The 121,395-nt window shown below is 35.9% G+C and overlaps 1 protein-coding gene across 7 annotated transcripts; it reads right to left on the bottom strand.

Moving 5' to 3' along the window:
- Nucleotides 1-8,192: 8,192 nt before the first annotated feature.
- LOC139136700 (endothelin-converting enzyme homolog) lies at nt 8,193-116,706 on the bottom strand. Of its 7 annotated transcripts, none has more exons than XM_070704500.1 (21): nt 116,228-116,682; nt 78,157-78,239; nt 65,590-65,743; nt 40,824-41,067; nt 34,549-34,752; nt 33,520-33,647; nt 32,578-32,727; nt 31,240-31,302; nt 30,486-30,602; nt 29,903-29,989; nt 29,018-29,154; nt 28,298-28,520; nt 27,269-27,367; nt 24,939-25,016; nt 23,643-23,805; nt 22,900-22,951; nt 22,220-22,412; nt 21,607-21,672; nt 15,256-15,351; nt 14,670-14,746; nt 8,193-14,407 (listed from the first exon to the last, which is right to left on the bottom strand). In XM_070704500.1, the coding sequence occupies exons 3-21, from the start codon at nt 65,626-65,628 to the stop codon at nt 14,308-14,310; spliced, it is 2,316 nt and encodes a 771-aa protein (XP_070560601.1). In that variant the 5' UTR covers nt 65,629-65,743; nt 78,157-78,239; nt 116,228-116,682; the 3' UTR covers nt 8,193-14,307. The 7 variants fall into 7 exon arrangements, with proteins under 7 accessions (XP_070560601.1, XP_070560602.1, XP_070560603.1 ...); XM_070704501.1 differs by lacking the exon at nt 116,228-116,682 and adding an exon at nt 96,345-96,462; XM_070704502.1 differs by lacking the exon at nt 116,228-116,682 and adding an exon at nt 93,339-93,455.
- Nucleotides 116,707-121,395: the final 4,689 nt, after the last annotated feature.

Below are 121,395 nucleotides of genomic sequence, written 5' to 3'. Positions count from 1 at the left end.
AGTCTGAGCTTGATGTCTGATTCACGGCAGTGATTGAATCACCAAAATCGACTGATACACCTTTCGGCGGCTACTCTCGGCAGGACACAAAGAGAATGGCATGAAGACACGTGTTTTCATCACAATATACCATCTCGCCATTCCTAGTGTCAGGCCTGTAAAAGCTAACATTTGTATGTTGAAAATGTGCTGGATATTGAGGTGATGCTCGATCCATTTAATGACCTCTTTGTCTAGTTTATATCTATCGTATACATACATACATGCATGCATGCATGGAAATATATGCATTTGTGCACGCATATTTGTATTCTCGTAGATATGCACGCATGCGTGCGTGTACTAGTATACAAGGCCACAAGTGCAATGAAAGTATTGACACGAGATATCGAAACTTGTTAGCGGTTCAGCGTCGATCGACAGCAGAAAGTTGTTGCCACGATCAGAAAGATTGCCAAAGAAATTCCCACATTACTGGTGGTTTTGGGAGTTTTACAAATTGATTTAATCGAACTGGGCATGTTGAAATTTTCCAGTGGGTATTGATCGGCCCAGCTTGCGTGTTCTTGTGGATTGATGTTATCATATTGGCAAACGATATCGCCAAAGGTTATTGTTTTAAACACCTAGACTGTTATATCGGTTTTATGCGGACAAAGAATTGATTTTACAACTAAAATCAATAAACAACACTATCTATACACACTGTATAAAAATATTGTCCGCATCAAAGATGTTGAAATCAACTGCATAGATGTTTTCTTGGAATTTGAAATATTAATTAACAATAACGAGTGAACTCGAGTGATTAAATTCTTGTGTAAAAATAAAATCGAACTAGCTCTGTGACATTACGATCTCATTCTTTGGGTAAAATTGAAATAAAATGACACGTTTTCGTGGTGTTTTTCTTTTCGAGATTCAATGGTTTTATCAAAGACGAAAAGATCTCGCCGACGGGAATTGCATAAATACCTTGCAACCTGTGCACAAGTCCTTGTGTACCGTCGCGAGATTTGCCGACATCAAAGTCTCTGAAGCCGCAGTGGAGCAAAGCTGGCCTTGTATTCTTATTCATTACAGTCGCGACGAGTAGGGTATTTTCCGCTTGTTCACATTTTAGGTTACATTATAGGTCCTTGCACATACAATTGCCATAAAAATACATCCGTTTGGCAGCATGAAATATCTAGTTGATTCACAATCGCTTCTTCCTAATAAAACCAAAAGTATATATATGCCTTTTCTATTTTATTAAACTCTTTTAGACTAAAATACGCTACCATTCTGTGCAGAAAATTGACTCTGTTCATATCATGTTGATGATAGATCGATACTTTGATATATAATGTTGTTCATTTAATTTTGACTAAATGTATTTTTGATGGCTTAGTCATCTGGTTGAATTGACTGAAATTGCAGAAATTCTTATTTCGGCCGGAGGTATAATAAAAATTATTTTAAAATTCCGAAGAAATAGGGTGGTCAAATTAAACGAGTCGTTGAATTGATAGGGTTTAACGGTATCCTCTAAGGTCAACAGCGGAAAACACACACATTGGTAGGTTACGTGGAAATAGCATGGATATTGTAATTAATGTTTAGGGGACAGTGTTGTTCAGTTCCTAAAATGCTAATTCGTAGATTTTTCAAGATACTTGATGCATTAAATGCAGCTACATGTATTCTACCAAATCATCTCGTTGTTACACCGTACCACTGTACCAATCTTCAAGACTGCACAAAAGTGGTGTCTGCACCGGTAAGCTTGACGAGCGATATTTAAGCCAAACCTGAAAAACTATTGACACACAATACCGTCCTGTTGCTCGTTACGACTAGCCCGTGGAAAGTTTGAAATTCGAATTGACAGAGCACGATTGCATGTAATGTGCACCATTGATAATAAGTTTAAATTTGCATACTGAAACAACATTCTAAATATATTTTGCATAAATGAGCATAATCGTCATGCCTCAGGACAATTTTTCGTCATTCCTTTTTTGAATGGCTTCGTTTGAATCTTGTCAAAAGTATGTGTTCTGACTGAAATATCTGTGTTCAGTTTTGTAAGCCTTGCGCGCAGGAACATAGAAAATACCTTATCCGTCGGGTTTTAGCGAATTGTAGCAAAAGTGTGCATGATTCTCCCTACCGACCGCCTTTACCCCTGTGTCGTGGAAAGTTTTCGACCACCAACAACTACCCAACCACCACCACCACCACCACCATCAACCACACAACAACAACAACAACAACAACAACAACAACAACAACAACAGTAATCATCATGATTATGATATCACAGAGAAGTACGATGTCATTTTTGTATCTCAGTTCTTTCACCACGCCGGAAGAAAGTAATACAAAACAAAAAAACAGTCGAAACACCGCCATTCTTCGGATAATTATACTCAGATTTTTTCTTCGGTCACTATATTCATAGAGAATGACTGCTGTTACAGTACACCGTCACAAGTATGCTACCTTTGCAGCTAAACATAAAAACCGGGACGGCACGGTAGCCAATTACATGATCTATCAAATGAAATAATCATTCAATATTGAATATTCTGATACACGCAAGACTGAACCATGATAATCCTCTACTTGGTATATAGTAACAAACTAGTAACAATGACTAGTAACTAACAATTGCTAGTGAAAATAAGTAATGGAGGATATCAAAATGGGTAATTAACGGATAACGGGAGAGATGCTGTCGCTGGATTTTGTCTGATCGGCGCTGAGTAAAAAATCACAATAAAATTGGTGCAAGACAACTGGTTGTGGGAGACCCCATCGGCGTGTCAAATATTTGCATGATTGCATCCTAATAAAGCTTTCACTGCGCCGATTCTGCGTATTCGGTCGGACATAATATTTAGCCATCATCCTTGGCACTCGCACTTCTTTCTTTATGGCACTCCACAGGGCTAGTGAGAAGGGCAGAAACTACATGTTCTGCGCATGTCAAAATGAATATTATTTAGCATTCATTTATGCATTAAGGTAGTTCGCACCTCGAAAGTGAAAGCTTAAACTTTTGCTCAAACTTTCCTCAAGAAATCTTTCAGCAATTCTTTCAAAATCAAGAATAAAAATTGGGGGTCACCGTGCAAATTTTAGTACCAGAGAAACAAATAACCCGAGATTTACCGATATTTGAAATTTAAAATGGCCTCCATCCCTGTGTTATCTGTACATAAAAAGGTTAAATTTTCGAATTTCGAAAAACTAAGCCGGTGAAAAAGTTTTCTTACACCAAGAGCTTTAAAATGAACCCCAACAAGTGATAGATCAGAAAAGAATTGTAAAAGTCCCCGAGGAGTATTCTACTTTAAAGCCCCAGTGCTGCTAACTTTTGATGATAATTTCACCATTTTTATTTTGAATGTGAAACCATAATTCCTTGTTCTTCTCCCCAAAGAATGTTGATATACACAGTATCCAGCTTGTCAACTCAGCCCCTATGGTTGTAAACTGCATTGTTATTGTTGAAAACTGACTTCTGGTCCGGACTAGAATTCAAATGTAAACAATAACCATGCATTTTACACATATAGACGCTAAGTTGACAAGCTAAATAGTGGGTGTTTCAACATTCTTTGGGGAGTAGAATAAGAAGTTGCAATTGATTTATAAAATAAAAATAATGAAAAAAAACCATCAAAAGTTAGCAGCACTGGGGCTTTAATAAGTATCTCCATGTACCCATGAAATAGAAAATGTACTGTACAAATACAGCTACACTAGAGTGATTTCAATTTCTTCTCCTGTAGCGATGCAAACACTGATTACCAAACAGATATAATTTGGCGACTTTATCCAAATAATACTTATCGACTTTTAGTTTGTTACGTGCATATCATAAAAATACCGTCAAGGACAGTGTGCTCATATTTGGTTTGAATTGGTCCATCAAGAAATATTTAAACCAGAAAAAACAAGTACATAAGGTCTGAAACTTTAGGTGCTGGAGGTCAACTTTAGGAACAGGCTTAGCAGGGAAATGTTTCAACACAGTCCTTCATGGTTTCAGCAGGTCTGCTAGTATGTATCAGTTCATGAACAATGACAGGAAATGACTCAAGGTCAGTGAAGTAGTCAGTCTCAGTCACCGCAACCACTCCTACACATAACAGGTACACTGCATACAACTAGGTTAAAGGTCATAAACCTCTGACTCAGATGTGTAGGCTGTTTCAGTTAATGCCACCATTCCCGCACATTCGCAGGGTTTCCCCTTTTTCTTACCTCATTTGCATATTTTTGACACTGACATGTTCATTTGAACAACGTCACATCTCAACCCCTGGGTCTACCTGTACACCAAATACTGTGATGGTAGGTGCAGCGGTTTAGGAGCTTTTGCGTGTTACGGACATACATCCGCACATACATTCATACATACAGACAGACAGACAGACATACAGATATACAGACGCCACCGACTCACCGATATAAGCTCTTTTTGGTATTTATATACATACCAAGTATGAGCTAAAAATGATAGATTTACTTCAAAATGTTGGAATTTCTATCTGCTTTCGGGATGACATTAAGAATCGATCAAGCGCACTTCAAGCCTTTTCAAAGAAATACTCCTGCAATTCTTAGCTAGGGTCACAAGTTTGCCAGAATTCTTTCCATGGATCTGAAATTACCCGACTCTTCTTTGAACAGACCTCGGAAAAGCGCGGTGCGTGACCGATGAATAAGTTCTTTCCTCGACTGAATATCATGGTTTCTATCATTTTATAATGGATCACCTCATTATTTTTTTCAGCAAAATGTACTGCCCACGGATCTTAAGGCAGAGGCAAACTTTGACTACTCATCAAGGCTTTGTGTTCTCGTTCTACAAAGCGCTGCAGTGAGCCGCCATCGTTAACTTGGGTGACATATAGCCCAGCACAATCGAACGCGTTCGATAAAGCCGTTTAAATTGGTCATTAAGGAAGGCACACGGCACGAGCAAACCTCATAAAGTTCTGAAGACTGGTTTGGGACGTGTTATTTTGCTATCCTTAATACTTTCTCTTTCGTAGACGAGAAATCTTACGTTATTGAAACCCAGACAGCCATTTCTACTGAACAATGTGAAAAGCAGAATTGTCAGAATAAACTGAGATATATGGCGGCAAATGACCTTAACATGACGTAACCACGTAAAACCTCAATTTTATGACTCTTTGATCAGACACATAGTTAGTATTTCTTACTGTGGCCATTTCATGTCTACTGACAGATCTTTTACAAGAAGTCACAAAAAATGCCTATTCATAGTAAATGGTAGCAAGTGTTGATAATAAGAAACGCCTTATTACTGACCACCTTTGTGGCCTGGGCAGACGTGTCGGCTAACAACAACAACAACAACAACAACAACAACAACAACAAACAACAACCTTTGTGGCCTGGGCAGACGTGTCGGCTAACAACAACAACAACAACAACAACAACAACAACAACAACAACAACAACAACAATCATCACGATGGTGGTCTTCATCATGATCATGTATCAGAATGGCCCACAGAGAGAAGTGTCATGATGTCCAAGTTTTATCTTAGCTAAAGCCAGAAGCAAGCAGTGCAAAAAGGAACAAACCAATCAATCAACGACGTACGTCGGATAATTTTTTGTTCCAATTCTTATGCAGTCACAGCGATGAAAAATCCATGGCGTGTGACTGATATACACCGTCACAAATGAGCTACTGTTGGAGAAAGGCTGCTGTTTCGATTTTGGTGGGAGGGGGGTGCTGCTCTTACTGCACTCTGAGTATCAAACAAGTGGCTAAAAATGACACCTGTTAGTTTCCGGCTTCGTGTCGGAAGCGTCTTCGCCCGAAAGAGACTGTTTTTTCAAAAAGGGTCCAAGAATCAAATTGTTCTGGCATTTTGGCATGAACAGTGAGTTTAAGCGAGGGATGAATGACTTTGACATAGTCGAGGAAATGAATGCGCTACCACTCACTAGACAGTGTCGGCATCTTTGGCATCTTCGATAGTGAACTGGGAGTGCTCCCCCGGGGACCGTACTCTGTAACCGAATGGAGACCAAGCAACAGTTCTGGAGTGTTCAGCGGTACCCCACACAACAGCCTGTCTTGCCAGGACTGTGGTGCGCATACAGGCCGTTTGTGACAGTATCATTTGGAGTTTTTCTTATCTCGCGGATCTGATCATGAGTTGCGGCCATATACGTCTCGTAAACAAGATTACTAGTAAAGAGTATTTGATGTTGCGATGGATTCGGAATAACTCCTAGCTGGAGGCAAGCATTTCAAGTTATCACAGAAACTTAAATAAAGAAAGTTTTACAACGCGAATTAAAGATCACATAAACACAGATGGTTAATGAGATGGTAAAACAAACTGACGCTCATCGTATTTTAGCTATGTGTATATAAATTTGTATTATGTAAGGAGGGGGTCTTTTCAGTCATGTGAAGCGACAAATTCGAAGCCAAAACAGTCCTGTCACTTTTGATAAAGTATACGCTTTGTATATAGCGTGCCGTAAACTATTATACTCTCTATTAATGTTATCTGTATACAAAAGCTAACTTAGGGCTTCAACACTGAAAGATGGTAGATAGTTGTGGCCCAGGGCCACAACTATATAAGAGATACGTTGGCATCGAATGGCTTCCATTTCCGTTTCTCGCAATTTTGTGAAAACGTGTTCACCACCGATTTGGAAATTCTGGCTTGAATTTTCCACGTATTTCTTCGAAGTTGTGCCGTGAAACGATCACGTACCGAGCTCAAAGATAGCGTATCTACATTATTCCATTAGATCCGAAGCGGACTCGAAGTGTATATATGTTCACTGACGTGGCCAGCGGACTTTACGTTCCAAGTATTTAAGCATATAGAACTAATGCAAATTACTTGAAGCTATTCCGTTTCTCGATGAAGGCGATACGCCTAGTATTCGTTATTTATTTATTCCTCTACGCTGAGATGAGTTTTTCGATTAATTGACTTTGGCTGATTTTCACTCAAGCGTTTGTGACCTCTGCTGCGCCTCTACGCTAAAAATCTACCCTTGCCCTGCGGACTTTTCGCTACAAACATGTTGGATGTGAGTAGAGAGTAACCTACCATGTACACGACCCGTAAGTCCAACGTTTCCTGTTTGTGAGGATGGATTGTGGAACTGATATCGCGTGTCTGCAGAGTAATACATGTAAGTGGAACATGCCTTAGAGCTGAATGGTTCTTTGAAGGAATGAATACTTAAGAAAGCATGATTGGTAAGATATGAACTTGGACTGGGAATCTGCTTGTGAACTGTTAGGTAGTAGTCTGCTGTGTAGACAATGCTACACACAGGCAAACTAGGAGCAAAGAGTGTAAGAAATACGATATCAATATCATGATTATGAAATATCAATATTACCAACACAAAAGTTTTGGTATTACATCAGGGTCACGCCCCTTTTCTGCTTAGCAATACTTGATAAAATCACTGAACGTGTATGAATTATACTTGACATTGTAGTAGGGCCACCCTATGGGGCGTTCTGATAATGAAATAAGTATACTCATACTATATCGGACACGCCATAGACCACAATGTCAAGTACGATTCCTACACCTTCATATCAAGTCTTGCTGAGCAGGAGAGAAGTTCTATCCTGATGTATTGCCAAAACGGTTTTATTTTATCGATAATATTAACATTTCATTATCATGAAATTTTTATCATGCTCTCAGACTATTTACTCGTTCGTTGGCTACGACATCTGTGAATTCCAGGTAAATTATATGCATTGCCTTTGTTTATATACATATAGATATATTATGCACGACAATTTGCCGAAATTGGTGATTTATTTTATCTCGGCAGGCGTTCATCATCTAATGCTCATTTTAATTTTGTTACACATTGGTGTACGTTCGATGCATGCAACACATGATAGGTGCTAGGTGAAAATGTAGGCTAGCCATGCGAGTCGCTTGTCTTTAGCTAAGCCAACGTAAACTTTTATGCAATATATTTGTATTTTGCTTGGATGTACTAGTAGTTACTAGTAGGTTTCACAATCACAGCACCATCAACACAACCATTTTTCATAAAGTCTATTCCTTCAATTTACTCCATCCAGAAATTAATATACTCTCAGACTTTGGGCAAGTTCAGGCAAAACAGTTGTTTTAAAATAATTGGAGGAAACATTTAACTTATAGATGGTCTTTATTCATACTCTATGAATACAGTAATATACATTGAAAATAATGGTTGAATAAATATATAATACTATTTACGGAATGCAATCTACTATCTTCAAATATTCTGGTTACAAAAACTCTTTACCAAAAACGCAATATCTGACATATTTTTTCAATGAGTGCAATTTTATGACATATTTTAGAGTTAACAAAAACTATATTAGCACACATTAATCACCATTTCTTTTTTTAAATATTCTTTATACGTTCAGTTTTTAAGGACTTAAGCGACAGGTGAACATATGTGGAATATGCAAATTACTTCTGTCCACATGCAAATTAATGTACATGATCCAATGAACTGAGCTGAGAGAGACTTGCAAAGGCAATGTATCACTTATGTTAGCCAATGGTACAGCAGATGGGACATCAACTACCACACATCACCTCTGACATAACACAACTGACCAATCCAATGGAAACTTGTACACTAATAAGATCAAAGTTGCAGTTGTACAAATTTCTGCAGTTTGTGTTGGCAACACTGTACACTCACTTAAAAAATCTTCTCACTCTAGCTACACAAACCTGAAACAACATCATTTTCAAACTTCTAAAATAAATAATGACAACTTCTCACAAGATTTTCAAGGGCAGTTTTCGCAAATATGAAAATTAAAATAAAAAACAAAACAGGAAATACCATAGTCAGCATAAAGTCTTTCCTGCTGTGATGTCTACAGCAATACCTGTACCCACTGTCCTTTCTTTTAACAAAATCTGTATTTCTATATCTATGCTGGATGGGTTTACAAAGATTGTATTGCTGTGCCCTGATGTTGGAGATACACCTGACATCATAAACACCATACCAAAACAAAACGCTGTCTACTGAGTTCAGGTGCAACACAACCATCCTAGATATTCAGTCTAATTGCTCAAGGGAGGTGTCCTGACTAGCTGACATATTGGGCCCACCTACTTCAATGTGGTGTATACCTAGTAGCTATCTTGCTACCTACAGGTGGTTTCTGTAGGCTTTTTGTTCAACGAAATGGATTTTCAAGATGAGATCAATGACATGATTTGTGAAAAACAAAAACAACAAGTAGCACACACAGATCATGGTCAACACAGACCTAGCTAAGCCAGGTGCAAAATACTTAGAAGGTGAATGACTTTGTGAATCATCCTTAGTAAATGTGATGACTGTAAATGGAATAATGTATATTGGCAAAGGCACATTATCTAAGTAACTGTGCATTGGCATCAAAGAATAAGAAGTAAATGGTAATCTTACAACAAGAAATGAAAATCACCCAACTACGGTAGGTGACAAACTGATGTGTATACTGGTATGTAAGTGATAGTGTGATTGAGTGATGCTGTCTTTGTTGACAGTTTCAAATACGTGATTAGTCCTGGTGTGCATTTTGATATAAATAAATTACAAGATCATTGTTACAGTTGGAAAAACCAGCAAACACGATGACCTTCCTGAAGTATAGACTATAGGAATTTCAATTGAATATACAGTGACGCAGACAACACTAATAAAGCAAAGATGCGTGTGTTCATGGCAGGAATTGAAACACATTGTAGATTTACAATGAAATGCAACTGTAATCACATGTAAAATATGAACATTACTGTGTAAATCTGAAACTCACTTGGTGCATAACTAATATTGGTCTCTTGAAAGTGACGGAAAAACACTCTTTTGTTGAGATTATACTCTTTGTATTTCTGCTTGTCCGTGATCACATACTGTACTTCACAATGACCATGTTACCCCATCATCAATGCCACTTTGTACAACTCTATTGTTTCATTTAGTGATATTGGAACATGCTAAACATACTGTAGGTACTAACAATTGTGAGGGTTGCTTTGACAAGAATTGAAGTCCTGAGAGCTTTCACAGCTGAACTTCCATGGCAACAGTTTCAGTTACAAACAGGAATACATTTCATCACTTTGTCAACTAGCTTTTGATCCATGGTGTATTGACACTTTTGCTGAATCAAATTCAATGTCAATATTTTTATGCTGGGCCTAATTTCATTATAAACAGACGGGGCTTAAGTCTCCTGAAATGATACTTCAACCACAGTCTCTCTATTACAGTGACCGTGCTTCAACTGATATTGACATCATACTGACAATATTATAGGAGATATGCATCAGCTTTTCCATGGGGGTTTCAGATCCTAAATTATATCATGCCAGTATATTGATTGTGCAAATGCAGTGATCTGATTGGTTGAGACGTGAAAAGAAACATGGTATATTCACCATAAACCAGGGTTGGCACACGTGCGAGCTTTTGGCCAGAGCAAAAATCCTTTTTTGACTTTTCATTCCAGAATTTCAATATACTGTTATGATATAATATCAATAAATCACAACAGTGAGGGTATACCACTTGGTTTTGCCCCGTTCACTTCATACCGGTATACACTTGCTATCGCTCGTGCATATATATGTCATGAACTGGTCAAAACCTCATGGTATACAAATGCTGGGTGTGGTTTATTGCTAAATAAACTTAAGACTTTTGATCATGATCAAACTGTCCAGTGGCTAAAATGCCAACTCTGAGCTCTACTTCTTCACTGACTCTGTTATCGCATCAACAAAGACGTCACAAGAAAGCTACTATCCACAACTGTAGCATTCCACTGTGAGTTTACGTAAATGACACTATATCTAGGATAACATTTGATATATTCATGAAAATCTTTGTGACTATTGTTCCATGAACTTGCTAGCTGTGTAAATAACAATAATGAGGTTAAAAGGCGTAATATTCATTTGTACAAATGCTGAGGTCAGAGGTTGTACCCTTTCATGCTGAAAGGTGATTGGTCAGAATGGTAGTCACATGACGAAGATCAACAAGATTTAAATTACAGCTGTGTACACAAACAGTAACAAAAACTACAGCTATGCCTGAGAAAATCTAGCCTGTCTAAATGTCATGGTCATTGATTAAAAAGTCTTGGTTGAAAAATATCTACATTGAGTGTGTTGTTGAAACAAAATGATAATACCATGTTGAATCTGTACACATAAAACCCACTACGAAAAGTCAAAAATTATTGTTGCTGAACATTTCTTACTTATATTGAACACACATGGTAATCTGTCATGAGGTGGTAAGCCCTCTCTTACATGCAAATAGCTGGCAAGCCAATCAAGTGCTTATTGTACTTGACAGAGAATACAAGACTTGAAGTGTAACATCTGTAGATGGTTTTTGCTCACCAATATCTCTGATATAGCGTGAATTGGTGTAAAATATTGGAAAAAGGAACTGCTTCCTGCTTCATCCAGTAAAATATTGTTTGAAAACACTGTTATGATGCCCAACCTACACATGGTTTGTCAAATCCCCTGTAGTTACTCTGACTGCACACTTTTCTTTTAGGAGTACAAAGGCATGCGTAACACTGGTAGGTCTATCAAAAGTGGAGTAATATTCTGATAAAAATTCCAATAAAATGTGAGTATCTTGGCCCCTGACAACAGTGCATAGCTCAGACATCAAGCATTTACACATTGCATTGAGAGTAACACTAAGTTGATCCTGGTAGTGATGTATAAATGAACACAAGTCTTGTCAATGAATTTCCTCACTCCTGGCTCTATAAATATTATTACTGGTCATTTTCCTCAGAATGTCCATCAGTCATGATCTGTTTACACTCCTGTTTGTTATTCCTAAATCTATACGGCAGGTGGGCCAAATCTCCTTCAGGCAGGGATTACATATTCTAGGGTACTTTTAATGATAAATCAATAAAAACTGGCCGTTGGATAATGCTGAATTGTGTTATGTAAAGCTATAAACCAGTGTCCTACATCACAATTCTTGCCATTACAAGTTTATGTCTTCAATATTACCAAATGCATTTGAAAACAAAATCCTTACAATACCAAAATACAGCTTAAAATGTTCACTAAGAACATCTTTACATTTCTTTGAATAACATTCAGACAATGTAATTAATAAATCACTTGTAGTTGTTCAACATGTTTAATTGAGGATTCGTAAGTTCATAAGATATTCTTTAAGTAAAATCCATTGCACGTTTCAGTTACTGTCAATTTCTTGACAACTCTGTCTTTCGTCTTTAAAACTTTACTATCACATTTGTTGAGAGTTTCAGAGGTCAAATATCTGTCTCATAGTGTCAAACACTGCTTGAACCAACAAGGCAATTCATTGTAAAGTCTCTGCATAAAAGTAGCTATCCTTAAATGTTCATGAACACAACATATTTAACAAACACAAGTTCTAGATTAATTAAAGGGTCAGTATTGCTAACTTTTGATGATTTTTGTCATTTTTTCATTTTGTATTTCAATTGCAACTTGTTCTACTCCTTGAAGAATGTTGAAACACCCACTATTCAGCTTATCAGTTTAGCACGTATAAAATGTATTGTTATTGTTTACATTTGAATTCTAGTCCGGACCAAAAGTCACTTTTCAACAATAACAATGCAGTTTACACACGTACGGGATGGGTTTACAAGATGAGTACTGTGTTTATTATCAACATGCTTTGTGGAGTAGAAAGAGAAATTATGGTTGACATTCAAAACAGAAATGGTGAAAAAATCAACAAAAGATAGCATTACTGGCCGTCTAAACACTTGTGAGATGAAGATATTGCAGTTTGCACATAAGCCATTGTTTGATCATCAGGTTCAACTGATATCTAAAACTAAGCAAAAAAATGTCAATATGGTACCAGCCATATACAAAAACACAGTTTGTAATAACAGTCTTAAAGATCACTCTGTGACAAATTCTGGCACTCAAGTGATAAATGTTTGAAGCTACTCAAAATCCCTCAATCAAAAACACAACTATCATAATATAACATGAAATAAAACAACTATTTCTGTGATACTTTTGTGATTTACCAGCTTGCAACAACTTGGTGATAAATTTACTTTAAATCTGTATCTTCTACGTGTTCCTAGGAAATTTATATCGCGATTTTTTAGTGCAATAAAAACACTTACCAAATGATGTATTGAAAAAAATCCCTTCATGAAAGTGATAAAAGGAATTCTTTCCAGATTTCAATATGAAGGAAACGAACTTTAAAAAAATAGCTTTTAAAGAAAAATTAAAATTTTGTATACTGGTTTGAGAAGATTCAAAGTTACATCATACAGCAGAAAAAATAATTCAAAGGTATTGATTTTTATTTTATTCTTTTTTCTGTATTTTTTGTTGCGACAGAGCAAATGCTGGCTTGGTCCATGGTATTGAGGTAAAATTCTTTTTTGAAGAAAGTGTGCATTGAAACATTGATGTATGGAAGGAAGGAAGACCTGTACATTTCACAGTAATAACTTTATTACATATACCCATTTACAAGTAGTTGTGGTCCAGGCCCATTGTCTACATGGGTAAGGGTGAACCTTTATTCAGTAAGATGGGGGTGTCAAAGGTAGCACAGAGAAATGCAGTTTTCTTTGCAAACAAATCAAAATTTCAAAGAAGTGACAATTCTACTTTACCACGTTATATTAATTTTAAAAGATGTTACGCTCAGAAAATAGGAACAAAAATCAACATAACTTGTTTGTCACTGTAGCCTCCACAGGACTAGGTAAGCTGTTTTTTTGCTGTACTTACTGTAAAACATACTGTCCACAAAAGACTGATAAAATTTGATCAATAAGTAACCGATATGACTGCTTAAAAAGGGAAAACAACGGTCCATGTGGGCGATATGAGGGTGGCAGTTACATGGTGCTGTTTCATAAAATTCACACAATACTTTCATGTACTGGAGCATTTTGTCCGGTGGACAGAATAGCCTTCTTTGTTCCACCTTTACAAACTTAAAAAATATCAATTTTCACACAATATTATGACATGAGCATTTTCTCTCTATGAAAAAATAGCATTGCCTGTCATGGATAAAAACTGAAAGTGAAGTAATTCGCATCCTCTGCGTGCGGTTTTTCACGGATGCAACAGTTTCCTCACTCGGATTAAAATGGAATAACCCTGGGTGGTTCATAATGACCGAAGAGTGATAGAAGGTAAGAGAAGATTCCATTCACCATGGAGGGATGGTGGCTAGCACTCATCACTACCACACTTCACATTTCTTGGCGGGGTTCATTTCACTTCCAGTGGGGCAGTTGTAATATTTGGCAAAGTCTTCAGAATTGGACAGTGTGCCGATTACTCTGTGAAATGGAAAAATAACATGAAACAAATCCTCATTTGCATTTCCTTAGCAGAGAATATCAGCTTCGAATTTATTGCCATGCCAATGAAATCCAGATTATTGGTTCCACAGATATTAAAATGGTAAAAAAGAAGCAAATTAATCCTCTTTCTCCTAGTGGTATTTATTTCTATGGTTTGTCAATGGAGCATGGTAGAAAGAGGATTAAGTACACTTGTGTGAAGTTAGAGCAGAAATATTACTGCAAAACTGTGCCTTACCTGTACTTGGCTGGACTGTGTGGGTCACTTAGGAGTTGAAGATGAGAACTAGCTTGAGTGCTGGATGAACACCATACCTTGTTAGTGAAAAAATGCATTGAAATTATTGAGGCACCATAAAAATCCTTGAAGAAATCTGTAAATTGCGAGGGGGTTCTTCTCTGACTTTTACCAATTTTGGAATGATATGTCTACTGGAAGGAGAAGTTTCATGGCGAAAAGGTGAAACAATAGCATATTTTATAGAAAATGTTGAGGGCGCTATACTGAACTCCCTGTAAACTTGCTTCAGAAACCTTGTTCATGGCAACTTCTGTTGATCTATTTCACACATGCTGACACTTGGTTTGTCATGCCAACATTGACACTGAAGTGACAATATGCCTGCTAGGTACTTGCATTGATGAGGCTTTGATAAAAGTACTTGTTTTTTCATCACAGAGGGTGATCTGCAGTAAACACTAGCTATTCACAAACACAGACAAATATTTCTGAACTCTAGGAAAAAATAGCGGTGAAATCAAATGAAACAAATATTGGATATAAATATTGAAGTATCATTTGATATAAGTTTTATCACACCAACCTGAGCAAATCCTAGGAAAAAAAGTTGTCTATGGGTTAGGTTTAAAGCTGGTAATGGAGCCTCTGGTCCCTTTTCTTCTACCCAACTGTCATATGCCTACATCATGTAACAATCATACACAGAACAGTTTTACTACTTTTCATTGCCATGTAGACAACAGGAAAGAAAAACATTAAGCGCCAAAGTCAATTTCTGTCACCTTTGTAAAATTTAACCCAAGTCAATTTTTTTTTCAAATTTTTACTGAAATTTTGATAAAAACTGGAGCCAATAAAATACAATCTCTATTTTTTTCCAAAATTCTTAAAGGACTCACAGAAAACTTCATAAAAATTGGTAAAATGTTGCACTACAATTTTGGTGGGAACAATTACAGCACTCAAAGGGGTAAGCTTATGTAGGATTTCAAGGAAAGTTACAGCACACATAATCAAATTGGTTAGTCAGTTAACAAATACTTCAGTCTGAAAGTTTGCTCCATATAATATGAAAACAGTACTGGTATACAGGTATGCATAAAGACAGCTTTTCACAGTGTATCATCTCATCTTATGTTCTGCACAGTGCAATTTCCTGCACAAATGTGGGAGTAGTCTTTGTGCAGAATGTGTTATCACATTCCTATTTCAAACAATCCAGAGTCAAAATTCATGATAAATCGGTGACAAAGTAAACTAACAACTGTCTCTAAAAACTTATTTCATCACAAAATTTCACATTATCGACTTGAAAACTTTCTAGTAATTAACAAGGTAGTATGCACCTCAAAGTCAGAAAGATTTAAACATTTGCTCAAACTTTCCTTGATAAACTTTCAGCCATTCTCTTACTAAATCAAGAATAAAAATAGCGTCAATGATGACCTGTGCTCCTCAGTGCATTTAGCGGTAGGGATGCAAGGAGAGAGGTTTGGGGAATGTTGCTGAGAAAGATGCAAAGAAAGGGTTGAAATGTGAAACTGTAATAAAACTATTGGTTTTTTAGCAGTGAGCGTCCAGCTTGGTAAACATGCCATCTTGTACATGAAGGCAAAAAACATAATTTTCACATGTCCACCAAACTTGGAATTTGCATAGATGTACATAGATCATCCAAATTGATTATCTGCAAGATTTTGTATGTTCCTTGCTACAAATTCTGACCCTATTGAATTATAACAGGAAAACATACACGCATGATTGGACAGTGTGGACTGTGTATTGGATGCACTACATCTGCCGTGATGATGGATTGCCAGACGACCCCACTGCATCAAAGAACTGTAGTTTAAAACGAAAATATAATTCTAAACAAGTCATTGACAATGACAAAGTAATAGGAGTATTAGTCTTGATGGGGCAGGGAAATGTGGTCATTAAGAAGTATATGTTGAGATCTATGGGCCATAGGTCTATGTCGTTGTTCCCATTTGAAACACATGAGGCATGTCTAAGTTATTGTTCTAAATTTGGAAAAAAGATCAGACCTGTAGCTGTATTGGCCAGCCATGCGCATACTAAATGAGGTACAAGATATGACATCTTAAGGTCTAATATCCTATCAAAATTGAAGGGTATAGAACTTGTGGTTACTGAGATATGCATATATATATATATATGTATAATCAAGGTCAAAGGTCATTTAGGTCACGTGTCATTTTGAAAAAAAAAAATGTATTGCTAATAAATCCCTATATGCCAAAAATCAGACCTCTACCTCTATTCGCTTGCCCAGAATTAGATATGTGCATAATAAATGAGGTAAAGCATGTGTTGTCATAAGGTCTCCCATCCTACTAAATATAAAGGACATAGCACTTGTGGGACTTATTTATTGATATAAACGTATATTTTAGGTAAAAAATCAAGTTCACATGACATTTTGTCAAAAAATTTCTATCCTATAGTTATCCCTATATACGAAAAATCAGACATCCAGCTCTTTGGGCTTGCTCAGAATTAGATATGCACATAATTAATGAGGTACAGTATGTGGCGTCATAAGGTCTCCCATCATACCAGATATGAAGGGTGTGGCACTTGAGGTTACTGAGTTATGGACAAATATGTATATTTGAGGTCAAAGGTCATTGAGGTCATGTGATATGTTGTCAAAAAAAAATTGTATTGCTAAGTTATCCCTATATACCAAAAATCAGACCTCTAGCTCTATTGGCTCGCTAAAAATTAGATATGTGCATAATTAATGAGGTATAATATGTGGCGTCATCCCATCATACCATATATGAAGGGTGTAGCACTTGTGGTTACTGAGTTATGGACAAATACATATATTTGAGGTCAAAGGTCACCAATGTCACGTGACATTTTGTCAAAATGTCTGAGATATCTGTGTGAAAGGATGGACGAACGGACACAATGACCCGGACACCATGACCCAATCTATAAGCCCCCTGGACTTCATCCGTAGGGACTAAAAACTGTGTCACTGCATCCTTTTTGCACTAGAATACGATGAGAAACTAAATTTTTATTTTTCTTGGCCTTATACATGGGTGTCTACGGAGAACTGACTTATACATGGGAGTCTATGGAGAACTGCCTTTACATGGGAGTCTATGGAGGACTGCCTTATACATGGGAGTCTATGGAGAACTGCCTTATACATGGGAGTCTATGGAGGTGTAAACTAAAAAGTCCTCCAAGTCTAACACGGCCAAATTTGATCGCATTGTGAAACAAATCGACGTGCATCTGTATGGGGTAGGGTACTATCCTTGTGCAAAGTTTGAAAGAAATTGACCAGGGCATGTCTCAGTCTGATGTCTGCGTGAACGGACGGACGGACGTATGCATGCACGCACGGACAGACGGACATACCCAGTCTATAAGTCCACCCAGACTTCGTGAGGACTGACAAACTTTCTTCGTGTCATTGATGGCCTTGATTTTTTTTGGATATTGACTGGACACATTTATTAAAGACATCAGCTTGTCAATGACAGTGAAATTATTTTTTGCAGAAACTTGATCGGTCCAGCCAAGTACACATGCTTACTCATAACAGCTGGACTGCGATGATCACAACATTGTTTTGTGATATTCCGATACAAAATTAAAATAATTTTATTAATATGTCGCATTGACTATAAAGTTGCAAATGTTTCCTTGGGTGTTGAAACATGTTAGCATAGTGTACGTGTTACAAATCAACACACCAAACAGCAATGTTCATGTAAGAACAACCTGCTTGATTTCCATGGACTTTCTGGTCCGCCCATCACACTGTTATGTCTGTTCCCCTCTAGCTTCCGAAAATTCTTGGTAAATTTACAAATTCAGTCTCAAAAGTTTTAGCCCAGATATATTTTCATTTGATATTTTGATATCATCAAGAAATGTCTGGTGATGTTCACTTCTAGATCATTAAACTGGTGGAATCTACAAAAATATTAAAATCATTCAGAATCACATAATTTCTTGTATAAGTTATAGCAGTTTGAAAGTAGGCTGAATGGGAGTCAATCAAGCTGAATGCCATTTAAATTGGAAAGCAGCAAAATGCCATTTAAATTGGAAGGCAGCAAAATTACCTTTCACCTATTGGACCACCCTAGGTAGTTTCTTGTGAACCATAATTGCGTAATTAGGGGGTCTTCATGCATGACATCACATGATGAGATGACCTAGACTTGACCTTTCAGATAACCTCAGTTTTTCTCCTTTTCCTTTGTATTATGACTCCATTTGTGAAAGTTTCCTTTGAAATAATGGTTTTTACTATCAAACTGAGTAGTTGCAGGCCAAATTTTGATACAGCAAAGTAGGTAAAACTTTTGATAGACTCAAGGACGACCCAGGACTCACAGAGGCAAAGCAGGCCTCAGTGTATTCATGGACGTTACGTTCATGATGTATTGTAGTATCGAACAGCAACAGTGTTTGTTTACGTACCAGGGAATTTGTAACTTTGTAGAAAGGAGAGTAAAGTGTTTCAATACATTGCAACTTTGTAGGAAGGAGGGTAAACTGTTTCAACATCTCACAACATTTTATTGTTAGGTGTAGTTTTCTGTTGAGGAGGTGTAAGAATTCAATAGTCACTACATTAGCCAAACAGGAATTTTTGTAGCCATTTTTAACTTTCTTTCGCATTTGGCGAATTGGCGAATAGGTAGCGGGAGCCCTGGATGCCAATACAGCTCATCTCAGAACCGGACATACTTATATACACACAAGATTTGGCAACACCCTGACAATTAAATAATCTTCAACAGCACTGATTTACATTTACAAATTATTCTATGTGAAGTAATTCTCCAATTGCAGATACTATGACAACATAACATTACACGATGGTTCAGAATGTTCATCGACTAAGTTCATTAAAAATGTACTTTGAAAACGATAGTATTTGACAGCTGTTACCGCGGCTATTACTATAAAAAGTCTGTTGAAAAAGAGTACTAAGTATCGTTGTTTTCAGGTCAACAAGAGATTGAATCAAAAACATGTGTCATGAAACAGTAAAACAACAACTGATAAATAAGTAACTTTTCTCAAGAGTAACTTGAAACGCCTCGCCTGAAAGAAAATTTCATCCCGTTTCACAGAAACTGACTGCGTAGTGCGTATTCGAGCGCCACAGCAATTAACCAACGGTCGGGGAATCCCCACGAAAATCGCTCACACTACGTACTCGTCCAAAACATTGATTGATCACTTTTTAGCTGCATGATTCACTTGCCAAAAATATTTTTATTTTGTAGATAAATAATTGAATTTCTAATTTTTTATTTCGTTTGTTAATGAAAAGTCATTTTAATGTTTTTATATGCTTTAAAAATTTCAAAACCCGCTAAAAAGCACTATTTGGCCAAAATTCAAACGAAAAACATGAAAACCAAGCTCGAATCATGGGCTATTTCTGTATGGATACTCTCACTCTCTACTCTTGCCGATGCACGATTTTTGCACCGACGTTTTTCACTCATTTTCGTTGGTATGACTTTGAAACTCCAGAAAGCGATTGAGAAGAAAGGGTTACCTTGAATTATTGAGTTTTTTGCTGATAATTTGCAAAATTAAATGAGAAAAAACACTACGAAAATTCCACACGCTTGCACACTGAGTGTTTCAGAGGCCTTTCATGTTCGTGTAGTACAACATTAGCCTAGCCTAGCCCTGCGTACGATGCTGTGTGTTCCGCTACAGCTAATCGCCCCGCTCACCACAGCCCTGCAAAGACCCGTACGTAGGGTCGGTGACTTCAAATCCATTTTGGGACTTGACGTAAAAAGCCAAATTACTGCCGAAATTCAGCTTCTTGGGCCCAAGTCGTATCCCAGCCTACCTCAGCTACTTGTCGCTTTCGCTAGCCCTGCGTACGATGCTGTGTGCTAGACTGGCATGTGATCATGGAGGTAGTAGGAGACTGAGGTTTCTTGCACGGTCGCGCCGATGAAATGGGAAGCTGAAATTTTCGCTCGAAATTTTGCAAATGAAATCGTAAATCCACTCAAAACTTCGGTTTTTTTTTACATATTTGAAACCCATGAGGAACGTAATTCATTCTCCCCTGCACAGTAAAAAGAAGATCGAAACGACATGCATGTCAGACAAAAACCAAACGCAAGCTGTCCATCCACATCCACCAATCTCGTAATTTACACCGACAGAACAAACACAATTTGATCGAGCATGGACGTTCTAACGTAAATGCATCATTGTCTATCGCATTTTCATGTAAGCCAATACACTCACACGTACGCTCTAAGTTCAATTATAATGTCAATCCAACACGATACTATTTTCGCTGATAGTGAATGTGCAGCGTGAATGGTATGCTGTAGTCGTTAGATAACACTGATCACGTGGTGTGACAAAATAGTTTTACGGAAGTTGTTGATGGAAGTGACGTCAACTTTGCTTCTCCCAACTCTATAAGCTTCCTCAGTACGTAACTTCGTCGCTAAAAATAGGGGGTCACTTTTGCAAATTTTGGTACTAGAGAAACAAATAATCCAAGATTTACCGATATTTAAAATTCAAAATGGGCGCCATCCCTGTGTTAACTCTATGGAGAAAAAGTAAAATTTTCAATTTTCTGAAAACTAAGCCAGTGAAAAGTTTTCTTACACCAAGAGCTTAAAATGAACCCCCACAAGTGGTAGATCAGAAAAGAATTGTAAAAGTTTGAGAGTCCGAATATCTGTCCCCGAGGCACATTCTACCTTAACTTGATCATAACATTACCCGTTACTTTTCCTATTTTACTCAGTGCAAGACTCTAGACCAAACCCTTTTGTGATATGATATTGTAACGATACATTTAGTGACAACTAAGTGCATATGATTACTCTAAATCATAATGATGCACAATAAAGTGAAACAAAAATTATTGTTTTCTCACATTGAATGCAGCTTTCAAGCCTCCATTGTCTGCAATGTTTTCACCGAGGGTTTGTTTACCATCCACCTGTGAAGAAAACCAAGTCAATCAAAGTCTGTACTGTAACAGAATTACCATACTTCATATTTACCAGTATCTACAGTCTACCAAACAAATGTCATAATCCCTGGATTACCATAACATCTGTGATAATTTTGGATCACAAACAAGTAACAATATGGAGACAGCTCTATGCAACAATATATTCATCAAGTCTCCTCCACAATATTGATTTTCATATATTTTTAGTGTTCAACTGGGGTGATTTTTTCTGAAAATTTCTTGAATAAATTTCTAAAAAGTCAAAGAGATATTGTGTTCTTCTTCTTCTTCTAATAATAATAATGATAATAACAATAATAATTTATTTACTTAAAAATGATGACAAAATGGTCAAAGATTACCATCACACAGCTAATACTGAAAGCAGAGTCCAAACTTACCCTTTTCTTTCTATCTGCTTGTTTATGCATAAGAAACTTTTCCAAAGCTATGTAATTTAAAATGAAAACTCCCTATCTAAATGATATTTTTACTCTTAGTTTTTGTGACTTGAGAATGTAGCAACACTTACATGTTCACCATTGACTGTATACTGACTGTACTTTTCAGCCATACACTCTGTTCTTTCTTTAAATTTGTCCACAGTTGCATTGTTCCACCATGGCACTAGATTTCCTTTCTTGTCGTATTCTCGGCCTTGGTCATCAAATCCATGGGTCAGTTCATGACCCACCACGACCCCAATGCCGCCAAAGTTCAATGACCTGAAATGCAAATTTGAAAGGTGAAAGTTCAGAGATAATCACCAAATACAGTAGTACCGTAATGGCAATGTGCAAAAATTTATTTCTGAAATACTGCAACATCATACCAGTACTTCTTTTGGAATAGAAAGTATTCTTTGAAGCTCTTGTGGTTATCTATTAACCCTTTGAGCACTAAAGTCAATTTTGGTCGCCTTTACAAAATACATCCCAGTCAAATTTTGTCAGATTTTTGCCAAATTTTGATCAAATTGTAGCTAATTGAATGTGATGTCCATCTGCTCCAAAATTATCAAAACAGATATGGAAAAATTCATAAAGATTGGTAAAATGTTGCACTAAAATTTTAGTAGCCAAATTAAAAAGCACTCAAAGGGTTAATTCAAATATTCAGGCAAAGTCTACAGGTATATAAAGATGCTTTCAATTGGCAAAGAAATAGTGAACTGTCACTTCTGAACCAATTATGGTTGATGTTGTAACTTACTTTGGGTATTCTTTGTCATAGAAAGGTGCTTGGAGGATACCAGCAGGGAATACTATAACAGAGAAAATCAAGAAATAATTATCCCTGAGCTTTCATCATCTTTGTGACCTTTCTATGATGGAACACAGTAGACCTTTCATCACCTTTCTATGATGATTCTAGGAAACAGTGGAAATTAGTGGCTATCTTTTCTATAATGAATCTGGGGAAAATGGAAGTTTGTGACATCTTTCTGTGATGTAGCCGGGAAAAAGTGGAAATTAGTGGCTATCCTTTCTATGATGAATCTGGGAAAAAGTAGAAATTAGTGGCTATCCTTTCTATGATGAATCTGGGAAGGAGCGGAAATTTAAGAGGACTGATTTATGAACTGATTATTTTGCAAGTTTTAACCTTTTCACCATCATGGTTTGACCCAGACCCATTGCTCTCAATGGTGATTGTGGACATGTTTACAAGGAATCGGGGTGAACAGTTTAGATGACGTTGCATGGCTTACTTCTCTCAATACAACTTCCTGGGTACAGGTCTTACAGTATGGTTGAAAATTGTTAAAAAGCTTCAGAAACAATTGCACATATACTGACCAAGTAGTTCTTGTTTGATTTCGTAACCTCACACACAATATCAGAATCTTGAAGATCGGTTTTTCATTATACATGCACATCATGATGCAAGTCATTAAGTTTTTTATCCATATTGAGATGGAAAGTCTGTCAAATACTTAAAATGTATCTACTCACCAATTTCATTCTTTGTTGGTGTGTAATACGCATTCACTGTTGGTGGCGTCATCTCCCATTTGGTCCTGTTAACTTTCTTACGCAGTTTTTCCCGTGAGTGTTGTATGTCGAAGGAAATCAGGTTGAGGTTATTTTCAAAGTATTCATCCTCATTGAATTCCAACTGAAAAACAAAAGAAAAACTTACAATGGATGGTGATGGCATTCTTGATGTATATTTCATTATGTCAATCTTCAATCCCTCACGAAGTCAGATTAATGATGTGACAGGCCAAAATATACGTCTGTAAAACATGTTTGTTTCCTATGAAAATCTTTCATCAACACTAAGGGGTGAGTATCAGTGGCTTTGTAATATTGTGTTCAAGAATACCAGTTCATTTCCTTGTTCTTCTGACAATAGCATGTTGAAATTTGAAGTATAGACCCCAGGGACCAATAATGCGCTTTATGCACAAGAGATTGCAGGTCAAGATGAAAATTCACATAATTACACGTAAAGGGTTTCTCAACAAATTAAACCCTAGTTGCTTACATGTGATTTTGGTAGTCGAACAAGTTACTGTATTTATAAGTTATACACCAGATTTATTATAGCTGATAAAGAATTAAGGTGTACTTAGTTTTCATACTCTTTATAAATGTTTGGAAAATCGGTGATATAACTCATCTTACCAAAGATGAGCTATTAGAATTAATTCAATCACTGATTTTTAAGTAAAAACGTAGTTACAGATCAACTTTAATAAGCATTTGACAATTTTGCTATCGACATGAGTCACGAAAGTCTGTGGCAGTTGACCATATTTTCAAAATGGCAGATTTCTACAGGTAAAACAAACAAGATTATAGAAGCCAAAGTCAAGTTTTAGATTATACAGAATTTCATACCAGAAATGCCTAAAAAGATGATAAGATGCACAATTTTAACTAGTTTCATATTAAAACAAACAGAACTTTTTTGCCATGACAGCAATTTTTGTTAAAAGAATTTATTAGATCAATATCTGAAACTCTTGCTGCAGTGAGAAGTGAACTTTTTACCCATAATACATTGCAATATCATGTAGTTTGCCCCCCTAATACAAGACAAAAACTACTAGTATTTAGGGTAGCCAGAATTATGATTAAAGTTTGGAGGTATGTTTGTTGATAACATTTTACCATGAAACCTGTATACTGGAAATGGAAAAAAAGACTTTTTGGTACCTAAAATATTTGCTCAGAATATTAATTTCATCAAAACACTCATACAATTGTCTTTTATCTGCAAGCCATTATTGTTAGTGTACATACCCCTTTGTATCTCTCATCAAGGCTTGGCGGATCCAGGATGTAATTTGGAAAACCAATCATATCAACAACTGCATCTGCCTAAAGGATAGAACATCATGTCTTTAAATGAACATGATTTGCAGAAAGTGCAACTGTGCAGTGTAATCGGCATAAATTACCATGGTAACATTTCCATTTCAAAAAACATTCCTTCACAATAAATAACTTAGTAAATTGTAAACAGACTGTAAGAGCTATGTAAGAGGACCAATTTATATTCTTGGCGCAGAGTGCCTTTTCTTGACTGGTGCAGAGTATATGAATTTGACCTATTATATACCTGACTGTAATTAACAATATCAGGGCTCCCCTAAGTCACCAAAATGATTAGCCAACTGATTAGCCAAATCAAAAATTTTGTAGCCACTTTGAGCAAATTTTAGCCATAATTTCAAGCGTGGCAATTACAGCTTTCTCTGCATTCAGGAGTTCGTCATTTTACAAATAAAGATGTTTTGTAAGATTTTCCTGATAGTTTTTACATTAAAGAAACATTTGTTCAGTTTGTATTGAATAATCTGTGTTTTTATGACATTTCGAGGATAGAAATACTTTTTCAGTTCAGATGGTAAACTTTTACCACCAGAAATAAAATAAGGTATCAATTGAATTCTAAAAAACTGGTAGTAAAGTGAAGTGTACATGTATATTACAACAGGTACAGAACATTTCTGCAGCATTCATTTAGCGTTCACAGTATGATAGCTTGTCATAAGCTACAAGCCTCTCATTGCATGCGGCAAATTTATGCAGTCTTCCATAACCAAAATGTTTTAACCACAAGAACAAAAAAATGATGCAGAAGAAAGCATTTAGTAGCACACTGGCAGTGTAGATACAATTGGCCCCGGTGTTACGTGTTCACAGGCTGAATAGCATTTTGAGTATGAGTATTTTTCTTGAGACCAAAGGGTTTGGCCAAACACGTGCACACTCTTGTAAAACAATACACAATGATATGTGTTCATTTAAATTACTGTTTGAGAGTGTACATTGTTTTAATGATTATGATAACATTTTAGCATAGATATATTTTCATTTGATATTTTGATATCATCAAGAAATGTCTGGTGATGTTCACTTCTACATCATTAAACTCGTCGAATCTGCAAAAATATTAAAATCATTCAGAATCACATAATTTCTCGTATAAGTTATAACAGTTTGAAATAAACCGAATTAACAATTTTAATGAATTATTGCTTTAATGTTTACATGCAAAATTACAATTGACAAACGTGATGATTTGCGATGGATATGCTTACTGCAATTACTGTTGACAATTTCTCTTTGCAATGACTCTTAATAAAATTAATTTAAAACTGACAGTCAAGCTGAATGCCATTTAAATTGGAAGGCACCAACATTACCTTTTACCTATTGGACCATCCTAGGTGGCTCTTTTGAACCATAATTGTACACTTAAAGGGTCTTCATGCATGGCATCACATGATGAGATGACCTAGACTTGACCTTTCAGAAAACCTGAGTTTTTCTCCTCTTCCTTTGTATTATTACTCCGTTTGTGAAATTTCCCTTTAAATTATGGTTTTACTATCAAACTGAGTAGTTGCAGGCCAAATTTTGATTCTAGCAAAGTAGGTAAAACTTCTCAAAGACTGAAGGACGAACGGAACTCACGGAGGCAAAGCAAAGCCTCTGTGTACTGCAGACCACGTACCCTCTAGATAGAGGGACCGTGTGCAGATGGAACAGCAACAATGTTTGTTTTACGTACCAGGGAATTTGTAACTTTGTAGAAAGGCGAGTGAAGTGTTTCAATACATTGCAACTTTGTATGAAGGAGGGTAAACTGTTTCAATATCTTACAACTTTTTTATTGTTAGCTGTAGTTTTTATTGTTGAGGTGGCACCAGGGCCAGTCCCAGGGTAGTAAAAATTCATTAGCCACTATCTTCGCCAAACTGGAATATTTGTAGCCATTTTAACTTTCTTTCGCATTTGGCTAACTGGCGATCGGGTAGCGGGAGCCCTGAATATTATGATTACAGAGGAATATACATAACAAATCATAAGGTAGTGAGAGTTTGTCACTGCCAGGTCATTGACAAAATGCATACTGACATGCAATGTACATGTACATATTGATAATATTTTGATAATTTGAAACAAAACAATGATCTTCCTCTTGACATTAGTAATATGTGGTGTCATTTTAACATATTCTCTCTCTCTCTCTCTCTCTCTCTCTCTCTCTCTCTCTCTCTCATTTGGGCTTGTAATAGTGCCATCTAGAGATATTTGTCATAGCGCCCTCATCAGCATCTTACCTTCTCTCTGGCTGCTGCTCTTGTTTCATCATCCATCCAGTCCAACTCTGGAAAGTTACCTTTGAAAGCTTCCCTGATTTCATTTATCATCTGTTGTGCCTGTAACTCAAGTCAGCAGACAAAATGTTAACTTAACATGGACATCATGAATGGTGGCTTCCTGACTGTACCTTGTCCTGTATTTACCAACAGTAGTTTGGAAAAGCCCAATCTAGGATTGGATCTATATGATATAACAGAAACTGTCGTAAACTTAAAAGTAAACACTGGTTTCGTTCCCTAAACTGCCCCACATGTGGTTTTACTGCATTTTTGCTTCTGCATGGATATATTAAGCATCTGATTTGAATTACGGTATTATTACGTCAGCCTAAAAATAATTTTTGTTTTTTCATTCATATATTAGCATGTTAAGGCTTGTGAGCAAGCTTTCCAAAGTATTACTCACTGCCTGGTTTGACTTTGCTTACAGAAAACATGCTACACAAATATTTGTGAGTGATAAAATTGGTCAGGTTTTTCAGAATTAAAACATTATTTGTTGATAATTGTCAGCCATACATGTAAGTCTACGACACTCAACCCCTCTTTCAGAAGATCACATGGACAACAGATTTTGTTCACACTGTTGTTTGTATTGGAACGAGCAGCAGTTTTTATCCTCTTCACTCCATGGTACATTTATGTATTCAAAAGCGGTGCAAAATTCCAGGTACCCTACAGATCACCATGACGTACATGTACCGTATACCCATCATAATACACAAATCACCATGTTTACCTATGTCTTAGCAAACTGAACAGTGAAAGTAATGTTTTAAAGGTCTTGACATGTACAAGTCTATTAAAATATGTTATCCGAGACATGTTATGCTTTATCGATTTTAATCAGCAGGATGTGATATTGACACATGAGACCTGTAGAAGAAGGGTCATGAATGTACATTTTAAAGAGTATGGATATTCAGAACAAGATTTGTCAGTTTCAGTCCATAATACCCCGCAGTGTGTCTGCATTAATTTTCTTACATTTTGTTTGCTGTTTCCGTCAAAGGCTTCCCTGACAAACATGGCACCCAAGGCCATGCCTATGGAACCATCCGTGTCAGTCACACAGAATCTCCACAAGTCTGTCTTGCTGTTGGTGCCATACAGCGCCTCGGCAAACTCTGCAGATGCGTCCCGGAAGTCCTGGTTCAAGAAAGGTGCCATTCTATGCGCCACTTTCCAGATCATGTAGTTGTTAAGGATTCTATGGAATATAAATAGAAAAGGAAAATTCAAGAATTGAATGAAGTTTTGCCAATACAGGATATTGTCCTCATGAATTTTCTGTAGTACATATCAGTACTGAAATCACAGAAAGCAAGGTTCAGTTCTTTTACAGAATTATGAACTTTGAAATTGAAAGACTAAATTTTTGCTCTGACTTTCTTAAGGAAAGTATCAATCATTGTCTTTCAAACTCAAGATTACTAATCAGGGATCAGCATGCAAATTTGGTACTGTGGAAACAAATTACCTTAAATTTACTCATTTCTGAAATTAAAAATGGCCAAAATTCCTGTGTTGACACTATGGGGGAAAATAAATTATTGATATTCACAATAATATGACAGTGAAAACTTTAATTCCAGCAGAACTTCAAAATGAGCCCATACAAGTTGTAGATCAGAAAAGTATTGTGAATATTTCAGAGTCCTAAAACCTATCCCGAAGGCACATTGCACATTGGAGGAGCTGACTCACCTGGCTGGGGTTCTCAGAATAAGATCTGATACATGCTGTAGGAACTCTGGTGCATACAAAACAAGATTTTCATCCATAGTGATATCTTCAACACCTGCTTTACCAAACATGTACTGGAAGTATTGCAGCCAGTCAACCTACAATGTGAAGATCAGTCAGGTGAGCTACACTGAATGGAGTGAGTTAAACAAAATCACCCATTAAGTATTCACTCTGCAAATTATTGTATTACATGCCTCGATCATATATCAAACATAGAATGCTCCATAGGATTCAATGGTAACTCGTTGATGACAGAGCTGGTTGCATAGCCATCATTGGACTTAAAGTGAACTGGAACTATTTTCACCTTGACACATTAAAATGATCAAATTACATATTCCACATGTAGGAAATACTGTTTTTACAAAATAATTCATAAAAAAAACAGTAAACGGCATAGCTGTGATTTAAATATATCAAAGTGCCAATCGATGATGAAAATTGTTCTGTTTTTTTCAACAGATTTTCATCTAACATGGAAATAAAGCATATTTTTGTGATTTGTATGTAAACCTCCCAAAAAATTGGAGTGAAAAAATATGAGGGAGGCATGAAATAAAAACATTATTGAGGGACTACGGTATGTAATCTCGAGGCAGGAGACCATTTGCACTCCTGATATCAGGCAAATGGTCACCTACCCTTGGCCACATAGTCCCTTGTTTGGGCTATAATATGTAACACTGCTATAGCATAGTGGGTGGCAGTTGTTTGATTGGAAGTATTTTATAGGAATATGAACAAAATTAAAAAAGCTAAAAGTACAAAGAAAGACAAGAATGAGAAAGATGTCAATGCTGGTTGCAAAAGGTTTGCTTTTGAAGATTTCAAACTTGAACTTACAGCAGGTGCTCTGTCATACAAATCACTGACTGTTACCCTGTGGTATATTGTGTTTTCATCTCGCCTCTCATCCATTGATACTGTGATCTAGTTAGGAAATGAAAAAAATTGCAAGTCAGTTAATACAATGTGTTTGTGTTTACTGTAATTGTGTAAGATTTGAGGATATAGGATTTATTGCATGTTGCATCAAACTTTCATATATACCTGTCTGTGACAGAGCAGAGGTTATAACTTAACTCATCAAAAAAGTATTTTAAAAGTTTTAGAGTCCAAATATCTATCCCCCAGGTGCACTCTACTAATGGCATCATAGATTATGTGTATCCATCTAGAAAAATCTAGCAGTCCCACTTGGCACAGCCTCTTTCTTCTCCAGGCTTTTGAGTGTATAATACTAGTCTAAATTAGATTAAATTAAATGTCCATGCAGTCTTATGGACAACACAAGAACAAAGAGTTGCTTGTCCACATTCCACTAACATGCAGCACAGTACCATGAACTGATGCTGGGCAAATCATGTATGGATTGTAACTTACATCAGCCACATCAGTTTCAAGGTCAAGTTGAATTGTCACTTACATTAGCCACTTCAGTTTCAAGGTCAAGTATCTCTTGCATCAGAGGTTGGGTTTCATTCAAGTCTGCTCCCATCAAAGTAGCAACTGTCATCATGTACTTCAGATATGCATCAGTTACCTGTGCAGGCAGAGTCACAAAAACAATCATTAAATTATTAATCACTGCAAACTTGCCGGTTTTACTTTATATAATTTACTGGTAAACAAACAATGTAAATTTTGGGATTGTTTCATTTTTGCATGCAGAGATAACTTCAAAAGAGTTTTTACTGCTTACTTCATAACATTTTTTTTGTTCGTGGTTGGTGTGAAGCCGGTCGTTTGAAAAATCTTTGATTCAGAACATGAGAAATGCAAGTAAATTAAACATATACAGTAAAACTTATACACTATTTCATAATACGGAATCAGGATTATTCAGAACAATGGCGGCTGCAAAACATTTCCAAGCATTTTTATGCCATAGTATTGATTCACTCTCAAAGGAGTTAGTGCAGTGTAGTGGCTAATTGAAGGTTGTTCTAATTCAGCTATTTTAAATAAAATGAAATGTGCAACAGCTTGAAAGGTTGTAGCCGATTGGTTCCTTTGAGAAGATTTATCATTACCAATGATTTACAGCAAACCCATGAGTTTTAACCTTGCAAGAAACAGCACATCAGTTCCCCTAGGCAAAGAGAATGATCACACCATCAGATATGAGAGAAGAAATGCTTTATGAAATTTAGATTTTCCAAAATTTGCTTCAAACTCACCTCTTTGGAATCATTTTTGAGGTAATAGTCTCTGCTAGGCAAGACCAAACCAGACTGATCAATCTGTTCAGAAAGGAAAGAAAACGTGACGCTAATGTCTGAACAGTCTTTGACCTTGTGAACAATCACTTGCCTCTACAGAGGGCTTGAGTGGGAATAAAGTATGCCCTTTTTTATCAGCAATTTAATTATGGTAACTTACAGGTAGTATTTAGTCAGGGCAGTTGTAAGGTCAGATACATATAAGTGTGCTCAGTAAGACCAAGAGATCAATAAATTTTTTTCTGGTCCTAGAAATTATGCAAATTAAAGTGATATTATCACTTGATTTTTCATTTTTTTTGACACGCCCTTTATTACGACATTACAGGAGTTTCTTTTTTGATTGACTGCAATATACTTTCACTTCATATTTCAGCAGAGTGTTGGTGCATGTACGTAGGGAACACAGCTCTAGCAGTGTGTTACCTATAGGTTTTAAGTTGATGTTGTAAATACCAAAGAAGGGATTAAAATGATGTGTTGCAGCAGAGCCTTGAAACGCATAGTCCTGTAAATTTCCCATAATTCATTGCAATTTGTATCCTCAGAGATTCCCAAGAGAAGTCTACCAGGTCTCCCATGTGTAGACAAATTCATAGACTAGTTGTAAAAATTCTGAAAACGTACTTTTAAGGATACCAATTCGCATTTTAAATGATTTAGAAAATTATGCAAGATTGAGAGAGGAGATAGCATTTTTGTAAAATTTTCCACTGATTGTGTCTTCAGCCATACAGAATAATGTGATGGAAAGTAGGGAGACCAGTTGCACCTGTTTTTGAAACAAAACGATATTGATATTTTCCAATGGAAATGACAAAAGAAATTTGCATTCTAAGTTTTCTCAGAGAATGACCCCTTCAGTTCATCATAACTTGCTGACTAAAAGTATGGCATTTGTAGTACCTACAGAATGTGACTTTTATGGTTGTTTAATGGTTATTTGGAAACTTCTGCTGAAATTTCTAAATGTACTTTTACTTGATAATATTTATCAATAATTCTGATGCTGAACATTATTGCTTGCATAAAGAACTGAAAAAGTTATGAGAAAAGTAACCTTCAAGGATACAAATCAAAGAAAATCGTGGGTAATTTATTGTACTGTTAGACGATCATGAAAGAAAATTGATTTGTCTTGACCTAATGTATTCCTGACATGCACCGCTTGCTGTATTGTTGATTGATTGATTGACTGATAGAGTGCGTGTCTGTAGAAAATTCTTATTTATTAATACTTCTCTTTCCATGGATACAGTGGTATGGTGGCAGGATTTTGTTGACAACTTAGCATACCTGTATAATATTTTCTGTAGACTGTTTATCATCTGGTCCAACCCAGACTGAAAACAGCGGCTGTATTTCATAGTCACTGAGAGTTTGTAATGTTACATTAAAGTCAAAAGTTGACTCATTCCATTCTCCAAAAACACTCCATCCACCAATCTGAAACAGAGAAGAGAATTGATCATCACGCCATTCTTGTAGAATAAATGATCCTGAGAAACTGACAGATGCATGCATTCATAAAGAGCACCCTCTACAGGTAAACACCAAACATGCAGGATTTATGAAGGCTGCCCTCTATAGGTAAAATTCCAGACAATCATGTAGTAATTGATTTAATTTCCTGCAAGAATTATTCATTTGTCACATAATATCCAAGAGCGACACATTTGTAGTGAACAGTAAATAATATGATGGCCCTAGGGAACAGATTCTATAGCAGTCAGGTGGAATTTACACAGAGAGCTACATGTACTGGTATGCCAATATGTGGAACTCTTTATGTTCTTGAAAACCACACTGAAACTGTAACTCTGTTACTCTCTTAGTGCTGTTACTGACTATCCTAGAATAGTGTCAATCTGTATGGCAACATACCTTTTGAGTGCATCAATCCAAAATCAGAAATAGTGGCAAAACATCTGTTTTGAAAACCTGCACCTTGCATGACTTTCCTTTGTTTCATATATCAAAAGGCTCATAATTTCAGGGTTAAATAAGGATTTTTCAAATCATTCAAGATGTTTAAAATGTTACTAAAAGACAACACTTGCCTTTTTCAAATGGAAAAATTTTCATGAAAAGTGACAAGCATGGTTTAGAAGGTGTCCCTCAAAGCACACTGTTCGGGAGTGAAAGAGTACACATTTTACGCAACTTGGAGACGGGAAAAAGCAAGAAGTTTGTTAAAATCAAATGACATTATTAAGAAGAGTGCCAGTATTCACTTACCTTTTGAATAATATCTAATAGAGGTTTTGCTTTTAATTTTTCTATAATTTTCTTTTTATCCATGCAGGATTGGTAATACCTCTGAGCTTTTCTCTCTGCCTCACTGTGTGATTCATTGAGTGGTTTTTCTGTTTGTGTGTGAGAAACAAGACATAGGTTGTGTCAGTATTGCATTGGCTACCAGTACTTGCCTATGGTGAACACCTGTACGATCAACACCAATACGTGACATAATACCAACACTGGTGTGAAATTTTACAGAAAGACATAATGTGTTATACCGGTATTTGCCGGTTCACATAAAAAAATTCACTCTATCCATGGCATGGATAACTGTAACACAATAATTTTCTGGGTATATAATTTTAACACACTCTGATTATTTTGTGTACTGCAAATTTAGGAATGGAACAAAGAGATAACTGGCATTTGAGAGAGGCAATTTGATTGGCTTGTATGAGTATTGACATGAACCTCGGACAAAGCTACGACAAGTATATATGACTAAGTATACATACCTGTCCACTACTTCAACTACCGTACAGTGTTCCCTCTAAGGTTTCGAGAAGGTGCGCAACTTGAGATACGCCTGATTACCTCACAGCTGGGTCCGTTCATGTACATGCTTATTTATTGAGGTACGTCACAACGTACAATGAACGTTGGTGGCAACTGTGCCGCCAACGGGCGCTAAACTTGAAACGCGGAAGTAAAATCTACATCGCACATTTCGCCCTGAGTTATCGTTTCCAAAACTAATACTGATTGAAATGATTAAGACTAAAGTTGCGCAAAACATAAAATTTCACTGCGAGAGCAGTCGGAGACACTGCGCAATTAGCGCACAAATAAGCCTTAGCGGGAACACTGCTACCGTATATATATATAGTATTGACATAAAAGCAATAGGCATATCTTTCAGGGAGATGGACACTGATGTAGAATTGCCAGAACGTAATTTGTGAGAAGGTCACTGACACAACTCGAGAATTTTTCTTGATGACTTGATACATCAGAATTTGCTCTCACCTAAGGCATTTTTCATCACCAGCTGATTTTCCTGCCAGAGCACCCCAAATGTGTTCCATCTGGAATTACCATCTGGAATGGGATGGGTTTTTATCCAACCACCGCAGGCATACTGAAAGAAATCCTCACAGGGATCCACAGTCGTGTCCATGGAACTAAGAACACTGCTGGCTATCGTTACACAAGCTGGGCTTAAACAGTAATCTGATGGGGAGAAAGAAAATGCATCGTATTCTGATGAAGAAACAAGTTTGAGACAAAATATTTTAAAGAAAAAGTTCAAGTTACATACTTTGAGAAGAAGAAAACTACAATTGGTATACTTGTGTACCGTTTTCTTGACAAAAATGGACCAGTATATGGTAGGCAATGCAAAGCTTCAGAACAATTTTTTTTGTTGGATACTCTATTAGACAGGTCAGGTTGGATTTACACACACACACTTGACAGTAGAGGAGCTTGGAGCAAAAGTAACTACACATACAAGTAAATAAATTTTACCATAAATTTAACAAAAACCTCAAACATATTGGTATAAACCACATTTGAAGGATATCAGACATTCAATTTGTGGAATTTTTCTTACAAAAGATAAAGGAAACTAACCAAAATATAAATTATTGATTGATGTAAATTTCTTCGTAATGTAAGAAAGTCTGACCAAGGTCTCCTCTCAGACACATCTTAATCAAATGTGAAAAGCCAGCAAAGAATTATTTCTGAGAGTCAGATATTTTCACCTAAATGTAAAACAGCCTCATACGGTATACAAATAATACGGTACATATATCAAACACTGTCACAATTTGGAGACATTTTTATGAGATCACATCTAGGAACCTTTGAACTAAGTTTGAGGCATTTGGACGAGCAGTTTGCAAGAAGAATTTCAAAAATGTCTAATATAAGTTGGTAACAATGAAGAATCATTTGATTTATAAGCTCATCAAACACTACTCAGAACTGAGTCTGAAAAGCCATGATAATATCAGATGAGTAACATGAAGAATAATAAAATTATATTACATGCTTTGAGCTCTTCAACTCCCTTGATTTCATTATAATAGTATCCATTACAGTTTGACTGGTCAATGACATGTCAATGTGTGGGTCATTCACAATATACAACTGTATAATTCAGAGATGAAAGTTTGGCAGCACTGAGTTAAAGTTAGATATACCAATGTATTGAATGGCTCCTGACTTTTATCAAGTGTATAACTTGAGGTATTATAGTCATCCTTTACTGATTACTGAAAGTGTTTGCTGTGCTATGTGTTACGATAGTGTTGACAATACAAATGGACAGATTCTTTTGTGTGACTTGGTGAACATAGTTTTGTATATCTTATGCGTGTCAGGAGTTTTCATGAATTAATTTTGGTTTTATAAATATTATAGTATTAATGCACATGTATTGTGACATTGCTGTCTACTGTGAGCAGTTTTATCTGCAGAAGGACATGGACACTTCCCAGTTGTTATTCCAGCTCCAAGAAATTCGGATTGTTTGGTGTCAAAGACATTATTGTTCAGATGTCTGCTGCTCTACTCAGAAATACTCATTTGGTGAGTGTGTGTGGCAGTGACTTTGGAAACATCCTAGTCGCACGAGTTTTGTGCAGTTATATGTCTACCCAGACTGTCCTTCTGTGAAACGTTCAAGTTCTGGTGAGAGTGTTACAGCAATCCAGAAATGTCCTAGTCGAAGGAGTTTTGTGCTAGACTGTTTGTCTGGCCAAATATCTGTGTTATTGCTGCTACACTGTCAAAGTTCTTTGTGAAGTGTCGCACAGCAACTGTTCATGACAGTAGTTCTTTTGCTGGAGGACTCTGTCGTCATCAATGTGGTTTAAGACCAGATAATGTCTGATGGGTCTGTGCAGTATTCTCATTGAAACAACTAACAATTATTTTTCGTTCACATTTAGTTACCCGGTCATCCTCAGTTTCAAGTAGATGTGATATCTTGCATTCATTTTTAATTTATTTCATTATTCATTAAAATACAAGTTTTACATAATATTCGGTGTATAGAGTTATCTTTGTTTGACTGTCATCGCGTCGAGGAAGCTGGTTTGCTTGTGGGTTGTAATGTATGCATGCCAGAAATCCTAAGTGGTACACCATATCATGCTGCTATAAGTAGACTGGCTCAAAGTTTCATTGAAAAACAAGCAAAGTAATATATCATGATTGAATGTAAATCTCACTCCCTGAAACCCTCTCATATCCCAGTATTGTATTAAAAAACTATTATTCAATTAAGAAAATATGATGAGCAAATATGGCAAAATTCATAATTTTAAGGTTGAGAAACAAATTTTGAGTTACCGTACCAGTATATGAAACATTAATGACCTTGTGTTTCGCATTTTCACAATAAAGTGCACTGACATTAGATGGTGCCCAGCAAAATAATCACTTAGATTTAATTCTCATCACATAGATAAAAACATTCCCAGAGTAGATTATACATTTAGTAATTTTATTCATTTCAAGCTTTCACTCTGTTTCCTTAGAGGTCAAACATCGCCATCTATCAAGAAATGAAATTGAATTCTGAAGGGTTAGGTTTACTGTGCTCTGCTTCTGGGCAGGATGATCAGGGAAAATTTGCACAGAAGATTGAAGCACTTTGAGGAATAACCTCTGGAACAGACTACCGTACATCTAAATGTTAACCTTAATCATACCGTATTATGTGATTTGAACAAGTCAACTCCAACAGGAATCAAAACTCAGCTAAATTTGTGGACAAAGTTCTAACAGTCAATTCCTTGTTTTTGATAAAATTTTCTTCACTTTGTTTTGAGAAAGCAAGTAAGTTTTCTTCTTCTTGCATGTAACAGTAGTGTGCAATGTATTTTTGTTGATAAAGAATTCTATTGCAGACTATCATTCATTTGTCAACACCATAGGAATGACAAACACATGGTAGGCTGTCATTGACAAGTTAAAAACTATTAATGTACATACTTTTGGGTGTAGAAGAAGAAACTGTATTTTACGATCCAAAAAAAATCTGGAAGTAACGTCAAAGTAGCTTTAAATGTTGCTCATGGGTCACAAACGTACACTTGTAAATCATGCTGGTACATTTGTCAAAATGCAATATATGAAGAAGTATTGACAAATGAATAATAAGGGTTAGAAGTTAAGTCAAACTCAATCCGTCTATAAATCACGCATGACCTCTTTTAAATTGGAGGCAAAACCCAGGGAAGTAGTGTTCACTGTGCTGAACAGAGATATGCCTGAAAATGTGATCAAAAGTATGAGTTATACGCCCATTTTAACTTTTTTCCAGTATGGAATAGGTAAGTGGCACAGGTCCCAGGGACAATTCACTGATTTTCCTGTCTGAGTCAAATTTGCAACTTACAATACCTATTCATTTTGTGAAGAAGTCAGTCTACCGGTACAACACAGTTCTGCTACCAACTCAGTCCTGGTTTTTTTTTGGTCAAGTTATCTTCTTGTTTTCTGAACTGTGTCTTATATCATTTTTTTCCTAATTATCTAGTTTTGATCTGTACTTGATTTGAAATATAGTTTGCAATTATTGCTACAGCTTTTTCTGTCCATATCCATAGATGTACACCTTATGTAATCTATATAGTATAAATATTAGGGGCCACAATCTGACTCTTTCAGAAGAACTATATTGTGGTCCCCGCTAGGAATACTTGCTTATTATAGCACATTAATTTCGCAATTTTACTGATTTCTTCTGTTTTCATTTTTCTGTGTTTTTTGAGTGTGTAACTTTATATTTCTAGTGAAATAAACTGATGATTGACTGATGATAATCAACTCAACTTCTTGAAAGATGGTTTTAATGATCTTATAATAAAGAGCAATGAGATACACAGGCACTTATCTAATATCTCATAACATCTTTGTCATTTGAAAAATCTTGCAAAAGTAATCTTGCAGAAGAAGAATCACATCTGAAAGAGAATTTTTTACAAGACTTTTGAGAGCACATTGCAATGTAACAGTTATGGTATTCTTCATTGCTCTGCAACAATATGCAATTTTTCTGAAAGAGGTGTAATGTAATCAGACTTAAGGTTATACAATGATCGACCATAGTGTAATTCATCAAACAAATAAGAGAACTTAATAAAATCATGAAGGATACAGTTAGTATACTTTTCTGACAAATCTTTATTATTTGATCATGAGCAGTTCAATGTTCTACAAGCAATTTTCTTATTTCCTGTAGAGTTGGAGTTGCCTGTTTTCTAAGAATTAATTTTCAAAATTAAAGTCACCAGTTACTTAGTACATGCATTTATTAGAGTTGAGGTTAAACTAGATTAGTTAATTTTAATTACCTTTAGCCTCTCACTTTGAAAACCTTTTTCACATAAATTTGAAGTTGAAGTGAATAAAGAATTACTTAAGAAAGAATATTATTCATGAGAGCATGTACATAAGTATGCTTGTCTACCATGTGTTTAAGTCAGTCTTCAGCTATGTACTAAATAGAGTAGCATCTTAGATTATTAGTATATTAACTGTCTCCAGTCTTTTTTACCGTACATCCCTTCAACATCATAGAAATCAACTATCTTGCCAGTTGCAGGCTGAAGGTTTGATAAATTATACTTTACGGTAGTCAATAGTCTTTCTTACAACACAGTCGCAGGCTAGTTTTGTGAATCAATATTGGATTATAAATTGATTGTGAAACAGAAATTAATCTTTTTCTGAATGTGTCTTTTTTAAAACATCACATAGGCCTAATGTACCAGGATGCGAATCACGATGTAGCCCATGACATCATCACTGTTAGACGTGTAGAATGTCCAGTACGGGGAGATAAAAGATAAAATCTGATTGGCTAAGTACAAGTTCTGCATGAGTGAATACTCCATTAAGAACATAAAATCTTGGATGGAAAAAACAACAATGATCTGTGATATGCGAGTGATCAATCATTAACGACACTGCTGACTGGTTGGCTGGCCAGTCGGCCATTTGTGGCATGGTATCACATGTTGTTAATGAAAGGAAGCTGGCTGCACACCTATAAGTATACCAGGGTACTTTAGAATGACCAGTTTATGTGTTTAATTCACTTGTTTCCTTTCTGTTTTGCAAAGATATATTTTTCCAAATGTCAGAAACCTGAATTTTAGCAGAAGCTGGCACATGGCACTTGGCCAAGCAGTCATTCAACAGCTAGAATTAGTTTCCTTTGTTCAGCATAGCTTTGTATTTTTTTGTAGCAAAAACTGTATCAAAGTTCCAGACGGATTACCAAATTAAAAGACATGGTTGACAATAATAAATGAATGAAAGTATGCAGTTTTATCAAAATGACAGCAAAAAATTTTCATAGAAATGATGGACAAGAAAACTGAAAGTTTATTCATCTTTGACAGCCAAACAAGACTACCGGTAAGTACTGCTTCTTCAAAACATGAAACAGAAAGTTACGATGAATTAACCAAGTGAAAATTCAGTGCAACCTCAATGCAGCTGTCTGCAAAATAGCACATCCAAACATCAAATTGAAAATACCAGCATTGCCAGCCCTGACATGGTACAAGGTGATCGATGATACCATCGCATACTGGTCAAGTCACTAGATTTTAATTAAGCGATAAATTATACCTAGTAAAGGGTATAACATAAGATTTGGACAAGTTTATGACATGCATGCAGGAGTGATAGCAAGTACCGGTGCACATATGAAGAGATCTGGGCAAAATTGAGCAGTATGCCTTTTACTGACTCAGAAGTGGTTTAGCACTATTAAATGTCATAACGATACCCGGTACATTGTCACATTCTAGCAGGAATTGTAAAACCATAGATTTTTCTTCTAACTTAGGCTTGTGTCTGTTCAAGCTAAGCTATACTATGAATATAGGATTGATATTTTCACATCTTGACCAATCAGATCACTGTATTTACACCATCAATACACTGGTAGGATGTGCCGGTATAATCATGCATATTGACATAATCAATTGATTAACCTTACTGTATGCTAAATATTTCAGTGCGGCAATTTGTTAAAACCAATTCATGTATGAAACTTAATTGATATGTTGATCTTACAACGAGGAAATACAATAATGCAACTACTTATCAGATTCGATGATGAATACAATTCACATAATGTAAAAAATGCATAGAGCATGATAAATGTGGATTGTTATCTAGGATTAATCCTTTCTTTGATAAATTGGTTTCACATTACGGTTGCTATTGAGTAGTCAGATCACTGGGCAATGGTGGAGATAATATCAACTTACTTGTCTTTCTATTGTATGCAATGACTAAAACCAGCACCAATACAGTAAGTAGAAGAAGCACTGTACACACAAAAAGTATCCTTTCTAGCAGTGAAAACTCATTCCACATTGAAAGTAGAGTTTTAGGCTTTGGTTTTGGTGTTCTGAATGTGACGTCAGGCTGGGCATGCTCCAGACTTGCTGTACTACCAGCATCAGCATCCGTGTCTCCATCTTCAAACGTTGTGCGTTCATACTTTGTCATCTGTAGTAACGACACAGAGAAAATTATACATTGTTAGTAAGCTAGCTGGTGTTTGGTCTTGCCTTTCTATTAAAACTGATTTTTGAAAAATTGTCGTAAGGTACTTATGATACACCTTTGTGTCAGTTTGGAGCAGGTCAGGTAAGGTCATATCAGCAGGTCGGGTCAGGTCATAATTCACGCTTGAAAGTATTATGGTTGGATCATTGATCCTGTCCACTTAAAGTTGGCACCATTTGAAATTTGACAGTAATGAAAACATTGCTCGCTACATTTCGATCAAAACTTACAATAAATTTTACATCATATGTTTTGTCATCTGAAACAGACTTTAATGTGGATCGGCTTCTCATTCAGTAGATGATAAACATGATGGATTCTGGATATAAACTGGTATTATCAGTAGCAGATACACAGGATTATGGCTATATTGCTTCCATATGCTGTACAATCAGCTCTTAGCAATGCCATTCAATCTCTCATCACCATGGCAACTTAAAAGCAGTCTCATTTCTGACTGATCGATATCCTGATTACCACAGGAAAGCAACACAGTACAGCCTTTGTTAAGCATCATTGAAAGGTAAATCCCATGGATATTGCGTAAAAGTAAAATTATATGGCCACACTGTATCTTCAATGATTAGCCAGCGGAACTTTCAATGTATGTATTATAGTGATGGGCTGTGTTGGAAGCACATGCCTGGCAGCTGTTGTCAGAAAGTAATTTCCATTGTCACTGAAAGCCTTCAAGATAAGCTCATCATAAAAACAGCACACTGAAAGTCTTCCCTCAATAACATGATTGAAAGCTCAGGATTCAAATACGCAAGATTGATTTGTTCATCCTGATTTGTCAACATCTAAGGTAGCTCTGTACATGACATGTCTAAATATTATCACAATACACAACCAACATCTGGCAATGAAATACATCACTTGACTTTACTGAGGAAAAATATGATTGCCTCCTGTAACCCTTTCACCACCATGGTTAAAACCAAACACATTGTTTACCAACCATGATTGTAGAACTGTTTACAGGAAATTGGGAGATGTATAATTTAAGACTTGATATTTCTCTAGCTTTGTGAAAGTCTTTCAGGAAATAGTTACTTTTAAAGCAAAAAATTTAAAATCGACAATGGATGAAAACTGTCTAACACACTGTACGAAAAGGTACTAAATTGATCCAATTGAATTTGTATATTTATTCGGCCCAAATATTTATTTTAGAAAGGAAAAGGGGTGCTTGACAGGATTACACATGTTTATAAACACACATGGGTTTTATGGACAAAGTGTCTGAACAAGACTGCTTGTTGGATGTGGGATGACTGTCTTGCTAGCAAAGCTATCCCAGCTGAATGCTTACATATAGCTAGGGAAGTTTACAGTTTCCATGGAAACTGACAGAAAATTCATCCATCTCTTACATGGATCAGGCAGATGGTCCAAATGAATTCTCTCTATAAAGCTAAAATGTCCTTCAACTGCTGCTGTTTGAACACAAGTATTGTACTTGCATCAGTGACGTAAGGGTAGTACAAATTGTAAAAGGCTATCAAAAACTGAATTGCCAATTATAATACCACGTTCGTTTTGCATACCCTGGTCATTCAACACTTTTTCTGTACCATATGTCGAACATCACCGGCCAATTTATTGGGAATAAAACTTCTCTAATCTTGCGGTTTTGAAATATCATAACCTTCAACAGACATCTGCTGATAACACATAACCTGCAGATATTATATTTGAACTGAACAAGGTGATATTGACTTTGAAATGACATTGAGATGACATCAAGCAAAGTCTCAGGTCATCGATAACAACTTCAGCATAAAAACTGAATTGCAAAGTTAACGAGGAGGAAGTAAGCCTCATAATGATTCAGAAAGGAGCAAATCGATGCTTTTACCATGGTTACTGCATGTTATATATAATCATTACATAGACATAGGTGCATATATGTGTACAGTCCTGTAGTGTGCTTCAGAAAAGTGATTATGTTATGAATGAGCCATAGGAAATAATCATATCCTAATTCCCTCTTCAATCTCTGAAGACATCTATCAGTTCATTATTAACCAGAGATAACTCTAAGGAAATCTTCGGCTTCAGAAAACCATATTTAACATACTGGTAAGGCCAAAGTAATTTAATTCTTTGTTTTGCGTCCACTCTAAATGGGAAAAGGTACGCGTCTAAGCGGCTGAAAAACACACACAAGAAAATTAACACAATGTAATTTGATTGCAGCAAATAAAAAATTGTAACAAAATTTTAGTTCAGAAAAGCTAAGCGGCCATGTCCTAAAATTTCCTATTCAAATACATTGTGTGTGTTTTTCATGAAAACCTTAAAAACCTACGCGGGTGGGGACGCAAAACAAAGAATTTAATTACTTTGGCCTAATACTTAGTTTTCAAAATATATTTTCAGCATAATTTTCAAGAACAGTTTATATCCTAGGTCTCAGAAGACAATAAAATATTATTGTACAACATTAACTAAGGAAAGTTTTGGCTTTAAAAAAATTATACCACAACTACTTAAATTTTAAGGGGTAGCACAGCTGTTTTTATTCACCGAGTTAGATGTAATGTTAAGCCCTAAACAGTGAAAGTTTACTGACATTAATGGCTGGCTCATAGATCATTTGAATTGGTATTTACAAAGATACACTCTCTCACTGATCACTGCTTGAAGCTTCTGAACTCACTTGCCCTAGAATGTAAATATACTGTAGGGGTACATATCAGTATTTACAAAGATACGCTGTAGCTGTAGCCGATCAGTGCTTGAAGCTTCTAAACTCGTTTGCTCTAAAACATAAATACACTGTAGAGGTATGTGTGTCCTGATTAGGATGCCATCAATACTTGGTACTGGGCCATCATCTCTGATGAGCTGCTGTACATTGAGCTAATTTCAAAGCACACCTAGTCTCTTTAACCATTCCTACATTATTTATTTCTGCTTGGCCTATATTCAGCCGTATGAATTAATTCTCCCGATGCTTTCTGTTTGAATTAATGTCTAGGCAAGAAAACTGCAACTATAACACTTTCACCACCATGGTTTGGCCAAATTTAGATGACAAAATCGATAATATCACTTTTAAAGTATTCTCATACATATTCTTTACATGCCATTTTTAAAGAAATAGAACACACGCAAATATTTTTGGTAACTCCAGTGTAAACAATATGCGATTGCCTTGATGTACTGGTACAATGTATCACTAAAACCAGTACATATACCAGGCGTATACCTATGGTAAAAAAGACTGCTACACTCAGAACTCCATGCCCAATAACATCGACTGGCTTACCGATATAAACAAATGCAATGTTTACAACAGTAAATATGCATGCAACGGTAACGGTACAATAGTTAGAGGGATGATGTGTTTACAATCCTCAGTAAACACTGTGGGGACAGTATTGTCACATCTTTAAAATCTTGAAACTTATGAAGCATGATAATAGATGGTAAAAGCATTCAATGGTCAAGTTAATTTTTGGTACTGAGAGCAAACTACAAGCTTACCTCCGGTCAATTTACCAAAGCCCCTGATCTTGATTTATGATGGTGAATTTTAAGTCTCTTGTTAGACACTGATGGTTTGACTATCTGATTACAATGTAAGAATTATTCCCTTTTGTTGCCATGGTAACATCACATGCATGTATCATGTAACCTTAATCATTTCTCCATTTCCATGGCAACATGTAAATCAGGAACATTTTCCACTGCAATAAATAAACTGACTTTAAACAGCTGAGCAGCACTGTCACCCTTCCTCCTTTGATGACACCGCAAAAGTTTTACATTGCAAACCTTATCTCAGGAAACCATGTGACAAAACACATTTTTTGCTCTTTTATAAAAATGTTGTGCATTTAAAAAGTTGGATACAGAAGTCACAACAATTGATGTATAAATATAACTTCCATTAAGGTACCACTATACATGTTTCCACATCAGTTTTGAATACATAATACAGTAAAACCTGTCTAAACTGAACCCTGTCTAAACTGGAAACCTGTCTAAACTGAACCCTTTTTCAAGTGCCATTCCAATAGAACTAGCAGTATACGTTAAATGACCTCTATAAACCAAACAACTCTCCAAACCGAACAATATTCTCAGTGCCTGCAGGGTTCAGTTTAGACAGGTTTTACTGTACAACAAAACACAACACGTGTCTAGCGTTATGTTATCCTCATATGCCAAGAAATGGTTACGCATCTTTTTTCTGCAATCCATTACCTTAAATTATTTGTGGCTTGATAAAATTTCAAAGTACATGTACTTGGGAATATGTTGATTTGCCTAAATGATGAAGATATCAAATACCCAGGTAATCACAAATACGAAAAGCACAATATCTAAATAACAAATACAGCACTTGTCAATTAACAACTATGAAAATTAAAGATGGCAGCTGTCTCTGCAGTGAAATATTTATCTGGTAGAAAGTGGGTTACAAATTTTTACTGCTGAGGCATAAAACTATTTCTAAATCTATTTGAATTGCCTAATTGTACTCAGATTGAATGAAGGTGTACAGTACAAGTCAATGTATTGGTTTGGAAGAAAAACTTGAATTTCACAATGTCTTCAAGGATTTCACATCTGCAGATCAATACTGATGATAACCAAATATTATGTGATGTCATTACAATGGCCATGGTTATAAAAGTACTGATGATTTGAGAAATAAAAAGGTTGGGAAATAAGCAATAAAGTACATCAGGTAATCCTAAAACAATTTCTACACAGTACAACATGAAGAACAAACACCTCGTTACGATATATGGAGATGAATGCTTGTGTAAAGGCATCCATAGAGGCATGGATATAGAATGTAACCCATAGATCCCATTGAATTGTACAACAGCTTTATAGCTTTCGCCAGTTATTCTTTTGTTGTCAAATTCACTAGATATATTTATAATGTGAATAAATATGTCCTACAGGCAGTATCCTTTTTTAGTAACAATTTACTAAAATGGGTTTATCGTAGTATAGTGCCATAGGTTTCTCATAAATGCATATACCGGTATATCTACATTCTATGGGTATAAATGCACCCAGATTTTATCTTTGCTCTTTTTGCTTATTTCACTGCCAAATATCTGCTTTTTAACAAATCAGAACAACCAATACAATGGGGCAGGCAAAACACACAGAGATGTACTGCTTTCCCAAAAGAACAATTTTACTGGTTATAGTGCAGCAAGCAATGACAAGACTATACCGGTACATGCAATGGACTTCACATATTGAGGTGTATAATTGCCTGCAACATCCATACAGGCATGCAAAGACATCTCTCTAATAGCACGTTATAATGGTACACTGCTTGAAATTTGCACATGCCAGTCAACAGAATTCTGCAGATTTACTGTCACAGACTTGTAATTATGTGAGTGACGGCTACTCAATGTTCTTTTATGCATAACAATGTGGAACATTAACTGTGCTAATTGATTCTCTGTACAGAAAATGCCCAGTGGAGCATGCATAGCATTCACATTGACAGACTCTATGCTTCATCATGCCACAGACATGACAGTACGTCTCAGTACTATCTGTGTCATATCTTCACAAAACAATTCACCTACCTTTTCAGTAGCTTTCTCAATTATATCACTCATTTTTTCAGCGAGGTTGTGGAGATCAACGCTTATAAAAAACAACCTTTCTGTACTCGTTTCTGTAATGCTTTCCCCAGGACAGTTTTTTTTCACCTTGCTTCGCTTTCACAACAGAGAAGCCTCTGCTCTGATGTGCGCAAGATGGAAGTCAAGAAAGTCCCCTCCCGGGAATGACTGGGCAAGACATGTACACATAGCTTTACTGACATTGATCAGCTTGTAACGCCTCGTAAATCAAAATTACTGGCTGTGCATCAATTGAATGTCATGGGAATGACCCTTCTACTGACAGTCTTCCCTGGACACACATTCCTTGTTGCTAGGCAACAATCCAGCACCACTGCATCCTTTTATATCTGTTTTCTTTTTCTCCGGAAAGATGAGAAGCGTCAGGGGGAAAATCAAGGCAGACGTTAAATCATTAAAAGTCATGTCTTGTGTCTGCATTGATTGACACTGCAGTATAGTGAGTCTTTCAACTCTGGGGAATAACAAGGAGGTTGCTTTCAAAATTGACCTGGTTTTGTCAAGAGCAAGGCACTGAAAGAAATTAAACTCAATCCATGCGTGTACATGTACAGACATAGTAGATTAGTATCAGCAATGTAAAGTACAATTTACATCAAACTGAAAAGACATCTTGTACTTTTATAAGCATTGAAGTAAACAAATAGAAAATTAGAAAATTCTCAGTTTTAACAAAAAATACTGTTGAATGTCATTATATTCATTAAGTACATTGTAAATTGGCATAGCATGAAGAAAATAAAATCTTTTTTTCTTTACACTTGAAGAAATTCTTTTTGGCATTCTTTAAATTGTAAAAAAATTTATAGGAACAGATATACCGGTACACTGTTAACAACAGAATAAATAACTTTGATGAAAACACTGCTTTTTTGAGCAACATTTGACAGCCTTATCACTTAATACTTGGAATAATGAGAATTAAAAGAATCTTTGATTAAATTTGACACTCAAGTACCGAGGGGTACAGGAGATACAATCTTCATGCATATGTATGTCAAACACATAATTTAATGCCTGAAACCAAATACAACAGTAGCATACGGTATGTGGCAATTGATTGATTTAACGAGACTGCCAGAAAATACCAGCAATGGTTGCACAGAACATTAAATGATGAAAATCTGTCAAAGTTCCAACTCTAATTTACTGTTTTTGAGGAGCTACATATGCGTACACCACCGTACCCTGTAATGACAGTATCAATTTCAGTGATCATTGCATTGAAATATGCTGGGGAAGATCTCATTAGCCAAGATATACATCCACACGGCATGGATACATTCAAGCAAACAGTGGCTGCGTGCCCTTTGTAGAAATTACAGAAGCTACTGGGAACAGTAGTTCACCATATATATCATCTGCCAACTCGTGATCTTGTGACCTTGAAAAGGTCATGGAAGGACAGAGATGAGGCCCTTAACAATTACTCACAGGGTGTCAGCATATTATTTTTTTCATGTTAGGGCACAGGCAAACTAGGAGTGAATAGTCTAAACATATGTCATCAATTTCGTAATTATAAAATTAATAAATCGTAATTATGAAATATTGGTATCACTAAAACTGAGCTACATAGTATTTCAGTATTTCATCCAGGTTAATTTAGGCTTCCTTTCTGCAGAGCAGCACTCGATAAAATTGCTGTACGTGTATGAGCTACCGGTATGTGTGACACAGGCGGCCGGGGTGTCAATACCTTTTTTATATACAGGACTTCTGTGTATTGGATGCCCCAGCCAGCTGGCTAGCCTATGTCACACATAACTCGTACACGTACAGCAATTTTATCGAGTGCTGCTCCGCAGAAAGGAAGCTCAACCCTGTTTCAGAGATATCAATATTTCATAATCATGATCTATTTTTTTAAAAATAATTACAAAAAATAATATCATATTTTTAGACTAATCACTCCTAGTTTGCCTATGCACATGGTTTTGCATTATGACTTTTGTGCCTGTGGATTGTAGTTCATAAAAAGACAAGATAATATCATTCCATCCACTGCAATCTATGACATCTTCAATCTACACAGCAAACTGCAAACAATCTAACCATACAATATGTACCATGTTGTGTTAACTTGACATGGAGAATATAATTCTCAATGAAAAGATACACTCACATAACAAGCCCATTAGTTTCAGTCTACCGGTATATGTTGACTGAATGTTGATGAAAAGAGTACCGCATATTCCACCAACAGTCTAAAACAAGATAATTAAAGATGTATTTCCAATGCTACTCAAAGCCATGTTGATACATGATTGGTTGAATATTCCACATCGAGATGTTCACATGTTGACAAAAAAGAAATAAACCTCATTCTACACTCTTTCAAAGTGACCCGACAAGAGCGCCACCAATGTGCCAGCCCTTCATCAAAAGTTCCAATTCATATCATTGTGCAGGTAGTAGACTTGTAGAGTAGTGGGCCTGCTTCTCCAAATAGCAGTTTCTGTGACTAAACTGGTAGAAACATGCCTGTGGAGTTTAAAGTGAGCTACCATAATGGCTGCTTACAAGAGTTAATAATAATTGCGGCTTTGCATAAACGGTAATTTGACAATATTGTTCCTCTTAATTCACATAATGCAGATTCTTAAAGTGACGGTCCAGGATCACAGGTTTTCAGATTTGTATCTACTCCCCCTGATCAAACACGGGTCAGTTTTAGTGTTACGACTTGCTTTATCACTGTCTACACAAATGTATTCAAACCATTTAGTACCTTTGGTGAGTGTGAAAGAATTGGACCTTGCATACCAAACGTTAGGTATTGACTATTGCGAATCCGAGTGAAGTGCTAAAGTATTCAATCTTAAGAAATTTTTTTATATGACTGAAATTGCACTTGGCTTAGTTTTTCAGACCTAAAGTCTATATTATCTCATCTGAAGTCATGTTTTAAAGTTAAGATGTCGATAATGATCCAGTGCATACATGTACAACAGGAACAATACAGAAAACCAAAAATACAATAACTTTCGATTCTTTGCCATACTCTGGAAGTCCAAAAATGTTGATTTGCACTATTGTAAGGTTACAAATGTCACAAATTAACATTAACCCTTGACTACCAAGGCCAATGTATTCCTATATACCAGGCCCCTTATGTAAATATTGATAAAATCCTGGGTTGGGTCATTGCATCAACACTGCTTAGAGTAAAAATTAATTAAGTACCGATAAACCATATATTTTCTGAATCAGCATGAAATTTCCCACTTTTTCATACATAAGTTTTGTATTTCCAGGTCACGTGACTGATCACATGACACATCATGTGACCAGAGTTGGCAAAGAATATGAATATTTGAAGCATCAGGACATGTTTTGAATCCATAAAATGACGCAAATTTGAATACAGTTGCAATTTCCATGACGTTGTCTTTACATATACGGGTATGTAATAAAAACTACCCTTTTCTTTATTTATAGATGTACCTATTTAAGATTTTTCTCACAAAAGGCAGAGTAAATGAACCACAAACATCAGCATCTGACATGATTCTGTATTTGAAAATCAACACATTTTATATTTGTAAACACCTGCTTTATGTCTTCCTTGCAGAAACATGCATCTAAAATGGTTATGATTTATCAAAAAATAATTCACAATATTTAAAAATACATTTTAGGGAAAAACATATCACATGACCAGTGTTTCAGCCAGCGTGCGGCATTGCGACATTTGACGCAATTTTTTTTGTTTGTGTCCCGATAAAATAACCGTTGTGGGTCACCATGACGCAATCTGAGTAGGCCATATTTTAGTGGCTATTGAATTTTAGACAGTGCCTCTTGGACAGAAAAATACAATAAAATGTTGTAAGATATTGAAACAGTTTACCCTCCTTCCTACAAAGTTGCAGTGTATTGAAAGAGTTTACTCTCCTTTCTACAAAGTTACAAATTCCCTGGTACGTGAAACAAACATTGTTGCTGTTCGATACTACAATACATCACGGACGCACAACGTCCATGAATACACTGAGGCTTGATTCTGCATACAGAGTGCCGCGTACCGGTCGTCCTTGAGTTCAAGTTTTACCTAAATTGCTTGCATCAAAATTTGGCCTGCAGCTACTCAGTTTGATAGTAAAAACCATAATTTCTAAGGAAACTTTCACAAACAGAGTCATTGTACAAGTGAAAAGGAGAAAAACTGAGGTTTTCTGAAAGGTCAAATCTGGGTCATTTCACATGATGTCATGAATGAAGACCCTTTAAGTACACAATTATGGTTCAAAAGAAACCACCTAGGGAGGGCCAATAGGTACAATCTTATGTTAAAAAGAAATTTCTTGGTGCCTTCCAATTTAAATGGCATTTAGCTTGACTGTCAGTTTTAAATTCTACTTTATTAAGAGTCATGGCAAAGGGAAATTGTCAACAGTACTTGCAGTAAGCATATTCATTTTCAAATCTTCACATTTGAGAGCTGCAATTTTGCATGGTAACTTAACATCAAAGCAACAATTCAAAAGTAGAGCTATTAAAATTGTCCATTTGGCATATTACAAACTGCTATAACTTATACAAGAAATGGTGTGATTCTGAATGATTTTAATATTTCTGCAGATTCCACCAGTTTAATGATATAATATGAACATCACTAGACATTTCTTGATGATATCAAAATATAAATGAAAATATTTCTGGGCTAAAATGTTATCATAATCTTTGAAACAATGATTACTCTAAAACGTTGGGAAATTAAATGAACAATATCAATATTGTGTATTGTTTTACAGGATTTGGGTTTGGCCAAACCATTTTTGTCTCAAGAAAAATACTTATGCTTAAGATCTATTGAGCCTGCTTGATCACAACTATGACACAACACCAGGGCCTTAAACACCACAACAATTGTATCTACATTGCCACTATGCTACCCCATGCTTTCTTCTGCATAGAAAATTTTTATGTGAGTGGCTCACAAAATTTTCATCATGACTTAAAAACTGCATAAATTTGCCACATTAGGAGCATGTACCTTAAATGTATTAAGTTGTCATTCTGTGAACACTGACAGAATGCTACAGAAATATTCTGTATCTTTGGTAATATACACTTCACATTGCTACCTGATTTTCAGAATTGCTACCTAATTTTATTTCTGGTGGTAAAAGTTTACCACCAGAAATGAAATATTTCTATCACTTTAATGTCATAAAAAAGACACATAATTAATGCAATAAAAACTGAACAAATATTTCTTTAATGTAAAATACAAAACATTTTGATTTGAAAAATGAAGAACTCCTGAATACCAAGAAAGTTGTTGCCACACTTGAGATCATAAACTGCCTAAAATATGTTCAAAGTGGCTACAAGATTTTTGATTTGGCTAATGAGTTGGCTAATCTGTTATCATCTTGGTGACTTAGGGGGAGCCCTACAGTTTATGTGCATACCACGTGGTAGCAGTAAACTTAATGATACTGCAAGTTTCATGTTGGCACAATTTTGCACAACACCATTGGCCTACTGACCGTTAATGCACTCACCTGACTTGCCTATTGAACACCAAATATAGTACCAGGTCATAATGACACATAATGACACTGTACTGTGTTGTTTTATTGAAATACATTACATGTCCCCCAAAAATTTAGTTTGTCCCCCTTTCAGACCTACTATGGGTCACTGTGTCCCCATTCAAGCAAAAGCTGGCTGAAACACTGCATGACCACACACATGACCAGTCATGTGACCAGTCATATTGATAATATGGCTGCTATACAATTTCGCTGGCTTATAGTAAAAAATTGTATTTTCTCTAGTTTCATTCACGAATATTGCTGTTAATAGAACATATTTACATATAAATCATTTGTTGCAATAATAAACATTTCATTTCATTTAAAAAAAACATAAACATCTTCGCGATCGTCCGTACTTGCTGAAAACTGTAAACAATCAGCGCGACGCTTCTGTGATCAGCCTGACCTTTCAGGGTCGAGGTCATGGGTCACGACATTTGCTTCCGGATTTTGGCCATACTCGGACGTACGGGGGCGCAATCACATTCAGACCAGATCGGAATACATCAATCTTAGTCACGCTGCATGCCGACGCCGAAATTACGGGATTTTTAGCGACAAAAACGAAGCAAATACGCCTATTTAACTGTGCCGGATATATCCGGCACTCAAGGTATATGGTAATTCAATATGGCGCCGGATATATCCGGCGCCATAGGTAGTCAAGGGGTTAACGTGATCATGGGACTTACAAGCATAAAGCATCATTAAAATATTATTTTTATACAATGTTTTCTGTGACACTGCATATCATTTGGGGTACATGTAGCATGGACGTTACAGCTATAGTCAACTGCTGGATCTGTTTACAGAACTAACACCGATTAGGATTAAACACACACCAGGAGATTTACACTGTGGTTTACACAACCATTTGATTGACGGCAATTTTCAATGCATGAGCGATCATTTCTCATCTAATGTTTCGAACAAGAGTGACGAAAAGCAGGTGTTGAGCCGTCAGATTTAAGTACTGTAATCAAGTCTTTTGTATTTACGATGACAACAACATTGGGATTTGTGACATTTTATTGAAACAAAGTCAAACAGCTACATTTTATGCAGTTTCGTCTCCATGTTGCTTGGTCAAAGGCATCTTGAATAATGATCAGCGTTACTGCTATCTTGCTCCTTTAATATCCTGCCCACCGATTTAAGTCTATGCTTTCAGACCAGTATCTGAGAATGTGGTCTACTCATTTGCAAAAACTGTCCCTGAAAAATCGGTGACGCTTGTGCAGATAAGACGAGAATGTGGTTTGTGATCATGACCATAGAATGTCATACATACACTCTGTCATACAACTGAAAACCACAAACGGGAGGCAGGCTACTACGTTGTGTGTTGGAAATTTATGCATGTATTACGGACAGAGCTTCCATAAACTATCTTAGTTAAAAGCCATATAGACAAGGAAGAAAAAAGTCCATTGCTAAAACCCTATTTCAAGTCTAGTCATGAAACAACTCAGGAAGAAGATTCCCGGTGAATTGCATATGGGAATTGGGAATAAGTAGAACAGAGCTGCATCGAAATGTTGAAAACAGAATACATCCTGAGGGAACTTATCCTTTCTGAAACCTTTGACACTAGACATCTCATCTAAGCTGTTGTCTCATTAAAAAACTTATATCACACATGTATTTTTCCTCAAGAAATTCTGATGAATTTTTTCTTTGGCACTTTGATGACAAATACTCACTTAGTTTTAAATTTATAACTACCGCTATTTCACACAAGAATTTAAAGACGTACAGATAAAAATTTCTACTTTGGTGATGCATATCAGCACATTACCTTATAGGGAAATATTAACCCTTTTGAACACCTAAATCAATTTTTGCTGCCTTTCTTACATGTAACCCAGACATTTTTATTCAGATTTTTGCCAAAATTTTGATCAAAAACTGTAGCCAATGAAATGTAATATCCATTTGGTCCATAATTGCCAAAAAAATTACAAAAAATTCATAAAAGATTTGTAAAATTTTGCAAAAAAATTTTAGCGAGAAAATTTTCAGCTCTCAAAGGTATATAAAAAGTACCACTAATCAGCACTATAGAATTGGGGATCTGGCCACAGATACTGTTTTTGTATCATCTGTTGAGTACAATGTCTGCCTAAGGAAGAGACACTAGCCATAGACAGTGGAGTGGAAAACACTTCAATGTCTGTGGTGTAGCAGTATTATGATCATGATTGATGAGTGATAGGTAACATATGTCAGAAAGGTAAATTTAGAACTGACTAAATCTAATGCAATCCTGGAATGTTCATGTCATCAAATATTTGAATTTCTTGCCATCCTGAACATAAAATGATTGTGTAGGTGCACTGGGTATACTAGGATGTCCAGTACATTTTCAACATTCAAGATAAAATTGTCAACAGCCACACGTAGTGTTGTATTCACAGAATCAACATTTGTCACTTAACTTCGATGCACTTGAAAAAGGCATTCTACTTTTTCCATTTTGAACTGTTGCATGTAAAATGTGTTCTTTTATTCATCCCAAGCCACTGAGAAAATCATCTTTATGTCTGATGGATGAGTTATGATTAATCTTATACAAACAATGACCTTGTGGCCCTTACAGTAGACATGTTTCTCACTGAACGACCATGAAATTTTCTGATTTATCCCGTGTAATAGATGAATCTAAGAAAATAATTCATGTTGACAACACATTTATTAAGTGTCAGTAACTTCATGACAATATAACTTGAAAAGGACTTGGTCTATAAACACAAGGAAATCAAAAATTTCTATGATATTTTTTGATCCAATTTTTAGCTACTATAGACTATAGTCTATAGAAGCTATTGGGATGGGTATCCGTCCGGCGTCCGTCGTCAGTCTGTATGTATGTATGTATGTATGTATGTATGTATGTATGTATGTCCGTTTGTGAGGCGTCCGTCCACTCAAATATCTTGAGAACCGCAGTACTTACTGATTTGATATTTGTTGTGTAGATGAAAAATATGATTTTGAGAAACTATTTTTTTAATTTTTGATATTGTTGAAAATAGGCAAATTAATGCCAAAAAAGGTGTTTTTGGTAAAAAATCTTCTTCTTCATAACCGCTGGTCAGACAGCTTTGTTATTTGGTATACAGGTCCCTAGGGGTAACCCAACTTAGACTTGTTCAAATTGTGATGAAATATGCAAATCTGTATTTTTAAGGAATTTTTTTGTCATTTTGGTCAAAATTTGACTTACATTGTATGTAATTCTTGTACTGTATAAACCCTATCAATTCACCCAGAAAAAAATAATTAATATGATTTTAAATAATTGAATTAATTAGGAAATCATCAAAGCCAAAATAATTTTAGTGTAGAATTATCAGAAAGTTCAACTTTTTTGACAGTTCATAGTGAAATGCTTACCATCTTGGAGGATTAAAACATGTAAAGGCAACTTTCCTGAATCCCAACTTTGACATATTCTGAACCGTCATTTATTGTGCCCTGTATGTTATCTAAAAGAAATTGCTCAAAATAGTCAATAGAGATAGAGATAGAGATAGAAAAAGTTCTAATTTCCATTTATGGTTGACTTGGTAAGGATAAAATAAAATTACTTTTTGAGGAAAAAAATAGAGTGGTCAATTAAAAGAGTGGTCAAAGTGATAGGGTTTTTATGGTAAAGCTGGGCTGTATAAAGATTCCTCATGTGCTATTTATAGCAATTATGCAATCTGTGTAAACAGTGCAATGAAAGTGTAACATGATTCCTTATAATGCTTATGATGACCTTGAAATCTTAAGTTTCAAACCTTTGTGTCTTCAGTGTGCTTTCTCTGAGTATGTACAGTCTCAACTTATTAAACAGAACTCAATGTTAATCAAAGATATCCAGCGTTTCCGTTACAATTTCAAAACTTGCGTACGATTTTACGCAACTGAGTTTTTATTTGCGTAAAATGTATTCAAAATGCGTACGGTAGGAATCAGTATCTGAAGTGAGCTGGGCAGTCTTTTCTGTAGAACTTGGGGTTTCCTGTAATGCGCATGCTCTATTAACAAAAAACAACAACCTGGGGGGCTTCAAGGTGTAGCTGAACGTTTGCCATGCCGTGATGCATGTCCCGTATATGATCGTTGAGCAGCCCAATGAGTTCATGTTCAAAGAAAATACCTTCTGACTACGAAATTAGTGTTTTCAAAGGGCCAACAAAAAGCAGATACTGTTCAAAGTCCAGCGGGACCTCTCAAGAATGCAACCCGACAGAGTCTAAATGGTCACCCGTAAACACTTTCCAAATAACATGCGACGTAATGACCATTAACTGTATTGTGTTACCAACAACGTAGACTCGATTGATTCTCGAATTTTTTGCATCTGTAGTGCCATTGTCTGTACAGAACTGATTGACATGACGTTTTGTGATGATGAAATACAATGTTGCATAAAGTGCTGCGGTCTTTTGCAATATCATGATAAATGTCACTTGCAAGCAGGTGCATATGTTCTATTTTTGTCCTGCATTGAACCACGTTGAGGCAATATACTGCGGGCCACGTACGTCGTATCATTGGGCGGCATTTCTCAATGCGTATTTGTTTACGCAGTCGTGATTTTTTTGCGTATTTCCGAACAATTTTGCGTAAAATACGCAGGATTTTGCGTTAACGGAAACACTGATATCCACCTTCTTCATCAATACATGTCACAAAAGGTTATTCTCTACATAACTCAACAGAGCTCTGTCAACTGTTGAGTTGCTTGTTCTTTCAAAACCGCTGGTCAGACAGCTTTAATATTTAGTTTACTTGTCCGTAGGATGACCTTAGTGAGATAATTTCATACAGTCAGGAAATACTTAATTTTGTATCCATGTCTATAGTAGCTTCAGGGACTTTGGCCCTATGTTTTTTTTTAAAGTTATATGCTATAGAGCCAAAGATGCTCTTTCTTGAACTCTTTGCATAATCAACTATCTGATAAGCTCTGCATGTGTTACTTCCACTAGAGCTAAATAGGTATGAAATTTCTCCTTGACATAAAATTGAAACTTACAGTGTAATTTACAATTCCCTTCAAAAGAGAATGTATCTGTAAATGATGGTAGCAGATGTTTCGAAAGGGTTTAAATAAATGAGGATAACTGCTGGCAAGACAATTATGAAAGTAATATTGTCGAAAAGAAAAGTACTATCTGAGGAAAGTGCCTTTTAAAATTACCAGTATTTCCACAATACATGGAAAAATTGGACTAGAAACCCATAGAATGTACATGATACAACAATAGGTTACTCAAAGAGGATGTACCAGTAAAATATCTGCTCCTATTGTCAACATATGGTATAAATTGCAAAATAAATTCAAACATAAACAATATTTTGGTTGATTTTGGAGCAAGACAAAGCAATTTCAGTGGTCATCTGACGGCCCATACTGGTACGTTACACATTTTGTAGTGGTAAAAATCATTTTAACTTAAGGTGGGGTTGCACATAACACAGTGTATTTGCTCCAAATCACTGTTTTGCAAAGATTCATTAAAATTTCACTAAAAGTAATTTGTTAACCCAAGATTAAAATATTGGTTGGATACACCTTTTACCATGACAAGCAGCAGACATAAGTTGGGTAAGAAAGAAAGTTAACTTATGCAAATTTACGCAAAACACCAAATTTCCTGGCTTCTTTTTTCTCTTGTTTTCAACATTTCAAATAAATAAGCTCCACTCTGGCCGGGTTAAAATTTTGTGAAATTTTCATATTATGTTCTTTAAATACTATACACGGGTATATGAAAACAATGTTGGTTTGCAATTATTTGTTACATTTTGAATAAGATTAATTGCAATTTTGCTTATCAAGAATATTAAACTTCATGAAATAGTATCAAGTTTTTGACTTAAATTAATTTTTATCAGTATATAACTAAATTGGGTGTTTTACCCCATATATGTACCCCTTTCATCCTTCGAGTAAATGACTGCTACCACACTCTACTTTTTGAAAATATATACCAGTAATATGATGGGGTTTCATGTCATCTTTGATAAGAAATATTGCTTTGAAAAAAAGTGTGTTGGTTAAGTGCAACGCCACCTTAAGAGAAAACAATGTTTTCCTGCCTCATTAAACCAACGCAATTTCACATTCACACGAGTAGTCCATATGCTTTCAGACTGTCTGACTCACTGGGGAACACAGATAACATATGATTATATGATAAATATTTATATATAAGAACACTTGAATCTCTTTCTAACTGATATAATCCTACCAGTATACTTCAATTCATCATTTTCCATCTGAAGAGTACAAGGTATAAACATAAAACAAATACTCTACTTGAAAGACTTTCTGGTCTTCACATTGCAAACCAACCAGACATTGTATTAGACTATATGCAGAAATTCTCTCACAGTCCTCCATTCTCCGTTGCAAATGCAGAGAAGGTGAACATGTGATTTCATTTGATGTTTACAACAGACTTGACACTTCCATTAGACATATTTGACATAACATTGTTATCAAGAATGTGTATAGACCAATGAAAATATCAATAGAAAAAAAAATACAATATGCTCATCGCAATAAAGACAGTGGGCAGTCAGGTCTCTGTCTTAATTTATGAAACTGGGACTGTGTTTGTATAGTACTATTTTAAGATATTCTGTACAAAATTGGAATTTGCAGGGGAAGTGAAAGCTGTTCATAGTTGCCCTTCTACCAAGACCTCCGGTATAATGTTTACCTCTCCTGCCCATAATCATTCTCCTCTGTCCGCTTTCCACGAAGAATATTTCCGCTGACCCTCCAATGTCACAAAATCTCCCTAACTCATGAGTTTTCCCTCCCCTGCCCTTCAGCAAGACCGTTAAAATATACAGCAAAACAGACCCAGTCTGCTCACTCCATTTAACCACTGAACAAAAGAACAAAATTTCCTTGCTTGATGATGATGATGAACAAGTGTCAGTGTTAGGTTGAATAAATATTTTCATTGACACCGCAATTAGCTGCCTTTTGTAAAAGGAAAGTTCTTATATGAACCAAGGCATAAATTATGCTCTTTGCTTAGGTGTAATACCGGTATGATTCTGAAGAGGACAGAAAAATTATAGACATGAGCAAAAACAATGCAAAACAAGATAGAACTAAAATTTTTTGTCAGTTACAAAAATATGGTTTGGACTAACCATTGAAGGTACATACATACATACCAGTACGTATCAGGTACAAATACAAACCTAAAGGAGCAGTGTTATCTCATTATTTTACAGAACAACACAATTAAAAAGCAACTTTGAGAAAAACAGCAGTTTCAACAAATTAGGTGAAAAGAACATCACTTAATTTACCTTCAATTAATTGCCTAGTCACGATGAAGCACAGCCAAGGGATACACCCAGGAAATGAGAATCAGTCTCATTAAAAGGTGTGTTGGAAACCTAATTGCTAAGAAGCATCTGCTGTGATCTCTATGTCCCATCCGAACAGCAAGTAACATTCCATTAATCAGAGCAGAGCTAGACGATATTCTATTTGGGAAACACACATCGGCAAATTTGTATGTATGCATGGGAAGTTATTATGAATTCCACGATTCGCGTAAAATTAGTATCCCTTCAGGCAAGGCTGTACCATTATCTTTGGGGTTCATATATGATTCTGGCAGGGACAGAGTAGTGGTACTTCGCCAGCGACAACAATGTCTGTAAAATATTAACCCTTTGAGCAATAAAGTCGATTTTTGCAGCCTTTGTAAAATATACCCATCAGTTTTTTCAGATTTTTGCCAAAATTTTGATAAGAAACCTTAGGCAATGAAATGAGATGTCCACTTGATCCAAAATCATAAAAAAATTACAGAAAAATTTATTAAAATTGGTAAAATGTTGACTAATTTTGGTGGGAAAATCACAGCACTCAAAGAGTTAATCTTTCTCTAGCAATAAACATAATCCCTATGAGTTAATTTTAAGTAATTTGCATTTCCTCCTTGCTCCACAAATCATGGAGACAAAGTACAACAAGCATTAAAATTTCAACTTTAAATTCAAAATTAATACTTCTAAAATAGAGACCATTCAAATATATTCAATTGATAAAATGACCTACCATACTGGCAGTTGCAAATATCATCATAGTCAGTTTGAAAATGTAAAATGATTAGAAACAGTGGAAAGGATTATTCCTGCTTACCTTTTTTTTTTTGATAAAACTGAACTACCATTGCACTACCGGTGTTGGCTTACAAAGCCGGGAAGAATCCAACTGCTTTGCCTATTCTATGTATTGATGAATTTCATAGGGCCAGATGATAAAGAAATTGGTAACTGGTAGTGACAAACCTACATTGTATGTAATAATCTTCATATGCGGTATATTTCAACTTGAACAAATCAAGTTGATGACACAGTCCCCACTTGTTAACGGGAACTTTTATTACAAATCCTCAGAGAGGATAGATCCTCTTCATTAATTAGGTCTGTGATAAAAATACTTTGATACAGATGGCGCTCAATGGCCAAGAATGAGTTCCATGGTGATGAAAACATAAAACAAATGTAGGCCACCATCCTAAAGTTCATTAAATGAGTCAACAAGGAATTAATCATCAGGATGTTGCAAAACATTTTTGCATCCTATCATAACACTGATAGATTATCACTGGTACCATATTTTATAAAGTTTGATGCAGTGCTTCTGGACATTCACCCTAAAAACAAAAGTTCATCATGTAAATGCAAATTGGCAATTAATTTGATTTATTGGATCGTATCACAAAACAAATGGACGTGCATATGTATGACATATGTCAATGTCCTTGTACCAACTTTGAATAAAATTGGTTGAGATATGCCTGAGTTATGCCTTCGTACATAAAAAATCGTAACAAAATGGCCGCACGGCAGCCATATTGGATCGTATCACAAAAGCAATTGACGTGCATATCTATGACATTGGTCAATGTCCTTGTACCAACTTTGAATGAAATCGGTTGAAACATGTCTGAGTTAGGTCTCTGTACATGAAAAATCATAATAAAATGGCCGCCTGGCAGCCATATTGGATCGTATCAGAAAACAAATCGACGTGCATATGTATGACATAGGTCGATGTCCTTGTACCAACTTTGTATAAAATCAGTTGAGATATGCCCGAGTTACGGCTTTGTACATGACAAAATCGTAACAAAATGGCCGCCGGGCGGCCATATTGGATAGTATCACAAAACAAATTGACGTGCATATCTATGACATTGGTCAATGTCCTTGTACCAACTTTGAATAAAATGGGTTGAAACATGTCTGAGTTTAATGGCTCCGTACATGAAAAAATCGTAATAAAATGGCCGCCTGGCGGCCATATTGGATCGTATCACGAAACAAATCAATGTGCATATGTATGACATAGGTCAATGTCCTTGTACCAACTTTGAATAAAATCGGTTGAAACATGTCTGAGTTATGGCTCTGTACATGAAAAAATCGTAATAAAATGGCCGCCTGGCGGCCATATTGGATCGTATCACAAATCAAATCGATGTGCATATGTATGACATATGAAGTAATCCTTGTACCAAGTTTGAATGAAATCGCTCCAGGCATCTCTGAGATATCTGCGTGAACGGACGGACGCACGCACGCACGCACGCACGCACGGACGCACGCACGCACACACGCACGGACGCACGCACACACGCACGGACATGACCAAACCTATAAGTCCCCCCGGACAGTGTCCGTGGGGACTTGAACAAATCAAGTTGAAGTAATCAGACTACCCCAGCCAGCATTAGACTGTGACCTCTCAAAAACAGGAACACTGAGAAATACTCTCAAGAAACTTGAAGTTCAGCATCAGTGACCTGTGTGGGCACAAACTGCTGATTAAGTAACTGCACTACTCACAGTCACATCTCCAAGCCAATCCAAGTCACGACTGCAGCCTCTATCTTTAGCCTGGAATCATGCTCCGCTGAAGCATCAGATTTGCGGATTAAAAGGAAACCAATCAGTAAAATGGATGCACAGTACACGCTTCCAGTCAGGTCTCTCCAAACACCAAGTTTCCATCTAACATAAATTGAAACATTTTTCCCTTCTTTTAAAGGATGCGATGAAAAATTGATCACATCCGCGTTGACAGTCAAAGGAAACAAGTGTATTGATTCACAGTATGGCTTGCAACATGATTTCTTTCACAAAGGCAAAAGCTAGCAATTATCCTCTGTATTAAGCCACTCTCATTTCCACACCAGCTGGTGTTCAGGTTTTCATCGTACCGGTATAATCATGTGCCTACCGGATATTTTTGTGAAGATCATGTCTGTTGCACTGTTAAATCTAAGCGTTATCAAAATTTTAGTAGAGTTTGAAGCAATATTACAAAACCAGACACTAATCCCTCACTCTGGAAATCAACAGCCTGTAAGCTGACTTTTTCCTACAAGTGAAGACGCACAGTAATTGGTCATTTTCAATCTGAAATATTCTTTTTTGAATAACCTAGGCCTCCAGAAAGTGTAGAAGAACCTTGAATTAATCATTTATTTCTCAAGGAAATGAGAAGGATAGGATTTTTAAAACTTATATATGTGCAGTAGGTCGAACTCATGACTTAAATTAAATATACATCAATCCTCCTCGATTACAATGTTCATGAAAGTATTAAAAGGCATGATATTTTATAAATTCAGCAAAGGCTGATAGGTATCATACTAGCTGTATTTAAATTGTTTCAGTGCATGAACCACTGTACTCACATGGTACATCAGGAATTGCATGGGATTTGAATTTCTAACATTTACCAGCATGGCATAACAAACAAGGATAAATTTTAAACTGCCTTTTGGTACGCACTTAGACACACTATAGGCTGATATCCCATACCCTATAGATTACTGGTACATGTGTGTAACCCTTCTTATACTTTGTTGAAAAGAATGCCGATTTAATTGATGGAAATGTTATATACCGGTATATAACAGATGATTGATAGGTTGCAATATCAGATACAGCACAGGTACAGTACATATATCCCTTGGACTAGTTCCATAATTATTGGGTACGATAACGATGGCAACTGATTTACACGAGCACTGACTGCCTTTAATAATTAAGCATAGTGACTTCTTAGAAGACATATATATCATCATATCACTTCATTTTGGAGCTTACAATTTGTAAGTTAAAAAAGTAGTGTAGATAAACATAGGGTTGAAAAAATATCATGACTTTAATACTATCATACCATTTTGACAAAAACCCTTTTCTACCAATTGAAACATTTTTGCACTCATTGCATGATCACACTTGATCACCAGTCCCATTGTTTTAAGTAACGTGGATGATGAATCTTTGTACAAGGAATGGGACAAAAGGACTAGGTGAATAAGTATATTCCTTATAAGCATAAACAGAAAGCAACTTAAGTGATTTGAAATTTAATGGAAAACAAAGTTTGACCATCAAGGTGTCAGAACTGGATAAGCTCACTTGTAGAAGAGTGGTACATCAGTAGATGTGCACAGCCACAAACTGAGCCAGTTTATATGGCAAGTTAGAATTACCATTTACCTTCAACAATGTTATTGGTATGGTCAATTTGTCCTTGTCATAAAATGTACCAGCTATATGATCATGAATCGATAATACCGGTATGCGGTTATAGCATACTAGCTAAGTATATGTCTACCCAACTATTGTGGATCATTATCATCAAATAACAATGATATTAGAGCTCTACTATGTTCCTTTAGTCTCTATAAATAATTGACTGTGCAGTTATCTGTCAAAGCATCACCATGCAGAACTCAATATCCTTGGATATTATCATTATTTTGCACAAATACACATCAAAAGCAAATTATCTTTGAGTTGTTTCGGTACAGCTCAATGGAAACCTATTTGCAAGAAGTCCAATTAAAATTTTCAAAGGCTATCAATTACAAGGCACATGTACCCTAAAGGAATTAATACATTATCTATGATAATAAAAATATCTCAAGTCTATTGATGTAGTTTACACTGTGAACAATACCTGCATTCAGAGTTGAAGTGCTTAAAACTGCACAATGAATTGTGGTAACAAAGTCTTGGGATCTGATTGTAGAATGCTAAAAATACTTACTCTAGTTTTAACGAGACCGTTGAAGCTTTTTGTGCAATCAAGATGCTATTTTGATTTTGTCTACAATACCATGAGCCAATGAATAAAGAAAACCCAAAGATGGCTTTCATCAGACTATAAACACTTGTTAATTTTCAGCTTTTCACACAACTACACAAATCATGTAACACATTATATACACTTTTCAAATTAACTCTTGATGATGTTTAGAGCTTAAAACATATAGTATACGGTAAAATTTAACACATATTTAGTGATTGAGTTGCTGAGATCGTATAAGCTGTCAACATTGTGCACTCCAATAAACACTGACATCTGTAAACTTTGCATCAATTTGAGGCATTGTGGAAATTTTATTGCATCAGCCCTGTTTCTTAAACATGTAAACTTAAAACTTTGCAAGTGGCACTGGGCAGTTAGTTTGCGTCTTGGTGCATCAAAATGGGTGGCAACTGCACCTTTGGTTGCCATGCATGGAAGATTGCATTACAAGTACGAGTACACAGATGTTGCTATAATATATATATGTACCTGGTACCATGTAAACAACATCAACACACATAGAAGTACATGTAAACACACCACACAGTATTGAGAAATTGAGGGAGATGTTGACCAGACATTACAGCACTTGTCTTTTGCCCTAACAATTATACATCATGAGAGGAGAATATTTAAGACCAGAAATTTTTAAGTCATTCATCGTATCTCAAGACATCAATGTCAATACATCCACCATATGGAGTTGGTTTTGTTAAAATGAACATGGATAAAGATACATGTTTATGGTAAAAAAAAGTCAGGCTCTCAGTGATAAACGAGAAATAAAGCGAAATGAGTCATGCAAGAGTTAACTTTGATGAATTCAAACCACATATACATGTTTACGTTTCAAGTGCAGGTCACCTTTCCATCACACTCTCCTCAATATTTTGCAACTTTTGAAAAGGAAATATGTGCTGGAGTAGTATTTGCCTTCAATTTTCCAGGGTTGTAGATTTCAGTGAACTGTACTTCAGATTCAATTTGATTTTGATGAAATATAAGAACATGATGTTGAAAAGGTGAACGGCATGGGAAGTTTAATTTTGTGTGAGAGGAATATATTATGTTGTGTGAAATCGACGAGTTATGCACGTTCATGCATGTTAATTAAAGTTACTGATCTTGCCTTAACAATATTGAAGTGATTAAGTATGGAGACCGCCATTCATTCACCACTAGGTCTTGTAACATAGGTTAATGTCTGGAGTATGGAGAGTCCCAGTTAGAAAGATGGGAACACATGCAGATTCGATGGCTTCGATGAATCACCATCCACTGAACTGCATATAGAAACAGAGAGATGACAGAAGAGGTGCTTATTAGTGAGTCGGCAGTGTCTGTAAATCTTGTCACAAGATTGTAGATGTGTGATACAGGTTTACAATAATACCGAGGTATGTAAGAGTGCTTTCAACAGCATACTCCGAGTTCAAAAACCGAGTCGGACTTACAAGTCCGAGTACTCGGACTTGCATACTCCGAGTAAAACTGCTTACTCGGACTTGTATACTCCGAGTACATGGCGTACTCGGACTTGTATACTCCGAGTGCATGGCCTACTCGGACTTGTATACTCCGAGTACATGGCCTACTCGGAGTTGAATACGCCGAGTTACACTTGCTTATAGAAAAACAATGCTGGAAAAACAGAGGAAATATTCGATCTTGTGATAAAAATTTGCAAACAGCGTATACAGTACATGTACTTCCAGTCGCTCAAAGAAAAGAGTTGTTAACGCGATCTCTCTGATCTCTGATCTGTGTAAAATACCATCTTGTACAACACACGCTCAAGCACGGTCCGTGGCTCAAGTCATTGTCGTTGTCGAGTGTAGCTACCGTCACGCAAATTATTAGTTTGTCTTGTCTTTTCGTTTCATTACCGGATCAGATCCTGATTTGATACATGACTTGAATTGGGCACAACAACGTTACATGATCACCGCGATGCATCGCGGCGAATTACATGTATTAGAACACGGACGCCATTATCGAATATGAATGACCTGTCGACCTGTGACGTCATGGCCTTAGTCTGCTGGCGTTGCGAGGCCATGATAGACTTTCCCAAGCATTTTAGGCATATTTATGTCTTGATAAAATAATTAAACTAATAATTTTTCAAAATAAAATGAGCACAGTGCGCTCGTGTATAGTATGAACCCAGTGCGAGTGACCACTTGGTCGTAAACAATGACCTGACTTGACCTGTGATGTCATGCATTTATTTCGCTAATCAAACGATCGTGCGATATCGAACTGAGTAACTGGCTGGACTTGCCTGAAGTTTATTGGCTTTACTGTAAATGTTACGTCTAAGTCATCTTTCAAAAAACTTCGCTGCTGGCCGTGGCAGTAGCTTTCTTCTGATGGTAAAATCACGGTCGCTCCTTGTGGAGGGACCGTGGTTAAATACATTGCGCAACAGATTACAAGACATCGTGAAAATGAAATTCTTTTTTTTCAAAAGAGCAGATTTTCGACATATCGATCCGCGCTAGCCGTAAACTCCGTGAGTAATAAAATACATTTTTTCGACAGATCGTTTATTGACCGGTATGGCAAAATATGCACTAAGGAACACGTATCGGCGTATTCAAGTACGAGTAGGCCATGTACTCGGAGTATACAAGTCCGAGTAGGCCATGCACTCGGAGTATACAAGTCCGAGTAAGCAGTTTTACTCGGAGTATGCAAGTCCGAGTACTCGGACTTGCAAGTCCGACTCGGTTTTGGAACTCGGAGTGTATGGTTTGAGATACTCTTACATACCTGTTTACAACAATACCGGTATATGACAGGATGAAACTTTAGCGACAAAATTAAGATCGATGGCTTTCGTGAGGTGTGAAACAGCAGATGTTTAAAGCAGCAGCAATGGTGAAAACATCCATTAAACAACTGAAGTATGTCTCTCATCCAAAAAACACAAGGCAACAAAACTCATCAAGATGTTGAAAAACGAAAATATGACAAAATACTTGTTATTGTTACAGTTGAGTAGTTCCTTCACAAGCAAAACATCATTTCAAAAAGGTGAACATTTCTGCTATCTGATCCATTTTACACCATTTTGACAGATATACGTACTGTAGAAGGCTTAAATTGCCAACAAGGATGATCTTGCAGCATGTATAGAATATGCTTATCACAAACCTTAGTAAGTACAAGGGAATTGTCACTTTTATTGTGCATCTTCTTCAGCATAGGCAAAATACATGTGATCAAGAATGTTTGTGCGGAATAACTTGATTTCATGTCATGAAAACTTGTACCGTTATTATACCACATTTTGCTACATCACCATATATTGCTTCTTGCCTTGTATGGTACATACCGGTACTACAATAAACCCATAACTGTGCCATTGTTCTCATACAATTAGTAAACCACTTAACACTTTTCATTTGCAAAATAGTAAACCTAATACTTTTATAAAGTGCTGAATTTAGATACCAATAAGTGTCGTGCTTTACTAATCTGCATATCAATAAGTCATGCATCACAATTACTCCTATAGAGACACAAACAAAAACAACTTCTTGAAAATTGAACCTTACATCTACATGCAAATTCACATGTTCCTAGTCACTTTTTTTGAACCATGCTCTACACATATATACAAACACATTCTTGTGTAGATTTGTTATAGTCTTTTAAAACTTGATCTTCAACTCATTTGTTTTCATATCTTTAGTGAAAGCAGGCACATTTCTGGTAGGTGAGAAAAGTCTCAAATTGACCAAATCTGAATATATTGCCAATAACAAAGATGTTTGCTTCTTAAGCCACCACTGATTTATATAAATTACCATTGATTGTCGTTTACCATGTTGCCATTTACTGAGATAAGTTACTGAGATCAACTTGATATTGAAGTTGATATTTGTGGTATAATTCTGCAATACCACTCATTCTTGTGAGTTCATGATCGAAACTAAGCACTCCTGGTAAGAACCTTGTAAACAATGCATCATGATACTATGGGCCTTGTAGTGTTAACAAGCTTCTCTGACTGAAAGAGAGAGCATTTCTCTCCCTCTCATACCACAATGAATATAGCATTACAGAATAGCATATAAAAGAAATACTATCCTAAGTACTATGAAAAGTCGTGTACTGTGACACAAACACTACCTGTCATTTAAAACCTGAAACTCAAAAATCACAGTCACAGTTTCAATGCTCTAATAAAGATGTACTGACGTCTAATCAGCTTCATGTTGTTCATTCATTATGAATGAGATGCTGGAAACTGAAACTACATGTACGATACATTATGCATCTCAGTGAACTCACTTAGACATATTGTAATCATTCCTAGAATCATTCGGTGGTTAAACAATCATGGGACACAAGTCTGGCTTGCACCGCTAGGATAGACAGTCATCTGACATTCGTATAATGTTGAATAAACGGTTCAGTCTGTTTCCCATATTTGTGATCAATAATTACAAATAATTCTCACGTCAAACAAAAACCTTTATGGTAGCACTTCTAGATTGAATGCGTTTATGTATGACTGACTCTTTTAACCCTGTGCTCATATTTTGTAAACAGTTTATATACTGTACACCATGCAGATTGATGATGTCATGTCATGTCATGTACCGGTAGCTCTTCAGAAAGTGATGTGCAGTAATTTTTACATGTAACTCTCATAAAAGTCCATTTGCCACTCATTGTCATACAGTGTCTGATACTGCAGTGTACAACTTGTGTGTTGTGCTACATGTCTACCAATAATTTCTCAACCACTGATTCACATTTACTGAAACTCATTTCTGTGGTGGCTAAAAATTCTTTTTTTAGTTGTGAAAGGAAAGTTTGAGCTGAGTCTCAGAGTCTCTGAAATTGATTACCGTAATGTTTCTATGGTATCCTGCACAGCTTTTGCATTGACCATTTTACAGGTTTCAACCATGATTACCCCTTAACAACACGCCTGGCACCACAGTTGACGTCATTTATTGCTGCATGCAGACACATTAAACACCAATCCAATACTACAGGGTTGGCCAATTGTAGTAATTGCTCCATCCGTTCCTACTTAAGCGTAATCTGCTAGCCATCATTTCTGAACAGAGGTGGGAGTTGCAATGTTACACACTTTACTGACCATGTAGAGATTCTGTTCCAGTGGCACCTTATCAAACATACCAGTACTGGAGATATTACCAGGCAAGTTTTTGAACTTCAAACTTACACTGATATTGAAAGTTACTTATCAATATCACATATTTCAAAGTAGATCAGTCAGGAGTAAGAAGATAAATAGTTTTGACTGACTAATAGATTAATCATTTCATCAGCAGTTTGTTCACTTGGTCTAGAAAAGAACTTCAAGCCTACGGATTTCTTTCCATTTTTTTTATCTTAAAGCCATCAAGTGAGAAGAAGTAATTACTTTCTTTTTTGGTCTTTTTCAAGAATGAAGCATTCAAGACTTAATTTACAAGTTAACTGCAAGATATTCCTGTCAAAGCTATGATCCTACACAACAAGGAAGGAAACAAATGACCCTTTACCTAATATACCGTTAGCTCTGCTGCAAGCTTGAATCAGTGCAGAACCGAAAATCTAAAATTTAGAAAATACCGTCAAGGACACTATGTGCTCACATTCGGTTTGAATTGGTCCATTCAAGAAATATTTAAACCAGAAAAACAAGAATGACAAAAGCAAATAAGGTCTCCAACTTAGGTACTGGAGGTCATCTTTAGGAACATGCATATCAACTTCTATAGCAATGGGAGAAGCAGATCCTAAATACATAAGCAAATGTCAACAACAAAAAACAGAGAAGGCTTGATAAAAAAAAGAAAAGGTGGGAGTGGGCAAAAATGCACAAGGGATCTGGTAAAAAAGTAATGCTGCATCATCGATCTTCTAGACCCTACCCCCTCCTGAATATCAAATGTTCCACCCCTTGGTATTTCATAAGACCAAATGACAGGAAGTACATTTACAACCTTGGAGATTTTTAATTAATGCCATGAGTGTTATCATTCTAATGTAAACAGCACTTAAGTTAGTTACAGATAGTGAAATGCCTTCCACTGTGGGCGGTGATTACAACATCTGGAATTATCCTGGATCCAAATTTCTCATCAGTTCTTGTATGTCTTACATAGAAAAGTTGCAAAAATTGGTCCAAAATGAAAAAAAATCACCTCAGCTTTGTTTTCTGGATCAAATTTTCCTACAAATTGGTACCAAATATGACAAAATTATGTTCACAGCCTTCAAAATTGTCTCACAACATATCCTGGGTTGGTGTAGGTCATTTAAGGTCACAAACTGAGAAAAGTACCTAAAATATACAAATTTTGGGGTTTCCCAACACTTTGAGCAGAAAATTTATCTAATAACATCTTTCGGGACCTTATATACCAAATTACAAAGCCAGTGTTCTCCCTGAATAAGGTAACAGGGGCGTGGCGCCCTCTTGTAAATTCGAGCGCCCCCTTGCCAGAAATGAAAAAGATTTATTTTTTGAAAAATAAAACAATAAAATGTTGGGGGGAAAAAAAGTTGACAGTGATTTACAAGAAAAATGCAAGCTTGAGCGTCGATCCTGCAGGCTGCAAACGTAATTCTCATCGATCTTGCAAATCTCGCGAGTTGTGATGTCATCCGAGATCATAAGCCCATGTGCAACTCATTCATTGATGCACCGTCCTCCTCCCTCGTGGGTGGAGGGACGGTGATTGATGGCAGCCATATTTGCATGGCACAGGCCGTAACGTTAGCCACGGTCAGTCCCTCCATAGGGGCCGTGCATTAGGTACCCGACTAGCTGTATAAACATGCCTCGGAACTTGAGGGTAACCAAGGACAGCAGAGTACTCTGAAGTTTTTATAGGAGGTTAGCATTTTGCTTGTGTATTCCTTCCCAAAGCAAAACGACCTATTGTTAGACTCGGTCGGACGTGTACGTGTATCAGGCTGAGAACACATAAGCGTAAGTGTTATGGTGATAATTTTGACATTGATGAATAAATGTATGTCTGTCGCTATGTTTTCGTTTTCAAAAAATATAATCTTCATTGAAATCAGTGAACTGGAATAAAAGTTATGGAACACTGTCTCAGATTTCTTTTCCTTTGAGCTTTTTTATATGAAAAAAATCTGAAAAAATACTCCCCAAGTGCCACCAAATAACACTATTTTAATCTCTGTTTTTCAAAAGCTCCAATGGCAGGAGGGGGGACACCCCCCTCCTGACCTCCCCCCGCGACCGCTTACGCGGTCGCTTGTGGTGTTTTGCACCACGTCTTCGCCCTCTTTTAACAAAATCCTGGGGAGAACACTGAAAGCTATCAAACAAGGGACTTTATACCAAATTACAAAGCTATCAAACGAGTAATTTTGAGATAAAGTTTTCTTGACCAAAAAATGACAATGTTGTCTTAAAATACAATTTTTATATTTCAGGACAATTTCCACATATCTAACTATTGTCATCTCTGTACGTCTGTGTACCAGATATGAAAGCTGTCTGTCCAGTGGTTTTAAAAAGGAAATACTGTTTAAGATTTTTTGACCAAAAATGACAAAATTGCACAAAAATAGTAATTTTCCAAATTTTGTCATAATTTCAACAAATTAGAAGCATAACACCCTTGCAAAGAGACAACCCAAATTTGAGAGCGATTGGGCTGACGGTTTCAGAGAAGAAGAATTTTTACTGAAAATGAGAAAAATCACAAAAAAATTCAGCAAAAATACAAAATTAAGGATATCTGCACGATATTCATAAAACTGTATAAAGTTCACCTAAGGTTACTTGCACACAAATTTTCAAAGCAATCAAAAAAGCGTTCTTGAGTTATTAATTCTTAACCATTTTCACATTTTGTAAGCTCATTTGCATAATTTTGGCAATGCAGACTCATTTGAACAAAATCCCATCTATAGCCCAGGATGCATCCAAACACCAAATACCAAGCTGAAACGTGCAGTGGTTTGCATGTTTTTGATGTTGACGGACATACTGTACAGTGTTTCAGCCAGCGTGCGGCATTGCGACATTTGACGCAATTTTTTTTGTTTTGTCCCGATAAAATAACCGTTGTGGGTCACCATGACGCAATCTGATTGGCCATATTTTAGTGGCTATTGAATTTTTAGACAGTGCCTCCTGGACAGAAAACTACGGCTAACAATAAATGTTGTAAGATGTTGAAACAGTTTACCCTCCTTCCTACAAAGTTGCAATGTATTGAAACAGTTTACTCTCCTTTCTACAAAGTTACAAATTCCCTGGTACGTGAAACAAACATTGTTGCTGTTCGATACTACAATACATCACGGACGCACAACGTCCATGAATACACTGAGGCTTGATTCTGCATACAGAGTGCCGCGTACCGGTCGTCCTTGAGTTCAAGTTTTACCTAAATTGCTTGCATCAAAATTTGGCCTGCAGCTACTCAGTTTGATAGTAAAAACCATAATTTCTAAGGAAACTTTCACAAACAGAGTCATTGTACAAGTGAAAAAGGAGAAAAACTGAGGTTTTCTGAAAGGTCAAATCTGGGTCATTTCACGTGATGTCATGAATGAAGACCCTTTAAGTACACAATTATGGTTCAAAAGAAACCACCTAGGGAGGGCCAATAGGTACAATCTTATGTTAAAAAGAAATTTCTTGGTGCCTTCCAATTTAAATGGCATTTAGCTTGACTGTCAGTTTTAAATTCTACTTTATTAAGAGTCATGGCAAAGGGAAATTGTCAACAGTACTTGCAGTAAGCATATTCATTTTCAAATCTTCACATTTGAGAGCTGCAATTTGCATGGTAACTTAACATCAAAGCAACAATTCAAAAGTAGAGCTATTAAAATTGTCCATTTGGCATATTACAAACTGCTATAACTTATACAAGAAATGGTGTGATTCTGAATGATTTTAATATTTCTGCAGATTCCACCAGTTTAATGATATAATAGTGAACATCACTAGACATTTCTTGATGATATCAAAATATAAATGAAAATATTTCTGGGCTAAAATGTTATCATAATCTTTGAAACAATGATTACTCTAAAACGTTGGGAAATTAAATGAACAATATCAATATTGTGTATTGTTTTACAGGATTTGGGTTTGGCCAAACCATTTTTGTCTCAAGAAAAATACTTATGCTTAAGATACTATTGAGCCTGCTTGATCACAACTATGACACAACACCAGGGCCTTAAACACCACAACATTGTATCTACATTGCCACTATGCTACCCCATGCTTTCTTCTGCATAGAAAATTTTTATGTGAGTGGCTCACAAAATTTTCATCATGACTTAAAAACTGCATAAATTTGCCACATTAGGAGCATGTACCTTAAATGTATTAAGTTGTCATTCTGTGAACACTGACAGAATGCTACAGAAATATTCTGTATCTTTGGTAATATACACTTCACATTGCTACCTGATTTTCAGAATTGCTACCTAATTTTATTTCTGGTGGTAAAAGTTTACCACCAGAAATGAAATATTTCTATCACTTTAATGTCATAAAAAAGACACATAATTAATGCAATAAAAACTGAACAAATATTCTTTAATGTAAAATACAAAACATTTTGATTTGAAAAATGAGAACTCCTGAATACCAAGAAAGTTGTTGCCACACTTGAGATCATAAACTGCCTAAAATATGTTCAAAGTGGCTACAAGATTTTTGATTTGGCTAATGAGTTGGCTAATCTGTTATCATCTTGGTGACTTAGGGGGAGCCCTACAGTTTATGTGCATACCACGTGGTAGCAGAACTTAATGATACTGCAAGTTTCATGTTGGCACAATTTTGCACACACCATTGGCCTACTGACCGTTAATGCACTCACCTGACTTGCCTATTGAACACCAAATATAGTACCAGGTCATAATGACACATAATGACACTGTACTGTGTTGTTTTATTGAAATACATTACATGTCCCCCAAAAATTTAGTTTGTCCCCCTTTCAGACCTACTATGGGTCACTGTGTCCCCATTCAAGAAAAAGCTGGCTGAAACACTGCTGTACGTACATACATACATACATACATACATACATACATACACACATACATACATACAGACGCCATCGACTTCAGCCTATACGATAAACTCACATTGGTAAAACCAAAATTTAGAAAAACTGCAATTGCTATTCTATTGACTTTTGACAATTTGGATCTGAATATATAATTCAAAATGAAGATTGTAATTGGTAAGGACCACAAGTTATGCCACTAAAATACAGACAGAATGGTAAAAGGTAGTGTATTAAGCAACTTTCCTAAGAGAGAATACTGGAACAACAATATTACAGACACGACTAAATTTTGAAAATTTGTAAAATTTCATATTTGACATATCCAGTATACCTGTTTTTTTTACTGTTCCTGATACATGGAATTGAGGTTTAGAATAAAACAACACACCGTATACCAGTGCTGATAGATATACATTTCTTGTAAAAAGTGAAGATTAAAGGTATCTCTTTACATTGTATGTCTCCTAAGACACCATGTTCATACAAAAGCCAAAATGTTCAATGTTTATATCTCATACATAATCTTACTTTAATCTTAATACCAAAGGTAGAAATGCCATATCGGTACGTGTGTGATTTTTGCTAACAACTTCATTTTTGTGTCTGGATGAATTTTTTTATTTTACTTTTTGATTATCAAAGGTCAAAATCCCCTCTTCACTTATATCACATATGCCCTGTCACTGATAGGTTGATTCGAGAGAACGAGGACTAAAATATGTTACAATAAAAATACGGTGACAGTTGTGGTTGATTCATGCAGAGTAACCAACTTGATCAACATCTAGCCAAAGTCAATGAAGTTAGAAGTCTGGAAACGTCAACCTTGGAATCAAAAAATTTTTGTTTTCTTCCCTTGCTACAAATGAAATAGTGTAATGTTATTGGTGAGTTTCCAAGCCCTCTCTATTATTCATTTCCCTGGCCTGCTCTTAACAATTAATTCTGAACCATATCAGACTACAACCCTTTGGAGGTTAAATTGAGAGAATGGCGCCAGGAGACTTTGAACATCTTGTCACGACAGCAACTATCTGCTTTAAGAATAGAACATTTTGTCACGACAGCATTTATATCTGCTTAGAGAGTTAAATTTTTGAAGACAGTACTAAAGAGACATTAGGATCATCTCATTTTTTATTATTGTTGTACATGCACATAATATATCTTAATCAATCAACGTAATACAGAGAATGCTCCGTGTATTTCCTCCAGAAACGGTAAAACAAGAGTCGCAGCTGAATTCGCAAAGGTTAGCAGATAAACAAATACATCTACTTCCAAAGACATGAAAGGAAATATCAAGTAATTAGTTTGCAGTGCAATGACACATAAAGCACAAATGGTGATGTGGACAGGATCGGTATTTTGTGGACACTGCAAAGTGCACACTGAGTGTCACCTGCATACGGTACTTCAACATTGTAACTCTCATGTGATGTAAGAAAACAAGGGAAAACCAAATGCTATCTCTATGGCAACTAGCGTTTGTGGAGTGGACAGTATTGGAAATGAAGATGTTGGAAAATGTGACAGTGAGATTAGATTTGCTGTATTGATAAAAATCAGGTTATTCCCCCCTGAGAATTACAATCATGTGATTACAGGAAAGCCCTTTAAAAATAGCACTCCTGCAGGAACTTTATACTTTGAGATTGTAGGTAGGATTATAGCCTGGAATTCACGTCATCATCACACTATCTATCAAGTCAAAAATATAGCAGACAAGCGGGCAAAGGCTGATGAAAACCATTTCAGAGAAGATTATTCATTCATATTATCTCCTGTGTATTAATCTCACTCAAGACATTTTAGAGGTAAACATGTTACACATTTGTATTTATTTAAGGTGGAATTTAGATAGATTGGGATTCACACAATGGTGAACTCTGGAGAAAATACTGTCACAGTATCAGTTGAAGTGTGCTTTACTTTTTGCTCATTTCCTTTTTCCTCAATGCTACACATACTGTATAGATCTATGCATGCCCAATCACTGAATGAAGAGGAAACAAAAGGCTTCTGATGCTCTGGATGTGGTTGATGTACCACTGCTAATACTGACTAACTTGAATATGATGTGTGTTTTACAGTAATATGCTTGAGTTCAGGTCACTCTTATTGTACATTCAAAGATTTCAACCTGTATTAATTGCCTCACTATTTTACAACACTGATGGCGCACTTCAAGATACAAATATATGATCTATCAAGTCTCACATAAAATATTCTAAGGTGATACCAAAGGATTCAAAGCGCGCGTTGGTTCCTATCGCTGGCAACGTTCCAAACGTGCACTTGTGCACGTGCAAAATCTTACCGTTCCGTTGTTTTCTATGGATTTTTGACTCCTGGTATTTTGAAAATACTCAAAATCTTTCAACTCTCTCAATTGTAAACCAATTTAGCTGACTTTTGGTAGAACTACAGAAGTCATACATGAGAACATAGCTCAGCATTTCTAAAAATTCCGGCCTGTTTATGGGATATCGCCGCAAAACCCTTTAAAATTTCACAAAATGACACAGTAGATATTTTCCTTCTCAAAAATCGTTTGTACTTGAACAGATACCTAATCCATGCTAGGGGCTCTAAACAGGTATCTCATGAGTTACATTCTGAAATTTTGGAAAATTTGGTGCAAATTTGTGCCTGGAGCTGAAACTTTTAAGTAGAGCTGTGAAAATTTGTATATGTGTGACATCACTGACCAATTGCGCGACAAACCTGCGTCTTTTGGAATCGTAAGGTTCTTTAAATCTTTATTATGCAAAGAAAACCATGAAAACTTTGTATTTTGATTGATTTTGGAAATTACCCTTAGCAACCGTTGCTTAGCAATTTGAATCCTTCGGTATCGCCTGAAGCAAAATCATTAAATCAAGCAAAAACACCAACAAATTTCAACATGCACTTCTCTTTCACTTTTTCACAACTCTCAAAAATTGTAACGACAAAAGAACAGAGAAAAAATTTGCTCACAGATATTGTTAATATCACTCATTGGTACTTACAAAATGATTACACAATACATGTAGGCAATAACGTAAATATAAAGTACGTGTCTGATTGAAAGTGTGCATGCAGAAAAATGACATTTCAATTTCCATGCTCCTAGAGTACAGTAACAGTATAAATTTGAAATATATGTACATTTATACTGCAGCTGCTGATAATGCCTGATGGACATACACCTGTATACATAATTATACGGATTACATGAAATGGTGGTATATACGGTATGGCATAAAGCACTGCACACAAAATATGTATTATGTGTTGATTCGTATATTAAATTTAGAAGTGCTAATATTACCAATGTATATGGCATAAAAACACTGTACCGGTATATTATAAAATGTACCACTGGCATGGTGTGTGTTAATTCATACAAAACATGATCAACTCTTGTGTTAAATATTTAATAACGCTGTTGTTACACATTTTCTACACTAACTTCTGTAGGCCATATAGCAGCATTCATTGTTAGCTGAAAGGTATTGAATGTAGAGTTACATCAGGACAGGTTCTCCAGAGACGGCAAGTACAGCTTTTATATAATAGTTAATGCAGGAGAAGAGGTCAGTTGAATGTGTGGCAGATGTATACATTATACATGTACAGTAGACCTACCGGTATCTTACCTTGAATATTGTAGGATGAAATGTGATGACTTATACTCAGACAGTTGTCTTTACATCTGTGCAGTCAGTTATGATGGTGAGCCCTAGAAAGGAAATAAGAACAGGTAATTATTCAGCAAACAAATGCACAGTGAGACTGAACCTCCACATACACGTATAACACTGGCTTATGTTGAATATTTAAAAGGGATTTTTTATCGCGATGGATGAATACTGAGAAGCAATGACGGGTACCATATATTGAATAAGTCATCGTTGATGACACAGTCCCCACTTGTTAATGGGTATTTTGATTACAGGTCCTCAGAGAGGATAGAGTCCTCTTCATTAGGTCTGTGATAAAAAATACTTTTGAATGAATTCGCTTGATACCTGTCTGAGTTATGGTTCAGGACATGAAAAAAATTGTAACAAAATGGTCGCACAGTGGCCATATTGGATCGCATCACAAAACAAATTGATGTGCATAGCTATGACATTGGTCGATGTCCTTGTACCAACTTTGAATAAAATTGGTCGAAACATGCGGATATGCCTGAGAAATGGCTCTGTACATGAAAAAATCGTAATAAAATGGCCGCCTGGCGGCCATATTGGATCGTATCACAAAACAGATTGACGTGCATATGTATGACATAGGTCAATGTCCTTGTACCAACTTTGAATAAAATCAGTTGAGATATGCCTGAGTTATGGCTCTGTACATGAAAAAATCGTAATAAAATGGCCGCCTGGCGGCCATTTTGGATCGTATCACAAAACAAATTGCCGTGCACAGCTATGACATTTGTCAATAAGCTTGTACCAACTTTGAATAAAATCGGTTGAAACGTGCCTGAGTAATAGCTCTGTACATGAAAAAATCGTAATAAAATGGCCGCCTGGCGGCCATATTGGATCGTATCACAAAACAAATTGACGTGCATATCTATGACATTGATCAATGTCCTTGTACCAACTCTGAATAAAATCGGTCAAAACATGCCTGAGTAATGGCTCTGTACATGAAAAAATCGTAATAAAATGGCCGCCTGGCGGCCATATTTGATTGTATCACAAAACAAATTGATGTGCATATCTATGACATTGGTCAATGTCCTTGTACCAACTCTGAATAAAATCGGTCGAAACATGCCTGAGTTATGGCTCTGTACATGAATAAATCGTAATAAAATGGCCGCCTGGCAGCCATATTGGATCGTATCACAAAACAAATTGATGTGCATATCTATGACATTGGTCAATGTCCTTGTACCAACTTTGAATAAAATCGGTTGGAACATGCCTGAGTTATGGCTCTGTACATGAAAAAATCGTAATAAAATGGCCGCCTGGCGGCCATATTGGATCGTATCACAAAACAAATTGACGTGCATCTGTATGACATATGAAGTAATCCTTGTACCAAGTTTGAATGAAATCGCTCCAGGCATCTCAGAGATATCTGCGTGAACGGACGGACGCACGGACGCACGGACGGACGCACGCACGCACGGACATGACCAAACCTATAAGTCCCCCCGGACGGTGTCCGTGGGGACTATATATTGAATTATAGAGATATAAACTTTTAAACCATGCAGGGGATTGAATATGGGCAATTGAAGTGGTATTCAGTACCGGTATGTCAACAGCTGGGATGGAAGGTCCAGAACACTTGTTGTCCTCGGATTACTAGCATCAAATCGCATCTGGTAGTCTTGTAATGTACTCAATAATAGGCTGGTGGTTTTATCTTATTTCTCAGTGTCAGTAATTTTTTTCAGGGATTTACTTCTAATTCTAGATAAAAGTAACGTATGCTGACGTGTAATAAAGCATTTTCAAATTGGTAAAAAGTACGGTAATTCATCGAGTCGCTGCATACTGTGGCATGGTATGATTCTGTTCACAAAATTCTCAAATCATACCGGTACATAGGTACTTTGTTAGTTATGGCACACCTGTCTGCCATAATGAAAGAACCTCCAGAAGGTATCATGAATATAAAATTCCTCCCATGTTATGTTATTAAAGCCAACATGAGAATGTGTTCAGATAGCATAGGTACTGGTTATGAGGTTAATTAATATCATGGCAGTTCAAAAAATGATGCCCTATGAATAATATGTAACCCAAGGTGGTGTTGCAATATTAAAATCAACTCATTCTTTTTCATAGCAGTATTTCTTATAAAGGATGACATGCCCCCTCAAAATATATTTTCAAAAAGCAGAGTGTCTAAAGTTCTGTATGGTGGCAATAGTTTACTTGAAGGATAAAGGGGTACATACCGATATGTTGGGTAGAAAACCTAAAATTTTGGTATTAATGACAAAAATTAATTAAGTCAAAAACTTGATACTACTTGCTACGAAATTTAATAGTCGTCCCAGCGGCTTACTGACTACGCATGCGCAGATTTATAATATACTATGCGAGTAACCGGAAGTGTACCCTATTTTCATGTGCGCCGCCATGTTTTTTTGAGTGCTCGTAAATAAACAAATACGAAACGTCCTCACTATTATTTTATAATATGCCATTAATAAATTATATCTTTTTTATTAGTGAGTAATTTTATAATCACCCTGTCGCTGATACAAAATATCGTTACTATCATGCCTAAAAAATTGAAGAAGAGAGAGAAAACTGCATATGAACGAGAACATTCGCAAAGAAAGCTTGGATTGAATCTTAGAAAAGCGCCCTCTGTGTCAATAACTTGGGGCAAAATTTGTCCGTTTCTAGATGTAACCCTGGTTTTCAGCTTACCATATCGGAAGTTGGGTGGTACAGTTACTATTGCAATGTTCAAAACGGGAAAAGCCAGAATATCAGGTAATTTGCATAATTTGCATAATTGTAAACTTGTTGGTGAATCCAACCAATAAACCAATTTATGAAAATTGAATGAATCTTTGCAAAATATTGATTTGAGCAAAATATGCTGTGTTATGTGCAAACCCACCTTAATCAAAATATTTATTACTGAGACACTAAAATGTGTGTTGGGACTGTAAATTTTAAACTGTCACAATGCTTTGCTATACAATAACTTCTTTGAAATCACTCAAGAGAAATTAAATTTCAATAAAAAGGTCTTTATGGCCTTGTTTTCATAAAATTATGAATACAATGGTATGACGCTTGCTCTAAAGATATTTATTGTGAGAATAGTGTTTGTTAACTAGGTACATGTATGTGTTTAAGTCATGCCTGGTAATTTGGAGTTCCTTCTGCAAAAGACTATATAGCCGGCAGGCTTTCGAATTTCATCATTACCCTAACATTTGTAAAGGTCCATAAGTATGATGCCATATGTTAAAACCTTTTGATGGCTGTAATTTTTGATACCAACATTTTAGTACTACAGCTTACCTTTTTTTATGAATATTTAATCTGTAATTTTTGATAGTTTTAGACCAAATGGATATAACTTTCCATTGGCTACACTTCTTCACCAAAAGTTTGGGAAAAATCTGAAAAAAGGTTTTTGAACGTAAAAAAAATTGTCTGCTTTATATTTTATAGAAGGCGACAAAATTTACTTTGGCGCTCAAAGGGTTGTCTCTGATAGATGTTCAATGTTTATGGCTGATGGTAAAGTGTTGGAACAGAAAGAAGGAGCAAAATGGTGCTATTGAACAAAAAGTAAAGTTCTGTGAATGCATTCTGACGGCTCTCTTACATTAAATATAATCGGGGTAATTCAAAAGATATACACCAGCAGTGCTTTGAAAAATGGCAAAACTCATGGTACAGCTAGTATATTTAACATAGCTGTAACAGGTACGCTGTCACAATATTTTCATCATACAACTTTTACTGTGCTGATTTGGAACACACCAACATGAATGGAAAATTAACCTAGGGGAACAGTGCATACTGTAGCAGTGATGATACAGTACAGCACATGTAGCTTGTCTTAAACCCCAGCTCAAAAAGGCCCGGGATCGGTCATGAGGTGTTAAGAAGATTATGAGGCTTTTCTGTCGTTTGTCTTCTTTTGAAATTGCAAATATTATGTAAATAGGTTGCAAGATTTTTGGATTAAGTCAGCATGGGGTTTAAGGTATACTTTCCAGTATACCCTGGTATGTGCTAATTACTGCACTGTACTTGTGTGCAAAGTACATGTACCTCATGCATACTGCATTGGTTTAAACCTGCAATTCATGGCTGTTAGATTCATGTCAAAGAAAGAAACAGTCTGGAATGATTATGTTAGACTTAGTCATGAAAATCTGGTTAATCAGGCACATAACTGGCTGACAGCTTGTCTTTACAAAGCTATCATTCACAAGTCTGTCTGGAAATTCTGGCCGTTCTTGTAACTTGCGTTGAAAACTATAAGATTTATGGATTGGTACATTTTGCTACATCCAGCACTACTCCATTGAAACTAACCATCGACACCCACGCTGAAAGGCTCCATTAGCAAATCCTAAATGGACCATTTAGTGAAATATCAGTAATAGCTGACAATTATCTGGTTGTATAACAGCACACCGCTTAAAAGGATTTGAGAAATGCATCACATCTGAATTGTCACATAAGCTTGTAATACCCCGATATAAAATATATTACGGAAGGCTACAAATCATTGTAATGTAGCAGACGCATGTACTGTACCCTACAAGCTAATATTGAAAACTTTCAAATTAGGTTAATGTGTTTGTGGAGTTTCCATTCTCCGTTCTCATCTCAATAGCCATATAATCCAAAACTGCACTACTTAAGAGTATGTCAGTATATACTAAAGTCTGTGAAAACAAATAAAATACATGCCTACTGTAGCTGCCATATTGTTCCAAATATAATTTAAATTGTTTCTTGCAAGCCAAACTCATGGTTTCCGACATTTTATATTTATTTATCTTGCATGCCCAACTCATGACTCCAAACATTTAATTATTCATTCATTAATTTTCCCAAACACCTTTTCCACCAAAGCTATTCAAAAGTGTTGTACAGATATATACAACATATTAAAGTTGAAAGTTGTGAACAAATTTGTAACAAAATTGCCATATTACAGGAGCGTACGTCACAATTCAAATCAACGAATACATACCCGGTACATGTACTGGTATACCTGTACATCAAAGTACATGTACATTGGCACAGATGTGTTTGAAAAATGCTTTCATACGGGTATATTTAAATAACGAACATATAGCCCAATATATGTCACAGGTGTTGAAATTCTGGAACAGTTACTGCATATTATGTCCAATGCCTAATAAGTTATTTCATCACAACTTGTTAGTTTAACAAACACAAATCTTGAAATCTTAAAATGCCTGGTAAATCCCCAAAAGTCAAAAACAATTAATTAAATCAGACATTATGCAGAGCTAGACTTACCAGGGTATTTCTTAACAAATCATTCTTTGACTCAAGTAGTCTGTGTAATGCATGCTGTCAATGAGCAGCAATCTCTACGGTATTACAGCTAAGTGGTTGTTCACAACTTTCATGTGATAAAGGATACTGTGATACCTTAGGCTCTTCTCAACGAATTTATTTTAAAATTATTTTGCAAGAAAATATTGATTATATTGGTATATTAATATCCTTCATATTGGTATATTAATATCCTTCATATTTGTATGCCATTGTGTAGTTAAGACATAGTTTGTTTCCTATCCACTGCATAGTACTGAACTTATAAACACAAAGTAATTACCTACCCGGTATATTGGAGACACTGGAATACTTTGTATTAGTGTGTATTAATCTATCCCAGTACATATGAAAGGCTTCAGATATGGATATTGATTTCAACTGGAAAATGTCAATTTCAATTTCACTTGAATTGCTAACTTTAATAAGTCAAATTAATGAAGTTGGTGAAATATTAACTGCCTCACATGTCAATCATCATGCCTGACAAATCCAATTTATGATGACTGAATGCTATACAAGAGTGAAAGTCATACAGAGAACTGGAATTTGTAATTTGCAATCTTTCCTTCCATTGCTGAAGTCACAAACATTTTTTTACACTTATCAGTGACACTACCACCTGGGACACGATTATGACAACTTGAAGTAATATTGATCTTGTCACCGACGTACATGCAAAGTTCAACCTCCAATATACTCATGTCTGGCATATGGCATATTAGGTTTCGAATTGAAAAAAATGGAAAATGAAAAATTCATACTGAATTGCTTCAATAGGCAAACGATATGGTCTGAATTCCTTATCTATATTTAATGTATATTATACATGGTGTTATTGAAATATTTGTCCATTTCCTGATAATATTTCAGAACAAACAGAAAATGCACTTTGTGTGTAACAGAAAATGACTCTGAGTGATGGATTTCTTTATATGATTCACACTGGCAGACAAGTGTATGCTGAAAAATGCCACCTTTCGAGGGTGGGAAGTAAGAGTTAGCTAGGAAAATGACATTCTGATGTTTGAGTTGATGAAAGGGCAGTTGCAAATACCCAAACTTACAGATTCATGCCATAACCTTGTGAGAGAATATAGAGAATCCAATGTTTCAGATTTCAGACTCGGAGCGCATGAGAGCATCTAGCAGTGATCATTGTCAGGTTAGACTCTGTGGGATGTACTGACATGTGCTGGTGTACCATGTTTTGAAAGCCTGACATTTTACTCATCATCTGAATATACCGTACATGTACTGTGTACAAATCATTCTCCCAGTTTGACAGCATGAAACCAGCTGGCACTTGAATACCCAGTCACCTGAATCAGTGAAGAATCTGCCCTTTAATCACAGAACCCCTGGAAAAACTGCGCTGAGTAAATTGCTGAGACTTTCTGAAGCTGTATGACACCTTGTAATTCAACTCACACACTCCGCCAGGATGTCTCCTGCAATCAAGCCTAATAGCTAGCTCAGTCCAAATAGGTACTGTACAAGATTGTGTCTGGCTGTCCATGTTGCAAATGTCAATCACTCCCATGTCAAACATGAATCACAATAAAATGATAAACTACAGATTCCAAGGCTTGTCTGTTATTCAGAATGTATTTTCAGACCTTGCTATACCGGGGTGCTGGATTTGGCTCTTAGAACTGCAAGACACATGGGTTTTCCCTTCTCATGTTTAACATAGCATGTCTTGTTGGAACATTATCACATATATGCAGTCAATCTAAAGTTCATTTTTCAGTAAATAATACTGTACCTTTCATCTGTAATTTGCCATATAATCTTATGCAAAATTATATTTATATGGATCAATATATTAGAGAAATAACGGGCGATGCGCTGACCATTAACGTTTATTTGTGGGCAAGGGCGAGAGGAAAGCCCAAAATTAACAGGCGAGGCTTGCCGAGCCCGTTAATTTGGCTTTCCTCTCGCCTGGACCCACAAATAAACATTAATGGTCAGAGCGGAGTCTGTTATTTCCATTATATTATCAGCGAACCCAAAAAAAGTTTGCATACGATTCAGAATTTTCCATAAAATTGACTGAATCTGAAAAACCGGGTGACTTCACCAGGGATGTAAAAAACAGCCGGCAGCCAGCAAAAACAACCGGTTGTCAGCTAAAATTTGCTGGCTGTGAAAATTTAGTTTTGCTAAAAAAATCAGGACATTTTGCACAAACTTAGTGTGCACATACACTACTTGTAACCGCCTGTACTTTTATTTTTGCCACCTGTAATCAAAATTTTCTAGATTACTGCTTCACTGTAAGGTAACTTTTAATAAATAACTACAGCTGATTGCCTTTTCCCTTATGCTGATTTATCCTTGCAGAGAATTAACAGTACAATGTCATAGTAACTGCAGACCAGCCAAACATGATGCAGACCTTCTGGAACAGCTGAGATGCACTGTGGCACAATTTAGAGCTGCAATGAGAAGCTAACAATTGACAACTGAGAGTAATATTAACATTCTATCACTGCCATGAGTATTGCCATCCCCAAATATCTTCTCATCTGAGTGCTATTTCAATTCTCACTAGAATCTTATTGTTAGAAAGAGCATAGGAGTAAAAGAGAATTAATTATCCGTGAAGCCAGATAGCTAAGATAGTGAAAGCTATGTACAACACAATATTGTCTTCCATCTGTAATTCAGTCGTGACATACTTTCCCAAAGACTGAATCAATGCATGGCTTCTCTTCCCATCATCTTGACGTGACATATGAAGAAAGTACCAGTCTGATAAATTTGCACGATAATCACCCTATACCACAGTACTGTATTAGAGTTTGATTTTGTGATTCTGCATTAAGTTAATATTTTTAGTGCAACAATTACAGTTGCCACTGTCTTACAGATAATTATAGATAATGATAACAGACATAACAGATTCTGCTATCCACATTGTACAAGCACTGCTCCTCCAATTGCTGAAGCAAGTACAAGGACAAAGAATACCGGTAGTGTATTTATGGAAATTAATGATCAGTTACACAACAGACTGTTGAGAAAACAGCCCATGGGGACCGGGTACATGTATACCACACTTTCAAATTTGGGATAAACAGGTATTTGCACATTTCTGAATGTATTTTCCATTTAATAAATAATTTCTGCCAACAGACCTACCCAAAAACATGGACATTGTCAACATATATACCGGTACTTTAAGATTTGTCACTATATATACCGGTACCAGTAGGTCCTATGGTAAAATGGTAGAGCTACATTCAGAAGGGAATTATATCAAATCTCTAATTGCCAGTTCAGCTATTAAACTCCCCATCCCCAATTTAATGAAGCAGATATGTAACCATGGTAACCAATGACAGTGTCTCATCCGAACTCTACACTTGACAACTAATGCTGCATGATTACCACTTATACCTTTGTACACAAGTACGGTACATGTATGGCGTATTGCATTCTTGCCATACCATGAATAGTGAATCAAAGCACACACACACAGGTTAAGCTACCTGTAGTGTATACTGTACAAGTGCTACACTACAAAAACCAATTCAACATGAAAATTCTGAGGGCTACAAAACGATTCACTAATTGCATTGCTACATAATACTGTGAGTGATGACATTCATGGTGGTCGTACCCTTTAGAGAAACAAGCAATTCACCCTGATCATTCGCTTGTATACATGAAGCAATCATCACTAGTGGCATTATGTCCTATTGTTGGCACACAGTCCCTGGACTGTGTCCTATTGTTGGCACAGTACAGTATGATCACATACAGTGAACTACTTGAATATGGATTTTATTGAGAGAGTTACAATGCCGTTTTGGCACTGATGCACCTTTCAACATTTTCTACAGGGACGGAAAGTGCAGGACTGCACAACAACAACAGGGGAATTTGAATTTTTCAAAGCCATATCCAATTCCTCACCATAGGGTACAAAAATATGTAAAATACCCATGTGTAGGGGAAATAGAGACTCCGTGTACATATGTAGATAATTTTGGACTTGATATCACATTCAAAATTAAAATGCTGCTGAAATAGCTATGAGTCTTCCTCTGTGTCGCCACCATCAAAAGTATGTGGAATGATGATAGTATTGACAGCCAGAACACAAAACGTTACCCATCTTTCAATGTCACAGTCCTGATAACAAGTTAACACACTAGATGCTCTTCTGCTCCATTTTTGTCAAATTTCCCCTGTCAGCCGTATATCATGATGATCAAATTCCCCTGTCCCGGGATATGATTTTGTGATCAATTTCCTCTGTTGCCCCGCACAAGCCCCTTGTGGAAAACATTGATAGGTGCATCACTGTAACCACTGCACAGATAACAGAACAGGCAATGTTGGTGACAATACTGCAAAGCCTTTGGGAACGTACCAGTACTGTACCGGTACATAATGTAATTACTGATGAAATTTTGGTTCTTATCAAGAGTTTCAAAATACAAGACATGACTGTTCAGTATAAAATATTATGAAATAAATAGTACTTTGAAAGAATGCTAATGATCATTCCTTGTTTACAAGCAGCAGCTAGAAATCTACATGTATCGGTATATCATCCCAAGACTGCACAGTCATGTGAATGTACAGTCCTGTATTAAAATGTACAGAGAGATAGATTCTTTGTATTTTGATACATCAGATTATGGTTTCAGGTATTCCACAACGTGAAGGGGATTTGCTTTTAGGATTGGCTGCAGTAGATATTGAATAATCAACTACATTTATCATTTTCATTAGAACATTCAAAGCTTCTAAATTTTTACAGAACATAAATACATACAAGTACAATGTTCATGCACCTAGGTAACACAAGTTCTGACAGCACATTTCTTGGTCCAGTTCTTGATAAATTATAATTCAAATAAAATCTAACCTATTATTTTGCAACTGCTCTTTATCTTTCTATGCAAAGTTCAATACATACAGATTCCTACCGGTATACATGTACATGATTATTAGGAAATAAGGTAACATGCCCTTACATGGTGATCCATTGTTGTTATTGAAAGTTATACCCGCTAGAATTCATGTATCATTGATTCATACATGTACCTGCAAACACCAACATGTATTTAGCCCAAACAACACAAGCATAATTTATCACATAGGGCAAAAGTCCCTGAAGCTACTATAGACATGGATACAAAATTAAGTATTTCCTGACTGTATGATATTATCTCACTAAGGTCATCCTAGGGACCTGTAAACCAAATATTAAAGCTGTCTGACCAGCGGTTTTGAAAAAACAAGCGACCCAACAGTTGACAGAGCTCTGTTGTGTTATGTAGAGAATAACTTTTTGTGACACATGTATTAATGAAGAAGGTGGATATCTTTGATAGCTCATTTCAGGATGGCCTGACCAAAAAATGGCAAAATTAGCTGCAAAAATACAAAATTGATGATTTCATCATAATTTCAATACATTACATTAAGATAAAGCCTAGGAACCTGTATACCAAATATCAAAGCTATCAGATGAGTAACTTTTGAGAAACAAATATTTTGACCAAAAATGGCAAAATTGACCCAAAATACAAAAATTGAAGATTTCATCAAATTTCAATATATCACACTAAGACAACTCCTAGGAACCTGTATACCAAATATCAAAGGCATCAGACAAGTATTTTTGAGAAACACATTTTTTGACCAAAAATGGCAAAAATTGCACCAAAAATACAAAATTGCAGATTTCGTCATATATTCAATATATCATATTTAGTTCATCTGTAGGAACCTGTATACCAAATATCAAAGCTGTCAGACGAGCAGTTTTGATGAAATAAAGTTTTGACCATTAAATTGACAAAAAAATTCCTTAAAAATACAGATTTGCATATTTCATCACATTTGAACAAATCTAAGTTGGGTTATCCCTAGAGACCTGTATAACAAATAAGAAGGCTGTCTGACCAGCAGTTATGAAGAAGATTTTTTACCAAAAATGCCTTTTTTGGTGTTAATTTGCATATTTTCAACAATATAAAAAAATTAAAAAAAAGTTTCTCAAAATCATATTTTTCATCTACACAACAAATATCAAATCAGTAAGTACTGCGGTTCTCAAGATATTTGAGAGGACGGACGCCTCACAAACGGACATACATACATACATACATACATGCATGCATGCATGCATGCATGCATGCATGCATACATACATACATACATACATACATACATACATACATACATACATACATACATGTACATACATACATACATACATACATACATACATACATACATACATGTACATACCGGTACATACATACATACATACATACATACATACAGACATCATGAATGCATACATACCGGTACATACCGTACATACATACAGACTGACGCCAGACGCCGGACGGATACCCATCCCAATAGCTGCTATAGACTATAGTAGCTAATAATAACAGCATAGCTGTAAGGAAATTTGCAATGGATGATTTGGCCAGTTGAATTCAAGGACTTGAGTGGTTTTTTTTTACAAAAACTAATTTTAGAGGAAACTGACAAAATTGTAATCTTCTTGTTGACCTTGCCCCAAGTCTGTAAGCCTTGTCTAATTCAATTTTGGAAAAAAATCTGTGTCTTGTATTTATCAGCAGGGGTAAAAAAACAATGTTATTGACTCAATGTACCGGTAGTGTTATAGAGTAGCATTCTTACAGAGAGACACACACAAATTACTAGCTCTCATAGCAAAAGGCAATGGTTCATGAAAAGAATACAAGTTACAACTGATTCAGTTTATGATCATTATTTCAAGATTTAACGGAAGCCCATTGACCAGTGCCCAGGTCTCCAGACACAGCTTAGGTCATGAAATTCAACACAGATAGAAAGGATGTCTCTTTTATGAGAAGTGCAAGCTGTGACAGAAAGAGCTTGTAAATAGTTTAATTGAAACGGACTATGGTAGGTAGTCATCGATCAGTTTTAACTGCAGTGTTGGGCAGTTAAATTGGCATATAAATGTACCGTATTACGTACAATGTTGGCTTCAATCTGATTAGACAGAACTACATTTGCAGAATTAATGGTCTGACTGTTTTCTTCCTATGTGTTGAAATAGAATTCTGTTTGATAGCTGATGTGTAAAAAATGTGAAGCTGCTGGTTGCCATTCTGATGTTTTCGTAACAGTACTGTGTGAAATTGTGTTTTGTTATCAGCAAATTCAGTTGTGACCTTGCAGATCTCAAACTCCAATGCTCATTTGGTTGGTTGTTGTAGCATATCAGTATCTGAGGCACAGCATTACCCTTGCTCTAAGTCTGTGTGCACATAAATATCAAAACAGAGTAAATTGAATGAAAACTTCAGCAGATCTGTCATGTTAAAGGTGAGGTAATTGCAAAAGTGATACTCGGGCAGGCTGTTGAGAAGATTGTGGAGTGAACACGATGGCCCAGTAACTGTTGATGAGAAAAGCCAAGTGACTGGGGACAGTCTGGCACAACATGAGCATAAGATGAACATCCTGATGACTAAGTGCTATAAGTACTGGTACATCGTACATTAGCATGTTGAACACTGAGGAACAGAATCTTACAATTTTTTTCAAAATCCCTTGTTGACACTTAAAGCTGTTTCACCACAGAAAACAAATTCAACTCAACATCATTTTCAACTGTTTATTTGTCATGAACAATACAATGTACCATCTGTCATCACTACCTTGTTCTTCAAGCGAAAAATTTGTAATTTCCAAGGGAAAAAAACCCCATTTTTTATCAAAAATAGCAAAACACAGTACATCCAGCTCATGATTTATACTTCATAATGTTATACAGAATCACCTGGTACGGTACACGGAGTTTGCTTTAATGACACATTACTACAAAGATCACCAGAAAATGACCAGAAATGGATTAAAGCTTCCATCAACTAGGATCTGCACTCCTTGCCTTCCTACTCAACTCACCTACCTGTACAATAACGAGGGATTTACATCTCTTGAACCACATATAAATCTTCTCCCAATAATCCCTTTATCAGGTAATAGATGCAGAAGAAAAGATCAGCAGAGCCTTTCCAGAATCCAGTGCGCTAACCTCAAAGCTAAATCTCCTGTACTTTGCCAAAGTGTAGATCTAATCTTTAGTATTAACCCTGTCTTGCAGGTTCACAGCATTGCTAGGCACTGAATGACTTAAACAGTTACAGTTCATAAGTCAGTTTGCAGGTTCTTTGTGAATGTATTACTGTACATATGTACCGTATAAACACAAAAAGCTGGCCTCTCTCTGCTCTGAGCATTCAAAATCTAATTAGTGAAGTCCAGACCACAGTTAACCTTGCTGCACATATAGGTAACTTCAAACTGTATAATGACAAAATAGAGGTTCCAGTTACATCTACAAAGTGTTATGGAAAAATTTTCTTTCATGGGAAGAGTATGTTTTGAATGTCTAAACTTCTTGGTTCATAGAACATCTATAATTTATGCAAGTGAATAGAAATATTTATTACTTTTTATATTGAATACCTATTTTTATTGCCTATCTAGGCTATTTTGTATCTCATTTCACTTTCAAATAAGAGTATTATTTATTTCTCTGATTTACAGGCAGCGCTACACTATAAATTTTTATGCGTAAGGTGCATTTCCTTTCATGCTAGAAAATGGTCTACGAAGAATTTTATGAGTTAGGTTTACTAGATATATATGTTACATAAAAGGTATACATACAATTGTAGTTTATGTCAGTTGATAAACTGGTAAGCAATTATAGGCACATTCAATCAATGATTTATGCCGGTAGGCAGATTGAAATGAAATTTTGTTTTCCAACAATGCACAAATAACCTGGTTTAAATATCAAGTAGATAAACGATTCTATTTAGGACTTTATTTCAATGTAACTAGTGAATGTTCTACATAGATCATTTTTCTCCAATTCCATGATTAATTGTCTCAAAGCATAATCTTGAACTTAAGGTAGTATGCGCCTCAAAAGTGAAAGTCTTCAACTTTTGCTCAAACTTTCCTCAAGAAATCTTTCAACCATTCTCTTTCAAAAATCAAGACTAAAAATCGGTGGTCACCATGCAAATTTTAGTACTAGAGAAACAAAGAACAAAGATTTATCGATATTTGAAATTCAAAATGGCTGCTCTTGGTGTGTTAACTCTATGGAGAAAACTAAAATTTTTCAAATTTCGAAAAATTAAGCCAGTGAAAAGTTTCTTACACCAAGAGCTTTAAAATGAACCCCCACAAGTGGTAGATCAGAAAAGAATTGTAAAAGTTTGAGAGTCTGAATATCTGTCCCGAGGCACATTCTACCTTAAAGTCAATTGTGATGATGGATCAAGAAATAGTACAGTCAAGATGCAAAATGGATCAGTTAATGCATGTACCATGTCAGAAAAATATGCCCCTTTACAGGTACGCAAGTATTCTTAGTATGACCACAGGCAAATGTCATTGACAGTAAAATCTGCATCTTCGTCCCTAGTCTCTCTGTGCTAATGTATCTATATGCATACACAGAATTCATCTAATTATAAATGCATACACTGACCATCCTTATCCCTGTCTCACAGTGTGCATCACATCTATGCTGCTACTTTTGATTCTATTACAAACATTGTGAACCAAACACTTGCTAAAAGATTTCTTTGTGAGTCAAAGAGCGATGTCTTATCCCACATTGTGCTTTTGAGCTACTCTGACACTTTGTAGATTACAGCAAAACGTAAAATAACTGTGTAAGAGAAAATAAAAAAAAAAATAGAAATTTATGACAGGAAACTAGATCAGTCCTCTCCTACCTGTTTGGTGATTTCTAGAGAGTAGAGTATCTGAGACAACATGTACATTCCCTGGGGCTGTGTCTGTGATTGCGCTGATAAATCATCATGCAAACTAAACTCAGATGCAAACAGGTCAGAGAACGTGTTCCAGGAAATTGACGGGCGGTCCCTCTCTGTTGCCATGTGTAACTATGGAGGAGAGGTCAGGGGTCAATACAAAATCCATAGAAAGCTCTTCTGTCATGATGGGAGGTCATTCCTTAGGAAGAAATCGTCAAATAAAGCCAAAGTTCTCCATATCTTTTCCTTGCTTGACAAGTTAAAATGTTTTTTTTGATAAATGCAACTTTAGATAAATGTGAAAGATAAGAATGTTACATGTACTGTACATGTACCGGGTACTTACGTTTGCCGAGTATTTTGATCTGATATTTTAAAAGCCAAAGATCAGCATTTCCACAGCAAACTACATAATTGAAAACCCATTTTTTATGACTTAAATCATTAGATACAAAATAATATTTCACCAGGTCTGGACGTACATTGTAGAATGTCATAAGCCACCTGAATACACTATTATTAATGACGCAAAATGTGGAATGTGGATAGGTTAAAATCCCATGTGAGATGTTGCCCTGCTGGCCTGAAAATCTATCACAGCAGGGTGGATTGAGTCACTTGCTAACCTTTCATTGCAAATACAACTTGTCAGATTATTTATTTCAATGTACTGTCTATGCTGATGTCATTTAAACATCAGAAAATTCAAATGGTTGTTTTACCGATGAATAATTAGTATCAAATATCCAACCTCATGAGCAACGACAGAAAAACTGGCAATATTTTCATATCATAAAAAATTTGCCAGTAGTGATCTATCATGTCTAACGTATAATGTACCGGTGTGGGTACAAAATGTAGCTTATGAGATATGAACACTGTCTATACACATCTTATTCTTAGACTTGAAAGAAGTTATGATAAATGTTACTTGATATAAATACACTTTGATGAAAAGACCTCACAAGAAAGCTTACAGTTCCAAGGCACCTTGGCTTTATCAGCTTACAAGGCATCAGTATTGGATGCTCCGGCTTTAATCCGATGCTGCGGTTTGTTTTGAGATAATGGATCCTTTTAAATTTTTAGCAAGAGTTTCTACGATAGATAATCAGGGGTTACACATGATATCGTGGGCGATATCATGATATTTTTGTCTTGTGCAAAATGTCAAGGAGTTTGCAATTTTACTTTTAATTTTTTGTGAAAAATGCTGGTTTTCAAAATTGCTTGCATATTCAGAAAGTAAAATTTCTAACCATTTTATTGCAGGCTGTCGACACTATTCAATTTAGTATTACTTCTTTGCTCATCATCATTTGGGCGTTATTTTGTGATACATATCTGTATTACTGATGATAGAAAGTGACAAAGAAAGCAAATTGTTCACATTTCTGAATATCAATGATTAGTGTAGGAAAAATCAGCCACTTTAATTTGCTCCTCCGAGAAATTGAACCTTGAGATTCAAATGGGTTTGTTTCGTAAATGACACACTAGAGAAAAACATCATCAGCACTTTTACCATTTGAGGCTTTAACATTTCTAACAATGTGCTTTCAAAGATACATGCTGCTCCTACGGTATAAATCATGTTCAAGAGTGGGGACTCTGTGCACAAAATAACTCGATGCATAATTCATGATCTTTTCACACTGTTCAAGGTTAATTCCTATTCAAGGGAAGTAGCTTTAATTGGTATACACGGACTCTATAAAATAATAATGAAATTAGCTGCGAAAACTTGTCAATGCTCATTTTCAGAATACAAAGGCAAAATGAAATGGAAACAGCATGAAATCTACAGATGAAATTTCACACACCAATTTTGAAAATACGTAAGGTTATACTCAGTCATTAAAGTTGTATCTTACTTGCATTTTAATAATTTTCTTTTGAGGTATATAATTCAATTCAATATGTTATGAATTCACAATTATGTGCATACCGGCATTGTTTTGCAATTACTGTACAGTACGTGAAGAGATGTAAAGTTTAACACATTACATTAAAGGTCCTCAGAAAGTGTCAATAAATTTTTGTGGGAAAGGTCAAAGGTCAAGATCACAATCAGCCTCACCAGGTGTGGAACCTGATTTAATATGAAATTAAGGTTCATAGACCAGCTGAAGCTGGTGTCACATAGCATAAATCCTATTTAGCCCAGTGACAGTAAGGAATTGAAACCTTGGGCCTTCAAGCTGAACGCTAAAAATACCAACCAGAACCGGATGTCAAACTGTCATTGCACACTTACTGACCCAAAACATAACCAGGAATTTAATCAGAGTGATGTTAAACAGTATTTATGGCAACTGTCTGTTTATTTCTTGTTGTCATAGCCTCACATGTGCACCTAATTAGAATAATCAACTCATCAAATATTGAACTCATTACACAAAATGTTCTTCAACAAATTGCGGCCAGGTCTCTCAGTGTTTTTAGTCACTTGAGATCAATATGCCATTTGCAGACCTGGAAAACATGCATGTTTTCTGAAATGCTCCTGTCAAAGGCGCAACCTATCTTCATTACTTTCTTTTGTAAATTTATACAATACCGACATCTGTGCAACAATATCCTCAGTATCATTTCCCCACTGACAAGGCTTCCTATTTCTATTCTGAATACATTCCTATTTGTATTTTGAATACACAGCTACGAAACAGTCATTAGTCTAGACTACAGTTGGAATTCAATAACATGATCTTGAATTCATGCATAATCTGGAATCTTCCAATCTGTGATTCATATCATTATGTCTTTTTTGGTAGAAATTTGACTAAATACACAAAAATGATAAAATTAACTAAGTCTGAGAAAAGAAGACACTAGGATATCACCATTAGTTCTGTATGTACAGGTAAAGCTACCAGCATATGAAACACAACAAAATAGTCTTTTAGCTGTCCTATTTTTAGTAACAGACTAAATTAAAGGTTTGAACCGTGAAAACACACTTACCGGTAGCATTTACCTGATGCTATCTACATGATGGGATCTCAGCATGTTGTGGTGTATGTGTAGTTTGATGGAGGTTGCTGGGGATGTCTGTTCTAATCAGTGTGCTGATTGGTCGTGATGTCATAACGTGGGCTGAACTTGTCCAGAAAGGGTTGAAAGTGTCTACAGTATTGCTATGACAATCAATCTTGAAGTGACACCACAGATGAGGGCGTGTTACCATACACAATAGAGGATAATTAAGGTCCTAGTAATCTGCCTCTGGGGGCACATCGGGTGGGAGGCAAGAACAGTTTTCAAAATTAGAGTGGCCTTTATAGTGTTGAAATGACATTGCATTTTGAAAACTCCATCGCATGATATAATGGCAGGTAACCTTTATTTTCCCCTGAAATCAACAATTTCCACTCAAAGTTAGAGATGTGAATGGTGGCCATCAAATATTGATAAGACATTCTTCAATCATATTAAAGTTTACACAGGAACTTCTCAATTTTCATTTTGATCATCAAACAAATGGTACAAAAAGTCTTCTCCTGTAGTGTCGGGGAGAAATTTTACATAATTTTTTTTTAAGGCACAGATTCAATATTTGGCAAGGGACAACTCAATTATTCTTGCACCAGGGGATAGACTGTTTGAAATGCGATATGAAACTCACAATATGGTACGTTTCCTGTATGAAGATATTTTCTCAGACTTATATGACAGGTCTACCATACATGAGACAAAAACAAAAAGAAACAGCCACCTGTCTCATGAGTCGTGACTGGTTTGTCCTGTTTACAAGTCAAATATTCATTAATTTAAGGCAATTAATTAAGATAATGATCTAATTTTGGCAAAGCTTTTCATGATAAAATGTTATATACATTAGACTAATTTTCATGAGAGTTGAGTGTGCAATTTAGTCTGGCTTGATGTATAATTCATCAATGGTATTTCAAATGCATAAAAAACGAATACGTATTGTCTATGTTACCTTTGGTATTTATTAGTGGATTAAGCCATTCTTTTTTGATACTTTTACTGCTGAGATCTCATTAAAGGTATATCAAGTTTCTAATAGCAGCTTACGTGTGGTTATTGTTACTGTGCACGTAACATGCACAAACTCTAACTCACGATTCAGTGGTGTGGTACAATATGAGTGTTTTCATTGTTGAGGTTGGACATGTTCATTAGGAATTGAGGATGAAAGCATTATAGTTGAGTAAATGATATCAAGAAGGGAGTTAAAAGAAGACATGAATTGCTTTTTACAATATAAAAAATGTATAAATAAAGTTCCTTGTATGTACCGGTACATGTACCAGTATATATATTACTTTGTATCTGCATCCATGACATATTTTCAGGCATGTGAATGTATGGAGGGACATTCATTGTTCACCCTGTCACGACCATAGTTTGGCCCAAACCCATTGTTAGCAATGATGATTGTGGACCTGTTTACAGGGAATAGGGCGAACAGGTTAAAATTTTACAAAGTGACAGTCATTTGATCTACTACGGGTACATTGTATGAACATGTCATACATCTGAAATAATTTTGGTCAATTTAAATTAAAATATGAAAATAAGTGTAAGCTTTACATACACCCTCAATTACACCCACTTGAAATGACGAAAGATGCCAGCTAATAAAAATATGGAGCTAGCTTTTACCTATAGAAACTAGGATTTTAGCTTTCCACCCTGTAAAGTCTGCAAGCTACATGCAGTTGCACTCAAGCAAGTTGATTAAGTCAGCAAAATCTTCTGGTCATGACCTCTGCCTAACACTTGTCAAATGAATGTTCTCATATCATATAAACATCAGCAATTGTGCATGGACTGTGCGTGCAGCTGTCAGTTTGTAGTTTGTACCCTTGACATGTAAATTGACAATTTCCGTTGAGTCATTTTAACTAGGGACCTTGTTCATGATGAAGAAAATGTCATTAAATGCGTACACTGTATATTTTGATGAAGAAGATGATAGTCAAAGACGCTAGTTTCAATGTTGATACCGTACAATGAATATGTGTAGGCACAGCTGTCTGAAATAAAGATGATTGTGGTGTGGTGTACTCGAAGCTCAAGGTGAAAACAGAAGGGGGCTAATTTACATGCCAACGAAAAATTTGTATATTCTGTCGTCGTGAGAATATTTCATTTTAGCATAGATTGCTCCAAAACTGAAGGGGTGGCCCACCCCTCAACATACCAATGTGGAGAACCCTTAGATTTATATGCTGAACCTGCTTCCATTTTTATTTTTAAATTGTACGCGTCAATATTCCTCACTCAATATACATGATACTACGTTTTATAGGCAGAAAGGCAAATGATCTGATAAGAAGTGAAAACGTATTGGGATTAAATGAAATCAAGATGGTTGATGTTCTAATTTGATTTCTAAGCCCTCAATAAAAATTGAGCTTTTCAGAACCAATTATAATCTGTATTTTACATAATGTTGAAACCCATTTTCTGCACACAGCTGCATTCATAGCACTGTGAACCGCACCAGATTTTGAACTCAAATGAAAAAATTGAACATAATAACATCTGATAACAAATCCCTTTCAATATCTGTAATACATATGTTATCAATGTTCGTGTACTTTGAAAAGGAGGAGTACAATTGGAATACCACCTGGAAGCAATATGATTACAGAATCCACAGGATGCACAATATTGCAGACAACACAATCCAATTTGTGGCAATAAGGTACATACACAAATCTTTAAATACAAAAAGCTTGCAAATGAGGTAAATTAAATTTTTTGTGTAGTTTACCATACCTCAATACAATTGATGGACATTGCCCTAACATTATGGATGACTCACGATGAAAACGAATTTTGTTATTCTATCAATATTATTTTTCCAATGTAATCATAAATGATTGATCACATTAGACAGTTTTGAAAGGTGGAGATTTCATGCTGGATCAGGAAAAGGTGCCTCTCAGTGCAAAATATTTGTAAAAGCCACTGAAGGACGACTCAGTGAAATTGAGTTCTCAGATCCATTCAATCTTTAATAGCCCAATGGAACTGTTTAAATGGATAGGCAGCACAGTTACCATGTGTGTCCATGCCTGTTTCCATGGACACCAGGGACATCTCTATGGCACCCAGAATGCATGTTCTGAAACCCCTAGCACGCTATTATTAGATAGTAAGTTTTAATACTATCACATCTGTCACTGAAAATCAGAGCTTTAATCAATATCACTATTTTAAAAACACTACTACTACCGTGTGTCCACTCTTAAATTTGGTAATTTCTAGTAGAATTCAACTTGCAACTTATTGCACCTTCTGTATTTGCTCAGCAAATAAATCACCGATCAACACCACTTTGCTGCAACCCACCACTTTAAAATCAAACACACACAGAGAGTAGAGAGCCATATATTCTTGAGAACTCTCTTATACTAAATGATAAAGCAAACATTTGATACTTTTTTCCAAGTGCACCAGTCATACTGTGCTCTAGTTATATTATCAGAGGAAGTCATTGTACATTCAATGAGTATACACTGAAAATTTTATACAACCTCAAGTCTCAAGATATTACTGTAACAGTAATTTGTCAAACTGATCATATTTTTCAAGCTACTGAAATCCTGTTTTGTCAAGCTATATCATTATATGGATATTTTAATGAAAGAGGTGCACGTTAAAATACTCCACATGAAATTCTCTGGATTTAAAAAACCCTGCTTCGATACCTGTGTTCAATCACTCTTCATTTGCATGGCTTTTGTAAAACATACATGTATCGGTACCTGTGATACACCACCATCCAGCACCACACAGGATGTGTCAGTACTGAAAATGTCTCATACCAGTATTTATTATCTATCTACAATTTTGCTTAACTGATGTTTTGTATGCTGTCAATAATCAAAGCATGATTGATAAGTGGACAAATCATGTTACATACGGTAGGGTACTGTGATAAAAATTGACAAATCAAATATACTTCAGACTGGCCTTAATCCTGAATCATGTGTGTAAAACTGAAATATATAAAAGGTGCACAGGTAACATTTCTTTGATCAACATAGAAAATACTTTTGAGTTCTTTAATCCTTTGAGCACCAAAGTCAATTTTTGTCACCTTTAAAAAATATACCGTAGTCAATTTTTTCAAATTTTTTGCCAAATTTTGATAAAAACCTGTAGCAATTAAAATGCGATGTCCATTCAGTCCAAAATTATCAAGAAATAGTCATAAACATTGGTAAAATTTTCACAGACAAAATTACCGCACTCGAAGGGTTTTGAAATAAGTAGCAAGCAATATATTTGCATAAAACTATCTTAATCTTTGCATTTATGCAATTCCGTGGAAGTTTTCTGTAATACATTCCGCTTCCTGTGATCCATGCGTATAGCTCATTGGATGATCAGATAACCTTGAGATATTGTACTGGATATTTACAGCGTTCATTTATCATGAAAGGAAAAAAGACATCGTGTTATGAGAACAAATCAATCATGATGTTATCTCCACACAAAGGACTGAATTTAATTCTGGTTTACCAGGTAACCTAGGACGCATCAATCTTTTGGCACTGTTTTACCAAAATCTTATTTCATGCAAAATGTGATGAAAACATCTGCAAAACGAGACTTATTTGTAATATGTCTATTTTGTTCAATGGTGGGTATATTTGTAAGAGTAAACTTTGCTTAACATTAAATATTTTTGTAATTTTAGAATTAAACAGAATTTATATTCAAGTCTAGTTGTCATTTGCTTCAAGTGTCTGTACGATGTTGACAACATCTACAAAATATTAGAAAATTCGAGCTGAAAATAATTACTTGAATGAAATGTAATTTTTATAATTCAAATAAACATCATCGCTCAGACTGTCAGTGGACTTTGAAATTGATGCAATTGAAATCAAATGAAAATTGGGGAAGATAGTTTGATCTGTAAGATCATCTAAAACCGTATGTACTTTCAACTATATTCAGGCTGGTAATCTTGAAATGTAAAGCCTTTGGCAAAAAAGGATTAACAATTCAACATGCAAAATTCTGATCTTGAGAAATGGAAATATGAAGTGGAATTAGCACCAGCAATTTTATTTGGTGAGGAAATATGTTGCATAATTGGTGACTGTGGACTTAAAGACAAGTATGGGGCCTACATCAACATGAGAACTGAAAAACAGGTAACTCAGACGAAAATATTTGATGAATACAAAAATTGTGACAGAGAAACATGCAGTTTACTTGCATGAAATTGTGTGATTAATGAGGCAGAAGCCATGGGAAGCCTTTCTTTTCACCGATTTGTCTAAATTCTGACCAGGTTGCTTGATCTAAATTTCAACATTGTGGCTAAGTGTGTTATCTCCACAGGAGGTCCCTGCACCATTCTCAGCACAAAGAGTCGCAGAAATTCTCTGATGGGCGCTAATTCTTCTCTGAAAGCTGAAAGTGAATAGTGATTATCGCTAAAAGCATTCCATCTCTCTTCTGCATTCAAAATTCACATTGCAGACTTGCAGACTTGTCACTTACTCAGGGAGGGTGACACAAATCATGACTGCCCTAGGCACCTGTTGATGATAGTGCAGAAACTCTCTCTTCTGTATGTATCAAGGCAATATTTAGTCAACCAGAAAAAAATCCTTGAGTTTTTATCTTTTCTAACACTAAATTTCTTTCTGCCTCTGATTATTTATCTATTTATTTACATTTCTTTCTTTCTGTGATTATTTATTTATTTATCTATTTATTTACATTTCTTTCTTTCTGTGATTATTTATTTATTTATCTATTTATTTACATTTCTTTCTTTCTGTGATTATTTATTTATTTATCTATTTATTTACATTTCTTTCTTTCTGTGATTATTTATTTATCTATTTATTTACATTTTTCTTTCTGTGATTATTTATTTATTTATTTCTTTACTTCCTACTTTAGCTCAATTCTTTGACTTAAATTTCTAAACTAAGGCATACAACTGTACTCTTTGCTTTTTTCTATTTGCCTCTGGGTTTTTTATGAAGGGATAGAAATGGCATCTCTTATACCGGTACCTTCCGCATCTCTAATATTTGCATACCTTTGATCTTCACATCACAGAATTTTTGCCCTTAGCATCAGTGCATTAAACTGACTAACAGTGTTATCGCACTGTCACATTACTTTAACAGTGTTCTGGTTTTCAATCATCCATTACGTGATTCTGAAAACCCTGATCATCTGTGTCTGACTACAGGAAATAATTACTAGTTTGATGCATGATGCAGAAAATTTGCTGAAGGCATGTGTTGGAAACTACATGTATCTTCTATTATATAAAGTTCACCAAATATTTTGAAAATCATTTGCAGTCCCTGTTGAAACTCATTTTAGGTAAATAAGCATGTGACCAAACAACGTCATGTAAATATCACAAATGCTGATTGCAATATAATATTTATAATAGTGCATTGTATTCCTACATGGAGATTAATAATAATAAAGTATTGTACAGTATTGTATTTTATCATATACCTCGGGTGCGTTCCTGCGTAACGCTATGGGAAAAGACGCCCTAACTTTTGTGTAATAATTTGCTGTATCACGTCCAGGCACACTTTGCCCAAATACCGGTATAGGCAAGTGCGTGCATTTCAGGACAAGCTTCATTCTGGTAACTACGCACGTTGCTATCATTAAACGTTCCATTCGTAAAGAAAGCCAGCGTGAGATTCAAACGTCTCCTCCATTCTGATCGCATCTCCCTGCTGGTGCAATGAAATTTACAATAAGTAACACCATGTAGTTCCTCTTACATCTCGATTTTCACCTCATTCTTTGTTTGTGTAAGTACATTGCTCTACAAGTTCTACACAGGTAAACAAATGACATTATTATGTATATCAATATGTGATTGAAACCAGCCATTTCTTTTCCAAAAAAAATTACAAAAATGGTGATGAATATTTGACATTGCATGAACTTCTACCTACAAATCTTTTCACAATATTTTTAACTACATATTTATCATTCCATAAGGTATATGATAAAACCTTTGCAAACCTCAGTCGTATGGCATACGGGCCCTCGCACGCTCGGGCCCTTCCACCGTACAACCTAATGGTCCATAAAAACCATATCGGGGCAAAAAGATTAGTATTGTATTGTATTGTATTGTATTGTATTGTGTTGTAGTAAACCAATATTATTTGAAGAATGATTTCAAAAGGTCTGTCTACTTTAGAATTTGTCATATGGCACAGATTCCTCTCCTATGTACATGTACTTAATATATACACTGTATTATGAACGATACTTGCAACCCATAAAGAAAATCTGAAGCAGCTTTATATGTTTATGTTTATGGCTTTCCTTGTAAACATATACACAATCTATCTAATCATGAGTGTGCACTGTCTGATAATGTTATCTGAACTAATTGAGAGAACACACAGCAGTATAGCTATCATAATTATTTACAACTTCCTTGCTCTGTGTTTGAATTTTATACACAGACGAAGACCAGTTTATCAGCTTAACTGAACTGCATGTCCACAAGCTAACGTTCAGCACATTAATTAGTCAAGCTCTGCACACTAATTAGTCAAAAACAATCACTGAAGCGTCAAAATTAATCACACCTTAATTAGTTTTTAATTGGATAAGACTGTCCTCTATAGAAACAGGTCACAGCTTAAATTATAGTTTGGGTGTTTACATACCAGTTAGCAACAAATAGTACCCTATACATGTAGTTACACAGGAAAAAAGCTATTGCAGCATCTCTGAATGGAGTTTGCCTTGTTTTTGTTTTTTTTCTTTTAAGTAGAGTTTATTCAAATCTGCAAAATTTTCCAATACGAGTTTGAAGTAACGGCATCAATAAGACATGCTTAAAGGTATACAGTCACTTGTAATCTAAATATGCCCATATATGGTCAAAGGGGCGTTCCCTGGTATTCAAAATGCCCATGTGAGGGCGCTGTTTTTAAAAAGCGGCCACCCGCTTAAAATCTGTGATTGGTTAGATTTTCTCTTTCCATGGTAACTGTGGCAAAATTGGAACAGGTGACAGTATACCTTTAATACAATGCATATAAATTATCAGAAAAAGTCAAAGTTCATCGGTATGGCATTCACTTCTCTCGTTTCTAGTGAAAGAAAGAGATTAAAGACCACTCATTATCTTCGACTTGGACTAACAGTAGGAATTTGTCTTGAAAATCTCTGGTATTCTCATTCTTACATGACAGTATCAAAATGAAAAAAGCTTCATATTACCTTTGATGCTTTAGGCAACTCCTAATCATTGCATTATGTCTTTTCCTTTACATACCAGTTAGCAACAAATAGTACCCTCCTACCATACCGGTAGACTGGTAAAGTTCCCCCAGCCATTACAATATCAGAATATTTGTGGTATAATAATTCTCACAATGACCTGTAATGCTTTTGCAGACCTCTCATACTGCATATTGCCTGTAAATCATTGTCATCTTATTTTTTTCATAAATCCTATTGTTTTATTTGAAAAAATTAGATTTTCTTTCATTTGCAGCAAGGGGGTGCTCGGAATTTACAAGAGATATCCCTTTTACCTTATTCAGGAAGAACACTGATTAACTGGGAATTCAGTGTTTCCCCTGGGTTCCAAAATCTTGTAGCAAATTTGGCTAGAAGCCCTAAAAATTTATTCGCCAAACCAGATATTCAATTAGCCAAGCCGATACCGCTGATCACAAATGACGTCATTTCTTTCTCATTAATATGCAAAAATAAATATTTGTCTGCATTTTCCGTAAGAATGACAGAAATAAACCCTGTTAGTGCTACTATGGATACTAAAAGTAACACCAATTTATGGTTCAGATAACATCAGCCACGCATACAACATAAAATTTGTCCGAATTTCAAGCGATACTTGTCCAAAGTTAGGCGTATATATGCAACTATATTCAGTAATAAACCTGAAATCGCTATCGTGCGCGACTGTACATCGCTACAGACAACGGCACGAAACCTGGTTCAGCATACTAGTTTTTCCAAACGAATCAGATATCCATTCTCGTAGCAGTTCGAAAGTAAAATACTCTCAGACTTGAGAAATATGTGCATTTTTTTAGACTTCCAATACATTTGCTTTACGCTTGAAGTTTAGCAAGCGAAGCTCGGACAGCGCACAGCGTATCAATGGCGCTTGGGTCAGGGGTCATCATCAAAGACGTCAGTTGTGTATTCACTGCCAGCTTGAATCATGCCATGGATCGCGGAAATCACAGATCATAAATCCAAATGTTCACGTCTCTTGTACAAACCGAACCGTAAAATATCAAATATATACCCTTTTGATATGGAGAAACATCTTTTTGTTTCACTGACGATCAAGTTAAATGCTCAAATATCGCGACAAAAACTTGGCCGACTCGGCGGACGAGCGAGCGCCTGCTCTAAAAGTCTGTATACGATGTCACGTCACAATACACCACAGTCCGTGATACACTGAAAATTGTCGCGAATTTATATTTAAGGAAGCCAATTCACACAAGTTTCTAACGCCAATAAAGGTATTTTCTTGTTGGCAGCAATACACCACGAACATTTTCGCAATTCAGGAGTGCCTTACTCGCTCTAGTTCTAAAAAATGCCATGCGTATGCTTTTCACCATGCATGCCGCTACCTTCCTTTCCAAATTCACGGTCGACTTTCGTACATTGATCATAATCTTTCCTTCCATTTCATAGCTTTACTTGCGCTTAGAATGTGTGTTGTAGGGGTGGTTCCCCCCATATTGGTGGAGCAGCCAAAGTCAAAAAGGAAAGTTTGCCGTTTTTGCTTAGTTTCACCGTCACTTACCCTACTACGATCCTTCATTTCAGTGTTGACGATGACATTGTTGCTGTCACTACACGGAGTTATCTGTAGGCACACATTATATTGCGCGTAGTCAAACCCAAAACTTCGCAACATTTTAGTCAACTAGTCATGGTATAAATGGGGTACTATTGATTTGTGAGTTATTTCGTTACAATTTTATTCATACTGTATGTGTTACAAATACGATCTCCTGACGCATAAGGTGAGAGATAAAGCATTACGTCTCCTGAGTTGAATGCAGGACATGTGAGCGCGGACAAAGTGATGACGTCATAGTGCAATTTTCGATTCGCAAGTTTGGCTAACTTTTGCCAAAATCTTCTCGCCAAACGCTACTTTTTTCTCGCATTTGCGATTTGGCAAGCGGGCAGCGGAAACACTGGAATTAAGACAACTTGTCTGCATTGTCAATGGAAATTTATGATCAAAACAAATACATTACTGTACATCGGTTATACCTTGCACCTCAGACAAACTTACCTCGTTCAGGAGATATTAAATGCAACATCTCAACAGTTGCTGTTGTTTGCTGTTCACTTCATGTAGAGCTTGATAATGCCAAAAATAAAAGAAATTTTTTTTGAATGACATCATATTTAGCTGGTCAAACTTGCAGAAGCATTAACCCAGGCTAGTCTGAATGAAAGGAAACAGCAATTGAAAAATATTCACAAACTAGAATGCCATACGTTTCATTGGCATTCTCTCCGCTTCATTAGCAACCATTCCACATGCTTGCTTCTCTATTCTAGACACAAAGAGTATTATTGAACAGAAGATAAAAGCGACACTGTACATTGTTCCATATGTTACAACATACATGTATCACTGTAAAGTTCCTGTGCTAAATAATGTACTGATATTTTAAAAAGCTTGTAATTGGCAGTAAGTGCCATTTTCAGGCCAATGAAGCCTAGATCTCACACCCAAACTCTGCCCCTTCAATGGATCTAACCACATCCAAAACAGCTTGTATGTGTTCCAAAGTTCTGGCTCTCAGAAAGAAGATGTTAGCCTTCTCAAAGTTTGAATAGGTTGATGTACTTTAAATGTACCAGTATACCGGTACATGTAATTGTAAACTGACTAGGGTATATACTTTCTTTAACTTCAAGGCAGGCAACTTTTGTGCCTGATTTTCTATCAAAAACACTGAGCTGATGTTAGCTTGTTTTAGTCTTCTGCTTGGCAGTTGGAGCAATAACATCTTAAATCAACAGTCTTGGCTGGCCTATCTTGCTTACATCCATTCAACATCTGAATACCAGCCTTGCCAGCCCTGACACACTACCAAGTTATCAACAGTACTACCATGACCCAGTCGTGTCACAGTGACATTGACATTGATGTACAAGAGTCTCTTGTGAGTAAATCGTACATGACATTTGTGCGAACAGATTGACAGAAGAGTGAGTTTGCCAACAGATTTCACCATGTGGAAAGTGACCTGATTGTAAAGGGACAACAGCTGTTAAATTAACTTTAAGGTAGAGTGAGCCTTGGGGACAGATATTTGACCTCTCCATTTTTATAATTCTCTTCTGATCTACCATTTGTGAGGGCTTATTTTACAGCTTTTGGAGCATAAACAAGTTTCAACATCGTAGTTTTTCTAAAATAAAAAAAATGTATTTTCCTCAATAGAGTTAACACAGGGATGGCAGCCATTTTGAATTTAAAATGTCAATAAATATTAGGTCCTTTGTTTCTCTAGTACCATATTGTGCATGGTAACCCCTGATTTACTCTTGATGTGGTAAGAGAATTGTCGAAGCTTTCACTGAGGAAAGTTTAAGCAAAAGTTTCAGTCTTTCAATTTCAAGTCACATACTGCCTTAATAATATTTTTATTAAATATACATGTATTTCTTTACCTTCTTTATCAAATATATTGGAATTAAAATCATCAGCTTTACACATATGCCACATTGTACAAAATATGCAATATTATTGACAGATGAATTCTACAGTAGTCTAGAATAAAATTTGTTTGATAACTGTGACATTTTTATGTTATAAACATACAGGCTATCTTGACAAGTTCAACACTACCAAAAGATACTTTTGGAAGAATTTAAGAAACTGTATTTTAAGACGGAGCAAAAATGTTGGAAAATATACCGAAATTTGAGACAAAGAAGATGTACGATATACTGATACCATACATGCAGAGATTAGACAAGCATTTAGAATATGTACCAATTGAAAGACATGTATTTTCCATTAGTACTAAAAGTCTTGTGTGGTTCTATATCATTGCCATGTACTGATAATCCATCCAGATCAATGTCTTGAATAATACTATTCCTCTTTTGACTTAGTCTAGAAACTCTCCTCACGCTTCAGTATACACTACATGTATGTGGCCTGCCTGAACAATGTAGAATTCACTGAAGCAGAGGAGAGGTTCTAGACTACTCTCAACTCACTTGATATAAAACAACTTTTCACTGAACACAAATTTCCTGAGCTGGCTTCTTCAAGCCACATATCGTAACTCTTTGGCGCTGCAATTTTTCCCACCAAAATTATAGTGTACCACATTTACCAATTTTGTGAATTTTTGTGTCATTTTTTTGACAATTTTGGACCAAATGAACATCACATTTTATTGGCGTCAGATTTATCAAACTTTTAGCAAAATTTAGAAAAAAGCTGACTGGTGCATATTTTGATATAGGCAACAAAAATTGACTTTGGAGCTCTAAGGGTTATCACTGCTTGATGTACAGACAAGATTTTCACAGCGATATGCATCATTGCTTCCCTACGCAATAACTGAGCGGATAAGAAAATGGTAATGGAAGGAGACAAGAATTAATGTAACTTCATCTGATTTCAACAGTCCTACTACAGAATAAAAAGGACACAATGTGATCTACAGATTCAGTACGCCCAAGAGGATCATGTGATGAGGGTACAAACAAACCCATGTGTGCAAGCGCATATTGTTTGTACTGTGGTCCATTTGAATTCCGGTTTTAATTAACCTACAGCAATAGCCGGTTCTCTACTGATTTTTCAGAATGTGGCTAAGGTTTTGTACATAGCATGTACATGTAGCTGATTTCATACTGATGGACATCAACCATCTTTCTCCCGCATGTAACATTGCAGGGCTCAAAATTAACTTTTTTCATAGGTAGTCCCATTGGGCTACCATTTTCTGAAGTTGGTAGCCCAGTGACAAAGTCTGGTAGTCCATGTATCAATGAAGAGTCTTTTGGAAAGGATATTTCATTTATATCTGGACAATGAAAGATTTATTTTTCATGATTCTATCCAGGAAGTGAATATCCTAGTCATTTGACATCAATACCTGCAGATCATTGTTTTAGGCGAACGGTATAGCATGTGTAGTGGACGCCTAAAAGTTTGACGACCTATTCACATACACAGAGCTTATATGCAAATTTTTATGTTCGCCATGACAACGACTTTTCACTCAGCACGTGTAAACATAACATTGCTAAAAATGGGTCGGCTATGAATTTCCGTCAGGATGACAACTTGGTACAGTCATGTTCCTAATACTTTTTAATGGCAATTTTGGCTATATTTCTCCACGATAGTACACTATCATAGGATGATCTGGTACACTTCTGAAAGCGTAATTTGTTGATGGCCCGACAGCTTTTTCTTTGCAGTTTGAATAATTTTGTGTTTAATTGTGATTGATACATTATGATAAAATAACTATGAAAATGAATGTTCATTGGCAATCATTTCCCGAGCCTGTCATCCAAGTACAGATAATGATATTTATTATTATTCAGATAATGATATTTTATCGAAAGTTTGTCACAATAAATTCGACTGCATGCACTGTCGCCTTTTAAGTTGCATAATGAAGTCATAGTCTGGCCTTTCTGTGTCTAGCTGGGTTGACTGTATGAGCGTCGATCATGATCTCGCAGCATTCAACATCATTTCGCCCACTAAGTAATTTCATGTCTCAGGATTTGGTAGTCCGTGTGGGCTACCATTTCATGGGTTTTGGTAGCCCCAGGGAAAAGTTGGTAGTCTGTGGACGCGGGACTACCGCTAATTTCGAGCCCTGCATTGCAAGTAGCCGTCACTAAAGCATGGATGATGAATGACATGTAATTCTAAATGTATGCCATGATTGCTGGCACCTGAAAGGCATGACCTTGTAGAATTAAAGAGCCTCCAGTTTGCATTAAACAGTTAATTTGATATTGGGTTTTACATGAATGCAAAATCACACTGCCTTCCGGTACATGTACATCTGCATCTGTACATGTATTATGGTATTTGGACTAATGGTACTAAATTCAGATATTAAGTAATATCTTTCACAAGGTTGAAGTATAAACCATTCTATTATTGACCATGCTACACCCACAGCAGTCAAGAAAATTCTGAGGGTATTTACAATAGAGAAGTGACTTTGCAGACATCTACGGTAGTAAATTAATTTGTGGCACTACTACTAGTACTGTGTTCTCAGTTTACATCATGAAATCTTGTAGAAGTAAGAATCAAGTATTGCATACAGCTGAAAGTGTAGGAATTGTGTAATTATACCTTGTTTTTTAACCTACCGCTGCATCAGTACTCATTTTGATCAGAACCAATATGGACAAATCTGTCGGGTAATTTCCACAAACAGTATAAGAGTTAAAATTATACTGTCGTCAGTTATACAGTAAGTTATTATTTGATTCTGACATACAAAGACTGATTAAAGAAGAGTGAATATGGGTGAGACTGAATTCAAGTTTTGCCACTGAAATAAATGTCTAGAGGCATTTTCCATTTCATGCATTGCAGGAAATCTTATCCTTTGAGGCAAGTATTTCCAATCTGTAATCCATACCCAGTATACCAAAGGAAATGACACCAGTGTGCCCTCAACTCATGACATTTCTAAGAAATGTCATAAATTTGAGAAAAAATGGGTTATTTAGGGCATTGTAAGACACCTACATTTAGGGCATTCCTAAACCCACTCTGAGGATTAAGAAATTCAATTTAAAATTGAAGTCAAATTAATTGACGAATTTCACAAATTTCTCAGAGTTGGCCCTGCACGGGTGCAAATGCACTTAATTAATTTTCTGCTCGCATGGTAAAAACGAAGCTTTCTGGAGTCAATGGAAGGTCAAGTTGTCTTAGTAGACACAATGCATCTCCTTGTACATGTATCTACAGCACTACAGTAATTGATAGTTTTAATCAATTGCTTGAAGATCATTTTAAGCATTTCTGCTATGGAAAGTCACAGTGTGCTCACTAACTTTCAACGTCTTTGAAGTTATTTGAATAAATTTTAGAAATTTCTAGAAACTTCCTCAAGTCAGGTAATTACAAACACAAGTACTCTACATAATTAATATGAAAAGTTTTCGGTAGTCAGACGAGAACGTTGACTTGATGTTGCAATATCACACTGGCTTACAGGGCATATGTACTATATGAATGCAATCGAATTCAAACCTTGCCACCAAAGTAACTATCACACTGAACAGAAATTCTATTCCTGGTGAGGGAACCCTTTTGAATTATCTTCACTAAACCTTGGATAAACAAGGTACATGTACATGTAGCTCTGTCATTATTTTTCTGATATAAAATGCACACAATTTGTAAATTTTGACATAAGCAACATTTCAGGGTGCTCACACATTGCCAAATGTGTATAAATTTTCATTGACTTGAACTTAACAACATGGTACAAATTATGTCTTTGTTTGATTTAAATACAGAATATAGAATAGGAACTGAATCTGTTGTTCGAAGCCACATCTCTGCATGAACAGTTTTCTTTCTTTCATCTTTTTTACTCACCTTGTTCAAGTCTAAGCTGGAGTCTATGGCCTTTGTAACTACCTCACAGTTATGCAATCATGCCCCTCTCTGGGCCTATCAATGTAACAGAGTATTAAAGCTGAAATATTTTTCAATAAATTCATTTAAAACAATGATGAGGATTCTAACTTGGGATAACTCTAAAAAGGTATGTTGAACTGCTCTGTATGACACTGAAAACAAATGGGACTTCAGACAAATTCAACACAGCCTAGTGGCCTGGGAAATTTGCAGAAATGCTAAATCACTACAGGCCAATATTGAAATCACTCTCATTTATAAGCTAAGCCATACGATACAACACAATAATTGGATTTTTTTATGAAATGAATTAGGGTACGCCACTAATCTCTTGATTGCAAATACAAGATTACCTGGTTTCAAGGCTTTATACCGTACAATGTAGCAGGGTACACCCTGTATGTGAACTGACCTTAATTTGGTTGCTGCAGCGCTTGCTACACATTTAGTATTTCAACTTACCACAACATCAAATTACAGTACCCTTGTGTTATACATTCCAATCTTTACTTTCTTCTGTCAAAAGAATTTTAGATTTTCACAATACTCTTGATATTGCCGTAACTACAAAATCTACTTGGACCTCAAAAAATTTATATTTTTTTCTCTACATTGGTTGAATAAAATGGAAAATTAAATTTTTATTAAATATCTACAATTAACAATTTTTAGCTTCTGTAGATTTGATATTACTAATTTTGCATTGAACATAACATCATATACCAAAACATATGTCATACACTACAAGTAGTCAAATTATGGTACAGCTATATATTAGGAAGTTATTAATAATATTCCCACAAGTTGTAAAGGTTTTGAAATACTTCATTATTTTCTCTCATCATCGAAGGGATACAGTAAAAAATACTGATTTTCAAAACTGTTTCTTAACAATATAGCAAACAGGTAGCAGACTGGTGTACATCTATAATGCATAAAATTAATGCCATGTTCATATGCCTGTGGCGAATGAATGCTATATTCATATATATGTACCTTATATTGTCAAATGGACATCCGCCAATGAAATTTAAAAATATAATGAAGCAATAAAGCACGCCCAGCGACAGTATAGTATACCACAAGATTTTGACCAGTTCATGACATACCGGTATATGCATGAGCGATAGCAAGTGCATATATGAAGTGAACTGGTCAAAACCAAGTGGTATACCATCGCTGGGGTGATTTATTGCTATTATATCATAACAGTACGGTATATTGAAATTCTGGCATGGAATGTCAAAAAAGGATTTTTACTCTTGCCGAGAGCTAACGTGGGTGCCAGCCGTGGTATATCGTGAATATACCACGGTTCTTTTCACGTCTTGACCAATCAGATAGCTGTATTTGCGCCATCAATATACTGGTATGATATAATTAATATTCTATCATACCAGTATACCAGTATTGATGGTGCAAATACAGCGATCTGATTGGTCGAGACACGTAAAGAACCGTGGTATATTGGCGATATACCACGGCTGGTATATGCGCGAGCTCTCAGCATGAGCAAAACTCCGTTTATGACGTTCAACGCCAGAATTTCAATATACTGTTATGATATAATAGCAATAGAGAACACCCAGCGACGGTATACCACTCGACTTTGACCAGTCCACTTCATATACATTGTACCGGTATGCACTTACTATCGCTCGTGCATATACTGGTATGTCGTTAACTGGTCAAAATCTCTTGGTATACCATCGCTTGGTGTGCTCTATTGCTTAATTATATTATATCATGTTATCATGCGCTATTCTGATTGGACAAGAGCTCATTCCATCGATGCTAAAATACTGTTTTAGCAGTGCTAAAACGGCTCCTAAACCAGCATTTTCGAAAATAGCCTGTCGGTGCATTTGAATGTACCGATCTAAACTTAATCCAAAACAGTCCACTTTGTTTCAAAGACTGAAGTCTGAATTTTGAGACACAGATAAAAGTATGGGTCTGAAACTCACCTCTTGGTGAAAATAAATTGGGGTCAATGACGAAAGACACTTCTGAAGTAGAACAGTTGGGTTTGATGTACACAAATCATTGTATTTAGGATTTAAAGTGACAAAAACACCCAAGCAAGACAACAAAGACATACAAGTTGATATAATATAATAGCAATATAAACCCCCGTTGCAGTCGGGTATACTCTCCATTTTGGTACAATTCGCTCCATATAGCACTTGCCTATCAGCTCGTGCTATATGTCGCGCATTGTACCAAAATCTCGGGTATACCTTCCTTCGGTGGGGGTATTTGCTATCTGAATTTCGTGTTTATAGGTTTCAGGTGAATGGTTTCACTGAATGATTGCAAAAATAAAATAATTGTTGACTTTCCCTACTCTTGCGGGGAGTGTGTTTGCCAACATTATTTTTTCACTTTGCCCTGCTGTGTTGTTGATCAAACAAACAGCATGTTGCAGATATTACTGCATTTGCTTGGAATACTTATATTGTTATAGTTGATATTTTATTGATAATATCAGGTTGGGCATACAGTACATTTGATAAAAGTTTTAAACCTTGTGAGGACAAAGTAAAAATTCTTACTGAGTTGCCTTCGCGTGATTGATTACCTATTTTTAATCCTATGGCATTTCTTTTCCCCAATATAACATTTTTGGTCATATTTAGATTGCAGTCAATGAGTCCTGCTAATATTTTTCACAGAAGCACCGAGCTGTTTATGCAATTTCTGATCATTTTTCATTATAATTCATTTACATTTTTTGACCAACCCTTGCTTCTCTTTTCTGGAGCTCCAGACTTAGTGTATGGATAGAGGTACAAGAAGTGCTTTCTAAGGGAGCCGTCATTATTTATGGCTGGGGGGGTGGACGAATGTGAGGGGCATCACTCAAAATATTGAAAACTTCAAGGATGTGCTCAAAATGTGGAGAGGAAGAAGGGGGCGGGGTTACTTAATTTTTTGTGTGAAATAAATTGAAAGAGTTCTCAGATTGCACCATTGCACAAACCAATTTCTAAAACTTTTTGATGCAAATGGGGACATCCCCTCTTATGCTCTCCCCCTTTGGGTGTTGTAACAGTTTTACCAGTAAAAGGCAAATTGAAAATACCTCTCAGATTGTACCATTGCACACATAAATTTCTAAAATTTTCCATGCAAGATAGGGGACAGCCCCCTCTGATGCTTTGCCCTCAGCCTCTTGTGCGTTCTCCCCCCTGTACTTTCAAATTCTGCCCAGTCTGATATCTTAGTGAAAACCGTCATGACACCCATCCAAATTAAACAAGACCATATGGTTGAATACTGGTTACAACTGTATGTTATAGCTTTTATATCTATATTTTGTTGTGACTTTGAACTTCATTTTGTTTGTATTTTGTAAATTTCACAAATACATGTATTGGTATTTAACTCTCCTAAGGGGGGGGGGGTTCAGTCAAAATTTCTGTGTTAGACAAGGGTTACTCAAAATTCCTCATGGTTGGCTGGGGGGGGGAGTACTCGAAATTTCGAAGTTTCCGATTAAATTCCTCAACCCCCCCCCCCGTAAATAATGACAGCTCCCTAACTTCAAAGTCCATCACGCATAGCAGATGTAATAGTCGATGAACGATATTCAATTTTCATCTACAGGCGTGTGTGGTTAGGTACATGGTGAAAGGGGTGTACAAAGCTATAATAACCACAAGTGACTGTGCTTTCATCTCAGTGAAGACAGATGACGACAGATGTGAATTTTCAGACTCCATCTGGTAGGCACTCCATGGCTTGCTGAAGACAGCATTTCCAGGTCAACTGGAGGAAACTACCCACGTCCACATGTGTAACTTTCACTGATCACACAGCAATATGCGGAGGCTTTGGCCCTCATTACATATTTAAAGATGTTATTGACTATTAAGGGGAGGATCAAAGCTTCATCTTTATAATACAGTGCTGTAGCTCAAGGTTTTGCCTGGGTATTTGCTTGCAAAATACCGAGCAAAACCTCGAGCTACAGCACTAGCACTGCAGCTAAGCTTTCTTGCCAAACATGAACATCGAGCATTTGGCAAAATCCCTGAGCTGTTTGCAGTAAAAGTGCATCCATATGTGGAAAAAACATGCCAGAAATAAATTTAAAATCGTCCTCTGTTTTTATGATGGACGGAATAACGTACGTGATTATACCAGAAGAGACTGCTCGTACACTTACCTGTCTCAGTGTCTGTCACGTTGGGGTGCTGCTATATTGAGACGACAATTGACTGTAATATGAGACAATGCGCACTAGCCTCTTTCCAATTAACTGTTCAACTGTTAATTTGTTGGGAAATCCTTGGCGCTTGCTGCCTCTGCTAACTCGGAGATCATGGAAAAAACGCTAAATAATTGGTGGATAAAGCGACGTGTTGGAAGTTAAAGCTGAGTACCGATTAACCGTCGTCGATGTTTGCCAGTCTGTTGCTGAGACACAAATTCTGTCAGTTTATGGCGAAACTGAAAGGAGAATAATAGTCGTAGCGTTTCTTGTCACTTGAGCTACGAACCGCTTGCATTCGTGATTTTTCTTCCGGAGATGTCGTCTGCAGTCTGACAACCAATCACAGCACTGACTTCGAGACGATACTGTCGCTTGTGCTGCAGCACCTAGTACCTGCACACAGATGCATTGGCTCAACAGCGTACCTCTTTCAATCACACTTCCGCTTCCGGTCATTCTATTTAGCTCAGAGGTAGTAGTAGCCGTCATCAATGAGGGACGACGAGCGTGCGCAATACGAATATAGTAAATTAGTGTCAGCAAAACGTTATTTTGCTGATGCATTTTAAATAAAATGCATTTTTCATAATGATAAATTTACCTATACCTTTATACAGCACAACCAATTTTACCTTTCAGAACCAACTGTGACAACCATAACAAATTGATACTTCAAATAACCATTGGTTACCTCATGGAGCTATCAATCTTTTGGTAGCTCCGGGAAAGAAATTTCAGTTTTCACAAGAATGTCATGAAAACTTATATTTACGCTACAGGTGTCAATTTTTTTAGCCGTCAAAAGATGTAGAATAAGGAAATGTAAGTTGATGTGATCTTGAGAATTTTTTCCCAGCCATCTAAGAGATTCAGCACAAATGCTTGGTAGCATTTTGCAGAAAACGTGGCAATTTCAATATTCAACATCAATTAAAATGTCCCTATCCCCTATTTTACCTTTTAATGGGGTGAGTTGGTACCCATTAGCAAACTAAGTACATGTTCTCAATATCTTGCGATTCTTTCATCCTTGCCTCAAGAAATTATGTACATATCAAAAGTATTCCTCATAAAGAATTAATTGTGTCCTAAGTGGTCTGCATTAAGCCTTTGAGTGCTGTAATTTTTCCAACCTAAATTTTAGTGCAACATTTTATCAATTTCAATGAATTTTTCTGTGAGTGTTTTGGCAATTTTGGACCAAAGGGACAAAACTTTTTATTGGCAACAGAATGTTATCAAAGCTTCCTAAAAAATCATACTGCAAATTGTCAGGATCTGAAAAATTGTCTGCACTACATTTTATAAAGGCAAAAAAATTGATATTGGCACCCAAAAGGTTAAATTAAAGGACCTACACTTGGTGTATGAGTACATATGATCGCATGCTTTTTAAATATTCTAATCATAAAGCAGTGCCAGTGATGGTAAATCCCTTGTATGCAACTTTCTGTCCTAATGCTATGTCCAAAATCTAAATATGATGACAAGCACACGCTTCATGCAAGAATGTCCCTTGGGGACACAATTCCGACTCAGACTTTACAATGTTGTTTTTGTCTACCAATTTTGGGGGATCCAAGGCTCATGGAGTAAGCGAGGTTTTCACTGATTTACTGTTTGTGAAAAATTGAAAATTTAAATTCCCCCTCCCTACTGGTGTCAAACAGGGATGGCAGCCATTTTTGATATCAAGAATCAGTATCTTTTGTTTCTCTAATATCAAGTTTTGCAAGGTAACGCCTGATTTTTATTCTTGATTTCATAAGGGAATAATTTTTTTGAGGAAAGTTTGTTGAAAAAGTTTAATTCTTTCAGTTTCGAGGTACATACCACCTTAATTTTTGTGCATTGCAGTCTGGAATTTTTGCCATTGTTTAACCCTTTGGGTCTGAAAATTTTCCAGCCAAAATTTTTTTGCAAAATCTTACCAATTTTTTTATGAATTTTTCTGTCATTTTTTGACAAATTTGGACCAAATGGACATTACATCTCATTCGCAACAGTTTTTGATCAAAATTTTGGAAAAATATCTGAAAAAAATTGTCTGGGATACATTTTACAGAGGTGGCAAAAATTGATTTTGTTGCTTAATGGGTTAATATAAACCACCTGGCATCGATCTATATGATTGGTGAAAATCTTGCATTTTAACTGATTCTTTTATAAAAGAAAACAAGAACAATAAACTCACACACACAGTTGTGTCCGATACACATGAATTTTATTCAATCTACCTTTAAAAAATAAATCATACAAAAGGCACATGCATTTAATTTTTTTTAAAAAGTGAAAAAAGGAGTATTAATAAAATGTTTTACAACCTAGATGTCAGTTGGCACTTGGATATTTGTCTAAAGTATAAAAACAAAGCAAAATACAGAAAGACACTTGTAAGATACCCAGATCTCCAGTAGTTAGTTCAAAATTGGTAGTTTTAAAAAGTTTTATTTGATGTGCTATGTATTTCCCTCTAAGTGTTGACTGAACTTTCTTGTTCATTCCTCAAAGTATATTCATTAAACCAGTGTTTTATTCAGTGCAAAGAGCTAGTAGATATTTCCACACCATTATACAAATGTTCCTTTGCATACAACCATTTCACCCCATTTGCCTGTATAAAGGTTCCAACTCTCGCTACCTTAAAATGGCTTTTGTCTTGTGCTGGTGGGCAAACGACATGATCTTGAAATGCTCTGTGGGTAAAAAGTTGGCTTTTCACCACACCAAGAGTGATCTAATAAATAGGTTTACTGGAAATGTAATTGTTTTTGGCAAAAAAGTTTTGTCTGTTTTGTGAAACCACCTTAACTCATGCTGCATAACCTAAAACTTTACTTCTATATCTTATGTACAGTGTTTTACCTGTAGAAATCTGCCATTTTGAAAATATGGTCGACTGCCTGAGACTTTTATGAGCAAAACTGTATTTAACACATAAGAATTCACTATGGAAGCTATAGGATTGAACCAGCCTTGGTAGTGAAAGGGTCCATTGAAATTATACTAGGGGTCAGTAAAAACCATGTTCCTCTACGTCAGCAAACTGGACGTGTCTGCAGCATTAGTTTTTGGTGTGTCATACAACATACTGAAAAAGTCAATTACAGTACAACTAATCCTGTTCCATTTTACAGGATCCCTGTTAGATGTTTTCAGCTGTTTCATCTGCATTCTAGGGTTCTGTAGACTAACTTTGTGATGCTTTGCAAAAAACTGTTAGTCAGATGTCTTTTGCTTATGAATTGCTTATGTGAACTCCTTAAGAATTGCTTTTGAAGAACTTTATTAATATCTCAAGTGTACACATGATTGTCTTACAGACAAAGAGATTTTTTCACACAATTGCATGATATAATCAGTAACAAAATATATAACTGTGGATCAACATGAGGTAATTAAATTCAATTACTCTACTTTCCCTTAAAAAATTGAAGTATAATTCTAGGTTACTTAGGAACTAATAAGATTTTCACAAACATTTAAATCAATCATGGAAGACTGTAGTATTCATATTTTGTGCTGAAATTGTTAGTTGAGACTCATTACAACTTCATTTTACAAAAAATGTTAAAATCTAAGTTCAATTTATTTAAAGAGCGTCTAAATGTAATTGATAAACACATATGCAATAAGAACATTTCTAATTGAGAAATTCAGGCATAAAATATTTTGCAATATAAAAATGGCATATTTTCCTCAATCATTATCTCATAACTTTCATGAAATATTGTTTCTATTCTGCAATGGGATAAACAAGGGTGAAAGTTCTGTGTTTGGTTTCCCATAACACAAATGTATCTTTCCTGAGAATTACTCTATGAAGAACTCTTTCCTCTCATAACTCTTTATCTGACATAAACTACATAAAATATTTGTATTTCTCAATCAAAGACTAACTTATACATTTTTTTTATTGAAAGGTCTAACTTGGTGTGAACATGTAACAAATGGATTGAGATAAGTTCATCAACAACCATCTATGGCTGTTGACAAAATCTCACTACCAATCAATAGCCATGTACTATACAACTCATTAAAAACATCAAGACAGTAGAAGTAGAACAAAACACCTGAAGTTATAGTTAATTAGTACATGAATCAACAAAAATCTATTTAAATGACAGATATTTCACTAATAAATTGTTAAGGATGATACACTCATGTACAAGTATTTAGAAAAAGAACAGTAAAAAATAAATAGCCTGTACAGTGTTACAAAAGACTATGATTCTAAAATGACCTAGTTTTCTATACTTCATTTTCTCCATCAAAAGTACACTGACTTCTTGTAAAACTTTTATATTATTAAAAAACTGCTTGACCACTTCAGTGAGGATACATTTCTACTGGTAATTGAGAATTTGAAATACGAATTTAAAACGTTTAATAAGAGAGTCTGGTCAATATATCATTGTGGAATAAAAAGTTGATAGATAAAAGGATGAAGAGAATCTGTACAATTATAGGCAGCAGATTGACTATATATGGTATTCCTTCAACACTTTTGCAACATAGTTGCAATTACAAAGTGTGACATTTTAGACTGGTATTGTCACACATCTCATTAGCATATCAATACAACCAGCATGAAGGAAATGTGTATTGCATCTATGGTCTTACAGTATTTACATTTAAAAGCTTGCAACATTGTTGCTAATTAATCCACATAGCCTGACCTCTATGCAAAACTACTGTATCTAAAATACACACTTTGCATATTTGTACAGAATGTGTTTATTTTGTAGAAAGAAACATGATTATGCACTAACCTAAATTTGGTGTTATTATTTGATAAAAATACAAAATGACAGGTGAACTATCAAGCTTCTTTTTACACTTGCATTTCATCCAATGTTCATTTCACATTTTTACCTACACATACATGAATGTGTGTGTATTGGCAATTAACCTCTCAAACCCTGTTTGGTTTGAATATACTGATCTTGCACTCATATTTCTACCAATTGCTCTTTGTTTTTTCTTATTTTATTTTTAATTTTTTCTTTTTTTTTTGAATATTATAGTAGCTGTTACCAACATTTGTGCAATCATTGCACTAATAGTATTCAAAAATTTAGGTTAACAATAACCACAGTTATACCGTTAAAATTTTTACT

Source organism: Ptychodera flava, chromosome 7 (genome assembly GCF_041260155.1).
Source record: "Ptychodera flava strain L36383 chromosome 7, AS_Pfla_20210202, whole genome shotgun sequence".
NCBI lineage: Eukaryota > Metazoa > Hemichordata > Enteropneusta > Ptychoderidae > Ptychodera > Ptychodera flava.
Note: the sequence above shows the minus strand (reverse complement) of the source record. Positions and strands in the feature narration are given on the sequence as shown.

Excerpts from the sequence above, each read along its gene's own strand:
- LOC139136700 (XM_070704500.1), bottom strand. The coding sequence starts at position 65,628 with ATGGCGGTCTCCATACTTAATCACTTCAATATTGTTAAG. Across the intron at positions 41,068-65,589 it reads ATCACTTCAATATTGTTAAG|ATGACAAAGTATGAACGCAC; the intron begins GCAAGATCAGTA and ends TCGTTACTACAG. Across the intron at positions 30,603-31,239 it reads TCAAAAATGATTCCAAAGAG|GTAACTGATGCATATCTGAA; the intron begins GTGAGTTTGAAG and ends CTGCCTGCACAG.